Source organism: Bubalus kerabau, chromosome 8 (assembly GCF_029407905.1).
Source record: "Bubalus kerabau isolate K-KA32 ecotype Philippines breed swamp buffalo chromosome 8, PCC_UOA_SB_1v2, whole genome shotgun sequence".
NCBI classification, from domain to species: Eukaryota; Metazoa; Chordata; class Mammalia; order Artiodactyla; family Bovidae; genus Bubalus; species Bubalus kerabau.
Window position 1 is genome coordinate 86,836,965 of NC_073631.1, and position 144,179 is coordinate 86,981,143.

The following is a 144,179-nucleotide window of genomic DNA, read 5'->3' on the forward strand; positions in this document are numbered from 1 at the left end:
CAGCATCAGGGTATTTTCCAGTGAGTCAGTTCTTCGCATCAGGTGGCCAAAGTATTGGAGTTTCAGCTTCAACATCAGTCCTTCCAATGAACACCCAGGACTGATCTCCTTTAGAATGGAGTGGTTGGATCTTCTTGCAGTCCAAGTCTCAAGAGTCTTCTCCAACATCACAGTTCAAAAGCATCACTGGGTAGCAAATGAAAACTTTTAGATAAAGCTAACAGTTCCTTTGGCACTATATAAAGGTACTGAGGAAAAGCTGGCCAGATAATAGTGCTAGTCACTGCAAATGAATAATTAAAAATTTGCTGGCTTATGAAGTGATCTGTATTTCATTTAGTTCTTAAAGTTGCTAGTTTGGATTTGTGGCTGATCTTTACTTATAAACTTATGAAATTTCTTTTATTTTCTCCTCCCCTTTCCCTTCCTCCTTTCCTTCCTTTCTTTCTTGTGTGTGTATGTGTGCGTGTGTAAGAAAAGTAAGCAGTGTTAACTGATGTCTGTGGAGATTTGCTTATATCTAAAAATGCATGAAGAAAAAACCTATGTATTAGAAAAATTTAGTTTTAAAAGTTTTACTGAGATAAAAAGACTTCACATGAGATTTCCCTCATCACATTTTTTTAGTGTATGATATAATATTGTAACCTATAGGTAAAATGTTGTACAGCAAATATCTAAGATTAATCATCTTGTATAACTAAAAATTTATACTTATTGATAGGCAACTCCCACTGTTCCCTTATCCCCAACCCTTGCCAACTAAAATTACATTCTTTGCTACTATGAGTTTAACTTCTAGATAGCTGATATAAGTAGAATCATTTAGTATTTATCCTTCTGTAACTGGCTTATTTAACTTGGCCTGATGTCCTCAAGTTTCATCCCTGTTATTACATATTTCTGGATTTCCTTCTTTTTTAAGGTGAATAATATTCCATTATATGTATATATAACTTTGTTATTCATTTATTTGTTGATAGGCATTTAAATTGTTTCCATATCTTTGTTATGGAATACAAGTTCCTGTGCCTGATACATAATAAAGCCAAATAATACCAAAACTTTGGAGTTTGAGGAAGAGAAAGGTTCATTTCAGAGCCTTTCAAGAAGACAGGTGGCTGTGTCCAAAAAGCCTTGAACTCCTCAAATGGTTTCAGCTAGACATTTTTAAAGGAGGGCTGAGGGATGGGCATGGTTAGTTGCTGTAAACTTCTTGGTGTCAAATCCTTTGTTCATCAGCTGTCCATGTAGGTCAAGTAATCTTCCAACCAAACAAATGTTATTCTGTGTTCTGCAACATTTTTATCTCTGTATGAACAGACTCTTAAAGGTCAGAGCCTTAAGAATAGGCTATTCTGTTTATTTCACGCAAAAAGCATCATTCTTCTACAAAAGGTGCAGAGCCAGCAGGACTAAGCCCACGCAACAAAGCACTGAAGGTTAAAAGGAACAGATCTAATATGGAGTCAGATTTTGTCCTCCTTATTCCATCTTAGTGTTTATTTCAGACTATAAGTAACATTCTTTTACAGATGGTGCAGAGTCAGCATGACTAAGCAGGCAACGAACACAAAGGTTGAAGTGAAAAAAAAAAAGAAAGATATAATATGAAGTCAGATTCGTTCTCCCTATTAGATCTTGGTTATTGTGTGCCACAGTGAACAAAGGAGTCTATTTAATCTTTCTTCAAGATCCTGATTTCAATTTGTTTGGACAAATACTAAATAGTTGAATGGGTAGATTACATGGTAGTTATTTTTTTTTAATTTAGAAGCAATATGGAACTTCCATGGGTTCTTTGCAGCCATTGCACTAGCATTCCTGTCAACAGTGTAGGAGCATTTCAATTTTTCCACAGCCTTGTTAACACTTATCTTCTATTTTTTGTTAATAGCCACCCTAGGGGTGTTGCAATGTCTCATTGTGGTTTTGATTTCCTTTTTGGTGATGATTGGTGATACTGAACAATTTAATATATTATATGTCTTCTTTGAAGAAATGCTTCTTCAAGACTTAGGTCAACTTTTTAATAGGATTAGTAGTTTTTTTTGCTACTGAGCTATAAAATGTTCTTAATATATTTTGAAAAACAACCTCATATATTTTGGCATCAATGGTTTGAAAATCTTTTGTGCACAGAAGCTTTTTTGATGTAGTCTCTCCTATTTTTGCTTTCATTGACTGTGCTTTGTGTTATCTATCCTTGAAATCCTTGCCAAGGCCAATGTAAAGAAACCTTTCTTCTATGTTTTCCTCTAGGAGTTCTACAGTTTCAGGTCTTGAATTGAAATATTTCATCTATTTTGAGTTGATTTTTGTGTATTGTATAAAATAAGTACTTAATTTGATTATTTTGCATTTGGATTTTGAATTCTCCCAGTATCCATTTCTTGAAGAAAATTTAGACACCAAAATTTTATTTTTATTAAATTTTTCTGTGTTGACTTTTCATATTAGCAAGAACTGAGACAATGAAATTCCATGTTTTCTATCATACAAATCATGTTTTCTTTTCATAGGCAAATAGGAGAGTTTAAAAATAAAAGCATCTTAAAAGGAAAGATCATTTCATGCTGAAGTAGATTTTGTTCCCTCACATTAGACTTTAGAAATTAAAGCAAACACATCATCGATATTATGTTATTTTCTCCCAGACAAGAAAGCAATGAATAATTAACATTGTAAGTAGCTTAAAAGTTCTTTTTAAAACAAGAACAAACACATTTATAATATCGTGTAGAGCTTTGTTTTTGCAAAATCCAAAAAGATTATGATGATTAGGAAAATGACACTTCTCCATTAATAGTTCTAAAAATTTTGTGAATCTTGCTTTTCTGAAGCTATCTCAAATATAGAAAAACTTTAAATTGCACACATCTATAAATTTATGCATATTTAAATGAATTTTGTACATGCAATAAAGACAAATATATTTGTCATTGAAATATATATTTTCATATTATTAATGCATTGAATAATATATCATTTTTTGTTATCCCAAATTATATTAAACTACATTTAAAATATAAACTGTATTTCAAGTAGATGAATGACAACATATATATTCATGTACACATTCTATTTTTTTCAAATACATATACTCTCATACATGTATCCTGTCATGGATCACAGCCTTGTCATACATAGCAAAGAAGCTTGCAAAACTTAATGAAGCTATGAAGCATGCCATGCAAAGTCACCCAAGATGAATGATTCATAATGAAGAGTTCGGACAAAATGGGTCTACTGGAGGAGGAAATGGCAAACTACTACAGTATTCTTGCCTGGAGAACCCCATGAAGAACAAGAAAAGGCAAAAAGATATGACACTAAAGGATAAGGCCCTCAGGTCAGAAGGAGTCCAATATGCTACTGGGGAAAACAGATAGCAATTACAAATAGTTCTAGAAAGAATGAAGTGGCAAGGCCAAAGCAGAAATGACACTCAGTTTTGGATGTGTCAGGTGGTGAAAGTAAAGTCTGATAATATGAAGAACAATATTGCATAGGAAGCTGGAATGTTAGGTCCATTAATCAATTTAAATTGGACATGGTCAAGCAGGAAATGACAAGAGTGTACATCAACATCTTAGGAATCTGAACTACAGATCTCTTCAAGAAAATTGGAGATATAAAGGGAACATTTCATGTAATGATGGGCACAAAAAAGGACAGAAATGGTAAGGCCTTAATAGAAGCAGAAGAGATTAAGAAGAGGTGGAAAGAATATACAGAAGAACTATACAAAAAGATATTAATGACCCAAATAACCACAGTGGTGCGGTCAGTCATCCAGAGCTGAATATCCTGGAGTGCAAAGTCAAGTGAGCCATAAGAAGCATTACTACAAACAAAGCTAGTGGAGGTGACCAAATTCCAGCTGAGCTATTTAAAATCCTAAAAAATGATGGTGTTAAAATGTTGCACTCAACATGTCAGCAAATTTGGAAAACTCAGAAGTGGCCACAGAACTGGAAAAGGTTAGTTTTCATTCCAGTCCCAAAGAAGGGCAATGCCAAAGAATGTTCAGACTACCGCACAATTGCTCTTGTTTCACATGCTAGCTAGGTTATACTCAAAATCATTCAAGCTAAGTTTCTGGGAAATTTTTTTAAGAGATGGGAATACCAAACTACCTTATCTGCTATGCTGAGAAACCTGTATGCCGGACAAAAAGCAACAGTTATTAAGTTGGTGCAAAGGTAATGATGGTTTTGCACTGGTGAATTTTGCTATTTGATAGTGGGATATATTCTTAAATCAATGTGGTTATGTTTTACATCATTTTAATGAGCCTGTCTTGCTTTCTGGTTTTTACTGGTAATTATTACTTGCTGTTTATTTTATATGTATTTTAGACTGTGGAAATGATGTTAACAAAAAGGAAATTTGAGTGGTTTTCTTATTTGAGTTCAACATGTGTGGTAAACAAAATGTGTGGAGACAACTCGCAGCATCAACACATTTGGCCCAGTAATGCTAATGAATGTACAGTGCAGTGGTGATTCAAGAAGGTTTGCAAAGGAGATGAGACCCTTGAAGATTAGGCCAGCCATTGGAAGTTTACAACAAGCAACTGAGAGGATCACTGAAGCTGATCCTCTTACAACTACTTAAGAAGTTGCCCAAGAATTCAATGTTGACTATTCTATGGTCATTTGCCATTTGAAGCAAATTGGAAAGGTGAAAAGGATCGAAAAGTGGGCACCTCATGAGCTGACCACAAATAAAAAAATTGTCATTCTGAAATGTTGTCTTCTCTAATTCTATGCGACAACAATGAACCATTTCTTGATTGGATTGTGACACGGGACAAAATATGGATTTTATGTGACCACCAGCAATGACCAGCTCAGTGGTTTGACTGAGAAGCTCCAAAGCACTTCCCAAAGTTAAATGTGCCTGAATCCTGGTGAAATCATTGCATGTGAGAAGTATACTCAACAAATCAATGAGATGCACTGAAAACAACACCTGGAGCCAATATTGGTCAACAGAAAGAGCCCAAATCTTCTCTGCAATGATACCCAGAAGCATGTCACACAACAAAGGCTTCAAATGTTGAATGAATGGAATACAAAGTTTTGTTTCATCTGCCATATTCATTTGGCTTCTTGCCAACTGATGAATACTTCTTCAAGCATCTTGACAACTTTTTGCAGGGAAAATGCTTCCACAAACAGCAGGATTCATAAAATGCTTTCCAAGAATTTGTCAAATCCTGAAGCACAGAGTTTTGTCCTACAGGAATAAACCAACTTATTTATAGTTGGTAAAACTGTCTTAATTGTAATGGTTCCTATTTTAATTAATAAAGGTGTGTTTGAGCCGAGTTATAATGATTTAAAATTCTGGGTCTGAAACTGCAATAATTTTTACACCAATCTAATAGAACTGGACATGGAACAATGGACTGGTTCAATTTTGGGAAATAAGTATGTCAAGGTTATATAGTGTCATTCTGCTTATTAAACTTGCATGCAGAGTCCATCATGTAAAATACTGAATAAATCCCAAGCTGGCATCAAGATTGCCAAGGGAAATATCAACAACCTCAGATATGCAGAAGAAACAACCCTAATGGATGAAAAAGAAGAAGAACCAAAGAGCCTCTTGATGAAGGTGAAAGAGAGTGAAAAAGCTGGCTTAAAACTCAACATTCAAAAAACTAAGATCATGGCATCCAGTTCTATACTTCATGGCAAACAGGTGGGGAAAAATGGAAACATTGGCAGATTTATTTTCTTGGTCTCCAAAATCACTGTGGACAGTGACTGCAGCCATGAAATTAAAAGACACATGATCCTTGGAAGAAAAACTATGACAAAGCTAGACAGCGCACTAAAAGCGGAGACATTTCTTTGCTGACAAGGGTCCTTATAGTCAAAGCTATGGTTTTTCCAACTACCATGTATAGATGTAAGAGTTTTGAGAGTTGGATCATAAAGAACTTTAGCACTGAGGAATTGATGCTTTCAGACTGTGGCATTGGATAAGACTCTTCAGAGTCCCTTGTATATCAAGGAGATCCAACCAGTCAATCCTAAAGTAAATCAACCCTGAATATTCATTGGAAGGATTGATGCTGAAGCTGAAGCTCCAATACTTTGGTCACCCGATGCAAAGAGCTGACTCTTTGGAAAAGACCCTAAAGCTGGCAAAGATTGAGGGCAGGATGAAAAGAGGATGAGATAGTTGGATGGCATCACCAGTTCAATGGACAATGGACTGTAGCCCACCAGGCTCCTCCATCCATAGGATTCTCCAGGTAAGAATACTGGAATGGGTTGCCATTTCCTTCTCCAGGGGATCTTCCCAACCCAGGGATCAAACCCACATCTCCCGCATTGCAGGCAGACGCTTTAACCTCTGAGCCACCAGGGAAGCCAGGAGGAAAAGAGGATGACAGAGGATGAGATAGTTGGATGGCATCACCAATTCAATGGACATGAGTTTGAGCTAACTCTGGGAGGCAGTGAAGGACAGGGAAGCCTGGCATGCTGCAATCCATGGAACTGTAAGAATCTGAGATGATTTAGCAACTGACCAACCACAAAAATGCTTCAGCAGTATGTGAACAGAGAACTTCCAGATGTACAAGCTGTGTTTAGAAAAGGCAGAAGAACCAGATATTAAATTGACAACATCCAATGGATAATGGAGAAAGCAAGAGATTTCCAGAAAAACATTTTCTTCTGCTTCATTTACTACACTAAAGACTTTGTGTGGATCACAACAAACTCTGGAAGATTTTTTTAAAGATATGAGAATACCAGACCACCTTACCTGTCTCCTGAGAAAGCTGTATGGGGGTCAAGAAGCAACAGTTAGAACAGGACATGGCACAACTGATTGTTTCCTAATTAGGAAAGGAGTACAGCAAAGCTGTATATTGTCACCCTGCTTCTTTAACTTATATGCAGAGTACAGTTTACAAAATGCTGGGCTGGATGAATCACAGGCTGAAATCTTGATTGCTGTGAGAAATATCAACAACCTCATATATGCAGTTGATACCACTCTAAAGGCAGAAACTGAAGAGGAACTAAAGAGTTTCTTGATGAGGGTAAAAGAGGAGAGGGAAAAAGCTGGCTTAAAACTCAACATAAGGTCATTGCAACTGGTCCCATTACTTCATGGAAAATAGCTGGGGAAGCAATGGAAACAGTAAAAGATTTTTCTCTTCTTAGGCTCTAAATTCACTAGAGACAGTGACTACAGCCATGAAATTAAAAGACAGTTACTCCTTGGAAGGAAAGCTATGATAAAACTAGACATTGTTTATTATAATGATAACTATATTATAAATTAGGATATTAAAATGCAGACATCTCTTTGCTGATAAAGGTCCATCTAGTCAAAGCTATGGTTTTTCCAGTAGTCATGTACCATGTATGGATGTGAGAGTTGGTCCATAAAGAAGGCTAAGTGCCAAATATTTGATGCTTTTGAATTGTGGTACAGAAGACTCTTGAGAGTCCCTTGGACAGCAGGGAAATAAAACCAGTCAAACCTAAAAGAAATCAACCCTCAATATTCATTGGAAGGACTAATCCTGAAGTTCCAATACTTCGGCCACCTGGTGCAAAGAGTCCACTCATTGAAAAAGACGCTGCTGGAAAAAGATTGACAGCAAAGAGAGAAAGGGGCTTCAGATAATTAGATGGTTAGATAGCATCACCAACTCAATGGACTTGAATTTCAATAAACTTCATGAGATAGTGGAGGACAGATGAGTCTGACATGCTGCAGTCCATGGGGTTACAAAGAGTCAAACACGACATAGTGACTGAACAACCACAGCAATCTTAATGGATATGTATGTTTCTCTCTAACACTATATGTATATATGTTTGTCTTAATAAATTTGGGTATTTTTTGAAATTTTGTGTAATTTGTTTTCCATGGTAAATTTAGCTTAGGTCACAGCTCTGCTTCTGAGTGATTTCTGTTAAATATGGGTACTTGGTCAGGATAAATTTTAAACACTATTAAGGGGAATTAAATTTATAATTGGTTTGTTTACAACTAGATGAAAATGCTTTTGTCAAAAGCATTAATTCAAGAAAGAAAGGAAAAAGAAACTAACTGTACAATTTTTTTTCTTAAATGTTCTAAATGAATGTTTAAGATAATTGAAACCTTTTCATTATGAACAGTGATCTGAATATTTACGTTTATTAAACCTAGATTTCAATAATACTATTTTTCCTTTTGATTAGACTTGTTTTTCTTCCAGTTTTATTATTATATAGTTGACATGCAGTGTCATATAGATTTGAAGTATATGGCATAATTATTTGACTTACATATAGCAAGAAGTAATTGAAACAATAAGGTTCAGTTCAGTTCAGTTTAGTTCAGTCACTCAGTCTTGTCCGACTTTTTGAGACCCCATGAATTCCAGGCCTCCCTGTCCATCACCAACTCCTGGAGTTCACTCAGACTCATGTCCATCGAGTCAGTGATGCCATCCAGCCATCTCATCCTCTGTCATCCCCTTCGCCTCTTGCCCCCAATCCCTCCCAGCATCAGAGTCTTTTCCAATGAGTCAACACTTTGCATGAGGTGGCCAAAGTACTGGACTTTCAGCTTTAGCATCATTCCTGCCAAAGAACACCCAGGGCTGATCTCCTTTAGAATGGACTGGTTGGATCTCCTTGCAGTCCATGGCACTCTCAAGTGTCTTCTCCAACACCACAGTTCAAAAGCATCAATTCTTTGACACTCAGCTTTCTTCACAGTCCAACTCTCACATCCATACATGACCACTGGAAAAACCATAGCCTTGACTAGATGGACCTTTGCTGGCAAAGTAGTGTCTCTGCTTTTGAATATGCTATCTAGGTTGGTCATAACTTTCCTTCCAAGGAGTAAGCATCTTTTATTTATTATTTTTTAATTTTATTTTATTTTTAAACTTTACATACTTGTATTAGTTTTGCCAAATATCAAAATGAATCCACCACAGGTATACATGTGTTCCCCATCCTGAACCCTCCTCCCTCCTCCCTCCCCATTCCATCCCTCTGGGTTGTCCCAGTGCACCAGCCCCAAGCATCCAGTATCGTGCATCGAACCTGGACTGGCTACTTGTTTCATACATGATATTATACATGTTTCAATGCCATTCTCCCAAATCTCCCCACCCTCTCCCTCTCCCACAGAGTCCATAAGACTGATCTATACATCAGTGTCTCTTTTTCTGTCTCGTACACAGGGTTGTTGTTACCATCTTTCTAAATTCCATATATATGCATTAGTATACTGTATTGGTGTTTTTCTTTCTGGCTTACTTCACTCTGTATAATAGGCTCCAGTTTCATCCAAGGAGTAAGCATCTTTTAATTTCATAGCTGCAGTCACCATCTGCAGTGATTTTGGAACCCCCCCAAAATAAAGTCTGACACTGTTTCCACTGTTTCCTCATCTATTTCCCATGAAGTGACGGGACCATATGCCATGATCTTCGTTTTCTGAATGTTAAGCTTTAAGCCAACTTTTTCACTCTCCTCTTTCACTTTCATCAAGAGTCTTTTCAGTTCTTCTTCACTTTCTGGCATAAAGGTGGTGTCATCTGCATATCTGAAGTTATTGATATTTCTCCCAGCAATCTTGATTCCAGCTTGTGCTTCTTCCAGCCCAGTGTTTCTCATGATGTACTCTGCATAGAAGTTAAATAAGCAGGGTGACAATATACAGCCTTGGAATACTCCTTTTCGTATTTCAGAGAAGGCAATGGCACCCCACTCCAGTACTCTTGCCTGGAAAATCCCATGTATGGAGGAGCCTGGTGGACTACAGTCCAATGGGGTCGCGAAGAGTCGGACACGACTAAGTGACTGCACTTACCCTTTTCACTTTCATGTATTGGAGAAGGAAATGGCAACCCACTCCAGTGTTCTTGCCTGGAGAATCCCAGGGATGGGGGAGCCTGGTGGGCTGCCGTCTATGGGGTCACACAGAGTCGGACACAGCTGAGCGACTTCACTTTTCCTATTTGGAACCAGTCTGTTGTACCATGGCCAGTTCTAACTGTTGCTTCCTGACCTGCATACAGGTTTCTCAAGAGGAAGGTCTGGTGGTCTGGTATTCCCATCTCTTTCAGAATTTTCCACAGTTTATTGTGATCCACACAGTCAAAGGCTTTTGCATAGTCAATAAAGCAGAAATAGATGTTTTTCTGGAAGTCTCTTGCTTTTTCAATGATCCAGCAGATGTTGGCAATTTGATGTCTGGTTCCTCTGCCTTTTCTAAAACCAGCTTGAACATTTGGAAGTTCATGGTTAACGTATTACTGAAGCCTGGCTTGGAGAATTTTGAGCATTACTTCACTAGCATGTGAGATGTGTGCAATTGTGCAGTAGTTTGAGCATTCTTTGGCATTGCCTTTCTTTGGGATTGGAAATAAAACTGACCTTTTCAAGTCCTGTGGCCACTGCTGAGTTTTCCAAATTTGCTGGCATGTTGACTGCAGCACTTTCATAGCATCATCTTTCAGGATTTGAAATAGCTCAACTGAAATTCCATCACCTACACTAGCTTTGTTTGTAGTGTTGGTTTCTAAGGCCCACTTGCCTTCACATTCCAGGATGTCTGGCTGTAGGTGAGTAATCATAGTGAACATCTATTACCTCGTATAGATATAAAATAAAGAAAAAAAAATTGTTCTTTTTTTTAATTTTATTTTATTTTTAAACTTTACATAATTGTATTAGTTTTGCCAAATATCAAAATGAATCTGCCACAGGTATACATGTGTTCCCCATCTTGAACCCTCCTCCCTCCTCCCTCCCCATTCTATCCCTCTGGGTCGTCCCAGTGCACCAGCCCCAAGCATCGAACCTGGACTGGCAACTCGTTTCATACATGATATTTTACATGTTTCAATGCCATTCTCCCAAATCTTCCCACCCTCTCCCTCTCTCACAGAGTCCATAAGACTGTTCTATACATCAGTGTCTCTTTTGCTGTCTGGTACACAGGGTTATTGTTACCATCTTTCTAAATTACATATATATGCGTTAGTATACTGTATAATTGTTCTTGATGATAATATCTCTTAGGATTTACTCGCAACAATTTTCACATTTAGTGTACAGCAATTTTAAAGGAAACAATAGACAAAATTAAAAGACAACCCTCAAAATGGAAGAAAACAATTTCAAATGACACAACTGACAAAAGATTCATCTCCAAATATATAAGCAGCTCAATATCAGCAAAACAAACTGCCCAGTCAAAATGGGCAGAAGACCTAAACTGATTGCCAATAAATACATTAAAAGATTCTCAACATTACTAATTATTAGTGAAATGCAAATAAAAAGTACAATGAGGTATCACCTCACACCAGTTAGAATGGCCATCATCAAAAATCTACAAACAATAAATGCTGGAAAGGATGTGAAGAAAAGGGTACCCTTCTAAAATGTTGGTGGGAATGTAAACTAATGTAAGCCATTATGAAGAACAGATGGAGATACCTTAAAAAAACAGTGATAAATCTACCATATGATCCATCAATCCCACTACTGGGCATATACCCTGAGAAACCCACAATTCTAAATGGCATGTGCACCCAAATGTTCATTGCAGCACTGTTTACAGTAGCCAGGGCATGGAAGCAAAATACATGTCCATATACAGATGAATATGTAAAGAAGTTGTGGTACATATATACAGTGGAATGCTACTCAGCTGTTAAAAGAATAGATTTGAGTCATTTGTAGACACAGATGTAGTGAAAAGACTTGTGGGACATAGTGGGGGAAGGAGAGAGTCAGATGAATGGAGGAAACAGCATCAACATATATACACTCTTATGTGTAAATTAGATAGCTAGAGAGAAGTTGCTATGTAATTCCAGGAGCCAAGTCTGGAGCTCTGTGATGACCTAGAGGGGTAGGATAAGGGGAGGGAAGGGAGGCTCAATATGGAGGGGGTTATCTATATAGTTATGACTGATTTGAGTTTCAGTATGGCAGAAAAAACACAATATTGTAAAGCAACTTTCCTCCAATTAAAAAATAAAACAATAATGTACAACAGTTTTACTTACTATATATTAATCATAATGAACATTATATTCCTAGTACTTATAATTAGAAGTTTGTACTTTTTGACCATCTTTATCCAATTCTCCTCCTCCTCCCTCTGATTGTGGGAACCACAAATATGATTTCTTTTTCTATGAGTTTGCTTGTTTGTTCGTCTTTGAAGGATAATTGATCTACAACATCAGATCAGATCAGATCAGTCACTCAGTCATGTCCGACTCTTTGCGACCCAATGAATTGCAGCACGCAGGGCCTCCGTGTCCATCACCAACTCTCCGAGTTCACTCAAACTCATGTCCATCGAGTCAGCAATGCCATCCAGCCATCTCATCCTCTGTCGTCCCCTTCTCCTCTTGCCCCCAATCCCTCCCAGCATCAGAGTCTTCTCCAATGAGTCTACTCTTCGCATGAGGTGGCCAAAGTACTAGAGTTTCAGCTTTAGCACCATTCCTTCCAAAGAAATCCCAGGGCTGATCTCCTTCAGAATGTACTGGTTGGATCTCCTTGCAGTCCAAGGGACTCTCAAGAGTCTTCTCCAAAACCACAGTTCAAAAGCATCACTTCTTCGGCGCTCAGCCTTCTTCACAGTCCAACTCTCACATCCATACATGACCACAGAAAAAACCATAGCCTTGACTAGATGAAACTTTGTTTCCAAAATAATGTCTCTGCTTTTGAATATGCTATCTAGGTTGATCATAACTTTCCTTCCAAGGAGTAAGAATCTTTTAATTTCATGGCTGCAGTCACCATCTGCAGTGATTTTGGAGCCCAGAAAAATAAAGTCTGACACTGTTTCCACTGTTTCCCCATCTATTTCCCATGAAGTGGTGAGACCGGATGCCATGATCTTCGTTTTCTGAATGGTGAGCTTTAAGCCAACTTTTTCACTCTCCACTTTCACTTTCATCAAGAGGCTTTTGAGTTCCTCTTCCTTTCTGCCATAAGGGTGGTGTCATCTGCATATCTGAGATTATTGATATTTCTCCCAGCAATCTTGATTCCAGCTTGTGTTTCTTCCAGTCCAGCGTTTCTCATGATATACTCTGCATATAAGTTAAATAAACAGGGTGACAATATACAGCCTTGCCGAACTCCTTATCCTATTTGGAACCAGTCTGTTGTTCCATGTCCAGTTCTAACTGTTGTTTTGTGACCTGCATACAAATTTCTCAAGACGCAGATCAGGTGCATAGACTGACTTTAAGTATACTGAAATTTATCTTTCCAGCTTTACTGAGATACAAACTGGCATATAAATTTGTGTAAGTTTAAGGATCATAGAAAAAGCAAGAGAGTTCCAGAAAAACATATATTTCTGCTTTACTGACTATGCCAAAGCCTTTGACTGTGTGGATCACAAGAAACTGTGGAAAATTCTGAAAGAGATGGGAATACCAGACCACCTGATTTGCCTCTTGAGAAACCTGTATGCAGGTCAGGAAGCAACAGTTAGAACTGGACATGGAACAACAGACTGGTTCCAAATAGGAAAAGGAGTTCATCAAGGCTGTATATTGTCACCCTGTTTATTTAACTTATATGCAGAGTACATCATGAGAAATGCTGGGCTGGAAGAAACACAAGCTGGAATCAAGATTGCCGGGAGAAATATAAATAACCTCAGATATACAGATGACACCACCCTTATGGCAGAAAGTGAAGAGGAACTCAAAAGCCTCTTGATGAAAGTGAAAGTGGAGAGTGAAAAGTTGGCTTTAAGCTCACCATTCAGAAAACGAAGATCATGGCATCCGGTCTCACCACTTCATGGGAAATAGATGGGGAAACAGTGTCAGACTTTATTTTTCTGGGCTTCAAAAGCACTACAGATGGTGACTGCAGCCATGAAATTCAAAGACGCCTACTCCTTGGAAGGAAAGTTATGACCAACCTAGATAGCATATTCAAAAGCAGAGACATTACTTTGCCAACAAAGGTTCGTCTAGTCAAGGCTATGGTTTTTCCAGTGGTCATGTATGGATGTGAGAGTTGGACTGTGAAGAAGGCTGAGCGCTGAAGAATTGATGCTTTTGAACTGTGGTGTTGGAGAAGACTCTTGAGAGTCCCTTGGACTGCATGGAGATCCAACCAGTCCATTCTGAAGGAGATCAGCCCTGGGATTTCTTTGGAAGGAATGATGTTAAAGCTGAAACTCTAGTACTTTGGCCACCTCATGCGAAGAGTAGACTCATTGGAGGAGACTCTGATGCTGGGAGGGATTGGGGGCGAGAGGAGAAGGGGATGACAGAGGATGAGATGGCTGGATGGCATCATTGACTCGATGGACGTGAGTCTCAGTGAACTCCAGGAATTGGTGATGGACAGGGAGGCGTGGTGTGCTGCGATTCATGGGGTCACAAAGAGTCGGACACGACTGAGAGACTGATCTGATATGACGATGTACAAGGCAATGTAGGTGGTTATTGTTCTTCAGTCACTCAATCGCGTCTGACACTTTGTGACCCCTAAACTGCAGTACACCAGTCTTCCCTGTCCTTCACCATCTCCCAGAGCTTGCTCAAATCATGTCCATTGAGTCCGTGATGCCACCCAACCATCTCATCCTCTGTTATCCCCTTATCCTCCTGCCTTCTATCTTTCCCAGCATCAGAGTCGCATCATAAATTTATCCATTTTTATTACATTGCATTGCCTTTTTAAAATTAAAATTTTAAAATACAAATCCTAGCAGTAAAATCTAGTTTATTTCCAACTGCAAAAGTACTTCTGCTGTTCAAATAAGAGGTATGGCCCCTTAACACATATAATTCAAAAAATTGTAATTTAATTATAAGTTAAAAGTTCTCACACAAAAAAGAGAACTTTAAGGTTGGATAATTTACTATTCTCTCATGACCAGAAAGGTCTGCATTCTTGCTTGGAGTATAGATGAAGAAAGCTGGATACTAGATAGCAGGGGAAGGAAAGACCAACTTGCCTATTAATCACAGTAGGCACAGTGTGTATAGGGCCCACAAAAGTTTTAGGGTCCCAGACAAATGTTTTAACTTATTTTAATCATAAAAATACATTATTCAATCCAAAAATGTAATATTAATACATTATTTATACCATAGCAGTCATATTATTTTATGTATATTTTAGTGTTTCTTATTTTTATTTTTTTGTAGAAATTGCCCATTAATGTCTTAGTTACATCTTAGGCAAAGCCCATGCAGTAGAGTACAATCAGAAATGTGAATAAATAGGGATTAGATTATATGGGGGTTACTGCCTGAGAATTATGTTTCTCAGATATATGCACCCTAATGTTCACAGAAGCACTATCGTGTTCACAGAAGCACAATACTGTAGCCAGGATATGGACAAGATATATATATATATATAGACTCAGGTGCTGGAGAAGGCAATGGCACCCCACTCCAGTACTCTTGCCTGGAAAATCCCATGGATGGAGGAGCCTGGTAGGCTCCAGTCCATGGGGTCACTAAGAGTCGGAAATGACTGAGCGACTTCACTTTCACTCTTCACTTTCATGCTTTGGAGAAGGAAATGGCAGCCCACTCCAGTGTTCTTGCCTGGAGAATCCCAGGGACAGGGGAGCCTAGTGGGCTGCCGTCTATGGGGTCGCACAGAGTCAGACACGACTGAAGCGACTTAGCAGCAGCAGCAGCAGACTCAGGTGCCCATCAACAAATAGTTTGCTAAGAAATAATTTTATATACAATATCGTATATATTATGTATATTATATGTATACAGTAGAACATTACTCAGCACCAAGAGAGAAATATTGTCATTTACAGCAACGTGGATAGACCTAGAAAATATTGTGTTTAGAGAAGTAAGTTGGAAAAAGACAAATAATGTATGATGTCACTTATATGTGGAATTAAAAAAATAATACAAATGACTCTATATACAAAAGAGAAACAGACTCATAGATATAGAAAATAAACCTATGGTTACCAAAGGGAAGAGAGAGATGGGTTGGAACAAATTAGGAGTATAAAATTAACAAACTACTATGCATAAAATAGAGAAACAAAAAGAATTTACTGTATAGCACAGGGTATTATATTTAATAACTTATAAAAACCTATATTTGAATATATTCTAAAAAATTGAATCACTATGTGATACACTTGAAATTTTTGTAATATTTTAAATCATATATACTTCAATTTCAAAAAGCCCTGAAAAAAAAAAGACCTACCTCCAGGAGACACTAATATAGATAAAATACATGCAGGTTTATATGCCATGCAATTCTTATTTATAAATATTTATAAATAAATAATGGTAGGTGATTTAATATTCATACCGAAAATTGCCTTCTTCAGAGTTGGCTGAGAAAAATCATGAGAAACTCTGGGCTGGATGAAGCACAGGCTGGAATCAAGATTGCCAGGAGAAATATCAATAACCTCAGATATGCAGATCACACCACCCTTATGCCAGAAAATGAAGATGTACGAAGGAGCCTCTTGATGAAAGTGAAAGAGGAGAGTGAAAAAATTGGCTTAAAACTCAACATTCAGAAAAATAAGAGCATGCCTTCTTGTCCCATCACTTCATGGCACATAGATGAGGAAACAGTGGAAACAGTGACAGACTTTATTTGGGGGGCTCCAAAATCACTGCAAATGGTGATGCAACCATGAAATTAAAAGACGCTTGCTTCTTGGAAGAAAAGTTATGAGCAGCCTAGACAGCATATTAAAAATCAGAGACATCACTTTGCCAACAAAGGTCTATCTAGTCAAAGCTATGGTTTTTCCAGTAGTCATGTATGGATGTGAGAGTTGGACTATAAAGAAAGCTGAATGCTGAAGAATTGGTGCTTTGAACTGTGGTGTTGGAGAAGACTCTTGAGAGTCCCTTGGACTGCAAGGAGATCCAACCTGTCCATCCTAAAGGAAATCAGTCTTGAATATTCATTTGAAGGACTGATGCTGAAGCTGAAATTCCAGTACTTTGGCCACCTGATGTGAAGAACTGACTCATTGGAAAAGACCCTGATTTTGGGAAAGATTGAAGACGGGAGAAGGGGACAACAGAAGATGATATGGTTGGATGGCATCACTGACTCAATGGACATGAGTTTGAGTAAACTCTGGGAGTTGGTGATGGACAGGGAGGCCTGGCATGCAGCAGTCCATGGGATTGCAAAGAGTTGGACATGACTGAACAACTGGACTGAACTGAACTGAGAGTTGGCTAACTTACTTGTTGCTGTGAAGATGAATTGCCTTGAAGGGCTGCTAATCCATTTATGTTCAGATAAAATTACTAACTACAAAAAGAGACAATATAACCTGAGTGTTTGTTAACAAAAATTTATACAACTTTTCATGGAAAACACTTGATGGCTTGTTTTTGTGATTTCCTATTGAAAACTAACTTATATCTAAGTACCTGTCCATCATATCTTCTTAAAAAGCCATATTTTCAATGAAGAAGCAGAGTTGTTAAAAAAATAAATAAAATGAAGTAGTTATGAAGAAGTTCACCCTCTAAGTGAAATTATGACATAAAGTGAACAAAGCGTAAGGAAAGATCAGAAAATTTGAGTTGAAATGTCATTTGTATTGTCCTGTGTTGTGTGCTCAGTCACCTAGTCGTATCCAACTCTTTGTGACCCCATGAACTGTAGCCTACCAGGTTCATGTGTCCTTGGAATTTCCCAGGCAATAGAACTGGAGTGGGTTGTCATTTTCTCCTCCAGGGTATCTTCCCACCCCAGGGGTTGAACCCATGTCTCTTGTGTCCCCTACATTGGTAGGGAGATTCTCTACCTCAGTGCCACCTGGGAAGCCCATACTCTCCTGCCCATATCTTTTTCTCTAGACTCTTTGTCTTAAGTGATAAGTATAACAGAAATATCTACTTAGAATTTCTAACTTCACTGTCATAATTGAGCAAAAGTTCAGAAGAAAATTCCTTCTCTATAAAAAAATTAAGCGCTGGGTTAGAGAGATTTTGGAGATTTATTGTGATGGTTGCTTTTATGTGTCAGCCCAGTTAAGCTAGTTAGGTGACTAGCGGTTTGCCAGTTGTTTTATAAAATATATGTTGTTGTGAAAGTATATTTTTCAATTTTTAATATAAATTTATTTATTTTAATTGGATGCTAATTACTTTACAATATTGTATTGGTTTTGCCATACCTCAACATGAATCCGCCATGGGTATACCTGTGTTCCCCATCCTGAACCCGCCTCCCACCTCCCTCCTCGCCCCATCCCTACAGGATGCTTGGGGCTGGTACACTGGAAAGTGTATTTTTTTGAAAGATGTGATTAATATTTAGAATCAGTTGAGTTTAAGCAAAGCGCCTTGTCCTCTGTAATGTGAATTGGCCTCAATCAGCTGAAGGCCTTAAAAGCAAAGGCGGTTTTCCTAAAGAAGTTATTCTGCTTTAAGACTGAAAGCCAGATGCTCTTCTCTAAGCTTCCAGCATGCTGGCCTGCTCTTGCCAGTACCTGCTTTTGCGCTTGCCAGTACCACAAAATACTGTATGAGCCAATTCCTTGAATGAATGCCTTATCTCTCTGCCTCCCTCCCTGACTCTATCTCTGTCTCCTTGTGTCTCTCTCTGTCTCTCTCTTATGAATATCAGTGTGCTTGGTCATCAAAACATGCCATAGAAAGTGAAAGTGTTCGTTACTCAGTCGTATCCGACTCTTTGCAACCCCTTGAATCCCAGGCTCCTCTGTACACAGAATTCTCCAGGAAAGAATACTGGAGTGGGTTGCTATCCCCTTCTCCAGGGGATCTTCCCAACCCAGATATTAAACCCGGGTTTAACACATTGCAGGCATATTCTTTACCATCTGAGCTACCAGGGAAAATGTAGAACCTTTTAAAATATGACTCATTATCCTTTCTTTTTTCAGTTTTCTCAGAACCTCCTAAATAAGGCAACTATGATGATATATTGTACTGCCAGTAAAGTAATTCGATTTTAAATGCTTTGGGACCAGGGACAGTGCTTATTATATTCCTTCTTTTCAGTCTTACTAAGAAGCACAATGTCTGTAATTGCTGTTCAGTAACTATATTCTTAAACATTTTTAGCATATATTGACCTCTGATTCCATGTATATTATCTGCAATGCTAAAGGCTTATAGGAGCCCTAGTAAACAGTGACGCACTTGAAGTTGCTCTATTATATAAAACAATCCATTCAATAGGGTTACTTTTAAGTAGCTCACTGCAATTTTCAATTCAATTACAAACAGATAAAAGCATGTCTATAAAATGAATTTGTGTAGTTTCTTATAAGCATTGAAAGGCTTAAAAGCAGTATTCTACTTTTTTTTTTTTTTTTTAACATCACAATGCTTTTCCACTGACTGCACTCTATTTTATTGGGAAAAGGATCAGAAAATCAAGCGTTTTGACAAATAGCCTTGCAGAAGAATGAGGTAAGGTGATCTAAGTAGCCTTACCTATTGCCGTTAAATTTGGAAGACTTTATTTTTTTTTAAATGATGAGACACCCCTTTTGGTTTGTCTTTGAATTTAATCTTCAAGCTTTCTTATTTGTCCTTTAAATTGAATGTTTGGAGTCAATTTTGTGTGAAGCTCCGAAAACTGCAGGCCTGCAGAGCTGGAAAAAGAACATTGCCTGCCTCTATTTAAAACCACACTTACGGCTATCATTTGCAAATTAAAAAAAAAAAAAAAAAAACTTGGCTTGTTGCCTACATTTCCTCCATTCTGTGTTGCTCTTTCTATTCCTTTTCATTCTTTTACTTTTCTATTGAGTTTGCTCTGACTTCCTTCCTTTTCACCATGTCATTCTTTTTGTCTGCTAATTTTCTTACACTGTTTATCTATTCCTCATTTTATTCATTTTCCTTTCTCTGCTCCTCTTCTTTTCCTTACCATAAGGCTTCTTGAAGATCAGGATTGCTATTGTAAATCTGAAAATTACCTTTACTTTATTTTGGAAAACTTTAGCTCGCAAACTCCCTGTTGATCCCACAGCTGATGCACAAATGTTCTTCAGTTGCCAGATGGCAGTCAATACTTTTGGAGAGCAAAGGGGTCCACAAGGTCCCTGAATTTATAAACTTCCCACAAACCTCTTAGGTTTGATGGGTGAGTGGCACACAGGTTTGTGGGAAAGACATTGTTGTCCTTCACAGGTAGCCCTGGGGAAGAAATGCAAAGGCAGGTGTCTGTCTGAGTAGGATGTTGGAAGAAGAAATGAGAAAGGAAGGTATAATCATGAATCACCTATGCTTGACATTTTTGATTATATGAAGAAATTATTGCAAATGAATAAAAGTTTGTACTTAAACATTTAAATTTTTCCTCCAATTGATATGGTATGTTTTTATAGTTCATATCAGAAAAGGTACCTATTCACAAAATCGTTGACTCCAGAATTTCTCTTTATTTTGTTCTCCTCTGTTTTCATCCTTTTATACTTTCTTATATTCTTGCATTACTGTTGAATAATTGAATAATTTAAGCAAGGTTTTGTTTACTTGTTTTTCTATTTTTTAACCCGAGAAAGGGTGACATAATTTATTCTACTATTGTGAACACCAAATCTGGAAATGGGAAAGAAAATTTTGATACTTTCAGTTTTGTTCATGAAAAATCCTACCATTGCTTCATTTCACTATATGTTCAGATGTGCAAGGAAAGTGTGTTATATGTAATACTTGTTAAAAAAAAAAAAAGAATCCTTCCATGAGGTTTTTGTTATCTTGGAAAAAAATTGCTCATCTAGAATATTGCAAGAAACAGGTTGTGTTCACAATAAGTATTAATTGAACAAATGCCATTTAATTGAAGAATTGAACAAAAAGATGTACTAGGTATATTCACAACTATGTTCTAAACTGATGCCACCCATTTTTCCTTATATTTTCAAAATAGCATTTAAAAATGTCTAATTTTTATTCTCATCTCTTCATTCTTCTTTCCTTCTTCATTTCTTTATTTTCAATGCATAGTTTGTTTTTTTATTGTTTTTTATTTCAGTTACCATTTAATGAGAGTCTCTTTGGAAGGCATCATGCCAAATATGCAGGATACAGAATATCATAATATATTCCTTCTTCAATACCTCACAGTTTAATAGGGTAGATAGCTATAACCCATTCTGGGCTCTAAGTGCTTTCCAAGAGACACAGTGGATAAGTCAGGACAGTTATAAATCTCTAGCTGACCAACTGTCTTAAAGCTGCATGTGTGTATAAATAAAATATTCAAAATCTTTATTTTCCTTATTTTTTGTTTATAATTAATGTGCTATTAGAGTCTAGGTGAGGAGACATGCAATAAAATTAATACTTCACTAGATAAGTGAAAATAATATGAATTTTACACTAAAATTTTATAATAGTTTTTATTATAAAATGAGAAATATATTCTTGAAATATGGGGAAGACAGGTGGTTAACCCAAATTGTACCCAAGTACTCAAAGAACACTTAAAAAATTCCCATACATAAATTAAAATAGTAGTTCAAGCCAAAAGATATTAAGGTTCTTAACAATAATAAAATTATAGTTCTTACATGTTAGGGAATTTTTCTGCATTACAGCATTGGATAACTTTTTCTTTTTATTTGTTGGATTTTCTATCACTTGTGCTTAGCTGCTCAGTTGTGTCCAACTCTTTGCAACCACATGGACTGTAAGCCTGCCAGACTCTTCTGTCCAAGGGGATTCTCCAGGCAAGAATACTGGAGTGAGTTACCATGCTCTCCTCCAATGGATCTTCCCAACCCAAGGATCAAACTCAGATCTCCTACATTGCCAACAAATTATTTACTGTATGAGCCACTTCAGACCCAACAAACAGTCTTTTGGTTCATCTCTACTTATGTTCTATTAAGTTCTTCTCTACACATTAAGAAAAAAATTTTTTTTTTTTTTTTTTTTACTTCTCATTGACTTCAAAGACTTTCCCGTCTGTCAGCAATCAACTTCTAGCAGTGTCTATTATGTATTGATTTTATTTACTTTTTGTTGTTTATTGGTATGTTTTTGGTTCTGTTTGCTATTTTCTCTGGCCCTCAAAAGAGGTAGCTTTATGGTCATCCTATAATCAAAAAAATATGTCCAGGTGAGGAACTAACATTGCTAAATCCCAAAGATTCTAATTATAGAGTTGGTTTTCAGACTCTAATTTGCTTGACACTTATTTACCTTCTGTTTTTTTTTAATTTTATTTTATTTTTAAACTTTACATAATTGTATTAGTTTTGCCAAATATCAAAATGAATCCGCCACAGGTATACATGTGTTGCCCATCCTGAACCCTCCTCCCTTCTCCCTCCCCATACCATCCCTCTGGGTCGTCCCAGTGCACTAGCCCAAGCATCCAGTATCATGCATCGAACCTGGACTGGCAACTCGTTTCATACATGATATTTTATATGTTTCAATGCCATTATCCAGTTGTTTTTCCTAGGCAGGTGAGTGGTAATAATTGTTTCCTGACTCACTCATTATTTGTTATACCAGTGTTTTTTGTTTCTTACTATATTGTTATTGTTGTTTAGTCACTAAATCATGTCTGACATTTGTGACCCCATGGACTGAAGCCTGTGAGGTTACTCTGTCCATGGGATTCCCAAGCCAGAATACTGGATTGGGATGCTGTTTCCTCCTCCAGGGGATCTTCCTTACCCAGGGATTGAACCCATGACTCCTGCATTGATAGGCCTGTTATTTACCACTAAGGCATCTATTTTAAATATTAGTGCATAAGAAAATGGAATGTTTATTCAGTTTTTTATTTACTTAAGTATGCATCACTGAAAGAAAATGTTTTTAGGTGACTCAGTTCAGTGATACTTGATAGCGCATAGAGGTTTCAAGAATTGAAATGGGTCTTAAACTGCAAAAATCTGTTAGACAAGGCAACATATACTATTTAGTATTAGTTATGTGAAATCTTACTTAAAGAAAGGATTTTGCTAAGCAGTCCATTGAATTTCTATAAATAAGAATTTGGCCAATGAAGATTTGTGGTTCAGAGTCATAGACACGTAGATTCCTCCACCTATCTCTCAAAGGGAGAGAAAAAAAATACAGTTGAAAAAATTAAAGTAGAGATTATAACAAGTAAAACAAAAGTATTTTCAAGGCTATTGAAAGGTTATGCTCGTTGGAAGAGCATGGATTTCCAGAAGAAAGCTTGGATTGAGGTAGGAGGTAGATGGGCTCCTGAGATGAGCAGCTGGAATTTGTCAAGCTGAGTAAATTGGAGCCTGTCTCCTCCTGACATTTCAAGGAAAAAGTTAATAGCAGGAATAGAGAGGAGCTGAGCTCTGCTGGTGTAAAAGATAAGATGACCGCATCTATCATTTTTTTAAATCAAGGAGGCCTCTCCAACTGTGCATGTGTAGAAAGGCTCCATGGAGTCAAAAAGGGAGAGAGCACTATTTTTTTTTTTTTTTTTGAGGGAGAACTATTTTATAATATGTGCCTTCAGTCTCCCAGAGACTCTCATGCTGGAATCCATCTTAGCGAAAAGATGTATGTACATAAGAAGGGCCATGGGTCAGATCAGATATGATAAACAAAGCAGGATAATTGACCAGAGGAAAACAAAGACTAACCCAGCAAAAATTGCCCTCATGGAAGTGAGTTAAGCCACCCCACTGATGCACTCCTCATTAGCAAGGATGCCCACATCCTTCTCTAGGTGTGTTGCTCTGCTTTGCTTCTGTCTTAAATAAACTACTCTGTGCTCTCCCACATGGGCTGTGCCTGTTTTACAATCTCAATCTCTTTGTAATGTTTTTTTTTAAGTTTTTCATTGAAGAGCCAGGGCCTCACTTCTAGCCACTAGCTCCTGGTGGACCAGCAGTTAGGACTTCTGTATTTTCCAAGGAGCCTCTTGTTTGATTCCTATACAGCTTGATCCTGCTTCAAGCTATTTCTCATTGCTGACTCCCTGAGATCAGAGTTACACCTGAAAATTAGGGGCCAAAATCTTGAGACCAGTGGAAATGACTGAAAAATGATGGATTCTTGGAAGAGATAACATGACATTCATTTGCCAAATATATATTCCGTTTTAATTGGGGTATATTAAATGGTCTTAGGAAATTTGATTTGAACAAATCAAGATTGAGTCAAGTCTTGCCAATTCTCTTTATATTTTAATACAATGATCAGAAACAGAAATAGTTGACTTAATAAGATACTCATAAATTCTTAACCTATAGTTTTAGGAAATAAGCAGTATATATAACAACATACTCTTTTTGCCTAACACAATTGATAACTATAGTAAATGTCTGTAGAAAATGTAGTAGAACAAGGTCCTTAAGTGAAAACGTGGACTCCAAACCAATTATGCAGCATCAGTGTGTGTTCATGTGATATGTGTGTATGTGTATGTGCATACATGTGTGTGTATAAATAAGGAGTAAATGGATGTTTGAGACCTCCATAGTGGGCCAGATTTACATTGGGCAACACTCTGAAACACTTCACATTGTAGGACTCAAACACATAAATGAGTAGATCCATTATTGCCCTCTTCTCACTCTCCCAAAGCCTAATTTTATATAAAGATAAATAAAGCCCCAAGGATGATATTCTAAAAAAAAAACTGTGTTTTTATTTGCTTTCAGGTGTATTTTATAATTCAAATTTAATAGTGCCTTTTATTTTGAAAGAGCCAAGAAGATTTGAAATTGTGGTTATATCTTGATCATTCCTGAAGTCCCTAGGGGGTATTTGTTTAATATATTAAGGGGCTTTTAAAATGCTTTATATTTTGAGGGCTTCTCAGTTGACACGGTGGTGAAGAATCTGCTTGCCAATGCAGGAGATAAGATACAGTTTGGATCCCTAGGGCAGGAAGATCCCTTGAGTAGGAAATGACAACCTACTCCAGTTTTCTTGCCTGGAAAATTCCATGGAATTTTCAGTGAAGCCTGGTGGGATACAGTGTATGGGGTCAGAAAGAGTCAGATATGATTGAATACACATATACATACTTGTATGTAGTATCTTTTTATCCAAAACTTATCTCAGTCAGGTAGTTCAGTCACTCAGTCGTGTCTGAGTCTGCAACCCCATGAGCTGCAGCCCACCAGGCTTCCCTGTCCATCACCAACTCCCGGAGCTTGCTCAAACTTATGTCCATCAAGTCAGTGATGCCATCCAACCATCTCATCCTCTGTTGTACCCTTCTCCTCCTGCCTTCAGTCTTTCCCATTATCAGGATCTTTTCTGATGAGTCAGTTCTTCGCATCAGGTGGCCAAATTATTGGAGTTTCAGCTTCAGCATCAGTCCTTCCAGTGAATATTCAAGACTGATTTCTTTTAGGACTGACTGATTTATGTAGGACCCTCAAATTCTCAAAATAAAGAGAATAATATAGAAATAAGTGGAGATATTTTTGAGGCCTTTAGGAAGCCAAATTACAACTCTCAAAGCTCATAGCATCTAGAATATGGGTGAATGATATTTTCTTTCATTTTGGACTGCAAAATTCTAGTTAGCTTTTGTTGTTACATATTTTAGTTTAATACTTTAACATTTAATTGACCAAATGCTCTGCTGAATTAAATTTTTTGATTGGCAGATATCCTGCAGCTCTCCACAAGTCTACATCTTACACTCCAGTTGCTTCTATGTAATATTTACTACCCAGTAATTGTTTTAGCTCATTTACAACTGCTAAGAAATAGGCCAGATTCTGTCTGTGACCAGTAGGTGTCGTCTTCTTTTTCTTCAGTACAACAAAGAAATATTTAAGATGTAATACACACTATTTATCTCAGTTTCTTTTGGAAGGACCTAAACTGGTTTAATAGTTTTTCTTGGTGTTAAACAGGACTGCCAAATCTTTGAGTACAGTTCATTATTCCTAAAGAACCAATTTTATTTTTCAATCGTGAATGAATTAGTATTTACCCTTAAATCACAAGGATTCTTTTTTTGTGTGCCAAATTGAGGATCAGGGGATTCTTCTTTGGTTTGTTTTCTATCCTGATTTCTTTTTTTTCCTCTGTTTCTCAGTAAATAGAGAAATTTAAAAATGTAGAGATAGCAGTGACTTTTGAGAAGTATGTGGTATTACACTGACCTTTTTAGGTAAAACATATATTTTCATAGTAATTATTCATCTGGGGTAGAGTTATTTTACATTAAAATAAGCAGGTTGATGAAAGGAGCTATTGCCTTAATCTTTCAATTTTAATATTTACATTGAAGTTCTGTAATTGTGCTCTACTTGGCTTTTTGATAAAAGCATTTCTCAGAAAAATAGCAAAGGACAGACAACAAATAACTTCAATATTTTCATTATTTTTAGAATTAAAAATATATTTTATTGACTGGAGATAGATAAACAAAAGTATCTCTAAATTATTACTAAAAACCTAATTTTAACTTATATTTTCAGAATTTCTATATTCAGATAAAATAAAATGATTTTTATATACCCTCTTCTTTACAGCTAATGGGCAATGAAATATATTAAAAGTACACAAACAATGTTCTTTTCACTTCAGTTCAGGTGCTCAGTTGTGTCCAACTCTTTGTGACCCCATGAATCGCAGCACACCAGGCCTCCCTGTCCATCACCAACTCCTGGAGTTCACTTACGTCCATCAAGTCAGTGATGCCATCCAGCTATCTCATTCTCTGTCATTCCCTTCTCCTCCTGCCCCCAATCCCTCCCAGCATCAGAGGCTTTTCCAATTAGTCAATTCTTTGCATGAGGTGGCCAAAGTACTGGAGTTTCAGCTTTAGCATCATTCCTTCCAAAGAAATCCCAGGGCTGATCTCCTTCAGAATGGACTGGTTGGATCTCCTTGCAGTCCAGGGGACTCTCAAGAATCTTCTCCAACACCACAGTTCAAAAGCATCAATTTTTAGGTGCTCGGCTTTCTTCACAGTCCAACTCTCGCATCCATACATGACCACTGGAAAAACCATAGCCTTCACTAGATGGACCTTTGTTGGCAAAGTAATGTCTCTGCTTTTGAGTATGCTATCTAGGTTGGTCATAACTTTTCTTCCAAGGAGTAAGCATCTTTTTTTATAGGCTTTTTTTAAAAAAAATTTATTTATTTTTTAACCATTTATCATATATTTATTATTATTATTATTATTTTTAACTTTACAATATTCTATTGGTTTTGCCATACATCAACACGAATCCACTATGGGTGTACACGTGTTATAGCCTTTGAAATGTGGGTATAGGAGACAGGAAAAAAGAAGCATGTATTTGCACATACAAGTACATATATTATTTGGGAATATCCTTTGTGCTAATTTGAACTGGAAATATCTAAAAATGTTTCAGATATTAAGAATGAAGCTTAGATACTATGTTTCTCTTTGAAATCTGATAAACTATTGTAAAGAACTGGGATTTCGTGTCAGACAATTTTAAATTAATTCCCAACCTTATCACTTAATAACTGGGTGAACATGGATACCTTACCTTAATCCTCTAACAAGTCAAAAGTTTATCACGATGTTTATATTTCAGAGGAGTGTTAAGATAAAGTATTCAGTTTGTGTTGTCACATGTAGCAATTTTTCTACATATTATGTAAATGTTTATATGTTTAATAGGTATATCCATAGCTGAACTTTTCCTGCAGATCCTCTTTTGCCTTCCTAAACATTTTTTTTTAATTAAAGCACAAGGAATTGTTGTTTTGTAAACAATTAATATACTTGTTTTATTTTAAAAAGAGGTTTCAGATGTGCAGAAAAACTGAGTAGAAAGTACAAGCTCCCTCTTGATATAGTGGTACGGTTTGAGATAGGGGAAGCATTTTATAATCCAATGATTAGTTCCTGTATCTCAAGTCCAGGAGAGTTATGATATTTTTTGATAATTGAAATATTGATATTTCTCAAAATCTAGTGAAATACTATATACAAATTATTTTTTCAACTGCCCATTTAAGGGAATTGAAGGAAAAGTCATATGTTATAAATGAATGGAATTTTTATTTTTTAATGCTAGTTTATATATATTTCTAATTTTATATCTGTTTATGTTAGAAATGTACTGTGACATTTTAGAATATAGTGAATTATACAATTTAGGAAGCACTTGGCTCAGATCATGAACTCCTTATTGCCAAATTCAGACTGATATTGAAGAAAGTAGAGAAAACCACTAGACCATTCACTTCAGTTAAGTTCAGTTCAGTCGCTCACTCATGTCCAACTCTTTGCGACCACATTAATTGCAGCACACCAGGCCTCCCGGTCCATCACCAACTCCCAGAGTTCACTCACGTCCATCGAGTCAGTGATGCCATCCAGCCATCTCATCCTCTGTCGTCCCCTTCTCCTCCTGCCCCCAATCCCTTCCAGCATCAGGGTCTTTTCCAATGAGGCTACTCTTCGCATGAGGTGGCCAAAGTACTGGAGTTTCAGCTTTAGCATCATACCTTCCAAAGAAATGCCAGGGCTGATCTCCTTCAGAATGGACTGATTGGATCTCCTTGCATTCCAAGGGACTCTCAAGAGTCTTCTCCAACACCACAGTTCAAAAACATCAATACTTCGGCATTCAACCTTCTTTACAGTCCAACTCTCACATCCATACATGACCACTGGAAAAACCATAGCCTTGACTAGACCAACCTTTGTTGGCAAAATAATGTCTCTGCTTTTGAATATGCTATCTAGGTTGGTCATAACTTTCCTTCCAAGGAGTAAGCGTCTTTTAATTTCATGGCTGCAGTCACCATCTGCAGTGCTTTTGAAGCCCAGAAAAATAAAGTCTGACACTGTTTCCACTGTTTCCCCATCTATTTCCCATGAAGTGGTGGGACCAGATGCCATGATCTTCGTTTTCTGAATGCTGAGTTTTAAGCCAAATTTTCACTCTCTCTCTTTCACTTTCATCAACAGGCTTTTTAGTTCCTCTTCTCTTTCTGCCATAAGGGTGGTGTCATCTGCATATCTGAGGTTATTGATATTTCTCCCGGCAATCTTGATTCCAGCTTGTGCTTCTTCCAGCCCAGCCTTTCTCATGATGTTCTCTGCATAGAAGTTAAATAAGCAGGGTGACAATATACAGCCTTGACGTACTCCTTTTCCTATTTGGAACCAGTCTGTTGTTCCATGGCCAGTTCTAACTGTTGCTTCCTGACCTGCATATAGGTTTCTCAAGAAGCAGGTCACGTGGTCTGGTATTCTCATCTGTTTCAGAACTTTCCACAGTTTATTGTGATCCACACAGTCAAAGGCTTTGGCATAATCAATAAAGCAGAAATAGATGTTTTTCTGAAACTCTCTTGCTTTTCCCATGATCCAGCAGATGTTGGCAATTTGATCTCTGGTTCCTCTGCCTTTTCTAAAACCAGCTTGAACACCTGGAAGTTCACGGTTCACATATTGCGGAAGCCTGGCTTGGAGAATTTTGAGCATTACTTTACTAGCGTGTGAGATGAGTGCAACTGTGCGGTAGTTTGAGCTTTCTTTGTCATTGCCTTTCTTTGGGATGGCCTAAATCAAATCCCTTATGACTATACAGTAGAGTAAGAAATAAGAGTTAAGGGATTAGATCTGATAGAGTGCCTGATGAACTATGGATGGAGGTTTGTGACTTTGTACAAGTGACAGGAATCAAGACATCCCCAAGAAAAAGAAATGCAAAAAAGCAAAATCGCTGTCTGAGGAGGCCTTTCAAATAGCTGTAAAAAGAAGGGAAGTGAAAGGCAAAGGAGTAAAGGAAAGATATACCATTTGAATGCAGAGTTGCAAAGAATAGCAAGGAGGGATAAGAAAGCCTTCCTCAGAGATCAATACAAAGAAATAGAAGAAAACTATAGAATGGGAAAGACTAGAAATCTCTTCAAGAAAATTAGAGATACCAAGGGAATACATCATGCAAACATGGGCTCAGACAAGGACAGAAATAGTATGGACCTAACAGAAGCAGAAGACATTAAGAAGAGGTGGCAAGAATATATAGATAAACTGTAAAAAAGGTCTACAAGACCTAGATAGTCATGATGGTGTGATCACTCATCTAGAGCCAGACATCTTGGAATTTGAAGTCAAGTGGGTCTTAGAAAGTATCACTACGAACAAAGCTAGTGAAGGTGATGGAATTCCAGTGGAGCTATTTCAGATCTTGAAAGATGTTGCTGTTTTGCCAACAGATTTGTAAAACTCAGCAGTGGCCACAGAAATGGAAAAGGTCAGTTTTCATTCCAATCCCAAAGAAAGGCAATGCCAAAGAATGCTCAAACTACTGCACAATTGCACTCATCTCATACGCTAGTAAAGTAATGTTCAAAATTCTCCAAGGCAGACTTCAGCAATATGTGAACTGTGAACTTCCAGATGTTCAAGCTAGTTTTAGAAAAGGTAGAGGAACCAGAGATCAAATTGCCAACATTGGCTGGATCAGGGGAAAAGCAAGAGAGTTCCAGAAAAACATCTATCTCTGCTTTATTGACTATGCCAAAGCCTTTGACTGTGTGGATCACAATAAACTGTGGAAAATTCTGAAAGAGATGGGAATACCAGACCACCTGACCTGCCTCTTGAGAAACCTGTATGGAGGTCAGGAAGCAAGTTAGAACTGGCCATTAAACAACAGACTGCTTCCAAATAGGAAAAGGAGTACACCACTTTGAATTGTGGTTTGGAGAAGACACTTGAGAATCCCTTGGACTGCAAGGAGATCCAACCAGTCCATTCTGAAGGAGATCAGCCCTGGGAATTCTTTGGAAGGAATGATGCTAAAGCTGAAACTTCAGTTCTTTGGCCACCTCATGCGAAGAGTAGACTCATTGGAGAAGACTCTGATGCTGGGAGGGATTGGGGGCAAGAGGAGAAGGGGATGCCAGAGCATGAGATGGCTGGATGGCATCACTGACTCGATGGACGTAAATCTGAGTGAACTCTGGGAGTTGGTGATGGACAGGGAGGCCTGGCATGCTGCAATTCATGGGGTCGCAAAGAGTTGGATACGACTGAGCGACTGAACTGAACTGAAGGCTGTATATTGTCATTGTGATTATTTCATTTATATGCAGAGTACATCATGAGAAACGCTGGGCTGGAAGAAGTACAAGCTGGAATCAAGATTGCTGGGAGAAATATCAATAACCTCAGATATGCAGATGACACCACCCTTATGGCAGAAAGTGAAGAGGAACAAAAAAGCTTCTTGATGAAAGTGAAAGAGGAGACTGAAAAGTTGGCTTAAAGGTCAACATTCAGAAAACAAAGATCATGCCATCTGGTCCCATCACTTCATGGGAAATAGATGGGGAAACAGTGTCAGACTTTATTTTTTGGGGCTCCAAAATCACTGCAGATGATGATTGCAGCCATGAAATTAAAAGACGCTTACTTTGGAAGGAAAGTTATGACCAAACTAGATAGCATATTTAAAAAAGTAACATTACTTTGCCAACAAAGGTCCATCTATTCAAGGCTATGGTTTTTCCAGTAGTCATGTATGGATCTGAGAGTTGGACTATAAAGAAAGCTGATTGCTGAAGAATTCATCCTTTTGAACTGTGGTGGTGGAGAAAACTCTTGAGAGTTCCTTGGACTGCAAGGAGATCCAACCAGTCCATCCTAAAGATCAGTCCTGTGTGTTCATTGGAAGAACTGATGTTGAAGCTGAAACTCCAGTACTTTGGTCAGCTGATGTGAAGAGAGGACTTATTTGAAAAGCCCTGATGCTGGGAAAGATTGAAGTCAGGAGGAGAAGGGGACGATAGAGGATGGGATGGTTGGATGGCATCACCAACTCAATGAACATGGGTTTGGGTGGATTACGGATTTGGTCCTGATGGACAGGGAGGTTTGGCATGCTGTGGTTCATGGGGTTGCAAAGAGTTGGACAGGACACAACTGAGTGACTGAACTGAATGGAACTGTACTAAAATTTTCTAGATTACAAATGATTCATTGATATTCTAAATTTGATCATCTCTAGATTATGTGCTTGTGTGCTCAGTCTTATAGGAAGAACTTATATGAAGATTTTCTAAATTATATGTATTTATTGGTATTATAAATCTAATTATCCCTTGATTATTCCTGAAATATCTAGGGAGTGTTTATGTAATCCATTTGGGTGCTTTGAAATGCTTTAGCATCTTATTTATCCAAAAGATGGATACCCTCCACTTTCATAATAAATAGAATTTTGACACTGATTGAAAGATTTTGAGTAGCCTTTAAGAAGCTAAACAGAAAGCTAAAATTTTATGTAAAAAGTCCAGGTACTTTACAAATAAATGATCAAAGCCTATCATTAGATATACATTTTACAAATTCCCATGAAATTGGTTAGCTAACCTGTTCCCAACATATAACAGTTAATCAGAGTTAGTTGAAGACGTATTAATAGGAAGGTTTTAAAACAAACAAACAAACAAACAAAACACTTAGAAAAATAACAGCATATTGGCTTTGTTTAGCAAACTGGCAAACTGCTTCATTAGCCATAATTAGCATAATATTACAGAAAAGAAAAGTGATTATGAAGATTACCTGGGTTTTAGGGGAAATACATGCAAATACATGTATTCATGGATGTATTTTGTGTGCAAAACATTTTAAAAATGTCTTGTGTTTTAACTGTGTTAGAACTCTTGGCAAATTTAATTTGGAAACCTCTGGATTCCTGTATGATAGCAGATAGTAATGAATTGTTGTATATAACAGATGACTTAGCCTGCACAGATTTTGACTCTTAGCAAAACTAGACTTTCAGCAGAAGCATTATGAACAGAATGTCATAGAAAAAGAGAGGAAATTCTCTGAAATAATAGTGACATTTTCTTTCTAATGAGAAGCTTATCTAAGAGGGAATTATTATTATTATTTCGATTTTGTTTTTAACCATCAAAGTGAAAGTGAAAGTTGCTCAGTCATGTTTGACCCTTTGAAACCCCATGGACTATACAGTCCATGGCATTCTCCAGGCCAGAATAATTAAGTGGGTAGCCATTTCCTTCTCCAGGGGATCTTCCCAACCCAGTGACTGAATCCAGGTCTTCAGCTTGCAGGTGGGTACTTTACCGACTGAGCCACCAGGAAACCCCTTTAATCTTCAAACTTCTCTTAAAAGAAAGCAATTGTTCAGAGATGTTCATGACAATAAATTGGGCAACTTTGATGAAATAGCTAAATTCCTGAAATGAAATAATTTATCAAAGGTAACTCAAGAAAAAATAAATAACCCAAACAGTCCTTTTTCTCTTGAAGAAGTTGTACATGTAACTAAAAATCGTTACACAAAGAAAAATTCAGAAAATATGGCTTTACTGGTGAACACTACTAAACTTTGAAAGAACAAAAATCTAATTTCTACACAAGCTCTTCCTCAAAAGTGAAATCTGAGACATCATCCAATGTATTCTATGAGTTTAGCTTGATCCTGAAATCAAACAGATATTGCAAGGAAAAAACAATACAAAACAAAACTGTAGACCATATCTTTAATGAGCATAGATGCAGAAGTTCTAAATAAAATTTCAGTAAATATAATTCAAATTACATTATATAATAGTATGAGAAGCAAGATGAAAAGAAACTTAGCCATTATATCAAAGTTAGTATAACTTTTTAAATAAATGTAATTCATCATATTAACAAATGGCATGAGCAAAGTTTTGCATGATGGAAGTGTTCTGTATCATGACTGCATGACTGTATAACTTTGACAGAATTTATAGAATTGTAACCTTGAAAAAAATGACTTCTGCTATATGTGTATTATACCTCAATAAATTTAACTAAAAAGAGGTGAACTCAATATTTATAATGCATTAAAAAAAAGATTTTTCTAATACATATGCTTAGCTAGATAAGCATGTTTTGATATTTTACTGCAATGGTCTGTTGCTTCCTGATTCGCTGACCACAGAAAGTAATGACCGATGACAATTAATCAAACATTTTTCATGTTAAAGTACAAAACTGAACATAGTGTCCCCTGCCTTGATCTTCTTGCCCATATGGTAAAGGTACAATATTAGCACAGAAACCTAGTGTCCATCTGGACAGAGATACATTTATTGAATTATGTGAAACTTTCAAAATCATTTACCTCATTTATTGAATGAGATAAAACTTTCAAAATCAACCGTCTATTTGTACACTGTTTTTGTAAAAACCCAAAAGCCTGTAAATAAAACAACACATACATAAAAGGAGTAATCACAAAAAAAATGTGACATTCAGTTTCCATAGGTAAAAGCTTTTCAAAAACATATATTGTTAGTTGTCAAATGTAATATTTTGTTGTTTTAATACAGATATTCTTTATTATTTGTGCAATAATAGTTGATGTTTTTATTGATCATCAGGTCCAAAAGTTTCTTACCTATTTTTACATATGTCCCTTCAATTGATAATTCATGGTTGAGGTCAAACTAGGGTTTTACCGTTTTATTTTAAAGTGTTCATCACTTGTGATATTTGTGGATTACTGAATGCCAGTTAATAGAGAAGTAGATTAGTAAATGAAGTGTTTGTAGTTAGCTCTTAATTCCACATTACTTCCTCAAGCAGAAATACAAGATTTTGAAAAGCACAGACCTTGGAGCTTCATATAACAATGTTCAAAGCCTCTTTTTTTTTTATTTTTCCTTTTGTCAACTGTATGACTTTAGGCAGATCACTAAATTTGTGCTTCAACTTCCTCATTGGTGAAGAAGCAGTAGTAATACTGGCTTGTTGCTTGTTTTGAGGATTAAATGAGATCAGAGATAGTACAGCAGAATTATTACTTGTGTCATTAATAAAATTAGTATTATTATGGTATTTATCTTAAAAATACTTGTCTCACATGAATATCATTAGTGAGGGATGATGAACAGAATCCTCTGGGTAGTGTAGAAATAGGCCCTGAAAACAATATTTATTTTTCACTTTGTCTTGTGTGATGTAGCTTTAATATGCTGCCTATATAGCTATACCATATGTCTTGTCTCTGAACCATGTTGCAGGTTAGAGTGGGATCATGTGGACCAATTGAAAAAGAAAACCTTCAAGGGTTGTCATAGAACCCTTTTCTGTCTTTGCTGGCATTTTGTATGTTGGTTACTTTTAGAAAAGAAGAATTAAAAAGTTAGGTTTTCTAGTAAGAGCTTCTGTGATTTAGGAAGATAGAGTATTCTTTTTTTTTTTTTTTAACTTTACAATATTGTGTTGGTTTTGTCATACATGAACATCAATCTGCCACGGGTGTACACGTGTTCCCCATCCTGAACCCCCTCCCACCTCCCTCCCCATACCATCCCTCTGGGTCATCCCAGTGCACCAGCCCCAAGCATCCTGTATCATGCATCAAACCTGGACTGGCGATTCGTTTCATATATGATATTATAGAGTATTCTTTTTATGTTTGAATTTTATTTCCGATGAAATTAAAACTTTATTTGAATAAAGTCTGTATGTTCAATTATTAGAATCCAGAGTTCCAGATGATAGTCTCAGATGATTTATTTGAGTATAATTCCTACTTTGAGCTGTTTTTCCCTGAAATTAGATCAACAAACTAAAAAAAAAAAAATTACCTCATTTCTTTTAGCTCTAATATAGTATTAGAATATTTGAGTCTGAATGTTTTAAGAATTTAGTTTCATGCCATATTTATTCTATTTGATTTTTGATATTTTTAAATTTTATTTTAAAATAAAATTTATATATTTTGGTGTCAGTTCAGTTCAGTTCAGTCGCTCAGTCGTGTCCAACTCTGCGACCACATGGAGTGCAACACGCAAGGCCTCCCTGTCCCTCACCAATTCCCGAAGTTAACTCAAACTCATGTCCATTGAGTTGGTGATGCCATCCAAACATCTCATCCTCTATTGTCCCCCTCTCCTCCCGCCTTCAATCTTTCCCAGCATCAGGGTCTTTTCAAATGAGTCAGCTCTTCGCATCAGGTAGCCAAAATATTGGAATTTCAGCATCAGTTCTTCCAAATATTCAGGACTGATTTCCTTTAGCATGGACTGGTTGGATCGCCTTGAAGTCCAAGGTACTCTCAAGAGTCTTCTCCAACACCACAGTTCAAAAGCATCAGTTCTTCTGTGCTCAGCTTCCTTTATTGTCCAACTCTCACATCCATACATGACCACTGGAAAAACCATAGCCTTAACTAGACAGACCTTTGTTGGCAAAGTAGTGTCTCTGCTTTTTAATATACTGTCTAGGTTAATCTTAACTTTTCTTCCAAGGAGTAAGCATCTTTCAATTGCATGGCTGCAGTCACCATCTGTAGTGATTTTGGAGCCCCCAAAAATAAAGTTTATTTTGGTGTGGGGCATGATAATTTGATATAATATACATATTTAAATGATTACTACAGTAAAGTAATTAACATATTATCTAACATTTTATCAGTTTTTTGTGTGTAATGAGAATAAAATCTACTCTCAGTAAATTTCTAGCAGTCAGTACATATTCACTGTAGTCAATGTGCTATATATCTATAGAATTATTCATCCTACATAACTACAACTTTGTAACATTTGACTAATATCTCCCCATTTCTCCCATCTCTTTCCCCTGGTAACCACTGTTCTACTCTCTGCTTCTATGTATTTGACATTTTTAGCTTCTACATATAAGTGAGATCATGTAGTTTTTTTTCTTTCTCTATCTGGCTTATCTTATTTAGCATATATGCTACAGCTTCATCCTTGTATTGTGTATGGTAGGACCTCTTTTTTTAAGGCTGAATAATATAATATATGTGATATTTGTGATATATATATATGTATAAATTTCTTTTTGCATTTATGCATGAGTGGACACTTAGGTTGTTTCCATGTCTTGACGGTTGTGAGTAGTGCTGTGATGAACATGGGAGTGCAGTGTTCTCTTCAAGTTCTAGGTGACTTTAAGTTGTGAGCAGACCACTATCCTCTAAGCGCAGTTGGTGTTCTATAGGAATAGTATGTGATGACATTGAACAAATGCTTATGTATAACCTTTAGCTTTTTAAATGATATTAAACATCTGTGTTAATGTGATGTGTGTTTAACTGAGTATAAGAGTTATTGTGCACCACAGTAAGTAAACAAAGAGTAAGCATTTCACTCACGTTGATATAACCACTTCTGAGGTGAGACTGCCTCCTACCCCTCTACATGAAAGAATTTCATGTATATATATCTATGTCTCTATTTCTCTCTCTCTCTATCTGCCTCTGTCTCTCTCTCAAAAGACTGAAGGCTAAAGGAGAAGGCAGCAGAGGATGAGATGGTTAGGCAGCCCATGGGGTCGCAAAGACACAATTTAGTTGACTGGCAACATACAAAATTCCAGACACAACTTAGTTGACTGAATAATAACATAAACAACAACCCACTTAATTCTCCTATTTGAGATAGTTTAGATTTCCAATTGCTGGAGATTAAATTTTATTCTGTCTATATTAATGAATATATATTAGGAAAAAACCTAGAAAATTCTACCATTAAGGCTATTTTAGTATTTCAATTATTGGATTTAACAGTTATATTTTAATTTATAACAAAAGTTTTGAGGTTATGTAGTCTACCAAGTACACTAAGTCAAAATAAAAGTGAGAGTGTTAGTCTCTGTCGTGTCCCACTCTTTGTGACCACATGGACTGTAGCCCACCAGGCTTCTCTGTCCATGACATTCTCCAGGAAAGAGTACTGGAGTGGATAGACATTTGCTTCTCCAGGGGATCTTCCTGACACAGGGATCAAACCTGGGTCTCCTTCATTGCAAGAAGAGGAAGATTCTTTACTGTCTGAGCCAGGGAAGCACTAAGTCAGAAGTGAATATAAAACATCATAAGTTTGTAAGTAATAATTTAAAGAATCTATTAGCTCTGTATTAATTTCTTATGGCTACCCTAAAAATTAGCCCAAATTTGGGGTGATTAAGTCATCAGCTATTTATTCTTTCAACATTCTGGAGATTATCAATCCAAAATTAAGGTGCTATAAGGGTTATGGGAAATATTTTTCCTTGCCTCTTCCATTTCTGGTGACTTCAGTGATTCCTTGGCCTGTGGTAGCATAGCTCAAATCTCTGCTTCCATCTTCCTTTGGGCTTTTCCTCTATGCCTGTCTCTCCTCTTAGAAATATATTATCCCTCTTGGGCCCACCTTAATCCAGAATGACCTCATATTGAAATCAGCAATTTTATTATATCAGCAAAGTTTATTTTTCCAAATAAGATCATGTATATATTTTCCAGGGGATTTTTTTTTTTTTTTTGAAGAAGCGATGTGGTCATCATATAACCTACCACGCTTGTTTAAATGTTTGTTCTTCCTACCATATTCTACTTGAAAAGATAATCACTTTAGTTTTGCTCATCTTAATTATTTTTCCACTCAGTATACTTATAAACTAGTTTTATTCAAAATGTTCTAATCTTTCGTGTAAGCCTTGATATGAAACTTGGTGTCAATGTATCTGAAGTTCCTAATGTAGCAATTGTGCACCTACTGATTCTCACAGGAAGTAAAGACATGATTGAGTGCTGAGTGTTTTTGTAGAACATACAAGTACAAAAATGCAAAAGATTTAGTGGTTTGAACTTTATCTATAATTGACATAGTTGGAGAAATCAGCTCTACAAAGGTTTTGAACTCAGTTTTAAAATCATAACAATTTTAATGTAAAAAATATTTCCAAAACACCAAGGAGACAACTGAACATTAATCATAGAATAGTGGGATTTCAGTTCCTTGCTGAAACAAATCACATCTCTTCTCCTAGCTAGTCTATACATGAGTCACTGGGTTTTTCAATTTCTGAGTTAAAGAAACCTGCTTATGTTTTGTAGTCTGATTTTAAAAAATGTTAGACCCCTAAAAATCCTTCAAATATTTCCTCTGTCAAATTTCTGATATTTTTTAAATTATATATTGGTGGGCTTTGGAGATACTTGTTAAAATTTTGCCACCATAAAAGAAAAGAACTCCCACAAACGAAAAAATAAATATATGTTTCTGGAAAATGGTGAAGTGCTTTGTGATCCGTACATTGTGGGGACAAGATTTTCATGAAAATCAAGAGTGTTGGGAAAGAAAAAAATGCTTCCTAACTTTCAGTAGTTTTAAAGGTAAAATTCCAGATTCAGTAAGTTTAAGAAGTGTATTGTTGCTAAGATTAACATGGTGTTGGAAATTTTCAGTTTATCATAAGTATATTAAAATAATACCATTTTAATAATAGCAGTATTTTTATAGATTGTTAACTAGTATAATGAAAACACTATTCTTGGGGTTGACCTGAAGGAGATTTGAATCTTGTTTCTTTCATGATATCATGATTTTGGACAAGTTTCATATAAAATCCAAATTTCAGTTAACAATCTAAAAATAGAAGTATTACTCCTGTTTACCTAATGATTACCTAAGTTTCTTTGGAAAGATTAAGTTAAATAAGTTAATGTGGAATAAAACCAACTAACAGTGCTTGAAATATAGAACATTAATGATAAACCTCATTAAATTAGAATTTCAATATTTGCATATTGAGATTTCTACTTGGCTTGTTGGATTCAGATTTTATCAAAATTTAATAATTGCAAATATATAAATTAGTGATTAAATTGCACATTTTTTTATATCTTTTATTCAGTGGCAACATTTAAAACATAGTAAGATCGAGTTTAGAGTGATTAAACTCCTGAAATCAGACCATAGCAAGAGGAAAATTTTTTTATATGACAGAAGAGTCTGAATTAAGCTGCTCCTGTCACACACAGTGCTGTAGCTACTGCTTTGCTGTTCATAAAAAGGGAAACAGTATTTCTGCCACTGCTAGTTTAAGTAATAGAGCATTCCATAAAAGGGCACATATGTAGAAAGTTTTCTGTGTTTCGGATTGAGACCTTTTTGAGAAAATATTTAATTATAACGTGTTATTGTTCTCAAGCAAAGATTGTACATTTTTATTAATTCACAAAACCTGGAAATTATATTAATTTACCCTGAACGTTAATAACATAGGCAATTAGTGCAATGCTTTTAGTCATTGAAAGTTATTTACCTCTGTTTCCTTGGACCTACATCAATGATGTGACCTGTTTTGAAAGGAAGGCCATTATATTATGTCTTCTAACTTACTGTAACATAAAGCAGTTTTACCTAATATAATTATCTAAAATTTTATTAATTTTATATGTGGTCAGCACTTGCAGTTGTAAATGATTTAGAAGAAAACATGACATGACTCTGCCCTTAAGGAGCTTAAAATTTACTGGGGGTTTAGCAAGAAACTACTAGAACTTGTTATTTAAATTAGCTTAATCAAACATATTAGTTAATCACTATTTTTGGCCTTCAGGGAAAGTACAGATGAGTATGGATTGCAGTAGTTTTAAATGATTTGTCCTGACGGTTGGCAGAAGGTTGACTGGAGTTGGATGCTGAATGATGGTTAGGGTTTATATAGATAAGTAGGACAAAAAAGGTAAATTTAAGTCCCTGTGAGAGCCATCATGTTGATGATATTTTCTCAATGTAAGATGGAACACTCTTGCTAATGCAGATTTCTTGTTATGTGGGAATAATGACCTGTTTCATATGAAGAGACAAACTTAAATATAGATAAGAGTCATATAAGCATAAGGCAAGAGTACTGGAGTGGACTGCCATTGCCTTCTCCGAACTCTACAGGTACTGGGAGTCTATTGTAGGATTTAGAAATATTAAAAAATAAGTTAATAGATAAATACTTAGTTGTTGTAACACCATAGTTTGCATCCACTAAAGGATATAGGATTTAAGAATATGGAAGGCTACTGCAGTTTTCCAACCCTGGGATGATGAAAGTCCAAACTAGGAAAATGCAGCCAGAAATATAACATTGTATTTAAAAAAAAATAACATTTTTGAAGTAGGTAATACAGATAAAGATTAAATAGATCAAAAAACAAAGCAAGAACAAAAATTCAAAGTACCACAAGGCTGAATTAAGTGTTACCACAAATGAGAAGTTAGATGTCCTGGATTGCAGTACTGGATAGTTTCCAGTAAAGAATTAATGAATATTTTTTTAAATCGAATCTCCAGTAATGACTTAATTTTTGTAGAAGAAACAAATTATAATTTATATTTATCATCATTAATATCACCTCTCTGTCTTTACCCAACCTGTTGATTACTTTTTCTCTTGATATAGAAGAAATCTACATCAAGTGTAATACAGAGCACTGGCTAACACTAAAGATAATTGGAAGTTCTCAGTATCACAATTAATATGTATTCTTCATAGGGTGGGTTTAAGAATGAATAATTATAAAGTGACTACCACACAATATGGCATACAGTATAGTGGAGGATGGTGATTTAAATATTTATATTTATAAAAATATATTTTTGTCAATATGGAGTTTATTCAAATATTTATTATAGTTTTTGCTCTGTTCTGGAGAATGTCCATGGAGAATTCCATGGACTATATAGCTTGCCTTCCATTGGCCTGGAATTTCCTTCTTGATCAACCCCTGAGGTTCTTTCAAAATATAGCTAAATCTTCTTAATCCTTAAGACTGGATAAGACTTTGTTTCTTTCTGTTAAAACATTTTCCTCACCTACTTAAATTGGGCTCATATTCCAACAGTATCTTACACATCATTTTCTTTTCTTTTTTCCATTTTGTTGAAGTTATCATAGTTACAGGCTAAAAGGTCCAAACTCCACAAGGTCAAGAATTGTGTATGTCCTTTCCATGATTCTCTTCTCAGTACCTAATGCAGAAGTACCTATACCCAGTAACTATGGGGTAAGGATTTGTTGAATTGGCTGTTTGACTAAAGGAACTGACAGCTTATGGTGAATGATGTAAGAAGAAGATTTAGCCTCAGGATCAGGGGCCAGGCTTGATCACTCAGAGATTTTGTGTGGTAGAAGTCTTATTACAGTGAAAAAGTACAGAGGAAAGCTTCTGACATAGACATCAAAATGGGGATGGAGAGTGCCCCCTTGCTAGTCTTATCAGGCCTTGTATATTTTACCAGACCCACTCCCACAACATACACCTTAAATTAACAAGATTAAAACTAACAAAACTAACAGCAGAAAGGTCTTACCAGACCTACTCCCACAACATAACTTAAAATAAGAGATTAGTCAAAAGATTTTTTTAAGAAGGAGAAACATGTCCATGAGCAAGATACATTGTTATTATATAATCATCACTACAGAACTTAAGTAAAAACATACCCTTGAGCAAGATGACAACACAAGAGAAGACTCTACACATGGACATCACCAGATGGTCAATACCAAAATCAGATTGATTATATTCTTTGCAGCCAAAGATGGAGAAGCTCTATACAGTCAGCAAAAACAAGACCAGGAGCTGACTGTGGCTCAGACCATGAACTCCTATTGCCAAATTCAAACTTAAATTGAAGAAAGTAGGGAAAACCACTAGACCATTCAGGAATGACCTAAATCAAATCCCTTATGATTATACAGTAGAAGCGAGAAATAGATTCAAGGAATTAGATCTGATAGAGTGCCTGAAGAACTATGGACAGAGGTTCCTGACATTGTAAAGGAGACAGGGATCAAGACCATCCCCAAGAAAAAGAAATGCAGTCTGGCAAAACCAATACAATATTGTAAAGTAATTAACCTCCAATTAAAATAAATTTATATTTAAAAAAAAGAAAAAGAAATGCAAAAAAGCAAAATGGCTGTCTGAGGAGGCCTTACAAATAGCTGTGAAAAAAAGAGAAGTGAAAGGCAAAGGAGAAAAGGAAAGATATACTTATGTGAATGCAGAGTTCCAAAGAATAGCAGGGAGAGATAAAAAAGCCTTCCTCAGTTATCAATGCAAACAAATAGAAGAAAACAATAGAATGGGAAAGACTAGAGATCTCTTCAAGAAAATTAGAGACACCAAGACAATATTTCATGCAAAGATGGTCACAATAAAGGACAAAAACGGTATGGACCTAATAGAAACAGAAGATATTAAGAAGAGGTGACAAGAATACACAGAAGAACTATACAAAAAAACCTTTTCACGATGTGTGTGATCACTCACCTAGAGCCAGACATCCTGGAAAGTGAAGTCAAGTGGGCCTTAGGAAGCGTCACTACAAACAAAGCTAGTGGAGGTGATGAAATTGCAGTTGAGCTATTTCAAATCCTAAAAGATGCTGCTGTGAAAGTGCTGTACTCAATATGCCAGCATATTTGAAAATGCAGCAGTGACCACAAAACTGGCAAATGTCAGTGTTCATTCCAATCCCCAAAAAGACAATGCTAAAGAGTGTTCAAACTACTACACAATTGCACTCATCTCACACGCTAGCAAAGTAATACTCAAATTCGCCAACCCAGGCTTCAACAATACATGAACTGTGAACTTCCAGATATTCAAGCTGAATTTATATATGGCAAAGGAGTCAGAGATCAAATTGCCAACATCTGTTGGATCATCGGAAAAGCAAGAGAATTCCAGAAAAACATCTATTTCTGCTTTATTGACTATGCCAAAGCCTTTGAATGTGTGGATCCCAACAAACTGTCGAAAATTCTCAAGAGATGGGAACACCAGACCACCTGACCTGCCTCTTGAGAAATCTGTATGGAGGTCAAGAAGCAACAGTTAGAACTGGACTTGGAACAAGAGACTGATTCCAAATAGGGAAAGGAGTACGTCAAGGCTGTATATTGTCATCCTGCTTATTTAACTTCTATGCAGGGTACATTATGAGCATGCTGAGCTGGATGAAGCACAAGTTGGAATCAAGATTCCGGAGAGAAATATCAATAACCTCAGATATGCAGATGACACCACACTTATGGCAGAAAGCAAAGAAGAACTAAAGAGCCCCTTGAGGAAAGTGAAAGAGGAGAGTGAAAAGTTGTCTTAAAAGTCAACATTCAGAAAACCAAGATGATGGCATCTGGTCCCATCTCTTCATGGCAAAGAAATGGGAAACAATGGAAACAGTGACAGACTTTATGTTTTGGGGGCTCCAAAATCACTGCAGATGGTGACTGAAGCCATGAAATTAAAAGACACTTACTACTTGGAAGAAAAGTTATGACCAACCTAGACAGCATATTAAAAAGCAGAGACATTACTTTGCCAACAAAATCCATCTAGTCAAAGCTATGGTTTTTCCAGTTGTCATGTATGGATGTGAGAGCTGGACTATAAAGAAAGGTGAGCACCAAAGAAGTGTTGCTTTTGAACTGTGGTGTTGAAGAAGACTCTTGAGAGTTCCTTGGACTGCATGGAGATCCAACCAGTCCATCCTAAAGGAAATCAGTCCTCAGTATTCTTTGGAAGGACTGATGTTGAAGCTGAAACTCCAAAGCTTTGGCCACCTGATGCAAAGAACTGACTCATTGGAAAAGACCCTGATGCTGGCAAAGATTTATGGCAGGAGGAGAAGAGGAAGACAGAGGATGAAATGGTTGGACAGCATCACTAACATGTTGGAAATGAGTCTGAGCAAGCTTTGGGAGTTGGTGATGACAGGGAAGCCTGGCATGCTGCAGTCCATGGGGTTGCAAATAGTTGGACATGACTGAGTGACTGAACTGAACTAATAATTTAAGTGCAACATTTCAATATTAATTGGTATTTATGTATTTTTTTAGTTATTCTTTACTGATTGCTCTAGTGATTACAATGTGTATCTTGATTTATCACAATCCACTTCAAATTAATACTGAGTTAGTTCTGGTGAAATGAAACAGATTTATTTCAATTATTATAACAACAATGGAGTTCAAAGTAGATTACATATCTATATAACATAAATTATTTTGATAATGGTAATTATTGCCTATTAATGGTTATTAAAAAAAGAAACACTAAGTATTGTTACATATAAATATTGCTTAATACAATCTTATATGGTATTTATTATAGTCACAATATTGTATGATAAAGTTATCACCCAGTAAACTATATTGCCCCACTATGTAGTCACTTTTCATTCCCCTTATTCCTATCCCTGGTAACCTTATATGCTTTCTATCACTAGAAATTTGTATTCTGGATATATCATATTAGATAAATCAATACAATATGTGACCTTTCCTATGTGGTTTCTTTCAGTTAGCATAATGTTTTCAAGGCTATTCAAGTGGTAGTGTTTATTAGTATTTTAATTTTTTGTGACTCAATAATATCCCATTAATTAATTGCAGTTTTTTTTAATCCATTCATCCATTGATTATGTTTCTGTGTGAATCTGTTTAATTTTATTTGAGTGGAATTTGCTGAGATACTTGGATGGGTAGCTTTGTGTGTTTTATCCAGTTTTGTACACTTCTGGATTATATTTCCTTAGATAGATTTACCTGCTCAATAAGTTTTTTGATAATAGGACTAATTCATGGAACTTCCTCCTTCAGCATTTCCCATGGACCACTCTGTCTTCTGTTGATGTTAAGATTTTTTTCTCAACTTTGTCTTTCATCAGTTTGAGAATTTGTGTCTAGATATTGATCTCTTTGTAAAATTCTACCTGGAGTTCACTTAGTTTCTTGAAATGATGGCTTAATGTTTTGGAGCTAATTTCAAGTTTTGGGCATTGTTTCTTAAAATATTTTTTCCTTTTTTTTTTTTTAATATTCTCCTTCAGGGACTTCTCTTAAAATTTTGTTGATAGAGTAGACAAACTGTGTCACTCTATATTTTCTTCTCGTTAATTAGTGACTGTTTAATTTCAATTTCAGTTCTTTTCAACTCTGGACTTTCAATTTGATTTTTTTTGTTTTCACAGTTTCAGCTTTTCTATTGAGATTCTCTGTTTGTTGAGACATTGTCATCATATTTCCTTTTATTTGTTTAAAGTCAATTTCCTTTAATAAATGAATGTACTGTAAAGATAACACACACACATACTCCAATATCTTATCCCAACCACAATTTCTATTAACTGATTTGTTCCTGAATAGAGGTCACACTTTTCTATCTCTTTGCATATCACAATTATTTTCTGTTATTGCAAATGGAAATTATACATACAATATTATAGCAAAATTGAATTTTTAATTTTCGTGAGTCTTTCATTACTCCCTCTTTCTCTTTTTTATTTTTAGACTTAAACGGTTGGATCCTCCCCTCCCCTATTTCTATTTCACAGTTTCCAGCCCCTTATAGCTCTGCTTAAACACATTGAACCTGTAAGACTTCTACTCTCTGCCGATTAATCAGCATGGGTGTGCAAATACATTGAAGGTTTAGCCAATTGTGGAGTTTTCCTTGCCTTTTACTTTCAGTGGAGATATCTCTCTCCCTTCATATGTACATATTTCCCAGTCATCAGGGAAATTATGGAATGTGTGCCACGGGTTTTCTGATGTTTTCTTTCAAGAATCTTCATGTGCAGTTTTTTTTCAGGGGGTCATTGAACACCCCATCTTGGACTGAAAACTGGACCTAGCAGATGTTAAGATTTTCCCAATTATTTCCTCCTCATTTTGCTTCCTTTACTGACACTCTCTCCACTGGTTTACATCCCTTGCCTAAAACAAAGTCCATCCACTCCGGCAACAATGTTACTAGCTTTCCTATTCTTCTGGTAAAATCATTCTCAAGAAATGAATTGGGAGGATGGCAACTTGAAAAAAGGCCACACATTTTCTCTGTCACCATGCAAAGCTATGTCAGTTTTTATGAGTAAATGCTCCTTGATCTCCTGTTTTCATTTGATCGACTTCTAAAGCCCACAAAATAGTTTTAATCACAATATCGAGCAGTTTTATCCTATTTAGGGAGAGGATTAGTCACTTTTTCATACTACTCTCACCAGACGTCTATAGCAGCCTCTATGTTCCAGATCTTTTACTGAGGGAAGATTTACTTATTTATTTACTTTTATGGAGAAGGAAATGGCAACCCACTCCAGTACTCTTGCCTGGAAAATCCCATGGGTGGAGGAGCCTGGTGGGCTACAGTCCATGGGGTGGCTGAGGGTCGGACGTGACTGAGCGACTTCACTTTCACTTTTCACTTTCAAGCATTGGAGAAGGAAATGGCAACCCACTCCAGTACTCTTGCCTGGAAAATCCCATGGGCGGAGGAGCCTGGTGGGCTGCAGTCCATGGGGTCGCTGAGGGTTGGACATGACTGAGCGACTTCTCTTTTCACAGAATAGAAATAACAGTAAAGAGTTTATTGATAAAGGAAGAAGTGCTGAGATCAGAACAGAAATTAAGCTGGAGGTAATCTTGATTTTTCCAGGGAGAAATCAAAGTACATTCATAAAAATTATATCTCCATTAACATCTTTATCACATGGAATTAACCCATGGGAAGGAAAGAGTGGGGGTTAGCAGACTGGATTTCTTTTAGCTATAATGTATTTGGGGAATCCAAATGGCTTAATTAATCTCTGGGCCTCAAGATTCTCATCACTAATACAATGAGTTTGTAATAATACATGGTTTGGCAGTTGTCTCCAATGCCTGCCTATACAGATGCTGCACTAGAGCCAATTTTAATACAGAATTTGTTAGGTCTCCTCTCTGAATTCCTGATTAAGTGGTAGAAGATGGGAAATAGAGTATTTTTAATAAGCTTTAATATAAATTTGAAATTTAAATAAATGCAAAAATACAGTTAAGTAAATGCAAAAATGCACTGTTCTGTCTCTACTCCCACTAGTTTTTTTTGTTTTTTACTCTTCCTCTGGCATATATATCAGGATCATAAGTGGATATTCTTCTCTTTTTTTTTTCACAATTATGCACCATATGTGTGGTGCTTCCTTGATGAACTGTACTTCCTTGAACTTAATAAAGCATGTCTCCTTTTTTCCTCCATTGATTATGGTACCTCATTCAGACACTGGCTATGGTTTATATAGGTATTAGCAGCTCAACCTAAAGTTTGTTTGCCTAGTGAAAATGCTGGCACAGCCCTCTCTGTAAGGATCAATAATACATGTGAAGCCAGAGAGGTCAGGGACAATCCTTGCATCAGTCATAACGTTGTCTTTTGACAACATCCTTAAGAAAGGATATTTGGGCTTTTGGTCTACCACAGACTTCTTCTTCTTTTTTTTATTTTTTAGAGTCCTAAACTGTAAGAAAAAAAAAATGGCATTACATAGGATTTAGGGGATATATAAAAATTTGCAATGCATTAGAACTGCCAGTAAAAGAAGCATAATGTGGCAAGCATGGGCGCTAAAATTAAATCTGTGAATGATGACAAATAAATATAGATCAAATTAGAAGAACTTATAGTCTTTATCACTTTTGCTTTCTGGTGTTTTCATATCATTGGAAGTCTAGGTGTCACATATCCATAGTTGCCAAAAATCACTGATCATGTCCCCTTGGCTTAGTTGCATATAGAAAGCTAGTGTGAAGTCAAGCAGTGAAGGATATAATTGATAAAAAATGCCTAGATAACATGAAATATCATGGACCAAATAGGTTTTTCATAATTATTCAAGTTTAATGTACATACTACTTTTACATCTTTTAGTGTTTTTTTTTTTTTCAGTAAAATGCCGTTTTGTGCTTCATGCATTTGTGAGTTTTGCAAAACAAAAAATCCTAACTTTCTATAAAGCATAGAAAAAGTGCCTTGCACAAAATCATAGGAAGGAAAATGAATGATATGCAGGGAAGACTCAGTTTGAGGCAATAACTGTGATCTCATTCGTAAAAGTAGAAACTCTTCAAATATTTTCTAGGTGATAGTCTCAGAAAACAATCAAGCAAACAAGTAGTTCAGGAGAGCTGGTAGGTACAATTTATCATAAAATGCCAAATGATCTGAAAAGCAGCTCAGTATCCTAAATCAATAACAAATGTGCATTTTTTCCCATCTATCACCTGATAATATTAGAGATGACAGCTTATTTGATGAGGGAATAGCATTCTGTGCATTTCATTATGAGATTTGCTGCTGGGTTTTATAAGAGTTCTTTTGAAAGAAAACTTTATCACCATTTCGTTAAAACTATTTCATCAGTCTGCTCACTTAAAAATGTATTTGTGCAATTCTTGGAAATGCTGAGTTTCACTCTTTTTTGTCTCAATAAGGCATAATATATCTCCCCTGATGTTGCTTTCTGACAAATCCTTACACACACTTAGCCTTTAGAGTAAAATCCAGCTCATTCATTTCTCATCTTGCCAGAACAAACAAGAGCACAGGAGTGTTGTGCATTTTGGGGTTACAGATTATGATTTAAAATGTGCTGATAGACCCAAATTCTTAAATTTAAATTAACCATCACATTTGAGAGCAATTTCCTGGCATTCTGTGTTCTTCAACTCAAGGGTTTTGTCCTGAGTTCATACTTCTACTCTGGCAAATGAGCAGTAATAGATACACTTTGGGTGAAATAAAGCAATAATAAACCAGGATTTACTTTTAAGCCAAAAATGTAGGCAAAATCACAATGTATAAATGAAGCAGTTGACTGATATAGTGAAAGTATGTGTATATGTAGATATATATGTACAGGCTTCCCAGGTGGCACTAGTAGTAAAGAAACCACCTGCCAATGCAGGAAACAGAGGAGACTTGGATTAGATTCCTGGGTTGGGAAGACCCCCAGGAGAAGGAAATGGCATCCCACTTCAGTATTCTTGCCTGGAGAATCCCATGGACAGAGGAGCCTGGAGGGCTACAGTCCATAGGGTTGCACAGAGTCAGAAACGACTTTAATGACTTAGCATGCATGTAGGAAAAGGAGTTCGTCAAGGCTGTATATTGTCACCCTGTTTATTTAAGTTATATGCAGAGTACATCATGAGAAATGCTGGACTGGAAGAAACACAAGCTGGAATCAAGATTGCCAGGGGAAATATCAATAACCTCAGATTAAAAAGCCTCTTGAGGAAAGTGAAAGTGGAGAGTGAAAAAGTTGGCTTAAAGCTCAACATTCAGAAAATGAAGATCATGGCATCTGGTCCCATCACTTCATGGGAAATAGATGGGAAACAGTGGAAACAGTGTCAGACTTTATTTTTCTGGGCTCCAAAATCACTGCAGATGGTGACTGCAGCCATGAAATTAAAAGATGCTTACTCCTTGGAAGGAAAGTTATGACCAACCTAGATCGCATATTTAAAAGCAGAGACATTACTTTGCCAACAAAGGTTCGTCTAGTCAAGGCTATGGTTTTTCCTGTGGTCATGTATGGATGTGAGAGTTGGACTGTGAAGAAGGCTGAGCACCGAAGAATTGATGCTTTTGAACTGTGGTGTTGGAGAAGACTCTTGAGAGTCCCTTGGACTGCAAGGAGTTCCAACCAGTTCATTCTAAAGGACATCAGCCCTGGGATTTCTTTGGAAGGAATGATGCTAAAGCTGAAACTCCAGTACTTTGACCACCTCATGCAAAGAGTTGACTCATTGGAAAAGACTCTGATGCTGGGAGGGATTGGGGGCAAGAGGAGAAGCGGACGACAGAGGATGAGATGGCTGGATGGCATCATTGACTCGATGGACGTGAGTCTGGGTGAACTCCGGGAGTTGGTGATGGACAGGGAGGCCTGGAGTGCTACGATTCATGGGGTCACAAGGAGTTGGACACAACTGAGCGACTGATCTGATCTGATCTGATATGTATATATGTATATGTATAATTATGTATATATGTATATATACAATACACACACACACACACACACACACATATATATAAAATGATATAAATCTATCTCTAGAATTAGGATTTTTTACTTAAAATTATGCAGTTTTGACTAATCTCAGGAAGGGCCTCAATGTAGGCTTCTCTCAGATCTGATGGGTCTAATGTACTTGCCTAGAGTGAAACTTTCTCCAGGTTGGGTGGGCATCTTGCTACCAATCAACTTCAGCTGCTACCAATCAACTTTCACTGGCAAGACACAGGCAAGGTGCACTAGAATTGGCCACTATATTCATCAAAAGTCATTTAAAAGAAACCTGAGCCTCAGTCAAATAACTGCTTCAGTTTTAATATTACTGTGTTCCTGGGCTTTTTTTTTTTTTTTTTTTTTTTTGGCCATCCTCTGACTAGATCCATTTCTCCTGTGTCCCTTTTAGCTGCTGACTGCTGCTTTGCCCTTTTGAACCCTCATATTATATACTTCAGTACATGTATCTCATTCTCCCTGACTGTGGACCACATGCCCTGCTCTGTACTCTAGTGACTGCCCCCTTAGTTTTGTTTGTCCATCTGCCTAATTTCTCCGCCAGTGAGAGCCCTCTGATAAATAAATAACCACCAACCTGCTGTTGCATTTTCTAATTGCCTTATCATCATTATTTATAAGGAAGCAAGTTTGTCTACACCAGATGTGCCATCCACTCTAGAGTGACTCTGTTGCCCACTGGTCGAAAGGTTGAAAGCAGTTAAAGTATCTGGCCTCTGATTAGTTCATCTCTTTCACTTTTGAGTGGGAAGTGGAGTTGGAGAGTGGGTAGAGAGTTACAAAGGTCACCTGGACTAAACTTCTTGTTAAATTGACCTTAAACAAACAAATGAAATGTAAACAAACTAATGAAATGTGCAAAAGAGAAAGAGACTGATCTCTGAAATGCTCTTAGTAGGATGTCCCTGGAGCAATATTTACATGAATCAGTATGGCTCCCTGGAGAAAGTCACTTACAACTGTCTTCAGTATAAAATGGAGATATTTTACATTCTAGTTTTTTGTGAAGTGATCCTGTGATCACTTGGAAACCTCATGTATTCTGCGACAGTTTTTTCTTCGCCAACACGAGAAGAAATTTTGAGCAACTCTTGACAGCTCCTCTCTATGTAGTTCTTTAATTTCTTGTGTCCTTGACATTATTTAGTAAACATTGACACTAGTTAAGAGCTCTGATCTATGTAAGTCTAATTTGACAATGTGATGTGTATTAGCTTGGGATTTGGGGCTCTAGTGTGGGAGTGCCTGGATATGAATGCTTGTTTCCCCAGTCTTTATCTATGGGCTTTGTATAAGCTATCTAACCTATCAATGATTAATTTTTCTATCCAATAAAATGGAGATTAGGAATAGTTTGTGTTTTGAATCAATGCATGCAAAATGGAGAACAGTTTCTTGTGCACAGTAAACTTGAATGTAATGTTAGACATTTTATTATGGTTTCGTTCAAAAACGACCACAATAATAACCAACATTCATCATATACTTAGGGTGCACCAGGAGCTTATTCAAGCAATTTAAAATAATTATTCTTTTCTAATTTTTACAATTAACCTGAATAATATAAATATTGAAAAGAATTTTCAGAAATGGAGATAAGGAGAATAAGACTAGAGTTTTCACTTTGTCCTTCTAAAGCATGTATAAGGCATAACCCCATGTTACTCCCTACCCCCAAATTGAATGTCACCAGGCCCTTGATACTCAAAATGTTATCTGAAGCATTGGCACCACCTGGGATCTTGTTAGAAATGCAGACTCTCCTACTCAATCAAAGACCTACTGATTCAGAATCTGCATTCTAACAAGATCCCTAGAGTGATGTATGCTGCTGCTAATTGCTTCGTCGTGTCTGACTTTGTGCGATCCCATAGATGGCAGCCCATTAGGCTCCCCCGTCCCTGGGATTCTCCAGGCAAGAACACTGGCATGGGTTTCCATTTCCTTCTCCAATGCATGAAAGTGAAAAGTGAAAGTGAAGTCCCTCAGTCGTGTCCGACTCTTTGCGACCCCATGGACTGCAGAGCACCAGGCTCCTCTGTCCATGGGGTTTTCCAGGCAAGAGTACTGGAGTGGGGTGCCATTGCCTTCTCCAGAGTGATGTATACAACTGTTCAAATTTGAGAACCCCATTTTAGCCAGTTTTAAATGTCTCTTTACCATGCTTTTTTTTCCCCAAGTATATTTGTAATGGTTTTTAAATAAATATATTTTAAATTGCTATAGATTTTCATGGAAACTTGTGATTAAATTTTCATCTATAATATGAGTCATTTCACTCATTTTCAGTGCCAGTGCCAAGGAAGAAGAATGTAAAACAGAAAATTAAGGTGAAGCTTTAAGCAGAAGAAAAAGTCCCTTAATTGAAATGACTTTTTCTCCTGATAGTTCTACCGTTCAAACCACATTAAAAAGAAGACAGCATTACATAGGATTTATGTTCATGAATAGTTTTCAATAGAAATAAGTCTGACATTTCCACAGTTTACAGTTTCTTTCACTTGTGTCCCTGTAAAATGACATCAGATATGAAACATAAGTACTTGAAAATTATCCAAAGTCACTGATTTTAGGGAGAGTAATTTAGCTCAAATTTTGATCCAATGTCTTTCTTGTTCTGTCCTTTGATTTATGAAAGATTTTGTAGAAGTTTTAGTATATACTTTTTATGGTTCAGATTTAATTGGAAAAAATTGTTCCACAGTATCCCTATTGATTTGAATACCTGGATTACCAAAAACATTTTTATTTCATAACAACACTAAACTTTCATGAACATGAAATCCATAACTGAAACAATTGCAGATATATTTGTAGCAATACATTTTTACTTTAAAACAGTACAATTCTGCAAAGCATTAAAACAGTAAATTAAGGGGGGAAATCTCTTTGATAACCCTTACCTTGTAAAATCAGTATGATAGCTAGTAATCAATCTTAATTCTCAATCTATTCTGGAACATTGAAAACATAGAACAGCTTTAGGGCTGTAGAAATAAATAAAAACAACCCAAAAGAGAAAAGAGGCTATTTATTCAGAACTTGCTATGGCATGGGTGTCTGCAACTGTCACTTGCATTTGTCAGAGACTCCAAGGCAGCCAGAAGGGTGGGAAAGCTCTACAAAGGAAACAAAACAAAACAAAAAAGTCTTCAGGTATGCTCTGATTGGATGTTATTGACATTGGGTAGCTGGAGGAGGGCAATGAGAATCACAACCTAGTATATAATGAATTTAGAAAGCAGATTGATTTCTAGTTGGTCTTGAGTTGGAAGCAGAGGCAGAAATTAGGGAAACTGGCAGTCACTGACTAAATCCTAATTGTCCTGGGCCAGTTACTGAAGAGGTTATGGTTTGGTTTCTTGAACTGGCTGATGCAGAGGTTGTAGGTCAGAGGTTTATTTTCCTATATTATCTGGCCATTGTCTCTGTATTCAGTTTTTCAGAACAGAATCCAAGTTGTTAACATAAAAGGACAATAATATCATACCTGCTGCTATTATATTAATATTTTAAAAAATAAATTTAATGTTCTAACTTGGTTTTAGGCTAGTTCTCTCAAATATTAGAAGTCATAAAATAATACAATGCACATTTGAATATTTTCATTTGTGTTTAGTGAAATATGAGAATTGTGAAACAAATAATAAGACAGTCCCTGTTGTTGAGGTCATTAGACAATTATTTCTGTATCTTTCGGAGTGCAGAATAAAGCAGCAGTGGGGACTTTAGGGAGGAAATTATTTTTTATGGTTCTAGTGACTGAATTTATAGTTATCACTAGTAAAGTAAAAAAGCATCAATGCAACCTTGAAAGCAGTTAAAGGACAATTGAGTTAGAAAGATGGGTCAGCATGTGTAGCAAGTTCTAGTCTAACCTATTAGACTAACTGGAGAAATGAAACAGAGAATTAATTTTAATTAATTATTGAAATTAATATTTAATTAATAATTAATGTTAAACATTTGAACATTTATGTACTCCAAGTAAAATCTTATTGGTCATTGAATATTAAAAATAATAAAATCTAGGTAAGTCATCATCAAAATTATGATAGATAATTTTGTGATAGATAAACATTCAGTACTTTTATCTGGATGCAAAAAAATCTATGATTTAAATATGATAGTGTCTTTTTAGAAATGGATTGTGGCAGCTAAAAATATGTTTTAACCAATTGATGGCTCAATGTGCTACTTTTAAAGGATAATAAATTTATGCTTCTTATGCATAATATATGTTTCACTTAACTGCTGTTTATATGTCTTACTTAACTGCTGTTAGGAATACCATCAGAAAATGTATATATTATCAACATGGCTTTCTAGCTTCCACCATTATTTAATTTCATGTGTTAATGTATTAATTAAAAATTATTAAACTGCCCTATGCATAGTCTGTTACCAAAGGAAAAACTCATAGTTATTTCATCTTCATTAGTATTAAGGTTTTGGCTACTAAATGTTAACAGCACCATAAACTAGACTATTTAGTTTATATACTTCTTAGTTATCAGTGAAACTCAATAAAGAATAGTATCATTTTCACTGAAACTTTTATTAGAGTTCTTCTCTAAAGAAGAATTATGAATCTATGACCAACTAGACAGCATATTAAAAAGCAGAGACATTACCAACAAAGGTGCATCTAGTCAAAGCTATGGTTTTTCCAGTAGTCATGTATGGATGTGAGAGTTGGACCATAAAGAAAGCTGAGCACCAAAGAATGGATGCTTTTGAACTGTGGTGTTGGAGAAGACTCTTGAGAGTCCCTTGGACTGCAAGGAGATCCAACCAGTCCATCCTAAAGGAGATCAGTCCTTGTATATTCATTGGAAGGACTGATGCTGAAGCTGAAACTCCAATATTTTGGCCACCTGATGCTAAGAACTGACTCATTGGAAAAGACCCTAATGTTGGGAAAGATTGAAGGCAGGAGGAGAAGGGGATGACAGAGGATAAAATGGTTGGATGCCATCACCGATGTGATGGACATGAGTTTGATTAGGCTCTGGGAGTCAGTGATGGACGGGAGGCCTGGCATGCTGCAGTCCATGGGGTCCCAAAGGTCGGACATGACTGAGGGACTGAACTAAGGTTCCACAAAATTTCCCCAGTTCCTACTTTGTTATTCTGAATTAACAGTTCCAGTAGGATTTTCCAAGTTCTTCCTTGGATGAAAATTTGTATTTGTTATAATGTTTGCTCATATAGGTAGTTAGTGAACTAGGCCAAGATTAATCAAAATTATTTGCAAAGTGGACAAGCTTAAAGTGTGCCTGAAAGAGATTTATATGTTAAGGAAGAGTAAACAATGCATTTGAACTGGGAAAAAAAATACAAGACAGATGCTTTCAAAAGGTTCAAAGAGTCATGCGTTAATGTGCTAGGCTGTTTTAATTTTATGCTCTCCAATTTATACATAATTTGCTTTTACTTTTAATTTGCTTTTGTTGTTGTTTGATTTTAATGATCTATTTTAAAATTTAACACTCAAAGAAATCTAGCAGTTGAGGATGAGCTCTTCCCTGATCCTAAACAAGGATCAGGGAAGATCCTTTCAGTTTGTCTCTTATACTCCTCTGCACACATCTCGAAACCCCCCAGCAAAGTGTCTCTTTTCCTAAAACCCTATTACTGCCTTGCTGATCATATCTCTGACAGCTCTTCTCTTTATTTCCCTGACTTTTCCCTTGACTATTTATTCACTGTGACCCCACCCACCTTCAAATCTAGCAAAGGCTCTACAGCTAATGCATCTGTAAAACAAAAAGCATTCTAGAAACTATCTGCTGCTCTGTTCTTAAAACCTAGCTTTTGGAGTTTAACTGCAATCATCCCCAAGAGTAATGTCCCTACCCAAATGCCTACTTTTGCCCTTAAGACACATGTAATACTTTCCTCTAAGTGAATTTTCTCGCTGGTTTCTAAAGGTATTCAGTTTTATTTGAATCCATACACATGCTACAAATCTCCCTTCCCTCAGCTTCAACTGTTAGATGTCTATTTTGAAATTATATTTTAAGGATCCCTTCAAAGTATATGTGTTTGACCATAATCTTAGGAATGCCAGTATAGGTGATGACATTTCTCAACATTAAAAAAGAACATTATAGAAATTGTTTTCATGTGAATTTCAAAGACAAAATAAAACCAATACAATATTGTAAAGTAATCAACCTCCAATTAAAATAAATTTATATTTAAAAAAAGAAAATGAAAAAAAAAAAAAGCAAAAGCAGCTTTGTTCTTTTTTTTTCCCACACATCTTCCTACTGTGCCCTTGCACATGACCATGGGATGGCTTTACCTACCTTCTTCACCTAATTCCTAGTCAAACTTTAAGACTTTCTTTGACGTCAATATTGGAAGAAGTCTTTAAGGACCAGCCTGAGTGAAATACCTTACTCCCCTTATAGCTGGCAAATTAAGAATGCTTAGTAGCATGAATAATAATTCTCCTCCAGGCTGTGATCTCCTCGAAGACAGGAAATGTGGCTTAGCTATATACACTGTATCAGTGCTGAGCCCATGTTACATTCAGCATTTATTGGAGAAATCAGTGCATGAGTAGGTACATGGCTGGATGTTGAATGAATGAAAGCACACAGGTAACATGCTTTGATTGCTAAGATTTCATACGGTCATGACCTTTGCATATAAGAGGTATCAAGAGTCAAATGAAATGGCAGGAAGAACTGTCTCATCTCATTTGGTCCTAATTTGAAAATTCATTCCAACTTAATGATTATTACAGAAGTGCTTTTTGTTTGTTTGTTTCCTGATAAACTCTATAAATGAATTTGCTTATATCTAAGAAAAGAAAGAATAATATTTTGTTAATGTGAGATTCAGCAGCTTTTGTTTCTTTTGTTTTTTGTTGTTATGCTATAGCACTAAGATCAAACTGAGCTCATTTTCAGCTATCAGATGTATGAGGATAAAATATTTAGATTTAATATTATTATCTAGAATTGCTTTCGAAAAAACACTATTTTCGTAAGAAGACTTTTGGTTGGAGATGTGTAAGCTTGTATTTGTGTATGTTTATGCCCAGTCTAAGTCAGAGTAATTGTTTTTGTCTTTTAACATCATTAGTTTTCTCAGAGTGTCATTGTTTCCTTAATAGTTGAAGAAACATTCCAAGAAACACTAAAACTGTCTCTGTAATCATTGCATTGAGTGATACTCAGAGCTACACATTTGTTTGAAAATAACTAATGCTGTTGGCTTTCTTCCAGGTATCATACACATTTGGAATATTTATGTTTATTCAGTCAAACAGTGTAAGCACATGTCTCCTTCCTTAAAGAAAAGCTGTCTTAGTTCACCTCATGCAAGGGCTTAATAAACTCTCCACAATAAAGTAGTGTTGATTATTGCTCTGCATAGTTGTAGCAGCCTCATTAGCTTCACTACATAGCTTGAAATAGTTTCATGCCAAATTAAAAATGTAGGTCATTCAAAGGACTGATGGTGCTAGTTCAGCATGAAGTGATTTCAAGCTCACCCATATCCATCTTCTATCTTATTTCATTGCAGACTTCTCCTCACAATACTTATATTTATATATGTCATCTTATGAAATCCTATATAATTACATTGTGAGAAACACATGTCATGCGTGTTCACCAGTTTGTGGAATTTTTAAGTTAGTAAGTTAGTGCCTGATAAAATACTCAGATTTTTATTTTTGTCTTAAGTTTCATGGGAAAATATTCATAATTTAATGTTTTCCAACAGTGTATTCCATAGAACACTTATTCTATTATTCCATAATATGAGGTGATTGAAGAAGAAACAAATGATCAAATAAATTTGGGAAACTATCAATCTTTTTTGCTCCGAGTCAGATATAGACACTGACAAATCTACTAATGCATTAATGCAAGTAAAAATATTTCAAGTTTTCATTTCCCAGTTTGCTTAACTTTTCAGTAGTATTTAGTGTTGTTCAATGTGCATGCTATTTTTTTCAAAATTCAAGTTAATTATTGAAGATTAGTAAAAATGCATGCTTCAAATATTAAGAAGTATAGAAATGTACAAAGTAAAAATAATTTATGCTTCTCCATGCTCTGTCCCTTCCCTTATGCAAGTTTATTCTAATTAAATAGTATCTCTTTATATAAGGACAAACATGCCCATGCATATATGCGTTCATGTAGAAGATATGTATATACATTTTTAACATAAAGATTAGCATTAATAGTATTTAATACATTTATTGTTTTTCAGAATACATTCAAATTCTTTCATGTTAGTACATAGATGTTTTTCAATGGATATATATTATTCTGTTCTTTAATGTAATCATTTCTTATCTATTCTCTATTCATAGACATTTGTTACTACTATAAATATGCAGTGATTTTTTTAATATATTATTTCACATATGTGTAGTGAGTGTTAGGTTGATTTTCCTAAGGTAGAATTTCTGAGTGCAAAGGCATTGCATTTGTAATTTTGATATATATTACCAAATTACCATCCATAGCGATTATGCCAAACATTCATAAAGGAGTGCCTGTTCTCCACAGACAGGCCAAGATGATTTATTAAATTCTAAAAATATGTTTTCCAGTATTTTTTTCTGATTTAGGCCATCTTCCTCATTGCGTATTCCTCTTTTTTTCTTCTAGGTTTATTGATATATAATTGATGTATAACACTAGATAAATTTAAGGTACACAGCATAATGATTTGATGTATATGCATCATAAAGTGATTATCATAGTAAATCTAGTAAACATCCATCATCTCATACAAAATTAAAGAAATGGAAAAATAATTTTTGTGTGTGTGTGTAATAATTTTTGTGTGTGTGATGAAAACTCTTTGGATTTACTCTCTTAACTTTCATACATAACATAGAGAAGTGCTATTATATTTATCATGTTGTACATTACATTTTTAGTGTTTATTTATCTTAAAACTAAAAAGTTTGTATCTTTTGAATGCCTTCATTCATCCTCCCAAAACCTGAACCCCGCATCTGGTAACCATAGAGGCAGCATAATAGAAGAGTAACAGATTTATTCTGTATCCCCCTTTTAATGTCCTTATGAATGCTGATATTAATATGTAATTTAGAATTTTTGCACAGAAAGCTTTAAAAAAATTTCCTCATAGTTTGTTCTATAGTTTTGCCCACCTATTGGTATCAATGTTATGTTTCCTTCTTAGGATAATTAAGTTATAAAATAAGTTAGGAAATAATTTAAATAGCATTAAAATTCAGTTCACTTCAGTTCAGTCACTCAGTCGTGTCCTACTCTTTGCGACCCCATGAATCGCAGCACTCCAGGCCTCCCTGTCCATCACTAACTCCCAGAGTTCACTCAAACTCATGTCCATAGAGTCAGTGATGCCATTCAGCCATCTCATCCTCTGTCGTCCTCTTCTCCTCCTGCGCCCAATCCCTCCCAGCATCAGGGTTTTTCCAATGAGTCAGCTCTTTGCATGAGGTAGCCAAAGTACTGGAGTTTCAGCTTTAGCATCAGTACTTCCAAAGAACACCCAGGACTGATCTCCTTTAGGATGGACTGATTGGATCTCCTTGCAGCATTAAAATTACCTGCCTTAAATTCTGATTGAGTTCTCCTATTCAACTCTTGGGTCTGGTGTTTGGGGATGCAGCTTTTGGTATAATTTCTATATAATGTAGGTGAGAATCAAGTAATTAGGGTGGCTATCTTTCTGGGAGCCAATTTTGGTATATTTTTCTATTAACTTTTTCATTAAGGTTTAAAATATCAGGTCAAATTGGTCACTCAGTTGTGTCTGACTCTTTGAGACCCCCATGGACTGCAGCATGCCAGGCTTTCCTGTCCATCATGAACTCTTGCTCAAACTCATGTCCATCACGTCAGTGATGCCATCCGACCATCTCATCCTTTGTCCTCCCCTTCTCCTCCTGCCTTAAATATTTCCCAACATCAGGATCTTTTCCAATGAGTCAGTTCTTTGCATCAGGTGGCCAAAGTATTGGAGTTTCAGCTTCAGCATCAGTCCTTCCAATGAATATTCAGGGCTGATTTCCTTTAGGATGGACTAGTTGGATCTCCATACAGTCCAAGGGACTCTCAAGAGTCTTCTCCAACACCACAGTTCAAAAGCATCAATTCTTCAGCACTCAGCTTTCCTAATAGTCCAATTCTCACATCCAAACATGACTACTGGAAAAACCATAGCTTTGACTAGACAGATCTTTGTTGTCAAAGTAATGTCTCCACTTTTAATATGCTGTCTAAGTTGGTCATAAATTTCCTTTCAAGGAACAAGCATCTTTCAATTTCATGGCTGCAGTCACCATCTGCAGTGAATTTGAGCCCCCTAAAATAAAGTTCCTCACTGTTTCCATTGTTTCCCCATCTATTTGCAATGAAGTGATGGGACCAGATGCCATGATCTTAGTGTTTTCAATGTTGAGCTTTAAGGCAACTTTCAACTCTCCTCTTTCACTTTCATCAAGAGATTCTTTAGTTCCTCTTCACTTTCTTCCATAATGGTAGTGTCATCTGCATATCTGAGGTTATTGATATTTCTCCCAGCAATCTTGATTCCAGCTTGTGCTTCATCCAGTCCAGCATTTTGCATGATGTACTCTGCATATAAGTGAAATAAGCAGGGTGACAATATACAGCCTTGATGTATACCTTTTCCTATTTCGAACCAGTCTCTTGTTCCATATCCAGTTCTAACTCATGCTTCTTGACCTGCATGATTTCTCAGGATGCAGGTCAGATGGTCTGGTATTCCCTTCTCTGGAAGAATTTTCCACAGTTTGTTGTGATCCTCACAGTCAAAGGCTTTGGCACAGTCAGTAAAACAGAAGTATATGTTTTTCAGGAACTCTCTTGCTTTTCAATGATCCTATGGGTGTTGGCAATTTGATCTCTCATTGTTCTGCCTTTTCTAAATCCAGCTTGAACATCTGGAAGTTGATGGTTCATGTACTGTTGAAACCTGACTTGGAGAATTTTGAGCATTACTTTGTTAGTATGTGAGATGAGGGCAATGTTGTGGTAGTGTGAACATTTTTCGGCATTGCCTTTCTTTTGGATTGGAATGAAAACTGACTTTTTGCAGTCCTGTGGCCACTACTGCGTTTTGAAAATTTGCTGGCATATAGAGTGCAGCACTTTCACAGCACCATCTTTTAGAATTTGATTTAGCTCAAATGGAAATTCTATCGCCTCCACTAGCTTTGTAGTTTTGCTTCTTCAGGCCCACTTGACTTCGCATTCCAGGATATCTGGCTCTAGGTGAGTCATCACACCATCGTGGTTATCTGGGTCATTAAGATCTTTTTTGTTTAGTTCTTCTGTGTATTCTTGACCCCTTTTCTTACTATCTTCTGCTTCTGTTAGGTCCATACTGTTTCTGTCCTTTATTGTGCCCATCTTGCATGAAATGTTCCCTTGTTTTCTCTAATTTTCTTGAAGCGATCTCTAGTCTTTCCTATTCTATTGTTTCCCTCTATTTCTTTGCATTGATCTCTGAGGAGGGCCTTCTTATCTCTCCTTGCCATTCTTTGGAAATCTGCATTCAGATGGGTATTTCTTTCCTTGTCTCCTTTGCCTTTAGCTTCTTTTTCTTTCTCAGCTATTTGTAAGGCCTCCTCAGACAACCATTTTGACTTTTTTTGTTTCTTTTTTGTGGGGATGGTCTTGATCCCTGTCTCCTGCAAAATGTCATGAACCTCTGTCCATAGTTCTTCAGTCACTGTGTCTATCTACCTAATCCCTTGAATCTGTCACTTCTACTGTATAATCATAAGAGATTTGATTATGGTCATACCTGAATGGTCTAGTGGTTTTCCCTACTTTCTACAATTTTAGTCAGAATTTTGCAATAAGGAGTTCATGAGCTGAGCCTCAGTCAGCTCCCAGTCTTGTTTTTGTTGACTGTATAGGGTTTCTTACCAGCTGAGCCACAAGGGAAGCCCAAGAATACTGGAGGGGTAACCTATCACTTTTCCAGGGGATCTTCCTGACCCAGGAATTGAACTGGAGTATCCTGCATTTCAGGCAGATTCTTACCAACTGACCTATCAGGGATCCCAGCTTAAAATTTATTAGTAAATAATTGAGCAACCTATTTTTTATTTCCGGAGAAGGCAATGGCACCCCACTCCAGTACTCTTGCCTGGAAAATCTCACAGATGGAGGAGCCTGGTAGGCTGCAGTCCATGGGGTCGCTAGGAGTAGGACATGACTGAGCGACTTCCCTTTCACTTTTCACTTCATGCACTGGAGAAGGAAATGGCAACCCACTCCAGTGTTCTTGCCTGGAGAATCCCAGGGATGGTGGAGCCTGGTGGGCTGCAGTCTATGGGGTCGCACAGAGTCAGACACGACTGACGCGACTAAGCAGCAGCAGCATTTTTTATTTCATCTTTTTAATAGTATTCCTCTTCTGTTAATGTTTCTGGCACTTATGCATTCCTTTTTCATTAGTTATGGTAACTCCAAATTTATCTATTGTCAAAGTATTTTTCAATTTTATAATATTACAAATATTTTTAAATTTATTTTTTAATCTTACTTGCTAGTTTGTACTTTATATATATGTATACATATATATATTTGTTCTGTCTCCTTTTGTCAGGATACTTTCTCTTAAGGTAACTGAATGAGATAAATATTTTAACCTTTTATTATTTTTTCTTAATATTTATTTCATGTGAGTATGGTTGATTTACAATGTTTTGATAGTTTAGATGTAGAGCAAAATGATTTTGTTACACATTTACAGACATATGCTCTTTTTCAGATTCTTTTCCCATGTAAATTATTACAAAGTATTAAATAGAGTTCCCTGTGCTATACAGTAGGTCCTTGTTGATTATCTATTTTATATATAGTAGAATATACTTCTTAATTCTAACCTCCTAAGTGGTGTTGGAGAAGACTCTTGAGAGTCCCTTGGACTGCAAGGAGATCCAACCAGTCCGTTCTAAAGGAGATCAGTCCTGGGTGTTCTTTGGAAGGACTGATGCTAAAGCTGAAACTCCAATACTTTGGCCACTTCATGCGAAGAGCTGACTCATTGGAAAGGACTCTGATGCTGGGAGGGATTGGGCGCAGGAGGAGAAGGGGACGACAGAGGATGAGATGGCTGGATGGCATCACTGACTCGATGGACATGAGTTTGGGCGAACTTCGGGAGTTGGTGATAGACAGGGAGGGCTGGCGTGCTGCATTCATCAGGTGACAAAGAGTTGGACACGACTGAGTAACTGAACTGAACTGAATTTATCCCTCACCCACCTTTCCCCTTTGGTATCCATAGTGGCTGTATCAATTTAAATTCCCACCAACACTGTAGGAGGGTTTGCTTTTCTCCACATCTTCTCCAGCATTTATTTAAACCATTTATTGTTATTATATATTTTTAATTAGCAAAAGTATAGTTAGCTAAGAATTTTCTTATTGACATTGATTTATTTGCCTTATATAAGTTCCAAAATAAAATTGCTCCTCTTTTAAAACTGTTTTCAGATAATTTAAAAGTTTTGTTTTCACTTTGTTTGTTCCAAGAGTTTTTTTTTTTTTAACTTTTCATTTTATATTGGAATATAGGTGATGAACAACATTGTGTTAGCCTCAGATGTACAACAAAAGTGTTTTAGTTTTTGAAAATTAGTTTTGAATTTGCAGGTGGGAGGATATTTCTTTTTTCCTTTTCTGGTATTATTACTAATTTCTAATATTTGTTAATATCATAAGATGCAAATTTTACCTATTGTTCTTTTTTTTAATATTATTGAGGTTTCTTTGAATATATATTCTGTGTTTTGGAAGTTTCAAACGCCTTAAATCCATATATCCAAAACTAACCTCATGATCTTTCCCCCTGCTTACAAGTAACCTTTCTTAGATTTATTGGAATACACTTTACCATTTCCATCCAAATCTGGAAGCCAAAGTGTTTAGACACTGTCACTTTCGTCCACCCTGTCCCTATTTTATCCATTATCTGAGTATTTAAGAGGTCTCCTGTATTCCATTTCTACCACTATAACTCTGGGACAATCTAATGATATTCGTTACTATGATCTCTGCATTTATATTCAAACTGGTTTATCCATATAAGTCCTGGGTCTCTTCTAATATTTCCTTAGCATTCAGTGTACTTCTGCAATAGACTTTATTTTTTAGATCAGTTTTAGGTTCATTAAAAAATTAAGATGATGGTAGAGAGATTTTCCATATATGTTTTCCCCTAACACATGTATAATATCTGCTATTAACAACATCTCTCACCAGACTGGTATATTTATTACAGTTGAGTGTACTTTGATTCATAATTATTACTCAAAGTCTGTAGTTTACATTACAGCTCACGCTTGGTATTCTCAATGTATTTTTGAAACACAAATATTTTATTTCATAGCTTACTGGAAGACTATTTCTTAGCTAAGAATATGTTTTCTTGACTGGCCTGTAACACTTTACATAGCCTGATCTTGCATAATTCTCCTATCTGGGGGGTCTCCTTTGCCCCAGGAACATGAGTAATTTTCAGTTTCTCGTACATTATTATCCTCTCTGCTGCTGTAGGATATCTACTTGTGTTTTTCCTTGTCTTTCACTTAATTTCTGAAAACTCTTTATATTTGCTTTCTTAACAACTATATAATATATAGCAGCATTTTTTATATTTATCATGTTGTACATTGCATCCCTACTACTCATTTATCTTATAATTGGAAGTTTGTACTTTTCACTGCCTTCATCTAATTTTCCTGCTCCTTACTCCCACCTCTGATAACAAGAATTTGAAGTTCTTTTTCTAATGAGTTTGTGAAATATAATTGAGTACAACATCATGTTTTTCCTGTTACATAACACAGTGATTTGGTATTTTTCTACATTTCAAACTGATAACCACCGCCATAAGACTTGTTATCACCATACAAATATATTACATAGTTATTGACTATATTTCTCACACTGTACATTTTATACCTATAACTTACTTTGCAGCTGGAAGTTTGTGCCTCTGAATCTCCCTCACATATTAATTTCTTCTCCACACACCCACCTCTGGTAAATTAATTGTCCAATGCTGTATTTCTACTTTCTTCTCCAACATGTTTACCATTGTAACATCATATGTTCTTGCTTTCTGCATCCTTTAATTACTTATTTCAGAGATAGATAACTTTATTGCTTTTGTCTTTTAACCTTCCTACTAGCTTTATACATAATTGACTACATTTACTGTATATTTGTCTTACAAATGAGATTTTCCCTTTTGTGATTTTCATGTTTCTAGTTGTGTTTTTTTCTTTTTCACTTAGTTCCCTTTACATTTATAAAGCAGTTTTAGTGGTGCTGAATTCTTTTAGCTTTTGAATGAAACCTTGCTGGGTAGAGTATTCTTGGTTGTAGGTTTTTCTCTTTTATTATTTTAAATGTATCATTCCATTCTTTCTGGCCTGCTGAGCTTCTGCTGAAAGGGCCATTTTTATTTCCCTCAGAAAATATATATAATTTTCTTTATTTATGTAATTGCATTAAATCAGATTTCAAAGAATCCTCTGTTAGGAAAGGTGGCTTGAGTATCAATTCTTTAGCCTTAATTTGCACTGAATTTAAACATGTATTTGTTGAGCAATTTACATTACACTTATTTGATCATGTTCTGTTTAAAGAAGTACTACTTATACATGAATTGCAATAAGATTATTCTCAGTAATAGAAAAAGAGTTGTCCAAAAAGGAACACAATGCAGGTGTTTTCTTTTTTGTTTGCTTTTTGCTCAACTGATGTGTTTAATAGATTAAAGATGGATCAAATCTTCATTTTTACTGTAGAGTTGATCAGCACATTATACTTTTGGTACCTTGGCAAGTACTTTTTTTTAAACTTCTATTTATGCGATGCAGAGTTCCCCCTCTATTGGTTTGTGGTAATCTAATTTGCTAATATTAACCTCACTCTTCTAATTTATACAGTATGTCTCCATTAAAAATGTGCCTTATTTTTAAGGCACAGGAAATTAACCAAAATAATGAGATGGTTACATGCGTGATAGCTGGTAATATGGAGCATGTTTGTCAGTTCTTTCCCTAAATTTTATTAAATTTAGAGCCCAAAACTTTGAGATGTATATGCCATCTCTCTTTTTCATGACTGATGTTCAGCTTCTGTAACTTTTATTTCGGTTTCCACAAATGAGAGTAGAATAAATGCCTCATATATTACTACTTGTATTTGTCAATGGGAACATTCAAACTGACTCCCTCCTTGAACAGATTTTAACAGACCTTTGCTTTTCAAATAGAATGTCAATGATTTTAGAGTTTATGGCCTCCATCTTAGACATCTGCACAGATGAATGTCTCTAAAATGTTCTTTTTATAGCGTTGGGAATTACCAAATGGGGCCCTTTGGAGAGGACATCTTTTTCATTTCAAATTTTTGCATAAGTGTTATTTACATGCAACAGCTGAGACTCCAGAACAAAAATTAGTCAGTCAGATGTTCATTTCACTGAACACATTAGAGAAAGTGCACCTGCCTTGCCATAGGCACCACTTCTTTGGGGATAATAGCATTTTTGCACATCTAACATAAATGATGCATAGCACTCAGAGAAAAGTTCATTTGTAGTAGATATTATGGTAACTCTAGAAATCAGAGGAGCTTAGATTTAGTCATATCTATGCCATGTATTAAATATTTTCTGTAATTTTGGCTTCCATGAATGTCATTTCCTTCGCTCAGTTGTGTTCGACTCTTTACCACCACATAGACTGTAGCCCACCAGGCTCCTCTGTTCATGGAATTCTCCAGGCAAGAATACTGCAGCGGGTTTGTCATTCCCTTCTCCAGGGGACCTTCCTGACCCAGGGACTGAACCTGACTCTCTTGCATTGTAGGTAGATTCTTTACCATCTGAGCCACCTGGGAAGCCCAATATTCAAAACAGAGATATTGCTATCTCAGATGCCTGCCTCCTAGGCACTTACCCTATTACTTGAAAGTAGAGCAGAGTGAGTAATACTCATGAATGGCTATGAGAGGTAAAATATTTGATCTGGACTTTGTGAATGGCTTACTTTAAAATAGAGAAATCCTAAATAAATCACATTTTGCATTGTATAAATCTAGTACACAAAGCGTAAGGTCATATGAATAAATATATATATTGTATATAGATACCTTAGGAGGACAGCAACCTGTAGAAGGTTATGTAGGGAGTCTAGAGCCTAACTGATTGAACTAGAATCCTGCTGTATCACTAATATCTTTGTGATTTCATGGAATTAATTAGCCACTTTATGTCTCAGTTTTCTTATTTGTAAAACAAGGAAAATAATGTCACTTAGGATTTTATAGGTTTATTAAAGGTGACTGAATGAGTATTAAACTGACTGATACATGATAGGGTCTTCTTCTTTTCCTTTTTCTTCTTCCCATGGACTGTAACCTACCAGGCTCATCTTGTCCATGGGATTTCCCAGGCAAGTATACTGGAGTGGGTTGCCATTTCTTCCTCCAGAGGATCTTCCTGACCCAGGGATTGAACCCATACAAGAATCACAGATTCTTAAAGGAACTTAAACCCATACAAGACTCACAAATCTAACTCACTTCTTTATTCCTTCCTTCATTCAAATCTTTTTAAGAGAAGGAAGTACAGTAAATGATATTCAGAGGATCTAGGTTTGTTAATTGAACTCCATGGCCTACATTATCTTGGTCAAATTTATAACATTTCTGAATCTCAATCTCCACATTTGTAAATTGAGTCTGCTGTGGGATTTAATTAGACAGCTGTTTTTTCTTGAAAGGTCCTTAGGACATAGCCTTAGTAAACAACAAACAAAATGAAGAGAAGAAGGAAAAAGAGGTGGAATAGGGAAAGGAGAATAAGAATAAATTATTAATAAGGAATAATTTATTATTATTATTTAACATGGAAATTGTCTGGTCAAAAGTTTATTTTCTTAAGAATGTTAAACATAGCATCAGAAGTGTCCCTGGCACATAGTGGTTGCTCAGTAGTAGCTGACTGATTGAAGAATTGGATGAATGCGAGTGATCTTTGTAATGCTGCAGAATGAAAGAAAAAAATAAGAATGTGATGTCAATTTCATGTGGCTGAGGCTTTTCCAAATCTACTCTGGTTCTCTGATTGCAATTTGGCCATACATTATAACATTATTTAAGGAGAATATTGTAAAATGAACTATTTATAATCAACAATATTTGAGAGTTTAAATATTTTGATTTGACAAATGAAATATTTTGACCCATTGAAAAGCACTATTTTTCTCCGAAATGCAAAGTTTGACATTCTGAAAATTGTCCATACTCAAGTATGGGTGCTCAATGATAGTGCTATGCTAAACGCTCTAGTTAATTATTCATCAATTATAATAGTAGTATTATTTTGAAAATGATGAATAAAAATTTTGAACCTATAATTTTATGGTGTTTTAATTCTCTAATTAAATACCACTGAGTCAGTGGTAAAGAATTCACCTTCAATGCAGGAGACACGGGTTCCATCCCTGGGTCAGGAAGATCCCCTGGAGAAGGAAATGGCAACCCACTCCAATATTCTTGCCTAGATAATCCCATGGACAGAGGAGCCTGCTGGCTACAGTCCATAGGGTCACAAGCAAGTTAGTCCGACAGGAGTTAGCAAATAAACAATTATCATCTACCTACATTGTCCAACTCATTTGATTTTATTGCAATTATTTTGTTAAATTTCTATGCAAACTTGATGCTAAGTTCTTCCAATGTGAAGATTATGTTTCTTTTAGACTTTTTTCCATTTGGGAATATATAAAAATATACAAAGCATAGTACATGTGTTTGACTGTGACCCAAGGGACCAAACCTGGGTCTCCCACATTGCAGGCAGATTCTTTATTGTCTGAGTCACCATGGAAGTTGACTTTAGAGTAGACAACCATGTAACTCTAACCCAACACAAGCAAAAGAATTATATCAACACTCTAATATCTCCCTTAATTTAAATGAGTTCATTGTAAGTTTTCATATGGTATCAACTCACCTCACTTTTTTATTTCTTCAGGAGAGTATTGTAAAGAGATGATTTAAGGGATAGATAAAGAGGCAAAAGGGCAAATGGTGGACTTTAAAAGTCCCGGGTCATTTGAAAAGCCATATGAAAAACAATGTCATAAATATTAACAAACAAAAAAGCCTTTAATTTTATCTCACACTGAACACAAAATTAATTTGAGTAGAATCATTTACTGAAATGTGAAAGATGAAACAAAAAATCTTCTAGAAGATAGTTACATGCTTAATCATAGCAAAAGATACCTTATACATGATACAGAAAGTCCTAACCATATAAGGTAAGATTGTTAAGTTAAACTTCATTAAAATTAAGAACTTCTGTTAATCAAGAAATCACTACTAAGAGAGAAAATGAAAACAATAATAAGGACTACAATGTTTGTGCCACATGTATCTAACAAAATACTCATATCCTGGAAATAAAAATGAAAGTTCAATTTAAGTGTAAAATAAGGCACAGTCTGGTTTTTAAAATGGCAGAAACAATCGATTTATTTGAAAATTTCAATAATTTTCAGGTAGAGTAATCAGATCAGATCAGATCAGATTAGTCGCTCAGTCGTGTCCGACTCTTTGCGACCCCATGAATTGCAGCATGCCAGGCCTCCCTGTCCATCACCAACTCCCGGAGTTCACTCAGACTCATGTCCATCAAGTCAGTGATGCCATCCAGCCATCTCATCCTCTGTCGTCCCCTTCTCCTCTTGCCCCGAATCCCTCCCAGCATCAGAGTCTTTTCCAATGAGTCAACTCTTCGCATGAGGTGGCCAAAGGACTGGAGTTTCAGCTTTAGCATCATTCCTTCCAAAGAAATCCCAGGGCTGCTCTCCTTCAGAATGGACTGGTTGGATCTCCTTGCTGTCCAAGGGACTCTCAAGAGTCTTCTCCAACACCACAGTTCAAAAGCATCAACTCTTCGGTGCTCAGCCTTCTTCACAGTCCAACTCTTACATCCATACATGACCAATGGAAAAACCATAGCCTTGACTAGATGAATCTTTGTTGGCAAAGTAATGTCTCTGCTTTTGAATATGCTATCTAGGTTGGTCATAACTTTCCTTCCAAGGAGTAAGCGTCTTTTAATTTCATGGCTGCAGTCACCATCTGCAGTGATTTTGGAGCCCAAAAGAATAAAGTCTGACACTGTTTCCACTGTTTCCCCATCTATTTCCCATGAAGTGATGGGACCAGATGCCATGATCTTCGTTTTCTGAATGTTGAGCTTTAAGCCAACTTTTTCACTCTCCACTTTCACTTTCATCAAGAGGCTTTTGAGTTCCTCTTCACTTTCTGCCATAAGGGTGGTGTCATCTGCATATCTGAGGTTATTGATATTTCTCCCGGCAATCTTGATTCCAGCTTGTGTTTCTTCCAGTCCAGCATTTCTCATGATGTACTCTGCATATAAGTTAAATAAACAGGGTGACAATATACAGCCTTGACGTATTCCTTTTCCTATTTGGAACCAGTCTGTTGTTCCATGTCCAGTTCTAACTGTTGCTTTCTGACCTGCATATGAATTTCTCAAGAGGCAGATCAGATGGTCTGGTATTCCCATCTCTTTCAGAATTTTCCACAGTTTATTGTGATCCACACAGTCAAAGGCTTTGGCATAGTCAATAAAGCAGAAATAGATGTTTTTCTGGAACTCTCTTGCTTTTTCAATGATCCAGTGTATATTGGCAATTTGATCTCTGGTTCCTCTGCCTTTTCTAAAACCAGCTTGAATATCAGGAAGTTCACGGTTCACATATTGCTGAAGCCTGGCTTGGAGAATTTTAAGCATTACCTTACTAGCGTGTGAGATGAGTACAATTGTGTGGTAGTTTGAGCATTCTTTGGCATTGCCTTTCTTTGGGATTGGAATGAAAACTGACCTTTCCAGTCCTGTGGCCACTGCTGAGTTTTCCAAATTTGCTGGCATATTGAATGCAGCACTTTCACAACATCATCTTTCAGGACCTGGAACAGCTCAACTGGAATTCCATCACCTCCACTAGCTTTGTTTGTAGTGATGCTTTCTAACCCAATGGGCCTTAGAAAGCATCACTATGAACAAAGCTAGTGGAGGTAGAGTAATAGCACCTTTATTTGAATATAGTTCATAGAAGATTGTATTTCACTACAGTGAAAGGATTATCTGATGTATTATTTAAAGAATATTAACTGCTCAGCTGATTTTTGTCTAAGTAAGTTCATGTAATCAAATCAGAGTTTAGGATTATACCCAGTGAGGAAGAAGGGAATTGCTTAGATATGTCTGCATCACTGTGTGGGGAATGGTGGCAACTGCTTCTGTTTGGAATGAAAGATTTTACAGTAATAAAACAAATTTAATGGACTAGTTCACTCATTTTCAATCTTGCTGTTAAAGTTTACTATCGAAATACTTGCTCTAGGGAATTACCATTCATTCAGTTTATTTGCAGCCTCTGTCCTGTGTAACAGCAGGACTGTTTCTTTTCCCCCCAGAAAGATGAAATTGCAACAGCACAGTGAACCTCAAATAACAAAAGCGATCGTATTTTTAAAATAGTGCTTTAAGACTTTCCATCACAAATGACAGATTTAAGACAGTTTTTAATTTTATTTATTTACCCCATACTAAAGGATCCTGAAGGTAAATAGTAAAGCTGTGTAAGAAACAAAATGCATAGAGATGTCTTGCATCACAGAAATATCCCCATTTGCTATCTTTTATGACTCATCTATTCATTGAAAATAAAAGTCAATTATTCTCTCTTTTTCTATTTATTGATGTTCTGTAACTAAAAGGACTTTTAAGTAATAACTTTCAACCTTGAAATCATTATTCTTTTTCCAAACTCACAAACAAGAAAGTTATTGACTGTTATTGACATGTTTTTCTATAAACCCAACAAAAAGAGTTGATTCACATAAGGATCATTTCCTTTATGTTCTAACTTCTTTTAAGTTTTTCACCTTTTCCTATATGCCCTTTTCTTTGAATTCTTATTCTCTCATCCTTATAACTAAAACTTATACCTATAACTAAAACCATAGTTGAGGTTGACATGAACCCAGTAGAAAAATAAACAAAATACTGCAGCTGGCACTTCAAAGATTAGGATACAAATGGTTAATAACACTATGAAAAGATACCCAAATTGTGTATTTAATGTTTCTATTTATTAATTTTATCCAAACTAGGCACATGAAGTTTTTTCTTAATAAAAGACAGATTAATTATTGTTATTTACATAATAATGTGTCAGTTCCCTTTCCCCCAGTGCTTAACTATTTGGCTAGGGAAGCAAAAACTGGATTTAAAAATCATCTATATGAAGGGAGAGATCTTTTATGAATAAGAGTTGAATAAAAATTGATTTCTCTGCTAATATACAGAAGAAAATGGTAGCTACTTCCTCCTCTTCCTGAAAATAAAAGACAAAACCTTTATACCGCTTGGAAATGTATTGGAAAGGATTCTAGGTTCATATTCTAACTGTTTGAAATGTAAATGTACCTCCTTAAGAGTCCTATGAGCTCTAGTGTCTCGGAATTTGGAAATCTAATGTTATCGCCGAAACCTTGGACCTCATTTTCCCTTAATTGTAAATCCATTCCAATACAGGACTCTGGATTTCTCTTACTATTATTCAGCTGTAAATTATTTTCCCAAGGCATCCTTAGTCCAGTGTCTTGTGTTGTCTACACAGTTTATTCAGAAATCTTGAACTCTGCTGAAACACAAAAATATGTTCCCTGTGTTCCACTGGTTAGTGAGTTATCATTGAATTAAAATTAATTAATATTACACTGTGATCAGTATGATACCACTATACATCTAACAGAGAGAGAGAACAAGGAGAGAAGGAGAGGAAGAAATCATAAGGGCTTATCTTACTAAATACTCATAAGGTGAATTCACTAGAATTAAGAACCACTCAGATCAAATGATAGAATATGACCATCCTGGAAGGCTCCTCTCATGTTGCTTCACATGAAAGATAGCCACTACCTAGTTTATTAAACTATTCTTATTCTGCCATATTTTAAGGAATTAGAATAATTGGCTCACGGAGTTCTTTAAGCTTGCAAGTCCAAAATGTGTAGGGCAGACTAAGTTTGCTAACAGCTCAGGTGGAGTTTGATGCTGCAGTCTTGAGACTGAACTCTTCTTTTCTGGGAAAAATTTGTTTTTAAGATCTTCATCTGATCTGATGAGGTGATAGTGATCTATTCTCATTATTAAGAGTAATCTCTTTACTTAAAGTTGATTGACTATAGATATTAATCACACTTGCGAAATACCGGAGGTCAGAAGTTCAAAATCAGTATCACCAATAGAAGTGTCAGTAAGACTGCATTTCCTCCACAGGCTCTAAGTGAGAATTCATTCCTTACCTCTTCCAGGTTTTGATGGATGCCAGCATTCCTGGGCTTGTGGCTGCATTATTCTGATTTTAAATGCCAACACAGTCAAATATCTCTCTTCAAAATGCCTCTTCTTTGTATGCATGTCTTCTTTCTTTCATCACCTCTTTCTTTTAATGATGTAGATTCTTGTGATGTAGAACATTTACGATCCACCTAGATAATCCAAAAGAATCTCCTCATCTCAAATTCTTAATCACATCTGAAAAAACATCATCACATGATGTAACATTCATGGGTTTTAGGGATTGGGTCTAAAACAGTGTTAATGTGGATGACTCAACATTCTATACCATAAAGCATCCTTGTTAACAAGTAATACACTAAATTAAAAATCCAAAACTTCCTCAGAATGAAAGCCAAAGCACCAGTGAAGTCCATGAATTCTATGAAAGGCTAAAGAAGAATTAACATCACTCTTTCAAAACTATTTAAAAAATTACAAGTCAATTTTCTAGCTCATTCAGTGAGACAAGGAGTATCCTGAAACTACAATCAGACACATAAAAAGGAAATTATGGACAAATATATACTGTTCATATTGACAAAATAATTAATAACAAAATAATAGACAAATGAATCCATCAACATATAGAGTTCTATACCATGACTAAGTGGGATCAATGTAATATATCATATAAAAGAATAAATAATAAAAGCAACATGACCATTTCAATATATGCTGCAAAAGCATTTAATAAAATGCAGTACACCTTCATGATAACATTCACACATACACACAAGTCATACAACAACCTAGGAATAATAGGAACATTCACAATCTGATATAGTATGAAAAATCCATACTTTTTCTAAATATATTTAATGATGAAAGACTGAAGTTTCTCCCTAAGAAAAGGAACAAGAGCCAGTATGTCTGTTCTTATTACTTCTATTCAACAATATCCTGTGCTAGCCAGAAAAAATTAGGCAAGACAGAAATAAATAATAATCCTCATTCACATTTGAGGATAAGAAAAGCTATCTCTATTCACAATGAGTCATTTCCAGAAAAAAAAAAAAACTATGAATAAACACATTTAGCAAGTTTGTGGAGTACAAAATAATATAAAATGTATTATATTTATATACAACTGCAATGAATGATCTGAAAATTTAGAAAACAAGTCCATTTATAGCATGATAGAAAATAAAATACATTGGGATAAATTTAACAAAATAAGTTCAAGAAACGTGCACTGACAACTACAAAACATTGTTGAAAGACTTTAAAGAAGCCCTAAATTAATTAGAAGATATTCAGTGTTTATGGATTGGAAGACCTCATTTTTAAGATGGCAGTGATCCCTAAATTTATCTACTTATTCAGTGAAATCCCATAGAAATTTCAGCTGCCTTTTTGTATAAATCAAGGGGCTGATCCCTGACCAAATGGAAATGCAAAGGGTCCAGATTAGCCAAGATATTCTTGAAAAGAACTAAGTTGAAGGGCTCATTCTTCCAGATTCCTACATTTACTACAAATACATATGCATCAATATATAGATAAGTAGGATAATACTGAGAATATAAAAATGAACCCATAATTATAATCAACTGATTTTATACAAGGTTGTCAAGCTACCTCAACAAGGAAAGTTACTGAGACAACTGGATACCCACATGTAAAAGAATGATAGCTGACCTCTATCTTACACCCATATACAAAATTTAGCTCAGAATGATCAGACATAAATGCCACAGCTAATATTGTAAAACTCTTGTAAGAAAACATAGGAGTAAATCTATATGTAATGGCTTCTTAGATATGGCATCAAAAAATAAGCAAAAAAGGGAAAAATAAATGATTTAACAATAAAATTAAAATTTATGCCTCAAAGTATGTCTTCAAGAGGGAAATCCAACATGTCATTAAATCAATATATCAAAATCAAGTATTTGATGACATTTGTATTCAGAACATGTAAAAAATACATATAACTGAACAATAAAGAAATAATAAAACCCAATTTAAAATGCATACATAATTTTAATAGACAATTCTCTAAGAAAATATACAGTAAGTGGTCAATAAACACCTGAAAGCATGCTCAATAATATTAGTTGTTAAGGAAATTCAAATCAAAACCACAATAAGTAATCCACAGCACACCTACTAGAATGGTTAAAATTAAAAAGAAAGAAAGGCACACAAATACAAATGCTGACAAGAATTTGGAAAAATCAGAACCCTCCTACTTTGTTGGTGGGGTGTAAAGTGGACAGACAGATTGGAAAACAGTTTAGTAGTTTCACAAAATGTCACATATGGGCATATACTCAAGACAATTAAAAATCTCTATCTACTCAAAAACTTGTACAAGAGTTTTCCTAGCAGTATTATTTCATATTAAGGAAAATTAGAAATAATCCAGGTGGCACAGTGATTAAGAATCTGCCTGACAATGCAAGAGACACAAGAGACATGGGTTCAATCCCTGGGTCAGGAGGATTCCCTGGAGAATGAAACTTGCTCCAGTATTCTTGCCTGGAAAATTTCATGGACAGAGGAGCCTGGTGAGCTACAGTCCATGGCGTTGAAAAGAGTCAGATGCGACTAAGCACACACACACATACACAGAGAGAGAGAGAGAGAGAGAGAGAGAGAGAAATAACCCAAATGCCCACCAACTATTAATGGATAGAGAAAATCTGGTATGGTCAATTCAAAGGAATATATAATTTAATAATAAAGAAGAATTAGCACACAACAGCATGAATGAACATCAAAAACATACTAAGTGAAAGATGCCAGACATGTTTAAAAGGCCACATGTTGAGTAATTCTATTTGTATAAAATATCCAGAATAGCCTACTACATAGAGACAGAAGTAGATTTGTGCTTCCCCTGGATTGGTTTCTGACTTAGTGGTGATGGTTGCACAACTATGTAAATGTACTAAAAATTACTGAATGGTACAGATTCAAAGGAGGAGAAAATTTAATGGATTGTATATTATATAAAAATAAAGTTATAATTTATAAATAAATTTATAAATAAATGTAGAAAATGTTTCTCAGTTCTGGTATTTATATAATATACATGTTTCAAACTTGTGATTATTATAATAGATTATTTTAAATTTCACATTTGTTACAAAACCTTGAAATTAGGAAAATATCAACAGATTATAGTTGAGATAAAATGAGATCAGAAAAAAGGGAAAGGGAATGCTGAATGGAAAAAAAGAGACAATAATAAGAATGAAAATCAAAGCTACAATAAAATGGCAATGTTCCTTGCCAAAAAAATTTAGTCATTGTATTTTGCATCCTTTAAACAAATATTAAATGTCTCAGTCATATTTCTAATTGAAGATTAGTAAACTAAAGCATACAATATCAGGTACTTGTCATACTTAAGCAAATTTTCTTTCTTCTGGCATCATTAACAGTAGCTTTATTTGTTGCTGTATAGGTGCTCAATCATGTCTGACTTTGCAACCCATAACCATAGCCTCCCAGGTTCCCCTGTCCATGGTATTTTCCAGGCACAAATACTGGAGTGGGCTGCCATTTCCTACTCCAAGGGTCTTGACCCAGGGATCAAACACAAGGGATGGCTTGTGTCTCCTGCATTGGCAGGAGGATTCTTTGCCACTGTGACACCTGGTGCTGCTTTAAATAACAGCTTGTACTTTTAATTCAGTTATTAATACATAATTAAGCATTGTTGTAAGACTTTCCTGGTGGCTCAGTGGTAAAGAATCCACCTGCAATGCAGGAGATGCAAGCAGGAGACTGATCCCTGAATTAGGACAATCCTCTGGAGAAAGAAAATGGCACACCACTCCAGTGTTCTTGCCTGTAAAATCCCAATCCATGGGGTCACAAAAGAGTCACATTAATATACTGAAATTAAGTTTCTACAATGTATGTGTGAAAGTGAAAGTGACTCAGTCGTGTCCGACTCTTTGCGACCCCATGAATCGCAGCACACCAGGCCTCCCTGTCCATCACCAACTCCCGAAGTTCACTCAAACTCACGTCCATCGAGTCAGTGATGCCATCCAGCCATCTCATCCTCTGTCGTCCCCTTCTCCTCCTGCCCCCAATCCCTCCCAGCATCAGAGTCTTTTCCAATGTGTCAACTCATCGCATGAGGTGGCCAAAGTACTGGAGTACTTTGGAGTACTGGAGCTTTAGCATCATTCCTTCCAAAGAACACCCAGGACTGATCTTTAGAATGGACTGGTTGGATTTCCTTGCAGTCCAAGAGACTCTCAAGAGTCTTCTCCAACACCACAATTGAAAAGCATCAATTCTTCGGCACTCAGCTTTCTTCACAGTCCAACTCTCACATCCATACATGACTACTGGAAAAACCATAGCCTTGACTAGACGGACTTTTGTTGGCAAAGTAATGTCTCTGCTTTTGAATATGCTATCTAGGTTGGTCATAACTTTCCTTCCAAGGAGTAAGCGTTTTTTGGAATTCTCCAAGCCAGACTACTGAAGTGGGTAGCTGTTACTTTCTCCAGGGGATCTTTCCAACCCAGGGATCAAACCCAGGTCTCCCGCACTGAGGGTGGATTCTTTACCAGCTGAGCCACAACGGAAGCCCATGAGTACTGGAGTGGGTAGCCTGTCCCTTCTCCAGCGTATCTTCCTGACCCAGGAAGTGGACCCGGGTCTCCTGCATCGCAGGTGGATTCTTTACCATCAAGATATTAGGGAAGCTCCCACAATGTATGTGTAATACTTTATAATAAAAATATTACTTTACATTTTATAGACATATTTTATAAAAAGAGAAAATATGAAATTTTCTATTCAGTAAAAGAACTTGAAGGACATATGTGAATATATTTTAAGGTTAATATTTTACTTATACATGTATAAAATATAAAATTATAAACATACAAGTCAATTTTTGTAACATGAGATCACCTATATAACTACTATTCATTTGGAGTTCAATTTTTTTATATGATGTGGCCGGATTGTCAACATCAGTTTTTTAATTTTGGGGTATTCACTAGATCTAGCCAGCACTGAGGGATGGTTAACTTGTAATTTGGGGTGCTTTTTATTCCACCAGACTATTCTTTGGGTCCAAGGGCAGTTTGCTGAGAGTAGTTCAGGGGCTAAAATTAGGGATTTTCAGACTTGAAATACAGATGTTTTATGGGTAATGTGTAATCAGGACTGGCAGCAGTCTACCAAGTGTTTGGGGAGGAGGGTTGCAAAACTTTTATCTAAGTGTATTGGAGAAGTCTTTTATATTCTAGTTACAGAAATTACCAAGTTATGGTGCGGTCAGCTCTGTAATGCAAATCTGAGAAGTAATCCAAATGGATTAGTTTGAGGTATTCCCTTGACTTCTGGGTTAATTGAGGTATCCTGAAGTAGCTTCTATATCTAGCTGTCCTCTTCCAAGAGTGGCTAGGCTTTAATCAGCCCTAGTGTTGGGTTTCAGGCCTGTCTACCAGTCCCTGTATTCAAAGTACAGTACTTTTCTTTCTGTTGAACTGTATAGTAAGGCCTTATTTGTAACTCAAAGAACCATTATACTGATATAAGTGGATGTCTTTCTGGAATCTATTCTGTTCCATTGGCCCATTTGTCTGTTATGTCCAATTATGCTGTTTCAGTTATGATTCTCAGTCATGATACCTGGTTGTGTTTGTCCTATATATATTTTTTTTTTCTTTGAGCTGGACTTAATATTAACTTGGTTATACTATGTTGTTTGGATTTTTTGTGTTTTAGAATCAGATTATCTATTTTCACAAAATATCTGGGTGTTTTTTATTTTATTTATTCAGTAGATCAATTTGTGTTGAGAATTATTTTCTGTTAACACTTTAGTTATTATTTAAATGTCCTTTTGGCTTACATAATTTCATATTGAGGAACTCTCTCCATGTGGGATTCACTTTTCTTTATATTTATTCAATCTGTAATTTGCAGTGAAAGAATTAGTTGCTCAGTCCTGTCCAACTCTTTGTGATCCCATGGACTGTAGCCCATCAGGCTTTTCTGTCCATGGGTTCTCTAGGCAAAAATACTGGAGTGTTGTGATTTCCTTCTCCAGGGTATATTCCTGACCCAGACATTGAATCTAGGTCTCCTGGGCAGACTTTTTACCATGTAGAATTTTTAGGGTGATCTTTTTCATCACTTTTACAAATTTATAGTCTTTATCTCTTTCAGCATTGCTTCTGTGAGCTCATTCTGTGAATCATCTTTTAGAACTTCAGTTTATCCACATGTTGGACCAATGCACTATAATTATTATTCTTTTTTAAATGTGTCAGTTTATTGATCTGATAATCTGACTTTCTGCTGACATTTCACTGCTTTGTTTTCACTTGTTAAATTTATTTATTAAGTGCTTAATTGCAGCTTTTTAACTTATAATTCTACATTATCTATTTAATTATTTTAAAAGATTTTATTCTCTGATGAACTTTTCTGGTTTATTTTTGTTTGTTTTTTCAGCAACTTGGTCCTCAATTTTGTTGACCATATTAAGATTAGTAATTTAAAGGAGCTTATATCTCTTGTTTATTTGTTCTTTTATGTTTCTTTTATATACATATGCCTCTGGACATGCCTAGAAATTTTTACTTGAATCTTGGACATTTTACATAATATTTTAAAATCTTCCCTTCTTGATATTTTACTATATTCTTTGCTAGGCAAACACATTAGTGATCAACCATAGTAATATAACTGGGAAATTAGGTAAGACTAGGTTGAACTCTTGGTAGAGATCTGTAAACATTTTGTTCTCTCTAGATTCTGGGTTGTAATCCTATGGTATTTCTGGTGAATCTTGAAATATGATTATTTTTTCTTTATAAGAATTGACTTGATAAATATCCTGATCTGCATATTAGAATATTTATACAACTTTTGTTTAACTTCCTAAACTGCATGACTTGCCTTAAAGAGAAAATGGCAGTGTTTCAGGCTTAGTTCCTCACTTTTTGCTTCCAAGTAATTAGTATCTTACCTTTTAAGTCTCCAAATTTTTCTCTCAAATCCTGTGAGAACACCAGAAACTCTCCTTAAGTAGCATTCCTGTGAACTAAGAAAACCTGGATTTAAAGCCTCTTGCCCTTTGCTCAGAATATTGTGATTGTTGACTTGTAAACTAACATTTCAACATTGCTCTTTCTCAGGGCTATTGAATCTTCTAGTGCATTAGCTTCAGCATCTCTCTGACTTTAACCAAATAAAAAAATAAATAAATAAAAATTGTAATATTCCATATATTTTGTCTTTCAGGTTGCTTTCTCCAGAAATATTGTCTGAACACTATTGTCATAGTGCTCAAAATACTCTATCATATTCATGAACAAGAGTAACAGCAAGATGTTTTTAATTGTTTCATATTAGAGTAAATTAACCTCATTACTTTTCAAATTATTCAGTATTCAATATTTAATTTTATATTTAAAATCAATTGAAAGTAGTTTGGGGAGAAGGAGTTAGTTATGTGAAGAGATTTTTGTTCTTGAAGATCTTCTAACCTCTGCATGTGGAGAAGAATTGCATGAGAGTTAAAATGTATGAGTCAGTATTCACTCATTCAATAAATATTAATGGACCTTTACATAGTCTAGGCAAATAGTAATGCATCCTGAAACTTAAGGACAACATCATGTTGTAATTGCAGCATATAACATTACATTAACTATATCATATTATACAAATATATGGTATAGATAAACATCTAAGGAATCATTAACTGGGATAGGTAGGACTGATTTAATGTACCTTTATATGAATGTGTGTTGTGTTTATATAATAATTACATATTTGTCCTTCAACTGATGATTTTGGTTGCTATTATTATGTCCCATATGTACAACTGTGATAAAATACACGGTGACCAGCTGCCCCTTCTGTTCTGACACTCTGGTGAGTCATTTGACAAATTATTATTTTAACTTCTGCTAATAGAGCCCATCTTTGTCTCCAGAAATGCTCTTTCTTACCCTTGCAGGCACTCTGTGTTTTGCTTCAAAATCATGCTCCCACTGAATGCTCTAGTCCATCCCAATATGCTGTTGCCTCTCTCTGTCATTGACATTTATGCCACATTGCTTCCTATTATGCTTTGTGTACCCCTGAAGAATTAATCCTGCCTGCCTTTTATACAATTCTCGTTTTTTATGGCATTCTATTTCCTCAGATTTAACATTCAAGTAGAATTCCTTAGAGGGTGAAAAGCCCTGTATGAGTGAGTTATGATGAACAGTTTTGCCCTCTCCAATGATCTACTGGAGACTTTATTTTTCTGTCCTTTAGTGTAACTTGCTTGAGTAGAAAATGAAACCCTTCCTCAGAATACCTGAAAGAGAACATTGAGTCACAAATTGATACAAATAAAATAAATATTTCCAAGTAAATGAATTAGATATGTTTTTGTAATCTATAAAATATTCAAAACTCTGATCGTAACCTTGACGTCTCCAAAGGAATGTCAAATTAATTATCTTTGATTTTTGTGCAGGTCCTCCTGTGTTCAGTGAACATCCACAGAATATTTTTCCATCTAACAGCTATCTACCTCATGCCATCTAATTACTCAAATTCTCATTGTGATTATTTAAACTAGTATGCACCATAAATCATATTCATTCACACGCTATTCTGAAAAAAAAGTGGTGCTCACCTGAATTTGTCCAGATTTACCTAGCTTTGGTGCCTATTTCAAATAAATATAGAGAGGAAAGGAATAAGGCATATTTGGAGCACTGAAAGAAGGACAAGAAATACAGTCTTTAAATATATGGTCTCTGTCTGTCAATTTTTGTGTATAGTGTTCTAGCTCCCTTATACCCATTATGTTCTGCCAATGCTGGCCCCCTGCTTAAATGTATATCTCAGACACTAATCACTCCATATTTTTCTTAATGCCTTTCGACCCTGTTTTTGTTTTAGACTTTTTTCCTCCTGTATTCCCTTTACCATATTCAGTGTTCTTCAATAAGATAGGAACATATGATAGTTCCATATTTAATTATTTGAGGATATTACTGAATACTAGTGTTTTTCATAGCTGCTGCATTATTTTATATTCCTACCTTATGTACACCCAGGAGAAGGGAAGGGCTACCCACTCTAGTACTCTGGCCTGAAGAATTCCATGGACTGTATAGTCCATGGGGTTGCAAAGAGTTATACAGGACTGGGTGACTTTCACTTTCACCCAAAATACAATGTTTCCAATTTGTTCACATTCCCATTTATGTATATATAGCCAAAACAATTGAAATCAGGATCTAAAAGAGATTAACAGTTTTTTATCAAGAGATGACTGGATACTTGGGTCTAATACTTGGGTCACCTGCATCATAGGTGGATTCTTTACCCTCTGAGCCACCAGGAAGCCTAATGGAATACTATTAAGCCTTTAAAACAAAGGAAATTTTGCCATTTTTCAGTAACATGGATGAATCTTGAGGACATTTTCCTAAATGAAATAAACTAGTAAAAGAAGGACAAATACTATATGATTCCAATTATATGAGATATTTAAAATAGTAAATATCATAAAGTAGACAATACAGTAGTTTCTGGCAGGGGGCGGGAGTGGGGGTACCTGGGGTTTGATTATTCAATAAGTGTAAAATTTCAGTTATGCTAGATGGATAAAGTTCTAGAAATCTGGTGTACAACATGGTTCCTATAGTTCAGTTCAGTTCAGTTCAGTTGCTCAGTCATGTCTGACTCTGTGCAACCCCATGGACTGCAGCATGCCAGGCTTCCCTGTCCATCACCAACTCCTGCATTTCACCCAAACCCATGTCCATTGAGTCAGTGATGCCATCCAACCATCTCATCCTCTGTCGTCCCCTTCTCCTCCTGCCCTCAATCTTTCCCAACATCAGGATCTTTTCTAATGAGTCAGCTCTTCACATCAGGTGGCCAAAGTACCAGAGTTTCAGCTTCAACAACAGTCCTTCCAATGAACACCCAGGACTGATCTCCTTTAGGATGGACAGGTTGGATCTCCTTGCAGTCCAAGGGACTCTCAAGAGTCTTCTCCAATGCCATAGTAAAAAAGCATTAATTCTTTTGCACTCAGCTTTCTTTAGAGGCCAACTCTCACATCCATACCTGACCACTGGAAAAACCATAGCCAACTGGACATGGAGAAATAGACTGGTTCCAAATAGGAAAAGGAGTACATCAAGACTGTATATTGTCACCCTGCTTATTTAACTTCTATGCAGAGTACATCATGAGAAACGCTGGGCTGGAAGAAACACAAGCTGGAATCAAGATTGCCAGGAGAAATATCAATAACCTCAGATATGCAGATGACACCACCCTTATGGCAGAAAGTGAAGAGGAACTAAAAAGCTTCTTGATGAAAGTGAAAGAGGAGAGTGAAAAAGTAGGCTTAAAGCTCAACATTCAGAAAACTAAGATCATGGCATCTGGTCCCATCACTGCATGGGAAATAGATGGGGAAACATTGGAAACAGTGTCAGACTTTATTTTTCTGGGCTCCAAAATCACTGCAGATGGTGATTGCAGCCATGAAATTAAAAGACGCTTACTCCTCGGTTGGAAAGTTATGACCAACCTAGATAGTATATTGAAAAGCAGAGATATTACTCTGCCAACAAAGCTTCATCTAGTCAAGGCTATGGTTTTTCCAGTGGTCATGTATGGATGTGAGAGTTGGACTCTGAAGAAAGCTGAGTGCTGAAGAACTGATGCTTTTGAACTGTGGTGTTGGAGAAAACTCTGGAGAGTGCCTTGGACTGCAAGGGGATCCAACCAGTCCATCCTAAAGGATATCAGTCCTGGGTGTTCATTGGAAGTACTGATGTTGAAGCTGAAACTCCAGTACTTTGGCCACCTCATGCGAAGAGTTGACTCATTGGAAAAGACCCTGATACTGGGAGGGATTGGGGGCAGGAGGAGAAGAGGATGACAGAGGATGAGATGGCTGGATGGCATCATCGACTGGATGGACAAGAGTTTGAGTAAACTCTGGGAGTTGATGATGGACAGGGAGGCCTGGCGTGCTGTGATTCATGGGATCGCAAAGATTCAGACGTGACTGAACGACTGAACTGAACTGAACTGACTATATGGACCTTTGTTGACAAAGCAATCTCTCTTCTTTTTAATATGCTGTCTAGGTTGGTCATAACTTTCCTTCCAAGTAGTAAGCGTCTTTTAATTTCAATGCTGCAACCTCCATCTTTAGTGATTTTGGAGCCCAGAAAAATAAAGTCAGCCACTGTTCCCACTGTTTCCCCATCTTTTTGCATGAAGTGATGGGACCAGATGCCAAGATCTTAGTTTTCTGAATGTTGAGCTTTTAGTCAACTTTTTCACTCTCCTCTTTCACTTTCATCAAGAGTCCCTTTAGTTCCTCTTCACTTTCTGCCATAAGGGTGGTGTCATCTGCATATTTGAGATTATTGATATTTCTCCCAGCAATCTTGATTCCAGCTTGTGCTTCCTTCAGCCCAGCATTTCTTATGATGTACTCTGCATATAAGTTAAGTAAGCAGGGTGACAACATATAGCCTTAACGTACTCCTTTTTCTATTTGGAACCAGTTCCATGTTGGTTCTGACACTTCCTCACCTGCCTACAGGTTTCTCAACAGTCAAGTAAGGTGGTCTGGTATTCCTATCTCTTTCAGAATTTTCCACAGTTTATTGTGATCCACACAGTCAAAGGCTTTGGCATAGTCAATAAAGCAGAAACAGATGTTTTTCTGGAATTCTCTTGCTTTTTCCATTATCCAGGGGATGTTGGCAATTTGATATCTGGTTCCTCTGCCTTTTGTAAATTCAGCTTGAACATCTGGAAGTTCATGGTTCACGTATTGCTGAAACCTGGCTTGGAGAATTTTAAGCATTACTTTACTAGCGTGTGCTGCTGCTGCTGCTAAGTCGCTTCAGTCGTGTCCGACTCTGTGCAACCCCATAGACAGAAGCCCACCAGGCTCCCCTATTCCTGGGATTCTTCAGGCAAGAACACTGGAGTGTGAGATGAGTGCAATTCTGTGGTAGTTTGAGCATTCTTTGGCATTGCCTTTCTTGGGATTGGAATGAAAACTGACCTTTTCCAGTCCTGTGGCCACTGCTGAGTTTTCCAAATTTGCTGGCATATTGAGAGCAGCACTTTCACAGCATCATCTTTCAGGATTTGAAATAGCTCAACTGGAATTCCATCCTTCCACTAGCTTTGTTCGTAGTGATGCTTCATAAGGCCCACTTGACTTCCCATTCTAGGATGTCTGGTTCTAGGTGAGTGATCACACCATCATGATTATCTGAGTCATGAAGATCTTTTTTGCACTGTTCTGTGTATTCTTGCCACCTCTTTTAATATCTTCTGCTTCTTTTAGGTCACTACCATTTCTGTCCTTTATCAGCCCATCTTTGCATGAAATGTTCCCTTGGTATCTCTAATTTTCTTGAAGAGCTCTCTAGTCTCTCCCATTCTATTGTTTTCCTCTATTTCTTTGCATTGATGGCTGAGGAAGGCTTTCTTATCTCTCCTTGCTATTCTTTGGTACACTCAAATGGGAATATCTTTCCTTTTCTCCTTTGCTTTTGTCTTCCCTTCTTTCCACAGCTATTTTTAAGGCCTCTTCAGATAGCCATTTTGTTTTCTAGCATTTCTTTTTCTTGGGAATGGTCTTGATTCCTGTCTCCTGTACAATTTCACAAACCTCTGTCCATAGTTCTTCAGACACTCTGTCTATCAGATCTAGTCCCTTAAATCTATTTCTCACTTCCACTGTATAGTCATAAGGAATTTTATTTAGGTCATACCTGAATGGTCCAGTGGTTTTCTGCACTTTCTTCAATTTAAATCTGAATTTGGCAATAAGGATTTCATGATCTGAGCCACAGTCAGCTCCCGGTCTTGTTTTTGCTGACTGTATAGACCTTCTCCATCTTTGCCTGCAAAAAATATAATCAGTCTGATTTTGGTGTTGACCATCTGGTGATGTCCATTGTAGAGTCTTCTCTTGTGTTGTTGGAAGAGGGTGTTTGCTATGACCAGTGTATTCTCCTGGCAGAACTCTATTAGCCTTTACCCTGCTTCATTCTGTACTCCAAGGCCAAATTTGCCATTACTCCAGGTGTTTCCTGAATTCCTACTTTTGCATTCCAGTCCCCTATAATGAAAAGGACATCTTTTTGGGGAGTGTTAGTTCTAGAAGGTCTTGTAGGTCTTCATAGAACCTTTCAACTTCAGCTTCTTCAGCGTTACTGGTTGGGGCATAGTCTCGGATTACCGTCTTATTGAATGGTTTGCCTTGGAAAACAACAGAGATCATTGTCATTTTTGAGATTGCATTTCAGACTGCATTTCAGACTCTTTTGTTGACTATGATGGCTACTCTGTTTCTTCTAAGGGATTCCTGCCCACAGTAGTAGATATAATGGTCATCTGAGTTAAATTCACCCATTCCAGTCCATCTTAGTTTGCTGATTCCTAGAATGCTAATGTTCACTCTTGCCATGTCCTGTTTGACCACTTCCAATTTGCCTTGATTCATGGACCTAACATTCCAGGTTCCTAAGCAATATTGCTCTTTACAGCATCGGACCTTACTTCTATCACCAGTCCCATCCACAACTGGGTGTTGTTTTTACTTTGGCTGCATCCCTTCATTCTTAATGGAGTTATTTCTCCACTGATCACCAGTAGCATATTGGGCACCTACCGACCTGGGAAGTTCATCTTTCAGTATCCTATCATTTTGCCTTTTCATACTGTTCATGGGGTTCTCAAGGCAAGAATACTGAAGTGGTTTGCCATTCCCTTCTTCAATGGACCACATTCTGTCAGACCTCTCCACTATGACCCGTCTATCTTGGGTGGCCCCCCACAGCATGGCTTAGTTTCATTGAGTTAGACAAGGCTGTGGTCCATGTGATCAGATTGGCTAGTTGTCTGTGATTGTGGTTTCCGTCTGTCTGCCCTCTGATGCTCTCTCTCAGTACCTACTGTCTTACTTGGGTTTCTCTTACTTTGGACATAGGGTATATCTTCATGGCTGTTCCAGCAAAGTACAGCCACTGCTCCTTACCTTGGACATGGGGTAGGTCCTCTCAGCCACGCTTCTGCTCTGTCCATCGCAGCCACTGTGCTTCTGCACTGTCCTTTGCAGCCGCCCTGCTTCTGCGACCCATGGGGTTGCAAAGAGTCATAAATTACTGATCGACTTCATTTTCACTTTCTTTAGGAAATATAGATTAGCCACTTAAAAGCTGTGCTTCCAAAATGACTTTCTTAGATGCTCCTCTAAAATGTATTTGGAAACATAAGCATTTTAGGAATTCAGCATAAACTATCTCGTTTTGAAAGCAAATAATATGCTTTAATTTATTCTGTGTTTACTGGTGAAGAATTTTTTACTTAATTTTCTTTTTTTTTCTTTTCTGGAATTCATTTTATTTGACCACAATAAAATTAGTTTTGTTACATGACTCTTCTTTTTTTAATATAAATTTATTTATTTTAATTGGAGGCTAATTACTTTACAATATCGTATTGATTTTGCCATACATCGACATGAATCCACCATGGGTGTACACATGTTCCCATCCTGGACCCCCCTCCCAACTCCCTCCCCATCCCATCCCTCTGTGTCATCCCAGTGCACCAGCCCCGAGCATCCTGTATCATGCATCAAACCTGGATTGGCAATTCTTTTCACATATATTATTATACATGTTTCCATGCCATTCTCCCAAATCATCCCACCCTCGTCCTCTCCCTCAGAATCCAAAAGACTGTTCTATACATCTGTGTCTCTTTTGCTGTAGAAGACTCTTCTTAACATCATTGAATTCTTTCTCAGATTTTGTTTTCTTCTAACATAAAACTTATTAACAGATCAAGCAGCTAGGGTTCCCTCAAACACCTTAAAGTACTTACTGCATAAAAATAGATTAAAACAGCATCCATTACCTTGCCTCTCTAGTTTATCTTTTATACTACTTTCAGAACTAGCTTTCTAAAACATATGATAGTTTTCTGAAGTAAATTCAAAATACACCCTTTTATTTGTACATTCAAGTTTAAATTATACTCATATTTGATAAATATTCACGTATGCTATGATAATGAGTGGTATGGTCTATATTCAATATATTTTATCATGTATACATCTCCCTGTATTTCAGTCATACTCAGCCATTCCCCCAAAGCAGTTTAATAGCGATATCTTGACCCCTTAAACTATGTTATTTTAACCTCTCTGTATTCCATCAGTCAAAACTATATGCCTCTGTCCTAGTTGCACCATATTAAAGATGCCTTTTACTTAAATATACCTTCCCCTCCAAGCCTTGTAATGACTTGAAATTTATTCAGATATTTTGTCCATATCCCCAGAGCTCATGAGTTATATCTCAATTATAGAATGTATTTAAATCCAAAATATTATATAATTTGTTTATAGCATTTGTATGTCCCTCGTTTAGTGTATTGTTTTGATCATATGATGTATGCACTGTTTGACAAATAATGAGAGCCCATATTTTTATTGATATTTTCCCTTCTGATATTCCCAGTGCTCACTGTATGAAACATGTTTTGGGTACTTTGTTTCTTCTTCGTGTGTGATTAATACACTTAAAGACAAAGTATTCAAGTCAGAAATACTTAAAAATATTGTATAGTGCCTGAAACATCTAGGCAAACAGGAGACATAATAAACACTTCTTACATGGACAGCATTTCTAGTTCCTATTTTTGGATGCCACTGTATTTGTCTAAACATTTCCGCAGAAATATTTAGAACATTTTTAGAGAGGCAATAGTAATAGACAGGACTACACAGGGAGTCTAGTTTCTTTCAACAGAATTTGCATAATTAAACTTGATAGATAGAGCAGCAAGGGAGGCAAATACATTTTACTTGAAGTGAAGACTAGTGCTCTTGTAGATGTCTGATATGTAAAGCTCCTACTTGTTGACCTACAGAAAATAGAAATTTTTTTTCTTACTTTTTTTTTTAATTTTCTGACTTACTCTTTTCCATGATGACCTGATGATTCGTTTTTCCTTCTAGTTCAAAGTATGGAAGTATTTATCTTTTATGTCAGTGTGAATGTAGATAACATACTTTCCTCTGTCTCTTTTATACTTCAGTCTCTCTGTGTTATTTTCTATCAGAAAGTCACAGACATCTACTTGGAAAAATTACTAGTAACTATGGAAATAGGAGAGGGGACAGAAAAGTGTGCATTGATTCTTGGGGGCTTTATTCCAGAGATTTTACATGTCATTTACATTCATAATCAGCTATCAGAGTGCAATGCAATTTTACTTTGTGACTAGAAGGAGAAATAGAAATGCTGTAGATCAGCATCAAGGACTAATATAAGAAATTAGTTGAATCTATTGATAGCCTACTTTTTAATGAGAACACTAAGTAAAATTCTAAGAAAAATATTGATCTGCAGAAATAAAATGTTGCCAAAAATGCACAGCTGCAGGGACTTCCCTGGTAGCACAGTGGATAGGAACTCACCTGCCAATGCAGGGGACACAGGTTCAGTCCCTGGCCCAGGAAGATCCTACATGCCACGAGCAACTAAAACTCTGCACCACAACTACTGAGCCTGTGCTCTAGAGCCTGAGAGCCACAACTGCTGAGCTTGTGTGCCTCAGCTACTGAAGCTCATCCTAGAGCCTCGCATCACAATTACTGAGCTCAGGTGCTACAGCTAATGAATCTTAAGTCCCTAAAGCCCGTGTCCACAACAAGAGAGACCACCGCAATGAGAAGCCTGCATACCGCAATGAAGAGTAGCTCCATTCACCGCAACTAGAGAAAGCCCAGATATAGCAATGAAGACCCAGTGTAACCAAAAATAATTAAAAAAAAAATAGAGAGCTATAATTCAACTTACCACAAAACGTAACTCATTATATCCTATGTGGTATCTGCTGATGCTCACAGTAATGTGGTTTCAGGTGCCAGAAAGTTATGTGCATAAACCACATTATGTAAGAGCTGAGAAAGCATTTCAGGATGGATTATCTGTCTTTTATGTTGAGGCTGGTATTGGGCAGGAATAGTACATGTTGATATGATTATTCTGTATTCTTCATGAAGTACTCCCACTGACAGATATGGTCACTGGAAATGTAACTGATTTTTGCTGTTTGTTGGCAAAATTGGAGTTGAATTTATCATTTTTAAGGAATAATCTAGTTACAATTAATCTACACTGAGTATTGTAGGCAGAATTTGAGAAGTGAGTTGAAGTATATTTATGTGTTCCTTGTGCTCACATAATTCAGGTGTTAGCCAAAAAACAGAAAGAGTTTATAAAGAATATACTGCTTCTCTGGCTTCTTTTTTCTGAGACTTAATTCTCCAGTTTCCAGCAATTGTAGATGTGATTTCCTGGACCTTGTCTTCTGTTCATTAAAACAGAAAAAGTTTATTCAAATTTTAGTCATCTGTGTGTTGTAATATGGTTATTTGACCATAGGGTCAAAGCTCTAAAAGTAAGATATTCATCTAATGTTCTCTTAAAGTGTTGACTTTTTTCTACTATCTGCCTTCTTTTCTAAACTGTCTAGTAATTTATATATATATATATGTATGTATGTATTTGCTTATTTGTTATCTCCTTTACGTTAGGCCCATAGTAGTTCTTAAATATAAACTTTTAGAATTGCTCTCAAAAAATATTTTGCAAGAGTAATGGCAGTGCATGCGTTTGAGTCTTCTGATGCATTTAGAGACAATTAGAGAAATCAAGGGAGAATTTCATGCAAAGATGGGCACAATAAAATACAGAAACAGTGTGAACCTAACAGAAGCAGGAGATATTAAGAAGAGGTGACAATAATACACAGAAGAACTATCAAAAAAATATCTTAATGACCCAGATAACCACAAAGGTGTGATCACTCACCTAGGCCAGACATCTGGAATATGAAGTCAAGTGGGCCTTAGGAAGCATCTCTACAAACAAACCAAGTGGAAGTGATGGAATTCCAGCTGAGCTATTTTAAATCCTGAGAGATGATGCTGTTAAAGTACTACACTCAATATGCCAGGAAATTTGAAAACTCACCAGTGGCCAGAGGACTGGAAAAGGTCAGTTTTCATTCCAATCCCAAAGAAAGGCAATGCCAAAGAATGTTTAAACTACCACACAATTGCACTCATCTCACATGCTAGCAAAGTAATGCTCAAAATTCTCCAAGCCAGGCTTCAGCAATACGTGAACCGTGAACTTCCAGATGTTCAGACTGGATTTAGAAAAGGCAGAGGAACCAGAGATCAAATTGCCAACATCTGTTGAATCATAGAAAAAGCAAGAGGTTTCCAGAAAAATATCTACCTTTGCTTTATTGACTACACTATAGCCTGTGACTATGTGGATCTCAACAAAATGTGGAAAATTCTGAAAGAGATGGGAATACCAGACCACCTGACCTGCCTCCTGAGAAATCTGTATGCAGGTCAAGAAGCAACAGTTAGAACCAGACATGGGACAACAGACTGGTTCCAAATAGGAAAAGGAGTACATCAAGGCTTTATATTATAACCCTGCTTATTTAACTTACATGCAGGGTATATCATGCAAAATATTGGGCTGGATGAAGCACAAGGTGTAATGAAGATTGCTGGTAGAAATATCAATAACCTCAGATATGCAGATGAAAATACACTTATGGCAGAAAGCTAAGAGGAACTAAAGAGCCTCTTGATGAAAGTGGAAGAGTGAAAAAGTTGGCTTAAAACTCAGCATTCAAAAAACAAAGATCATGGCATCCAATCCTGTCACTTCATGGCAAATAGATGGAGAAACAATGGAATCAGTGACAGATTTTATTTTCTTAGGCTCAAAAATGACTCCTGATGGTGAGTGCAGCCATGAAATTAAAAGATTCTCACTCCTTGGAAGAAAAGCTATGACCAACCTAGATAGCATATTAAAAAGCAGAGACATTACTTTGCCAAAAAATATCCATCTAGTCAAAGCAATGCTTTTTTTCAGTAGTCATGTATGGATGTGAAATTTGGACCATAGAGAAACCTGAGCACTGAAGAATTGATGCTTTTGAACTGTGGTGTTGGAGAAGAAATCTTGAGTGTCCCTTGGTCTGCAAGATGATCAAACGAGTCAATCCTAAGGTACTCAGACCTGAATATTCATTGGAAGGACTGATGCTGAAGCTCCAACTTTGGCCACCTGATGTGAAGAACTGACTCATTGGAAAAAACCTGGATTCTTTGAAAGATTGAAGGCAGGAGGAGAAGAGCATGGCAGAGGATGAGATGGTTGGATAGCATTGCCGACTCAATGGACATGAGTCTGAGCAAGCTCTGGGTATTGTTGATGGACAGGGAAGCCTGGTGTGCTACTGTCCATTTGGCCTCTAAGATTTGGATATGACTGAGCAACTGAACTTAACTGAACTGAACTGACACATTCTGCAAAAATACACAGTTCAATACCAGAAGCCAAAAATTAGAGAATGTCCTGTTGTGGAGTGTAGGGGTCACAGAGTGAAAGGAGTGTTCCCTGAGAAGAGTGGCACAGTTTATCGTGTCAGAGACTGAACAGCCAGGGTGGTATTATATCCATACATTGGGGTAGTCGCGACTCAATAGGGATATCAAAGCCCAATTAAGAAGTGAAGCATGTCCTTATTGCAGGATTGCTTGGCATGGCATATTTTAACTCAGACAGGGTGAGAGAGCTTTTGATTGCAAGAAGTGGAAGTGATACACAGTGTCAAACAGAGAGAGGAAGATGTCCTACTGGAGGAGGATGTAGTAGCAGAGATGGGAGATCCGCTTCATGAGGATGGGATGAGATGATGAAATAATATACGTGTTAAGGATATTTGGAGCCAGATTTCTCTCTTTCTCCAAAAGTGGATATTGAGACAATAGGCTGTCAAATACTTTCAAGTAATTCAGGAATAAGTTATTTGAATTTATTGTATCTTCACATTTATAAATATTAAAAACATTTAAAGTATACATTTAATAGTAATAAAAAAGATCTTATTGGATTATTTCAGTTTCAGATCTAAAATGTAAAGGACTCGAAAGGTATCACTCTGATTGTAAAAATAAGGGGGAAAAAACTTAAACTGAAAGTCAATGACATTTTACGAAACTATCAGAGAATTGAATCTGCAGAGCAAGCCACCACACAAATCTTGAGATACAGAAAAATCCAGAATGTCACTGCATATGTGTACTATTTAGAATAGAATCCACCAGAACAATAAACTGTTATTAACATGTACACATAAATTTGATAAATTGGTGGAGGATAAATGTAGAATAGCGTAAAGCTGAGAAACTCCTGGGTTTTCATTATTATGGGGGACACCATAATTTTGTAGCATTTACCTCCAGAAATTTTGAAAAAGTTCTCATGCTGAAAATCCCAGAAAGATTTGGGAGAGGGAGAGGGTGGGAAGATTTGGGAGAATGGCATTGAAACATGTAAAATATCATGTATGAAATGAGTTGCCAGTCCAGGTTCGATGCACGATACTGGATGCTTGGGGCTGGTGCACTGGGACGACCCAGAGGGATGGAATGGGGAGGGAGGAGGGAGGAGGGTTCAGGATGGGGAACACATGTAAACCTGTGGTGGATTCATTTTGATATTTGGCAAATCTAATACAGTTATGTAAAGTTTAAAAATAAAATAAAATTAAAAAAAATAAAATAAAAAAAAAAAAGATCCCCTCCTAGCAAAAGACAGGAAAGGATAACCATTTTGAAATACACCGAAAGTGTTTTCATGAGTCCTACTTTCTGTTCAGTTCAGTTCAGTCACTCAGTCCGACTCAGTCCGACTCTTTGCGACCCTGGGGACTGCAGCACGCCAGGCCTCCCTGTCCATCACCAACTCCAGGAGTTTACCCAGACACATGTCCATTGAGTCTATGATGCCATCCCACAATCTCAGCCTCCATCGTCCCCTTCTTCTCCTGCCCTCAATCTTTCCCAGCATCAGGGTCTTTTCAAATGAGTCAGCTCTTCGCATCAGGTGGCCAAAGTATTGGAGTTTCAGCTTCAACATCAGTCCTTCCAGTGAACACTCAGGACTGATCTTTTTAGGATGAACTTGTTGAATCTCCTTGCAGACGAAGGGACTCTCAAGAGTCTTCTCCAACACAACAGTTCAAAAGCATCAATTCTTTGATGCTCAGCTTTCTTTGTAGTCCAACTCTCACATCCATGCATGACCACTGGAAAACCATAGCCTTGACTAGATGGACCTTTTTTGGCAAAGTAATGTCTCTGCTTTTAAATAAAAGGCAAATGTCTTTGGAAAAATACCGATTCTAAAACTGGGTATAAATATGCAAGATAAACCTAGAATATCCTGTTCTGCCAGAGAGTTAGGCAGTGCTCACAAAACAGAAAAAAAAAAAATCCCTGTTATAAGTGTATGTCAAAGAAGTACAGAAGCAACTAAAAGGACTCCCATTGGCCAAAGGTGGAACAGTTTAGCAGGGAAATTCAGTAGTAGTATATTATACCTAAATGTATAAAATAAATGCCTCTGTGTCCATATTGATATAAGCAGATGATTAATAAATAGTGGAAAGACTATCTCTTATACAGAATAACTCCAGATAATTTATATGTTTTGTCCTCAAGGAGATAAAGTATAATTTCCTACTCCTTAAATGCGGCTGTACCTAGTATTTTCATTCAAAGGCTACAATATGGAGAGGGTGTTATGGATGAATGATTACCATTACAGTTGAGAAACCTGAAAAACACTGCCTCTGGCAGAAAGTGAAGAGGAACTAAAAAGCCTCTTGATGAAAGTGAAAGAGGAGAGTGAAAAAGTTGGCTTAAAGCTCTACATTCAGAAAATGAAGATCATGGCATCTGGTCCCATCACTTCATGGGAAATAGATGGGGAAACAGTGGAAACAGTGTCAGACTTTATTTTTCTGGGCTCCAAAATCACTGCAGATGGTGACTGCAGCCATGAAATTGAAAGACGCTTACTCCTTGGAAGGAAAGTTATGACCAACTTAGATAGCATATTCAAAAGCAGAGACATCACTTGGCCAACAAAGGTCCGTCTAGTCAAGGCTATGGCTTTTCCAGTGGTCATGTATGAATATGAGAGTTGGACTGTGAAGAAGGCTAAGCACTGAAGAATTGATGCTTTTGAACTATGGTTTTGGAGAAGACTCTTGAGAGTCCCTTGGACTGCAAGGAGATCCAACCAGTCCATCCTAAAGGAGATCAGCCCTGGGTGTTCTTTGGAGGAAATGATGCTAAAGCTGAAACTCCAGTACTTTGGCCCTCTCATGCGAAGTGTTGACTCATTGGAAAAGACTCATGCTGGGAGGGATTCGCGGCAGGAGGAGAAGGGGATGACAGAGGATGAGATGGCTGGATGGCATCACTGACTCAATGGACGTGAGTCTGAGTGAACTCCGGGAGTTGGTGATGGATAAGGATGCCTGGCGTGCTGCGATTCATGGTGTTGCAGAGTCGGACACGACTGAGCGACTGAACTGAACTGAGTCAGATGATAAGGGTCAACATCAACAGTGTTAAATACTCTTGGTAGATATGATAAAAATGTTATATATCCATTTTTTCTTCCTGCAAATCAATAACCTTAGTCTAATTATGACTAAGCTATCAGACAAATTCCAATAGAACTGTATCCTACAAAACATCTTATCGGTATACCTCAAAATTTTCGAGGTAATCAAGAACAATGAAAGTCTGAGAAACTTAGTGTCTAAGAGATGCTTGCAGAGATAGACTATTAAATGCAATTTGGTTCTCTGGATGAGAGTTGAGAATAGGAAGTTTTTAAAAACTAGTTAAATTTATTTTAAATTTGATTTTAAATTGTATTAGTGTATTAACATTTGCTCCTTTTTTAAAATTATAGTCATGAAAGATGATTAAGTTCTAGTGGTCTGCTTTACAATATTGTGGTTATAGTTAATAATACTGTAATGCACATGTATAATTTTTTAAATTTAAATTTATTTATTTTAATTGGAGGCTAATTACTTACAATATTGTATTGGTTCTGCCACACATCAACATGAATCTGCCACGGGCATGCATGTGTTCCCATCCTGAACCCTTCTCCTACCTCCCTCCCCATACCATCCCTCTGGGTGATCCCAGTGCACCAGCCCCAAGGATCCTGTATCAAACCTGGACTGGTGATTCATTTCTTATATGATATTATACATGTTTCTATGCCATTCCCCCAAATCATCCCACCCTCTTCCACAGAGTCCAAAAGACTGTCCATATATCTGTGTCTCTTTTGCTGTCTCACATACAGGGTTATCATTACCATCTTTCTAAATTCCATATATATGGATTAGTATACTGTGTTGGTGTTTTTCTTTCTGGCTTACTTCACTCTGTATAACAGGCTCCAGTTTCATCCACCTCATTAGAACTGATTCAAATGTATTCTTTTTAATGGCTGAATAATACTCCATTGTGTATATGCACCACAGCTTTCTTATCCATTCATCTGCTGATGGACATCTAGGTTGCTTCCATGTCCTGGCTATTATAAACAGTGCTGCAATGAATATTGGTGTACACGTGTCTCTTTCAATTCTGGTTTCCTCAGTGTGTATGCCCAGCAGTGGGATCACTGGATCATAAGGCAGTTCTATTTCCAGTTTTCTAAGGAATGTCCACACTGTTCTCCATAGTGGCTGTACTAGTTTGCATTCCCACCAACAGTGTAAGAGGGTTCCCTTTTCTCCACACCCTCTCCAGCATTTATTGCTTGTAGACTTTTGGATCGCAGCCATTCTGACTGGTGTGAAATGGTACCTCATAGTGGTTTTGATTTGCATTTCTCTGATAATGAGTGATATTGAGCATCTCTTCATGTGTTTGTTAGCCATCTGTATGTATTCTTTGGAGAAAACTCAAAATGCATTAAAGATCTAAATGTAAGACCAGAAACTATAAAACTCTCAGAGGAGAACATAGGCAAAACAGTCTCTGGCACAAATCACAGCAGGATCCTCTATGACCCACCTCCCAGAATATTGGAAATAAAAGCAAAAATAAACAAATGGGACCTAATTAAAATTAAAAGCTTCTGCACAACAAAGGAAACTATAAACAAGGTGAAAAGACAGCCTTCAGAATGGGAGAAAATAATAGCAAATGAAGCAACTGACAAAGAACTAATCTCAAAAATATACAAGCAACTCCTGCAGCTCAATTCCAGAAAAATAAATGACGCAATCAAAAAAATGGGCCAAAGAACTAAACATTTGCTCCTTGATTGGAACAGAAACACCTTTGTTGACAGTAGGAAAAAGGTGAAAGATGTTCCTAGTAGGGACAACTGTGTGTTGAATATTATAGGGATTCTGTACATTATCTTCAGAATTTTTCTATTAACCTAATTCTATCCAAAAATACAAAGTTTATTTAAAAATATATAGCTGAAATTACTTTTTGATGATTAAAAGCTCCTACTTATACAAAAATCATTTCACCAAGAAATTAAAAATTCTGTTAAGTATTCTGTCAAACTGAAAATCAAACCCAAATTGCTGAATTTCTAAAGAACACTAATAATGAAAATACTGAATATTTAATGTCCGTGAGATTCAATTAAAATTGTGATTAAAGGGTTAAGAAAACTTTAAATATTTATTTTCAAAAATATAATAGACTAAAGATAAAACTAAATTCTAATATGAAAATATATAAAATGTATAAGAAAATAAACTGAATAAAAGCAGAAGGTAAAAATACCAAAGATAAATCAAGAATTAATTTTAATAATATATGGAAATAATTAATTTTAAATGATTTTCCTGAAAAATACATTTACTAAGATATACTTGATCTTAGCCAAAAGGCCAAGAAGTGATACATTTACTCAAATAAACAGAATAGTTGCTAACTTAATTTTTTAAAAAGGAAAATAACTTTAAAAGTACCAAAGTAGATATGAAAAGGTAGAATTAGATAGTGAAAGATGAAATATTTTAAAGCTTTATGAGATGAATTTGCATAACTATACATCTATATTTTTAAATAAGCAAGGTTGATTGGATAATTCTTTAGAAAAATGTAATTCAAAAATGTTGACCTCAATACAGTAAGAAAATTTGATCAGACTCATCATTATTAATTAATGAGTCAATCTAAAATCGTGTACTTTTAAAAGTTCAGTTCAGTTCAGTCACTCAGTCATGTCTGACTCTCTGTGACCCCATGAATTGCAGCACACCAGGCTTCCCTGTCCATCACCAACTCCCGGAGTTCACTCAAACTCATGTCCATCGAGTCGGTGATGTCATCCAGCCATCTCATCCTCTGTCGTCCCCTTCTCTTCCTGCCCCCAATCCCTCCCAGCATCAGAGTCTTTTCCAATGAGTTAACTCTTCACATGAGGTGGCCAAAGTACTGGAGTTTCAGCTTTAGCTTCATTCCTTCCAAAGAACACCCAGGACTAATCTCCTTTTATTTATTTTATTTTTTTTCTCTTTTATTTTCTTTTTCTTTTTATTTTTTTTGTATTTTTTTTAATTCTTTTTGGCTTTTAATTTTATTTTATTTTTAAACTTTACATAATTGTATTAGTTTTGCCAAATATCAAAATGAATCCACCACAGGTATACATGTGTTCCCCAACCTGAACCCTCCTCCTTCCTCCCTCCCCATACCATCCCTCTGGGTCGTCCCAGTGCACCAGCCCCAAGCATCCAGTATCATGCATCGAACCTGGACTGGCAACTCGTTTCATGCATGATATTTTACATGTTTCAATGCCATTCTCCCAAATCTTCCCACCCTCTCCCTCTCCCACAGAGTCCATAAGACTGTTCTATACATCAGTGTCTCTTTTGCTGTCTCGTACACAGGGCTATTGTTACCATCTTTCTAAATTCCATATACATGCGTTAGTATACTGTATTGGTGTTTTTCTTTCTGGCTTACTTCACTCTGTATAATAGGCTCCAGTTTCATCCACCTCATTAGAACTGATTCAAATGTATTCTTTTTAATGGCTGAGTAATACTCCATTGTGTATATGTACCACAGCTTTCTTATCCATTCATCTGCTGATGGACATCTAGGTTGCTTCCATGTCCTGGCTATTATAAAACAGTGCTGTGATGAACATTGGGGTACACGTGTCTCTTTCCCTTCTGGTTTCCTCAGTGTGTATGCCCAGCAGTGGGATTGCTGGATCATAAGGCAGGTCTATTTCCAGTTTTTTAAGGAATCTCCACACTGTTCTCCATAGTGGCTGTACTAGTTTGCATTCCCACCAACAGTGTAAGAGGGTTCCCTTTTCTCCACACCCTCTCCAGCATTTATTACTTGTAGACTTTTGGATCACAGCCATTCTGACTGACGTGAAATGGTACCTCATAGTGGTTTTGATTTGCATTTCTCTGATAATGAGTGATGTTGAGCATCTTTTCATGTGTTTGTTAGCCATCTGTATGTCTTCTTTGGAGAAATGTCTATTTAGTTCTTTGGCCCATTTTTTGATTGGGTCATTTATTTTTCTGGAGTTGAGCTGTAGGAGTTGCTTGTATATTCTCGAGATTAGTTGTTTGTCAGTTGCTTCATTTGCTATTATCTTCTCCCATTCTGAAGGCTGTCTTTTCACCTTGCTAATAGTTTCCTTTGATGTGCAGAAGCTTTTAAGGTTAATTAGGTCCCATTTGTTTATTTTTGCTTTTATTTCCAATATTCTGGGAGGTGGGTCATAGAGGATCCTGCTGTGATGTATGTCAGAGAGTGTTTTGCCTATGTTCTCCTCTAGGAGTTTTATAGTTTCTGGTCTTACACTTAGATCTTTAATCCATTTTGAGTTTATTTTTGTGTATGGTGTTAGAAAGTGTTCTAGTTTCATTCTTTTACAAGTGGTTGACCAGAGTTCCCAGCACCACTTGTTAAAGAGATTGTCTTTAATCCATTGTATATTCTTGCCTCCTTTGTCGAAGATAAGGTGTCCATATGTGCGTGGATTTATCTCTGGGCTTTCTATTTTGTTCCATTGATCTGTATTTCTGTCTTTGTGCCAGTACCATACTGTCTTGATAACTGTGGCTTTGTAGTAGAGCCTGAAGTCAGGTAGGTTGATTCCTCCAGTTCCATTCTTCTTTCTCAAGATCACTTTGGCTATTCGAGGTTTTTTGTCTTTCCATACAAATTGTGAAATTATTTTTTCTAGCCCTGTGAAGAATACTGTTGGTAGCTTGGTAGGGATTGCATTGAATCTATAGATTGCTTTGGGTAGTATACTCATTTTCACTATATTGATTCTTCCAATCCATGAACATGGTATATTTCTCGATCTATTAGTGTCCTCTTTGATTTCTTTCACCAGTGTTTTATAGTTTTCTATATATAGGTCTTTAGTTTCTTTAGGTAGATATATTCCTAAGTATTTTATTCTTTCCGTTGCAATGGTGAATGGAATTGTTTCCTTAATTTTCTTTCTGTTTTCTCATTATTAGTGTATAGGAATGCAAGGGATTTCTATGTGTTGATTTTATATCCTGCAACTTTACTGTAATCACTGATTAGTTCTAATAATTTTCTGGTGGAGTCTTTAGGGTTTTCTATGTAGAGGATCATATCATCTGCAAATAGTGAGAGCTTTACTTCTTTTCCAATTTGGATTCCTTTTATTTCTTTTTCTGCTCTGATTGCTGTGGCCAAAACTTCCAAAACTATGTTGAATAGTAATGGTGAAAGTGGGCACCCTTGTCTTGTTCCTGACTTTAGAGGAAAGTAATGCCATGCATTACTTTTAAAGTCCAAAACATCACCTATGAAGTATTCTTGTCATGAATAAACCTGAACTTTTATCATGCCTCTAATCTTAACCCTCAGTTTACAATGAATATAGCCAAAAGTTAATGGAAAACATTAAAAGATATACTGAAGTGACACAATTTTTATTAAATATTAGCTGCTTTAAGAAATCCACAATCATTATTGACCTAAAATTGTTAATATCAAATTTGAGTTATATATTTTGGAAAGACTAACTTGATTAAGTTCTTCATGGACTCTCCTTTCCTCATAGGACACCACTTTGATGTGGAGGGTCTCTGAATTTTACTTATAACAAACTTGGATTTCACTTTATAAAACTACCAAAAATTCTTGAATGTGCATGATATTTTCCCTTACCAAGCATATTAATAACAAAACTAAAAAGGAAAGCAATATTCTTTTCTTCTTTCACTTTGTATGCTATTTCCCAATTGAAAAAAAAAAAAAAAAAAGAAAGAAATGAAGGGAAGTCAGCTACCACAGCACAACAGAAAAGTCTTTGTTAGTCAAGAGTGGTTAAGAAGGATTCCTTTCTCCAGGTGGGCAAACTACAGCCTATGAAATAATGTTGGCAAGCATTTTTTTTTTTTTAGTATGGCTTGAAATATAAGAATGTTATTACCTGTTTAATGGCTATACAAAAACCCCAAATAGAATATTTTGTGACACATAAAAATTTATTAGATTTGGTTTCATTACTGAGTACTTGTGACAAAGACCACAACTTTGAAAATATTTGCTGTCTAGCTTGTTAAAGAAATTTTGTTGACCCCAGCTCTATCAAATAATCAGGTACCACTTGCTATTTATCACAGCCCTCTGCAGAGCATTCTTCTACTCAGGGATCATTAGCCCAGTCCATGGCTAGTAGTTATAATTTACTTTGCCTTAAAAGAGTATGGTGCAGAGAAAAGTTTCTCTACTTTCAATATACATAACATAAAAATGATACTACTACCAGGAAATATAATAGTATAAACATCATAACATAGTAGAAGTCAGTGATGCCATTTAATCATATACTTGAAAAGTGAAAGTGAAGTCGTGTCCGACTCTTTATGACCCCATGGACTGTAGCCCGCCAGGCTCCTCGGTCCATGGGATTTTCCAGGCATGAATACCTGAGTGGGTTGCCATTTACTTCTCCATGGTATCTTCCCTACCCAGGGATCGAAGCAGGGTCTCTCGCATTGTAGGCAGACACTTTACCGTGTGAGCTACCAGGGAAGCCCAACCATATATATAAGATTCGCCAAATGAAATAATCACTTTGGAAGACTAATGTCAATATTTCTTAACGTACACAAACTCCGTGCATACATAAGAGATTGAACCCAGGTCTCTTTTGTCTCCTGCATTGGCAGGCATGGTCTTTACCACTAGTGCCACCTGGGAAGCCCTTGTACAAACTTGGTTCAGTTCAGTAGCTCAGTCTGAATCTTTGCGACCCCATGGACTGCAGTACGTTAGGCTTCTCTGTCCATCACCAGCTCCCGGAACCTGCTCAAACTCATGTCCACTGAGTCAGTAATGCCATCCAACCATCTCATCCTCTATCGTCCAGTTCTCCTCCTGCCTCCAATCTTTCCCATCATCAGGGTCTTTTCCAATGAGTCAGTTCTTCACATCAGGTGGCCAAGTATTGGAGTTTCAGCTTCACCATTGGTCCTTCTAATGAATATTCAGTACTGATTTCCTTTAGGATGTGCTGGTTGGATCTCCTGGCAGTCCAAGGGACTCTCAAGAGTCTTCTTCAACACCACAGTCAAAAGCATTGATTCTTCAGTGCTCAGTGTTCTTTATGGTCCAACACTCACAGCCATACTTAACTACTGGAAAAAACATAGCTTGACCAGACGAACCTTTGTCAGTAATGTCTCTGCTTTTTAATATGCTGTCTAGGTTGGTCATAACTTTTCTTCCAAGGAGCAAGCATCTTTTAATTTCATGGCTGCAGTCACCGTTTGCAGTGATTTTGGAGCACAGGAAAATAAAGTCTGTCACTATTTCCATTGTTCCCCATCTATTTGCCATGAAATGATGGGACCAGATGCTTTGATCTTAGTTTTCTGAATGTTGAATTTTAAGCCAGCTTTTCCACTCTCCTCTTTCACTTTCATCATGAGACTCTTTAGTTCTTCTTTGTTTCCTGCCATAAGGGTTGTGTCATCTGCATATCTGAGGTTATTGATATTTCTCCTTGCAATCCTGATTCCTGCTTGTAATTCATCCAGTCTGGCATTTCACATGATGCAATCTGCATTTATATGCAATATAATAAGTTAAATAAGCAAGGTTACAATATACATATAATCTAATAATAATTCCACTCCTAGATATGTGCCCAAGATTAATAAATTCATACTTCTACTGAAAGACATACACAGGAAAGTTCATAGAAGTTTTATGCATAAGGGCCAAATACTGTAATAACTGAAATGTCTACATCAATAGACTGTATGAGTAAATTATTTTATATTAATGCAATTAATACAATATATAAATAATATGGAATTAAAGAACTTGCTGGCACGTGTAATACCATAATTTATGAAAATATCCAGACAAAATATATATGTATATGATGACATTCGGGCTTCCCAGGTGGCACTAGTGGTAAAGAGCCCTCCTGCCAATGCAGGAGACATAAGAGACTTAGGTTTGATCCTAGGTCAGAAAGATCCCATGGAGGAGGGCATGACAACCCACTCCAGGATTCATGCCAGGAGAATCCCATGGACAGAGAAACCTGACAGGCTAGAGAAAATACGGTCGCACAGAGTTGGACATGACTGAAGAAACTTAGCACACATTAATGATGGTCTGTTTGATGTTTAGAACAAGCCAAACTATTCTATGGTTCTGGGAGTCCAAATAGTAGTTAGCTATAGGGCAGTGTGACTAGGATCAGAAATGTTTGGAAAGGATGGAAATGTTCTATAGGTTCATATGATCAGTGCTTTCAATGACACATATCAGTGGTTTCAATGACCATATCTCTACCTCTATTTCTATCTCTTCATAGAATTTCATATTCATAACCATACATATGTGTGCAAATAGTCATTGGAATATATACCTATTTTCATGTATTTTACTGACGATATGTTGTCCCATGATTTAAAAGTAAAATCAAGTGGCACAGTACAACTGAGAAGTCTTTGGTAGCCAAGTTGTTTGAAAAGCTTCTTAGGATAAAAAAACTAAGGAAAACTTAAACAAAAGATCATTCTTAGATATTTGGTTTCAAACTTCTAGAAGAGCATATTTTAGCCTTGATTCATTTTGCTTTATACATTTTTACAGATGCAATACTATGCAGAGAGTAGTGTTAGTCATCAGGTAAATCTGAGCACCTGTACTTCAAAAAGTGAATAAAAAGTGAAATGAGTATAGTGTTCCCATGGGGAGAGAGAGTAAAAGATGAGTTGCTGAATATATGAATGGATGAATGGATGATATGAAATATATGGCTTTATTATCTTCTGAAACTATACAATAATTTTGAGAGTGAGATCACAATTTAAAACCAAACATATTTTGGAAAATGGATTCAAGTCATTTGAAGAGCTGTTTTGAGTTCTTTTTGTGAATTCTATTTATTTAAAAATTTTGTAGCCTCAAACATGAAACTTACCAGCATTATTGTTAATAAATGTAATTTTTAGAAATTGGGGGGGGTGGTGGCAAAATACAGTGTATAATTTTTGCCATTGTGCTAAAAACACATTTCTGAAAGATGTTTATTTTCATTCAAAATGCTATCCTTTTGTCTTATGGAGTCACTTTGCAACACTTTCCTGTGTTCAAGCAAATTCAGACATTTCTTTGGATGTCGTTTTACTGACATATACTGACATTTGAAATGTAATGTTTCCCATTAAGAGAGGGTAACATAAAATCTGTGCTTGGTTTTCTGGAATTCCCTATGATCTAATCTAGTTTAATGGGTAGACTCAGAGTAGTCAAAATACATGTTTCACATAGTTTAGGAAAGCTTCTTACACAAATCCACTGTGAAATTTTGAGCAGAGTCCCCTTAAAGCCAATGAAATGGTCTGGAGCTCAAGTTTATTAGTGAAATCATCAAAGTGAACTCTAAGAAATCTGTAGAGTACATAATCATTCCTTTTGAATTGCCTTTGTGAATTAAAAATAAAAGAATAAAAATAAAACTGTCAAATAATTGTCAACTTGATAGGCTTAAAGAACTATCCTGTTGTCAAAGCAAATATTTTGCATAAAATATCAAGAATGAAACATCTTAGGGGATATTATTGTGAAATTATTTTAGTATTTTATATTTATGGACTTTATTTTATTAAGAAATTCAATCTTTTTCCTTATAGGAGTTCACAGTGAGCAAAGTCCCATAGCAATCTCCTTTCATTTTTTTTTTTCCTTTATTTAAAATCTAGTTTTCCAGCTAAAAGCAGAGCTGTTTCTGGAGGTATGTATTAAATCACGCCACTTTCTCTGCCCCATTATTTTATACACTTGAGGATGGAACTGGAAATGCCATCAAATAGAAATTTATATGGGAGCATTAAAAAACTTCAAACTCAATGTGTTTCTTCAAGGATGAACTAAGTGTTCATATACACCTTGTACTCAGCAGTCAAGCAGAAGCACACTGCAGATCTTTAAAACATAGGAAAGGACTGAGACTTTCTAGTTTTCAGTATTTCAAAGTTTTAGTGATGACAAAACATTTCTAATAACTATGGCCATGGCTTTCTTTTTTCCTGGAAGTTTCATTGATCAAAATTAGCTTGGTAGCTTAAAACTGAGCAAAAGATTATCAATAACAGCCTGTAGAGTTAAATGAAAAAATAAGACAAAGAGGCCCTCTGTGAGTACAAAATGCAGTATTATGCAATATTAAATTGACAACAGATAGCTACTAACATATGTACAAAATTAAAATTAATAGACTGATGCTCCAAACCGAGAAATGTTCATTTAATTCTGCTAATGATTCCCTCGTGTACAATTTCAGTGCATGATGAGATGTATTTTCATATTCTCTATTTTGCTACTAACTGGCTTTCTTGCCTGGTTTAGTTTTTAAAAGGGATAAAAATGCTTGGAAGAGAAAATTTTAGAGGAAAATGAATCTTTGTGCAGAATCACTCTGAAAGATACCGTTACAAACTCGCACCCTCTTTCAGGATGATCTGCATATTCGCTCAGTTGTTGTATGTGAAATGGAATCACCTACTGAAACATATTCAAATATAGATAACTGAAAGATTATGACATGATGCTCACACTTGAAAGAAAGAAAATGGACTTTCCTTAAATAATTTGTATTACTAGCAGAATTACTAAGATAATATTTTATATAAAGAGCTATTAATAATTGTTTGGAATCACATCTTAAGTTTTTAAGCAATTCAAGAAATAATATTCAGTACTCTTCACTTGATTATAAAATATAGCAAAAAAAGATGAGTGAAATGTAGAACACCTCTTACTAGTCATACAGGGAAAGCATCTATACTATCCATTTATTACAGGAATGTCTTAATAAGACAAAAGTAGTCTTTAATGCATTTATCAAATATCCTGTTAGAGTTGAATTACATTCAAAGAACTCTATCTACCAATTTTATTATTATATCTAATATTTTTTTTAAATAGAGAATTTTGGAAAACACAGTAGGAAAATATGCCTTCTTGTACTTCTTGCTATTTTTTTTCTGTAATGTTTGCCCTTTCATTAGACTACTACTTTGCTGGACATATGTGGTCATGTACATTGACAGTTCTTAACCTTAGAGGAAAAGTAAGATTAAATGAGAAATTCTCTAAAAAATCTACATTTTTGTGGTCCTATCCAAGATCATTTAATTAAATTGGGAAGAAATGAGCCTAGATAGTGATAACAAAAATTTTTAAAAATAGAAGATCAAACAAAAACAAAACTCCAAATTTGACCCTAATGTATAGCCAGATATAAGAATCTCAAATATATAGGACTAATATTGACTGTAATTATTAGTCTATTTATCATTTTAAATAAAATCACATTAAATGTGACTTTGTTACATAGCAAATATTAGTATCCCATTGTCATTAAATAAAAAAGAGGGAAAAAGGTGAAAAAACTATTTACAATAGTGAAAACATGGAAGCAATCCAAGTATCCATCAACAAATGAAAGATGGAAAAAAAAATAGGGGGAATATTATTCAGCTATTAAAAAAAGAACATTTTATCATTTGTGAAAACATGGATGAACCTTGAGGGGAATATGCTAAGCAAATAAAGTCAGACATAGAAAGATGAATATATGCACATATTATACTTGAAGCCTAAAAATTCTGGTCTCATAGGAACAGAGAGTAGATTGTTCATCATGGCAGGATGAGGGGGAGGTAGGTGAAGCTAGTCAAAGGGAACTAACGTCTAGTTTTGAGTTCTGGGGACCTAATGTACAGCATGATGACACTAACAGTTATCTGGGGGGGAAGATTTGTTAACTAACATTATCATGGTAAACATTTCACCATCTAGCTATAATCATTTGTACACCTTGAATTTATAAAATGCTATATCTCTGTTATAATCAATGCAGCTGTAAATAACTTTTTTAATAAAAATAAATATTTTTTTTAAAAGAGTTAAGCCTTAATAGAATATAAACAACTGGTTTGCCTGCTTTTTTTCCAACCTGGATACCAGAATCTTTATTTTGTTGTGGTAATTTTATTTTTAACTTGGTGGTTTTACTATCAACTTGGAGTTTACTAAATCTGAAAAACAATGTCTTTTAATATATAATCCACATTGAGAAGTGATGAATATATTAGACAAGTATACATGTAAGAACACTCAATTCTATGTAATTTGTCACTGAATAAATTATCAGTGATATTAATTTCCTTATCACTGCTGCTGCTTCTGCTGCTGCTAAGTCGCTTCAGTCATGTCCGACTCTGTGCGACCCCATAGACAGCAGCCCACCAAGGTTCCACTGTCCCTGGGATTCTCCAGGCAAGAACACTGGAGTGGGTTGCCATTTCCTTCTCCAATGCATGAAAGTAAAAAGTGAAAGTGAAGTCGCTTAGTCATGTCCGACCCTCAGTGACTCCATGGACTGCAGCCTTCCAGGCTCATCCGTCCATGGGATTTTCCAGGTAAGAGTACTGGAGTAGGGTGCCATTGCTTTCTCTGCCTTATCACTGAATATCTGGCAAACAAAGGCAGTTTAGTTGTATTTTTAACTCTTACAACAAGGGGAATTCCCAGATGTATAGTGCCCACTAGTCCCCAAAATTGCTTTAGTTCAGTAAAAAAATTACTCTTTTAATATACAGGATAGTCTTATGCTATTATTATTTCCATTTCTTAGAGAAGGAAGATTCCACAGTTGTTAAGTAGTCAAGCTTGGATTAGAAGCCCACTAGTCTGGATTCAGGGTCATTATTTATATGCTCCATGTTGTTATGCCTTGGGTTTAATATTTATTTTAAATGTGTACAGTCTCTTTAATAACCCTGTGTTATGGAAAAGAAGGTAAGGTTCAGGGAGATTAAATAATTTTCCTAAATTGAGCAGCCATTAGATATCAGAGTTGAGACAATGTATAGATGACTCCAAATTCCCTTAAAAAAAAACCTCCAAAATTCCTTTTTCTACCTCAGCAGAGATTAATACATGTTAGTCAGTCAGTCAGTTCAGTCTCTCAGTCATATCTGACTTTTTGCAACCCCATAAATCACAGAATGCCAGGCCTCCATCACCAACTCCCGGAGTTTACACAAACTCATGTCCATCGAGTCAGTGATGCCATCCAGCCATCTCATCCTCTGTCATCCCCTTCTCCTCCTGCCCCCAATCCCTCCCAGCATCAGAGTCTTTTCCAATGAGTCAACTCTTCACATGAGGTGGCCAAAGTACTGGAGTTTCAGCTTTAGCATGAGTCCTTCCAATGAAAACCCAGGACTGATCTCCTTCAGAATGGACTGGTTGGATCTCCTTGCAGTCGAAGGGACTCTCAGGAGTCTTCTCCAACACCACAGTTCAAAAACATCAATTCTTTGGCACTCAGCTTTCTTCACAGTCCAACTCTCACATCCATATATGACCACGAGAAAAACCATAGCCTTGACTAGACGGACCTTTGTTGGCAAAGTAATGTCTCTGCTTTTGAATTTGCTATCTAGGTTGGTCATAACTTTCCTTCCCAGGAGTAAGTGTCTTTTAATTTCATGGCTGCAGTCACCATCTGCAGTGATTTTGGAGCCCCAAAAAATAAAGTCTGACACTGTTTCCACTGTTTCCCCATCTATTTCCCATGAAGTGATGGGACTGGATGCCATGATCTTCGTTTTCTGAATGTTGAGCTTTAAGCCAACTTTTTCACTCTCCTCTTTCACTTTCATCAAGAGACTTTTAGTTCCTCTTCACTTTCTGCCATAAGGGTGGTGTCATCTGCATATCTGAGGTTATTGATATTTCTCCCGGCAATCTCAATTCCAGCTTGTGTTTCTTCCAGCCCAGCATTTCTTATGATGTACTCTGCATAGAAGTTAAATAAGCAGGGTGACAATATACAGCCTTGATGAACTCCTTTTCCTATTTGGAACCAGTCTGTCGTTCCATGTTCAGTTCTAACTGTTACTTCCTGACCTGAATATAGTTTTCTCAAGAGGCAGGTCAGGTGGTCTGATATTCCCATCTCTTTCAGAATTTTCCACAGTTTCTTGTGATCCACACAGTCAAAGGCTTTGGCATAGTCAATAAAGCAGAAATAGATGTTTTTCTGGAACTCCTCTGCCTTTTTTAAAACCAGCTTGAACATCTGGAAATTCATGGTTCACGTATTGCTGAAGCCTGGCTTGGAGAATTTTGAGCATTGCTTTACTAACGTGTGAGATGAGTGCAATTGTGCGGTAGTTTGAGCATTCTTTGTCATTACCTTTCTTTGGGATTGGAATCTCTTTGTAACTACACATTAAAGATTCAATCATGTTAAATATATCTTCTAAATATAACAACTTCTTTATGATAAAATTTCTTCTATGATATAGTTCTTTGATTAAAGGTATACAGTTTCTTTTCCTTTGGTCTTATGTTTATTTGGGAAATGCATTGTAAACTACTTTTGGTGACTTAAAAATTGGCAAAAGTCAGAGATATTAATTTATGGATTTTTAAAAGCAAAACTGAAGTCAAATGTTCTGGAGTCCAGTGTTCCTGAAGTTACTCCTTCATTATGTATTCTTAATTTTGGCAAAGCAAAACTATGTTTGGCAAAACTAATACAATTATGTAAAGTTTAAAAATAAAATAAAATTAATTAAAAAAAGAAATTAAAAAAAAGAGTATCTAATAACCCCTAATATTTTGTCTAGATTTAATTTATCATGGTTGAATTTTCTAAATTGCCAATGTGATAATACATGTAAAATTATAAGCATTATGTTTGCTTTGATTTGTGTCACTTTGTTTTCAAAGATAAAACTCTTTTACTTTGGAATTAATTGCTCTCAGTATAACAACTTATATATGTTAAATAATAAATGTGTCCCCTGAGAATTTTCCTTTTAAAAAAGGAATGCAGATGAATCTGAATTCCATATTGCTTTAAGATATTATTTTTCCCAAAAGTATGATGGCTGGCCTTGATACAAATAGTTCTCATCTCCAAATTTATAAATGTGAAGTTAAATTATATCTATGTCTTTCAATATGTAGATATTCATATATTGACCTGTTTTATATATATGAAACTATATTATATTGACTAATTAATTATATTAATTATATGTGAATTATCATATATAATTATCATTATTTAATTATCATATATAATTATCATTATATAAACTCATATTATATATACCTTAAGTTGTATAGAAAGCATTGCTTTTACTTATTGTTTCCATATTTTTGAAATAATTTGACAAAATATCAAAGAAAAAGGGAGTTGAGTTTCTTTTCAATAAAAGCCACATGTTCTATTACATCATCCAGAATTAATTCTGATCATGTAATCACAATAGAATTCAGGACACATCAAATTTTCATTTCAACAATGTGTCCTTGTTCTGTTTGAGATGTTTTATTTGGCGAATGTGGGGACTGCAAACTATAGTTCATTATGGCAACCCACTCCGGTACCCTTGCCTGGAAAATCCCATGGACAGAGGAGCCTGGTGGGCTACAGTCCATGGGGTCTCGAAGAGTTGGATAGACTGACTGCCTTCACTTTCACTTTTCACTTTCATGCACTGGAGAAGGAAATGGCAACCCACTCCAGTATTCTTGCTGGAGAATCCCAGGTACAGAGGAGCCTGGTGGGCTGCCCTCTATGGGGTCGCCCAGAGTCAGACACACCTGAAGTGACTTAGCAGCAGCAGCATCAACTATAAATAAAAAAATTGCAGGTAGGATGCTAAACTACTTGGGCATCTTATCTAGAGCCCATTTTGACCACATTAGGTACAGTTTATGAGGCAGACAAAAAACCCATCCACCTCTCTTTTTCTCACTTTTGCTCACTTGCTCTTTTTCTCACTTTATCCCCCCCCACTTACCTCCTCTCCCTCCGCCCCCTTCTCACCCTCCTTCCTTTTTGCTTTAATTATACTCCTAAAAGACAGCCTTTATCTTCCATTCTTAAGCTCTGATTTCTGGACATTTTTGTTTTAAAGGTTCAGTGGGTAATTTCAACTTATGTCAAGATGGAACATTTGAGAAACTTCATAAAATTAGTTCAATAAATGAATAAAGTAACAGTGACCAGATGGTAGTCATGGCATCTCTGTTCCTGGAAACCTTTGAAGCCATCTTTCCATGATTAGCCAAAGTGAATTTTTGTCAAATTTAGGGATTTTTTGTTTGTTTGTTTTGCTTAGTTATAACCATTGGTTCATCTTCATTGTCTTCAAGATAAAATCATAACTCTTCAAAGTATCAGTGTTGTCTATTATCAGTGCTTCTCAGCTTGAGTTGGCGTCACTCCTCTGGCATATGTTTGCTAAAGTGGGGTCATTTTTTGATGGCACAGCATCTAAGGGAGGATAATGGCATTTGTATTTAGAAGTCAAGGTTGTTAACATTCCCATGAACAGTACACAAGACACTGAATTCTCCATATCCTCACTAACATTTGTGATTTTATTTTTAATTTTTTTATAATGGTTATTCTAACAGGTTGAGGTGATAACTTATAGTGTTTTTGATTTACATTCCCCGGATTATTAGTGATGTTGAACATCTTTTTATATACCTGTTGGCCATTTGTATGTCTTCATGGAAACATTTCTGTTCAAGCCCTTTGCCCATTTTTTAGTCAGTTTATTTAATTCTTACTGTTTTATTCCAGTAAGTTATAGGAATTCTTTACCTATTTTGGATATATTAGCCTCTAATAATATATATATGCTTTATCGATATTTTCTCCCATTCTGTAGGTTGCCTTTTCACCATTTATTATTTCCTTTGCTGCATAGAATATTTTTGTTTGACATACTTGTTTATATGTCTATTTTTGTCCTTGTGGTCTATGCTTTTTGGTGCAGCTGCTATGGAAAATAGTATAAAACTCTCAAAAAATAAAAAATGCAATTACCATATGTTCCAACAGTTCCATATCTAGGCATTTATCCAAAACTGAAGATCTGGAAGAAATATTTGCATTCCCATATTCATTACAGCATTATTCACAATAGCCAAAAGTAGAAACAACTTCAAATGTCCATCAATGGATGAATTGATAAGGAAAATGTCATATATATATATATGTATATATATTTGCATATATATTTTTCACTATATATATATATATTATTCAACTTTAAAAAAAAAAGAGGAAATCCTGTCATATGGTAACATGGATGAACCTGGAGAGCATTATGCCAAGTAAAATTACCCAGTCAGAGAAGGACAGATACTGCATGCCCCTTCTTTATGTGAGGTATCTAAAGTAATACTAATAAAACTCACAGAAGCAGAGAGTAGAATGGTGCTTGCCAGGGGCTGGGTGGGAAGAGGGAAATGCGAAGTTGCTATTCAATGGATAAAAATGTTCATTCATGCAAGAACAGTAAGTTCTAGGTATCTGTTCTACAATATTAAGTTTATAATTGCCAGTACTGTACACTTAAAAATACATTACAATGGTGAATCTCATGTTTTCTTTTTTACCACAATAAAAAGGCAAGTATGTTAAATATGTGGTAAAATCTCATACACTGGAAATTTATTCTCAGTAAATGCCGATTATATCAATGTTGGGAAACACAGTGCAGTGAAGTATAGAGAAGTATATATATATATGGTGATAGATATAGATTATTTAGGATAAATTAATGTAATAAATGAGATAAATCAAATATTAGTTTATTTTTGTATATTGTATTCCCAATGCTTTAATTATTATTATTCCATCTGAGTGATTTTTAGCCATTTAAAGGTGAAAAAGTATTTACATGAAACATAGAGAAAAGACTTGAGAATCACTTGAAAAATATTCTGTCTAAATATAAATGCAGCTCTGTTATTTGAGTGTACGAGGTGACTGTGGAAAAGTTTGGAAATGGAAAGAAGGGAACTTATTTTAGCTTTTAAAAAAGTGATGAACTACACAGACATAGAGATCAGACATATAGATACAAAGGGGGAAAAAAGGTGGTGAAACGAATTGGGAGATTGGGATTGACTGATAGTATGCATAAAGTATATAATTAATGAGAACCTACTGTATAGCTCAGGTGACTCTATTCAATTCTCTGTGGTGACATAAATGGGAAGGAAATTTTAAAATGAGGGGGCTGTGTGCATGCATATAGCTGATTCATTTTTCATACAGAGACTAACACAATATTGTCAAGCAATTATTCTCCAATGAAAACTAATTTAAAAGAAGAACTGATGTACTGAATAGAGAAATAGAGAAGAACTGGACATGAAAGAAAAGAGAGGTAGGGAAATGGTAGGAGAACACTCTAAAATTTTGGTAACGTGAAAGAGCCCATGTGCTTCAATTTAAAGGATAGGTCCTCTCAAGGGCTTGAAAGAGGTTATAGACATACGCAAGATTCAAAGAAGTCCACTTGGTTTATTGATTATAAAATGCTTTGCGCAGTGTAAATATTCAAAACATTTGTCAAACTGACTTTCACTAGCAAAGCTAGAGGGCCATTTTATGACAAAGAAGCTCAACTATGAAGTGAAAGATTAAAGCAAATACTCATTCAAGAAATTTGGTGATGAGAACATTTTGAAACAATGGGTGGTAACTTAAGAAAGTGAGATGATATGAGGTAATGCATTATCGTTTACTAAGGTTTGGATTTAAAGTTGTAAGTCTTCAGTTAACAAATATATGCGGAGGCCCTGTCTGTTGCAGGCTCTGTGCACGGCTGTGTATAACAGGCACATTTGTCAGGAGACACACATACATACACAGAAACACATATGCTCAGGGCTCCATGGAATTGCCTTCTCATTTATCTTTCAAATCCAGAAAGCATCGCATTGAAAACTATCTGCTATAGTTCTATGAATACTACAGCACTTTCGGCAAGGCAATGTGCCCTCCAGAAATTGCACCTGCCTTCTAACAACAGTGTTTCCAGGATTGATAGAAAGTCAAAAATACACTGCCTTTTGTATCCCCTGTTTTCTCATTAATGGCTCCCCTAGTCCTAAAATAAATGTCAGATGATATTAGATGAATAACTTATGCCTTAGAGGATAAGATGGAGGTCTAAAACTGTAAAAAAATATTTTTTGTTCACATATTCTTAATTATTTGCCATACGTATGTTGCATTACTTCTGGAGACCTATAAAACAAACCCAATAAACACTCATAAATGATTCAACATTATTACAATAAAAAATTCAATATATATTTATTGTCTCATGCCCCATGCCAAGTGCAGTATATATGAAGATGGGAGAAACAAAGGAGGTTCATTCTGTCACACAGCTTTTTGTTGTATTGCAAAAAAACACACTCAACAGCAAAATTCAGTTTATGAAGCCTTAGTAAATTCCTGTGAACAAAATAGTCTTTCTTATTATGTGCAGGTATTCATGTGTACCTCTATTAAAATATTTAATAATCCGACTTGCTATTGGTGTACCTATATGTCACTTTTCCCTCATAGACTGTGTGCTGTTGGATGGCTGAACATGTACATACAAAAACTTGATAAGTGTTATTTGGAATTCAATAAAATTCACATATTTTATTGTATGGAAAGCTACATTTTATTTATAATTAATAAATCACTAAAAGACTGGTGAGTTTGGACTTCAGAAATATTCTAAACTCTAATAAAAAGCTTCCTTGTAAGTATTCAAGGCATTAGATTTGTACTTCAATGTTTTGGGGTTTTGTTTTTTTGAGTTTTTTGCTACATTACAATTTTATATTTTTGCATAAACACAAATAAATAAAAACCTAAATAAAACTTTTTCTTGTACTGGGTTAATCAAAAATAAGTAGGAAAAAATAAATAAATTAAAAAAAAGACATATGTATATTGATGGCTTCTTTATGTTGATGTATGGCAGAGACCAACACAATATCGTAAAGCAATATCCTCTAATTAAAAATAAGTTTTAAACAAGTGAGTAGGAGACTGTTGAATTCTCATAGCATTATTTGTTGGGAAAATTGTCCCAAGAAAGTTAAAGAAATATATGAGTGAGTCATATTTAAAGATCAGGCTTATATAGTGGTGAATATCACCCTTAGTCAGTGCCCATCAAACAATATGTTTACTCTTGAGGGATCTAATGATAGAATTTTGTCACTAAAAAATCACAGCCCTTCTCATAAAGAAAATATACATAGTTTCTAATAATTCAGCTCTGCCTGAAAATAAGTATATGCATTGGGTTATACACAGAAGAACTGTACAAAAAAGATCTTCATGACCCAGATAATCACGATGGTGTGATCACTGACCTAGAGCCAGACATCCTGGAATGTGAAGTCAAGTGGGCCTTAGAAAGCATCACTATGAACAAAGCTAGTGGCGGTGATGGAATTCCAGTTGAGCTATTCCAAATCCTGAAAGATGATGCTGTGAGAGTGCTGCACTCAATATGCCAGCAAATTTGGAAAATTCAGCAGTGGCCACAGAACTGGAAAAGGTCAGTTTTCAATCCAATCCCAAAGAAAGGCAATGCCAAAGAATGCTCAAACTACCACACAACTGCACTCATCTCACACGCTAGTAAAGTAATACTCAAAATTCTCCAAGCCAGGCTTCAGCAATATGTGAACCTTGAACTTCCAGATGTTCAAGCTGGTTTTAAAAAAGGCAGAGGAACCAGAGATCAAATTGCCAACATCTGCTGGATCATGGAAAAAGCAAGAGAGTTCCAGAAAAACATCTATTTCTGCTTTATTGGCTATGCCAAAGCCTTTGACTGTGTGGATCACAAAAAACTGTGGAAAATTCTGAAAGAGATGGGAATACCAGACCACCTGATATGCCTCTTGAGAAATTTGTATGCAAGTCAGGAAGCAACAGTTAGAACTGGACATGGAACAACAGACTGGTTCCAAATAGGAAAAGGAGTACGTCAAGGCTGTATACTGTCACCCTGTTTATTTAACTTCTATGCAGAGTACATCATGAGAAACGCTGGACTGGAAGAAACACAAGCTGGAATCAAGATTACCAGGAGAAATATCCATAACCTCAGATATGCAGATGACACCACCCTTATGGCAGAAAGTGAAGAGGAACTCAAAAGCCTCTTGATGAAAGTGAAAGTGGAGAGTGAAAAAGTTGGCTTAAAGCTCAACATTCAGAATACGAAGATCATGGCATCCGGTCCCATCATTTCATGGGAAATAGATGGGGAAACAGTGGAAACAGTGTCAGACTTTATTCTTTTGGGCTCCAAAATCACTACAGATGGTGACTGCAGCCATGAAATTAAAAGACGCTTACTCCTTGGAAGAAAAGTTATGACCAACCTAGATAGCATATTCAAAAGCAGAGACATTACTTTGCCAACAAAGGTTCGTCAAGTCAAGGCTATGGTTTTTCCTGTGGTCATGTATGGATGTGAGAGTTGGACTGTGAAGAAGGCTGAGCGCTGAAGAAGTGATGCTTTTAAACTGTGGTGTTGGAGAAGACTCTTGAGAGTCCCTTCGACTGCAAGGAGATCCAACCAGTCCATTCTGAAGGAGATCAGCCCTGGGATTTCTTTGGAAGGAATGATGCTAAAGCTGAAACTCTAGTACTTAGGCCACTTCATGCGAAGAGTTGACTCATTGGAAAGTACTCTGATGCTTGGAGGGATTGGGAGCAGGAGGAGAAGGGGACGACAAAGGATGAGATGGCTGGACGGCATCATGGACTCAATGGACGTGAGTCTCAGTGAACTCTGGGAGTTGGTGATGGACAGGGAGGCCTGGCGTGCTGCGATTCATGGGGTCGCAAAAAGTCGGACACGACTAAGCGACTGATCTGATCTGATCTGATAGGATTATATGTGTAGTACAAGTAGTTATGTATGGATATGAGAGTTGGACCCTAAATGAAGGCTGAGTTCTGAAGAATGATGATTTTGAACTGTGGTGCTGGCAAAGACTCTTGAGAGTCCCTTGGACTGCAAAGAAATCAAACCAGTCATTTCTAAAGGACATCAACCCTGAATATTCACTGGAAGGACTGATGCTGAAGCTGAAGCTCCAATAATTTGGCCACCCAATGCGAAGAGCTGACTCTTTGGAAAAGACCCAGATGCTGGGAAAGATTGAAGGCAAATTGAGAAGAGGGCAGCATTGGATGAGATGGTTAGATAGCATCACAAACTTAATGGACCTGAATTTGGGCAAACTCTAGGAGATATTGAAGGACAGGGGAGCACGGTGTGCTGCAATTTGTGGGGTCACAGAGTCGGACATGACTTAACGACTGAACAACAAGAACAAAGTGATTTGACTATTTCATTTATTGTTCTGATGCAGAATTTTCAGTCCCAGTAGCACTGTCATATGAATGTTGGGTCATTTTGATTAGGTAGATTTAACAGTTTGTTAAATGGATTTCTATTTTTCTCAGTGTTGACAAAGGCTCCAGTAATGGGGAATAAAACAATAGATTGCAAGGAATTCCACACTATAAAGTGAGACAGGAGTCTATCTCATCCATTAAGGACCTATAAAAGAGGCAAAAAATATTGGTTCTATTGGATTAATCACTACTTCCAGCTTATATAAAAACCTGGAGAGTGTTCTTTGGAGATAATTTTTAATATGCTAGATTCTTCTCCTCCAAAGAGCAATGAAATAATAGTCCCTCCTTTCTCAATTCAAAGAAGTACTTCCAGGGACATACTCATAAAGCCATATCTTCAAGGCTGAGGCACAGCACCTGAGGAAGGAAGAATTTTGCAAAATCCCCTTCCCCAGCTACCAACCAGGCCTCATCACAGAAGGTTCCACCCTGTCCCTGGATGGTAAAGTTTACAGAGTGCAACGGGAAAAAATGGACAAGCAGGAGTTCCTGTGGGGCATCTGCCAACTCAACTTGCATGATACTCATAAGGAAGATGCTTCTGGAATCTGCTGAAGTGAGTGCCACTGACTGCCTCATTTGCAGCTGGAACTTTGTAGAAGAAAGCAAGCACTCCAGGATTAAGTCCCTTTCTCCTCTAGTGTCCCTCTGGTGCCATCTACTGACAAAGCTTAAAATTGTGCCAGCTTACAAAGGAGAACTATTTCCAGAATTCATAAAGACAAAGAAAAATGCATTTGGAGCTTAGAGGTAAAAAGTGATAACTAGCATGCCACCTTTATAATGGCAAATGTATAAAATCTGGAAGAATTATAGATGGATATATAGGTAGATATGTAGAGATTCTATTTTGACATATGGGAAATAGTAAAAATATTATATAATGTTAAAAATGATCTATTATTTAGTACAGACAATAGGTCATTATGAATTATTTTGACCATCTTAAAATAAGTGAGAACTTGCGAAATATAACATCAGTGAGATTTTCTATGGAATAAAATAAAAGATGTACATCATTAGGAAAAAAATAGAATATAGCAGGTTATACATATGACTGGGAAAATAAAAATCTTTTAGACTGTATCAGGAATCTCCAACTCTAACTCACTAAGTTAATGAAAATGAATATAACAACTCATATGTTCTCTACAAAAAGTGTTTTTTTCTTAGACTATATCTGAAAACATAGGTTCAGTATAATTCTCTGTAAAAAGTCTCTTTTAAATAGATACTGTTAAATTCTAATTTCTTAGAATGTGAGGGTCCTTGCCCTGCTTCTGTGTTCATCCATATCCTATTAATGCAGTAGTTCTAAAAATGTAATCCTGGGCCAGCAACATCAATATCACCTGGGAACTTTCTAGAAAATATGCCCTCAAGCTCCACGTCAGACCTCCTAAATGGGAAATCCTGACCTTTGGGCCCAGTAATCTGTGTTTCTAGTCTGTCTTTAGGTAATTCTGATGCATATTAATATTTGAAGAACACTGGTGGATTTTGCTAACAATTTTTCGTAACAATCACTCCATATTTAAGACACTCAAAGAACATCTCTTTTCATAGTTTTATCTGAGTATGTTTTATTCTGAGGGCTAATTCTGGAAAAACTTCCTATTCATTTCTATCCTCTCTGTTGACTAAACAGATTACAAATATTGTTGTTATCTAAAGATGGTGTATGTTAAAAGTAACAATAATTTAACCTTCTTTCAGAATAAATTTTTCAGTTTAGATATTTGATGCCCCAGATATTTTAACTTTTGCCAATTGGAATATTGAAATGAATATCAGGATTAAACAGCTAATCTTACACTGTGGGATGTTAAAATCAAGCATTCATGTGAATTCAGATTTTTGCATTTCTGCACACACACACACAAATTCTCATCCATTTAAGAGATTTCTCTATATCAGAGAAGTATAATCTTACAGAATAGCATTGATTTGGTAATCAAATAGACGTAAAATCCTGTAATGACATCAAGTTACTTAAAGTAGGTATTCCTAAACTGAATTCTGTATTCTAGATTGCTTTTCTTTTTCTGTAACATTAGTTTTTAACTTGAAGCATTTTATACTCTTTGCTACAAAACTACAAGCATCCAGATAATGTTGCTATTTATTTATGTATACCTCTCAGGCAAATCTAATGTCATACTAAAGTGTTCAAGAATCTTTGTACCCATATAGTATATGGCTACAGCAAAATACTACTGAATGTAGGCTTATTTCACTCTCCATATTTAGGATTTGAGCAGGAGAAGAGACCAAATTGACCCCCAAATCTGAGGTGATATATATTATTTTTGGTATTATGTATGTTCATTTATATTCATGAAACAAGCTAGACTAAATTTTGATTACATGGCTTAAATAGTTTGTCTGCTCAGAGGAATCTTCAAACTTGGTCTCCATTTTACTTTGTTTTAATGAGAGATTCTTCTGATTTCTTTCAAAGCAAGGCTAAAGTAAACCTTGATACCTTAAGATTTCCTAAACTCGGTGATCATGTAGATATTCAATTATAGTACCTGCACTTTCTTATTAGAATGTCAACTTCAAAAGGCATAAACGGTTAAGTGTGAGACATAGGGCAGGATCCAAAAAGAACAGCGTTCTCAATCTCATCACATTATCACCCGTTTAAGAAAACCAATTAAATAATTCAACAAATACCTCAAGTAACGATTTATTTCATCCTATGAAACAAATGTTTCTCTTTACGTATATAACATCTGTGCCATGTGCCAGGAAATACGTTTAATGATTTAGAAATGTTATCTTCTTTAGTAACAACCCAATTGTTAAATATTTTATCAACAAGAAAACTGAAGAACAGAGACGTTAAGTAATTTGCCTAAGGTCACAGTACTGGTACAAATGAAATATGAACCTCAATCATAAGATTTTAGAGTTCATACTGTTTTTTAACAGATTTTGAGGTATAACTGACATTTTAAAAAACCATCACATGTTTAATATATGTAATTTGATGAGCATGGACATATGTATAAACCCTTGATACTATCATCACAATCAATGTAATAAAAATATCTATTACTTTCAAATGTTTATTTGTGTCCCAACTCCTTTTTGTGGCAAGCATGCCTAACATGAAATATACTCGCTTAATAAATATTTAAATGCAAAGTACTTCATTAACTATAGGTAGTGTGTTGTTCAGCAGATTCTAGAACTTACTCGTCTTGTAGTAACTGGAGCTCAACACCAATTGAACAATGCCATCTATTTCCTCCTTCCCCCATTCCCTGGAAACCACCATTTTGTTCTCTGCTTCGGTGAGTTTAACTGTTTCAAACGCCTCACAAAGTGAAATCATACAGTTTGTCCTAAGACTGACTGACTTCATGTAGTATAATGTCCTCCATGTTCATCCACGTTGTTGCTAACGGTTAGATTTCATTAATTTTTTTTAAAGTTGAATAATAGTTCATTGTCCATACTGCCTCTTTGAGAATTAAAAGCTGAAGAGATAAATGTTTCTAGAAATAAGATTATGATCAATGAGACCTAGAATCAACTCACAGCTATTGTCATGTAAATTACTCCTATGAAATTCTTTCACAGAAGGGCCAAATTAGTATGGGATTTCAGCATGCCTGGTGTTAACATTTATGATTTCTTTTTAAAAAATTTTTTTGCTAAAACATATGGACTTCAGCATATGTTTTAATTTTGACTTACTCCTATGTGGCCAGGTTTGTGGGAAGTTCTCATGTTGGTGAAATGTTCTGTTGATTTTCCTCAATTTCATACCTACTTCTATCCCCACCTCAATACATTTTTTGAGCTAAGTATTTTATCTGAAATTTGTAATATTTAAAATGAAGATCTTAAGTGTAGATATAAGCAGCTATTTATAGACTATTTGAATTGTATCTATTTGAATTTGGACAGGGATGTCATTTTGAGATGCAACTGGGTCTTCATGGAGATGAACAGACGGATACAAACACCTGTACTTGTTAGTGGCATAGTTATCTGTAACTTGTCCTTTAAAAGATGCTTCTATCATTGAAAAGAGAGGAATTGATTAACATCCTTACATTGATATATTAGAAATCTGTATAAAACATGAAGTTCTTTATAGATTAATAAGAAAGATTTTCAATAAATATTTTTACATGAAACAAAAAAGGTGCACAAGTTTACCTATAGGATGATACTATGTATGTATTGGATGTCCCCTATATGGGATATAAAAGTGTTTATGATTGTCAGCATGTTGTTGGGATAATACAATATTGATGAGCAACACAGCTTGGAGAAAAAAGTTTACCATACACTTTTTATATTTTTTTGTTATTTAACTCATATTAAATGCTTTAGAAATTAAAAAAAAATTAAAAGTTATATATATATATATATGTATATATATATATATATATATACACACACACACACATATGGATTTCCCTGGTGTCCAGTGTTAAGAATCCACCTTTTAATGCAGGGAATGCCAGTTTGATTCCTGATTGGGGAACTAAGATCCTACATGCCATGTTCAACTAAGCTTGCATGCCACAAGTACAGAAGCCTCTATGCTGCAACAAACAGCCTGTGGGGCTGCAAAAAATACCTAATGCAATCACATAAAATAAATTAATTAAAAAATATATATGTGGAAGAACATTTCTGAAGAAGGTAAGTAAATTCAGTAAAACCTGTACAAAGGGAAGGATTAGTTTATTCAGATATGGGTTATTACAAAATCATAGCAAACAATGAACATAATTCTGGAGAAGAAAAAAAAGCAAGCATAATTTAATAGACATTGAATCTAGAAACTGATCAAGGGCAGCTGGACAATTTTTTTTTTGCAAATTTAACACACACCTGTTATTTTCGCACTCATCAACATTGTCACCTTCCCCCAAAAGTTTCCCTTCCTCCTATTTATTACTCATTAGAAAGCAACCACTATCCTCACTTCTATCACCAAAGATTAGTTTTGTCTTTTGTTTTTTGAATTATCCATAAATAGAATCAGATAGTTTGCCCATCTTGTATGGGGGCCTCATGTGCAATACTGGCGAATGTCCTGGGTATCTGAGCGCCCTGCTCATGCAGCGTGAATGTATTCTTCTGTTCTATTCATGTGCTATCCAGGATGTGCACTCCCTTTTTATGGTAAAATGTTCTTGCGCCTGCCCAATTTTATGACTCTGTGAGTTTGAGAAAACCCAGTTCATGATGAGGAATGCTTCCTACATTATCCCTTGAATTTCCATGTCAAGAACTCTGTCTCTGTCAGTATCCAGTAATATGCCAGGAACTATTTTTCCAAAAGTACAGAATTCCGCATTTTGGATAACATGACTTTGACAAGAAATCTAGTTTTCTGGATTATATTTCTTTTTACTCTTTACCCCAGCCAGCCCACTATTTTCCAAGAGTTTAACACCCCAGTTTACACTGCTAAATGTTGAAAAACTATTTCACTGTCATGCCAGGAGCTATCTGCAGTCCATCTACCTCAGGTGATAGAAGCATCATTGCCAGCTGAATGGTAAGATGACCCAGGCTCAAAATCCAATATTACTATTTGCTATCTTGGACCACTCCACTTCTGGTAACAATTGTCAAAATTTGATTGTCTCAAGAGTAGATAGTGATTAATGTTAAATATTTTATTAGGGAGTTTCCAGTATTGACAACCATGGAAGGGAGCCAGAGGGAGCAGGTTTGGGCAGAAGTGTTACTAAGTAGTCCCAATAAAAGGTACAAATGATCTAGCAAGCTCTTTCAGAGTTATGCTAGGTTGACTTACTTTGGTCAGTCAATGAATATAGGCTTCTAAAATAGTCATGACTTGAGAAAATCAATTGTTTTTCAACTCAGGCAATTTCCAAAGGGACTAAGGGCTGAGAGTTATCTTCTGGCTGGGGGAAATCTAAGTCCTTCATTCATAAAAGGTGACATGGAAAGCTCAACATAGTGTGTTTATTACAAATGTGTTGGATTTCTTTTTTATCTGTAATTGCACTTGCATACTCACATACTACAAAATATAGCAACAACTTTCCTATAGTTTTTGTCAGATGATTCATTTTGCTAAATATTTTATCTTTTTCTTGGTAGTATGGTTCTACAGACACTCTGCTAGCTCTTTTATTTTCTATGTCTCTTAGAATGAGTTTCTTTTCCTGGTCCATTTATTTACTCGGTCTCACTTGCTGTTAGAAATTGGTAATTTTAATGTTTTTGGAGAGCTTATTTTCACAATACAAAAGTCTTCTCTAAGTAACTACAAACACAGTTTCCTGCAAACATGTCTTGTTTATGTCCTTTTGGTGCAATTTTACTGAGTCTATTTTTCTGAAATTAGCTGGATTAGAATGGCTTCTGCCAACATCCAATTTCATTTTATCTTTAGCCTATATTTGCTCCTCAAAAGTGTATTCTGTGATATACTGCAGCTGAATTCAACACATGGAATCCATGTTAAATTTCTTTTCATTTTCATATATGAATACTTTGCACAAGCATTGCTTCTTTTGGAAGTCCTTATTAGTATTATGATTTTATTTTGAAGTGAGTTTGAGTTTTTATTCTTCTTATCCTTATATCTTTTGTGTGATTTCTAAGAGGAGAGAGGAAATATGTTCAATTTTCTGATTCATATAAATTTTGGAAACTGACCAATATATATATTAGAATAGGCTCCTTAAAAGTCTCTCTGCAAGTGTAATTGAGCTTACAGTATATTTTTTAAATAGCTTGGGAAAAATTGGCAGCCTTGCACTATTGGGTAGTTCACTGTATTAACCTGACATTTATCCTAGTGTTCCTTTATATCCTTTAAGACAATCATACCTAATGCCTAAAATGTATATAACCATTTTAGATATTATTTTGCTTTCTGTTATATTTCCTAGAAGATTATTGTTTATATATGGTAATAATATTGATTTTTGTTACCTGAGCTTATATGTGACACCCTTACTGAACACTCTTATTTATTATAGCTTGCTGGTAGTACTCTATATTTTTCTATGCAGTTTTAGTTTCCTCCAAATCATGCCTCACTTCTTTCTCTCTTTTTCCTCTGAGATATGTTCATCAATTATGGTTAATCTTATTGAGTTTAGAAAACAATAGGCATTCTGTATTTCCCTAATTTTTAAAGGGATTACATGTACATTTGTCTATGTTGTTTCCTATATATTGTTGGTATATGAACTCTATTAGGTAAGATAATTCCTGCTTATTACTCATTCTGAGCATTATTAAGCATTTTGAGATGCTGAAACTTACCAAATACTTTTTCTACATTAGTTTACAATTTACTCTTAATTCATTAATGGAAGATGCTTGGAAAATTTTCTCTTCTTAAAGTTCCTTTTGAATTTCTGTGATAAAAACTGTACACATTTAAAAAATACAAAGACATACTTAATTAGATAGTATAATCATTACAGAAACTGACGTTTTGACCACAAGGAAAATTAGTTTTCTTTTATCATATCATCTTTATTAATTTTGAAATTAAGGTTATTTAACAAATAAGTAAGGTAGTTATTATTTTTTCGCTAGTAAAACTTTTATAACATAGAGAGTTCCTTGATAATTTGGTAGAATAACCATGAAGATTGTATGTGGGGTGGAAGTGGAGAAGCAGTTAAAGCTCTATAATTAGCATTTCAATTAGTCATGTTGTTTATATCTACTTTGCCAATTCCCTTGTGGCTCAGCTGGTAAAATTTCTGTCTGCAATGCAGGAGACCTGGGTTCGATCCCTGGGTTGGGAAGATCCCCTGGAGAAGGGAAAGGCTACCCACTCCAGTATTCTCACCTGGAGAATCCATTGAGGTCGTAAAGAGTTGGGCACTACTGAGTGACTTTCAGTTTCAATTATGATATTTTATATTTCCCCATAAGAGAATTTCATTTTGCCTAGGTTGGCAAATATACTGACTTATAATTGTTTGTGTGTGCATAGAAATGTGTACACAAATGTATGTTCATTTATATATATATAACATATATCACGATGATGTGATCATTCACCTAGAGCCAGACATTCTGGAATGTGAAGTCAAGGGGGCATCAGAAAGCATTACTATGAACAAAGCTAGTGGAGGTGATGGAATTCCAGTTGAGCTATTCCAAATCCTGAAAGATGATGCTGTGAAAGTGCTGCACTCAATATGCCAGCAAATTTGGAAAACTCAGCAGTGGCCACAGGACTGGAAAAGGTCAGTTTTCATTCCAATCCCAAAGAAAGGCAATGCCAAAGAATGCTCAAACTACCGCACAATTGCACTCATCTCACACGCTAATAAAGTAATGCTCAAAATTCTCCAAGCCAGGCTTCAGCAATACGTGAACTGTGAACTTCCAGATGTTCAAGCTGGTTTTAGAAAAGGCAGAGGTACCAGAGATCAAATTGCCAACATCCGCTGGATCATGGAAAAAGCAAAAGAGTTCCAGAAAAACATCTATTTCTGCTATTGACTATGCCAAAGCCTTTGACTGTGTGGATAACAATAAACTGTGGAAAATTCTGAAAGAGATGAGAATACCAGACCACCTGACCTGCCTCTTGAGAAACTTGTATGCAGGTCAGGAAGCAACAGTTAGAACTGGCCACGGAACAACAGACTGGTTCCAAATAGGAAAAGAAGTTCGTCAAGGCTGTATATTGTCACCTTGCTTATTTAACTTCTATGCAGAATACATCATGAGAAATGCTGGGCTGGGTGAAGCACAAGTCAGAATCAAGATTACCGGGAGAAATATCAATAACCTCAGATATGCAGATGACACCACCCTTATGGCAGAAAGTGAAGAGGAACTCAAAAGCCTCTTAATGAAAGTGAAAGAGGAGAGTGAAAAAGTTGGCTTAAAGCTCAACATTCAGAAAACGAAGATCATGGCATCCGGTCCCATCATTTCATGGGAAATAGATGGGGAAACAGTGGAAACAGTGTCAGACTTTATTTTTCTGGGCTCCAAAATCACTGCAGATGGTGACTACAGCCATGAAATTAAAAGACGCTTACTCCTTGGAAGGAAAGTTATGACCAACCTAGATAGCGTATTGAAAAGCAGAGGCATTACTTTGCCAACAAAGGTCCGTCTAGTCAAGGCTATGGTTTTTCCAGTGGTCATGTATGGATGTGAGAGTTGGACTATGAAGAAGGCTGAGCGCCGAGGAATTGATGCTTTTGAACTGTGGTGTTGGAGAAGACTCTTGAGAGTCCCTTGGACTGCAAGGCGATCCAACAGTCCATCCTAAAGGAGATCAGTCCTGGGTGTTAATTGGAAGGACTGATACTGAAGCTGAAATTCCAATACTTTGGCCACCTCATGTGAAGAGTTTACTCATTGGAAAAGACTGATGCTGGGAGGGACTGGGGGCAGAAGGAGAAGAGGGGACGACAGAGGATGAGATGGCTGGATGGCATCACTGACTCGATGGATGTGAGTCTGAGTGAACTCCGGGAGTTGGTGCTGGACAGGGAGGCCTGGCGTGCTGCGATTCATGGGGTCGCAAAGAGTCGAACACGACTGAACGACTGAACTAAACTGAATTGATGGTATATTTTACCTAAATTTATTTCATTTTAAAATTTGCACTTTGTTTACTCTTGCCTTCTTTCTTTTATAAAGATCAAGTTCTGCTGGAGATGTTTTTGCTTTATCAGTCTTATACCCCCAAAAATCTTTTAACTATTTCAATTTAATATTACTAATCAATTTTCCTGCAATACAAAAGGTTTCTGTGAGTTTTCCTGTTAGTCGAGGGATCCTTCAACCTCTCTTTGGCTTCTTTTACTTCTAGGGTACTGGGTGAATGAGTCAGAGCTAGAATAGAAATGCTATGTCTTACAGAAGTTGGCATCTTTTTAGGAACTAATGCCAGGAAAAATTTCAAAAGGTGCTGATGAAGAAAGGGAGGGTAGCTATAAAGTCAGAAGGGAAGATGTTTGAGGTTATGGTGCTTTTAGCTATTTGTGAAAGTTTCTAAACAAATAATGTCTTCATAATTAAGGCTTAGTCTTCACAGTGCATAAAATTCTGGCAGACAGGTTTTACTGGCATAGGTTTAATGGTTAAATGTTGTAAGAACTCTGGACCATCATCTTGGATTACTTTAATTTGTGTTGTTGTAAGGCAATGGCACCCCACTCCAGTACTCTTGCCTGGAAAATTCCATGGACGGAGGAGCCTGGTAGGCTGCAGTCCATGGGGTCTCGAAGAGTCGGACACGACTGAGTGACTTCACTTTCACTTTTCACTTTCATGCATTGGAGAAGGAAATGGCAACCCACTCCAGTGTTCTTGCCCGGAGAATCCCAGGGATGGATGAGCCTGGTGGGCTGCCGTCTATGGGGTCGCACAGAGTCGGACACACTGACGCGACTTAGCAGCAGCAGCAGCAGCATTTACATTTAATCCCTATTTAGCACTTACTGGATGCCAGGTGTGTTTGTTGCTTGTTTATTTCTAGTCTTCTACATTTTTTTTTATTTAACCTTAGCTTTTATTTATTTATTTAAATTTTATTTTATTTAACTTTACAATATTGTATTGGTTTTGCCATATATCAAAATGAATCTGCCACAGGTATACATGTGTTCCCCATCCTGAACCCTCCTTCCTCCTCCCTCCCCTTACCATCCCTCTGGGTCATCCCAGTGCACCAGCCCCAAGCATCCAGTATCATACATTTAATCTTCATCAAATGAAGTAGATCTTATTATTTATCCCATAGAAAACTCTAAAGGAAATAAAATCATTACCAAATTTTTCAAGCAAATTTCACTTTATATCTCATTGGCCAAGGCAAAATATTGCAATATATTTCTTCTCTAGGAATTGGATTTTTCTTCCATTAAATCAAAACATCTTTACCAATATCAGAAAACATTTCAGGGTTTTATTGTGAGGTGAAAATGAGGGGTTAGGACTAATAGTCTCTAACACAGAATCTTTGTGGAAGAATTAAAACTGTGGAAGGTTTCCACTGAAAGTTTATGATAGAACATAGTGAAAGATAAATTATGTAACTTTATTGGAGCCTGGGACCACCTAATTGATATCATTAGTATCATTAGGATTTATATAATCAACAAACAAATAAAATGGTTTCAATAATTTTGTTTTTCTTGTTTTAAGTAGACTGGATGCTTTTATGATAAATAAGAACAATAAAGAGTAATAAAACTTGAATCACATTCTGAAATACACAACTTTGTTATATGAATTCTGTAATCTTTGAAAATATTCAAGAGGATATAAATTAAAAAAAAAAAGCTGTGCTAGAAAAATACAGTGTAATCCAGACAAGAATCAGGTGTATTTCTCAATTATAAGAAAGGTTATTTTTGAAAGGGGGTGTGTAGAATTCATCAAAAGAACTTTTTCACTGCTATTTTAGAATTGTTGGAGAAAAGTTATAAGAAAATAAATTTAAACTGGATGCTACTGAGTAACAGAGTTAATAGTACTGAAAATGCAATGTAAAATTGGACAAAAGAAAGATAATTTGGAAAAACATTCATGTTTTTAGAGCTTTGTAAAATGCATGCAATTATAGTTGTAATAAAATTAAACTTTTATCAAAAATAAATACAAAATCATGATTATTTAAGCTGTTATGGCATGAGATGTAATACTGGATAATGATTACATGAAAGTTGAATTGCATAACAGATGTAATTTCTTAGTTGTGTGAAGCCGACCATACAATCATGGAATCCATAGCATTCTAGATTGTTCTAACTCTGTTACCTTGCTCTTTCTTTTTCTATATAAGTTTCCTGCACCTCTTTTATGTTTTTAAAGTTACATCTTAAATATAAAATCCTCTTCTTTGAGGTTTCTTCCCAAACTATCACACTTTGAAAATGATTTGTTTTTTTTTTTTTTTTAATTACCTCTTAGTGATTTATTTGTATCTTTTAATGAAGAGATACAAACACGCACACATACATTCTCTCCTACTAGAGACTTTTGTGCTTCCCCAAAGTAGTAAAGAATCTGCCTGTTAATGCAGGAGATGCAATAGACCTGGGTTTCATCCCAAGGTCGGGGGGATCTTCTGGGGTAGGAAATGGCAACTCACGCCAGTATTCTTTCCTGGGAAGAGGAGCCTGGCAGGCTACAGTCCAAGATGTTGCAAAGGGTTTAGACATGACTGAGCCCTCCCACACACACACACAAATACTAGTTACTTTAATTTCCTTGAGGACAGAATTATAGTCTGAATTTCTTCTGTTTCCTAAAACAGCTCCCCTGATACTGACTGATTGTATAGGAACTAGACTGCGTAGAAAGTAGAATACAGTGTCTTTTTGTTGATAAAAGGGAGAATACAGATCAATGGCAGCAGTTATTTATTTAAAATAAATGATTACATATGTCCCCAAATTTTGATAAATGGATAAATAGATACTTAAAGAACAGATTCTTTTACCAAGCTGAAGACACCTTGTGGCTTGAAGTAAAATATCCAGAATTGGCATTTCAAATGTATTTAGAAAATTTTTGAGAAAAGAACTTTCAGGTGAAAGATGAATTCAATGTTTCCTATATTATTTCTAATTTTTAAAACAGTATGATTAGCTTATTTTAAAATCTTAAATGTTTATCTATCATTAATAAAATCTATGCAAATTTGAATTGATATATCAGATTTTTAATCTCCATAAAGACTCTAAAATCAATTAAAGTGCATTTAGATACAAAATCTGAATCACAAATCATAGACATGTTAAAATATGCAAGGTTATTCCTGAATTTTATGTGAATTGCTGTGCTTCATAATCAGCTGGTAATCTTGTTTTTGGAGAAGACTCTTGAGAGTCCCTTGGACCGCAAGGAGATCCAACCAGTCCATCCTAAAGGAGATCAGTCCTGGGTGATCATTGGAAGGACTGATGTTGAAGCTGAAACTCCAATAATTTGGCCACCTGATGCGAAGAGCTGACTCATTTGAAAAGACCCTGATGCTGGGAAAGATTGAGGGCAGGAGGAGAAGAGGACAACAGAGGATGAGATGGCTGGATGGCATCACCGACACAATGGACATGAGTTTGGGTAAACTCCTAGAGTTGGTGATGGACAGGGAGGCCTGGCATGCTGCAGTTTATGGGGTCACAAGAGTCGGACACGACTGAGTGACTGAACCAAACTGAACTGAATCTTGGTGAAAATTCAAATGGTCAGAATTTACCATTTGACTTCTTAAATCTTTGGAATGTTGAAGAAGAGAAGAGTCAATATTTTTATCAAATCCCCAAGCTGATGTTGATATAAAACTGGATAGTTTGTAATCACTGATATAAGTTTATAAGTTTTAACTATAATTTTTAGCTAAGTCACATTGCCATAGGTGCATTAGGACAGGATGAGAAGAACTAAATATTATTATTTGTCTATCATTTATCCCAGAGACACAAAATCGAGTTTTAATACAGTAGAGCCTTAGTACTGTGAAGTTAGCAAACACTTTTTTTTTTTTTAAATTTTATTTTATTTTTAAACAGATGGGGAAAAAGATTTAAGACTTGTAGTAAGGAATAGATCTTTAATCAAGAGAGCCCCAGTAGTTAAATGTACTTTGGGTTGCAGGCAGGATAATGAGGCCATGTTTTAACAAGACTTCAATGTTATCATACATTAAGAAAAAAACATTTATTTCCTTGAATTCATCAGGAAAAAAAACTTATTGAAAAATATCCTACACAACATGAATGTGAAGTCAGTGTCCATTAAAATAAAAGAGACATTTGGATGAGAACATTTAGATGGCTCCGTGGAGTGTTTCAGAGGTAGGCTGTTGAAATTATACTTAGATGTCAGCTATAATTTTAGAGAATTAAAATTATCTAAGGCTGGATTCTTAGATGAAAATTACTGTGTTTTTAGTATCTTAGAGCTTCTGTCATTCTCCATAGGTGGTAGACTAAGATTATTCAGTTCTTCTCTTTTTTGGATGGAATGAGTTGATAGTTATGCAAACTTCAATTTGGTTGAGGACCAATATTTAGGAAAAAGAAAGATGTCTCATGTCAGTGCTGGGATACCAGATGCTCATTCATTTTTGTCTTGGATCTTCTAATGTCCTAACTACATAAACTCACTCATAAACGACATAAATTCAGACAATGAGGATGTACACTTTCATCACCCAGTCATTGCAGAAGTAGAATGCTGTCTGGTGAAGAGAATCACTTGAGAAGCTGCAATTATGCTCCGTAGTCAATGAAGTTGGCAAGGAGTAATTTGCTGAGAAGTGGTTGTGTTACTCCATTGTACTAGTCCACTTGAGGTAGAATCTTCTATTAGTGAATTTTGCTTTCTTATCAGGTTGTCAGGTTTATAGGCATCACCTTCATCAACTCTTAGTTTGTGACAACAGGCTTAGTACTTTATTAATAAGCCAGTTATTTGAGTAATACAATTTTCTTAGGCTTGTCCCAATCTATAGGATTTTGTTCCAAGGGAGGTCTTTGATGACTAGAAATGAAATTTCTAATAATTTTATCTTACCTTTGATAAGGTTCTTCCTTTAGAAGCTATAAATAGGTTGAAAGTTGTTGCCAAAATGTTATATATTTCAGTAGCATTTGGAAGTCTTAAAGCCAAAAAGTGCAATAAGAGTTGATACAACAAAATTGTCATTACAAAACCCACTAATTAACTATGATGTTGGTCACTCACTGACAGTTTTACATCTATAACATGAAAGAAATGTGTGGGCCAAATAAAGAACTTATTTTATCATTTACTGGATAAATTTGAAGGCTTCTTGTTGCAGAATATTCTACTAAAATTTGCTTGGATGTATGATGGAAAATTAACAAAAACAGATGTTGGTTTTATTTTCTCCATTATCCAAAGCTGACAAGTGAATGTTGGGCTTCCTTCATTCTAAAAAATGAATGAGCTTATGGCAGTGGTATTTCTCTAACAGGCAATGGGATATTCTTTCAGTTCAGTTCAGTCACTCAGTTGTGTCCAACTCTTTATGACACCATGGACTGCAGCATGCCAAGCTTCCCTGTCCATCATCAACTCCCAGAGCTTACTCAAACTCATGTCATTGAGTCAGTGATGCCATCCAACCATCTCATCCTCTGCTGTCCCGTTCTCTTTCCACCTTCAATCTTTCCCAGCATCAGTGTCTTTTCAAATGAGATAGGTCTTTTCATCAGATGGCCAAAATATTGGAATTTCAGCTTCAACATCAGTCCTTCCAATGAACACTCAGGAATGATTTCCTTTAGGATGGACTGGTTGGATCTCCTCGCTGTCCAAAGGACTCTACAGAGTCTTCTCTAACACCACAGTTCAAAAGCATCAATTCTTTGGCGCTCAGCTTTCTTCACAGTCCAACTCTCACATCCAAATGTGACTACTGGAAAAACCATAGCCTTGACTAGATGGACTTTTGCTGGCAAAGTAATATCTCTGTTTTTTAATATGCTGTCTAGGTTAGTCATAACTTTTCTTCCAAGAAGCAATCATCTTTTATTTTCATGGCTGTAATCACCATCTGCAGTGATTTTGAAGCCTAAAAAAATAAGTCTGTCACTATTTCCATTATTTCCCCATCTATTTGCCATGAAGTGATGGGACCGGATGCCATGATCCTAGTTCTCTGAATGTTGAGTTTTAAGCCAACTTTTTCACTCTCCTTTTTCACTTTCATCAAGAGACAGTTTAGTTCTTCTTTACTTTCTGCCATAAGGGTGTTGTCATCTGCATATCTGAGGTTATCGATATTTCTCCCAGCAATCTTGATTCCAGCTTGTGCTTCATCCAGTCCAGCATTTCTTATAAGGTACTCTGCATATAAGTTGAATAAGCAGAGTGACAATATACAGCCTTGATGTACTCCTTTTCCTATTTGGAACCAGTCTGTTGTTCCATGTCCGGTTCTAACTGTTGCTTCTTGACCTGCATACAGATTTCTCAGGAGGCAGGTTACATAGTCTGGTATTCCCATCTGTTTAAGAATTTTCCAGTTTGTTGTAATCCACACAGTCAAAGGCTTTGGCATAGCCAATAAAGTGGAATTTTCTTTAGAATAAGATAATCATCTGTGGCCTGAGAGTTTATCCTATTTCATGGACTACCTGCTATTGGATAACACTTCATATAAGACAAGCTGTTTCTTTGATCCAAGCCACTATCAGAATATCATTAATATAAAGACATATTTGGGCTATTATACTAGGATTTGCCTCACTGATAAAATCTTGTTGTGGAACAGAAATATTTCCATATCAGGATGGTTCAGATATATTGCATTGTCTACTAGGTGAAAATATCCTGGTATTTAGCATTCTTTTGGAGGAATGTGGAAAAGGAGGATATAACACTGTCAAAAGATGCACACCAAATACTAATAGCAGTTGTTTTTCAGTCACTCAGTTGTGTCCTATTCTTTGAGACCCTGTGGACTGCAACACTCTGGCCATCCCTGTCCTTCACCATCTCCCAGATCTTGCTCTAACTAATGTCCATTAAGTCAGTGATGCCATCCAACCATCTTGTCCGCTGTCATCCCCTTTTCCTCCTGCTTTAATCTTTCCCAGCATCAGGGTCTTTTCAATAATTTAGAGTCAGCTTTTCCCATCAGGTGGTCAAAGTATTGGAGCTTCAGGTTCAGCATCAGTCTTTCCAATGAATATTCAGGGTTGATTTCCTTTAGGATTGACTGGTTTGATCTCCTTGCAATCCAAGGGACTCTCAAGAGTCTTTTCCAACACTAATAGTTGAAAGTGAAAGTGAATTCGCTCAGTCCTATCCGACTCTTTGCGACCCCATGGACTGTAGCCTACCAGGTTTCTCCATCCATGGGATTTTCCAGGCAAGAACACTGGAGTGGGTTGCCATTTCCTTCTCCAGGAGATATTCCTGATCCAGTGATTGAACCCAGGTCTCCTGCATTGTAGGCAGACCCTTTACTGTCTGAGCCACCAGGGAAGTCCACTAATATTAGTCTACTAATAGTAGTTCAGTTCAGTTCAGTCGCTCAGTTGTGTCTGACTCTTTGTGACCCCATGAATCGCAGCACGCCAGGCCTCCCTGTCCATCACCAACTCCCGGAGTTCACTCAGACTCACGTCTATCGAGTCAGTGATGCCATCCAGCCATCTCATCCTCTGTCGTCCCCTTTTCCTCCTGCCCCAAATCCTTCCCAGCATCAGAGTCTTTTCCAATGAGTCAACTCTTCACATGAGGTGGCCAAAGTACTGGAGTTTCAGTTTTCAGTTTCAGTAGAGTCACTATTAAAATGTAAGGCATTATGTAGGCAATAAAGTTTCATTTTTATTTAGTCTACTATAAAGTATAGTGAATCAGTTAGCTTTTTTCAGCTGTGCATGACTGTTACCATAAAATAACATAATGCTTTTCCCATATTATCTGGTATGACAAAAATGATTTTGTTGCGTGTCATATGTATTTTTAGTTGCACAGTCCTAGAAAGTTTTGGGAGTACAGTGACTTTAAAAGGGCACAGGCTCCATCATTATAGTGGACACCAGTAGGGTTTATAATAAACAAATTCATCCAGTATATTAACCCATTAACATTGGACTTGAACAATGCTATTATAATTATGCAATCTGAAAAATAACGATCAAACTCATTTCAAAGATCACTTAGTCTTCAATGGATGATACTGGGTCTGAATCTCAGTGGGATAATTTGTTTATTATAGTTCCTCTCAGGTTCAGGTATAACAAGTGTATCCAACTATATCCATATTGGGTACTTAGGAGTTTTCCAGGACATGGAGCTTAAGTGATAAGCCAGGGAAGTCCAAGAAAGCTCAAGCTATCACACTGAGCATATTAGGCACTTGGGTCCTAGTGTAAGTCCAAGAATAATAGTTCCTTGCCCACTCACTTTCTAGCACATTTGGACTTAGAAGTGGGGATGTACTCTGCTTTTGATTTTTGGTTTGCTTTTGATTTCAAGGCAATCAATCCTGAATTAAGAGAATGTCAAGAGCCAGCTTGATGTAATTCTTTTGGAATTACAAACACTGGGGATTTTATGAACAAACTCTTTCATAATTTCTAAAATGTGACGATTGAGCACTTGAGTCTCATGATCTGGGAGACATGGAGCCTGTGGGGGATATAGTGAGAATGGAAATGAGCATGTTTTATATGTCAAGGAGCACCCTTTCCCCACATTTCTCTCTGTCTCTCTCTCTCTCTCACACAAGCACACACACACACACACACACACACACTCACACAAATGTATACACACATAAGACTACTTGATTTTATATTCTTATAGATTTCCTTCAAGCTGATGTTCTGGTAGATTTCCTCCTTATGCCAGCTTTTATATTATTTACACTTCCACAATTATTAATCTCAGTTAGCCTGTAGTTAAAAATAAATAGTACTGGCTAAATAAGAATCTGTTACAAAATGAAACACAGAATGATGGTCCTGTGAGAAGACATTAGTCAGAAAGCAAGTTCCTTTCTGATTATATCATCTTAATGGTTGTTGGAAGAAGAAGGAACAATTTATAAAATATAGATAAGAGATTGAGTATTATAATGAATTTTATATCCTTAGCTTGATTGAGCAGAGTAAGTTAAAATTCATTATCTTTACTTGGGGCTTCCCACATGACACAATGGCAAAGAATCCGCTCGCCAATGCAGGAGACACAAAAGACATAGGTTTGATCCCTGGGTCAGGAGGGTCCCCTGGAGGAGGAAATGGCAAACTCCAGTATTCTTGCCTGGAAAATCCCATGTATGGACGTACCTGGTGGGCTATAGTCCATTGGGGTCACAAAGAGTCAGACATGACAGCATACACACAAGCAAGCAAGCAAACATCTAATAATTAATAATTACTTAATATTTCACTAAATACTAATAATAGCTAAGTATTTCTACTTAATACTTACACTTTGTAAAGTACTGTAGTATCCTATGACCCTGGTGACTAACAGTGGCGTAGTTAATAATAGACATGAAGGTGAATTAAGTGAAAGGTATTATTGCTAAATTGTTACCAAATCAGGTAGAATAAGATTCTCAAAACCAAAAAAACAGGAAATACATAACATTCACATAGTATGGTGGTGGTTTAGTTGCTACGTTGTGTCCGACTCTTTTGTGACCCCATGAACTATAGTCCACCAGGCTCCTCTGTCCATGGGATTTCCCAAGCAAGAATACTAGACTGGGTTGCCATTTCCTTCTCCAGAGGATATTCCTGATCCAGAGATCAAATCAGGTCTCCTGCATTGCAAATGGATTCTTTACTGACTGAGCCACCAGGAAAGCTTTCACATAGTATAGATATGGGGCAAATGTTACATGATTTCTTTAACCTAAGTCATCTATTGTTAGTGTTTTGTTTGCAGTCAATATTTTATTTATATGCAGTCATATTTAACAGACTATTTTGTAATTTTCTTTCTATAAATATTATTTTGAACATCTGCATATGTCATTAATTATTCTCATACTTCTTAGCAAAGGATAGCATTAACAAGGTGAAAAGAGAGCCTTCAGAGTGGGAGAAAATAATAGCAAATGGAACAACTGACAAAGGATTACGTTCTAAAATGTACAAGCAGCTCATTCAGTTCAATACCAGAAAAACAAACAATCCAGTCAAAAAATGGGCAGAAGACCTAAACAGACATTTCTCCCAAGAAGATATACAGATGGCTAATAAGCACATGAAAAGATGATCCACATCACTCATTATTAAAGAAATGCAAATTAAGACTACAATGAGGTACCAGCTCATACCATTGTCAAAATATCTACAAACAATAAATACTGGAGAGGATGTGACCGTCCTTCACTGTTGGTGGGAATGTAATTGATACAGCCACTATGGAGAGCAGTACGGAGAGTCCTTAAAAAAACTAGGAATAAAACTGCCATATATATACCTGTGGCAGATTCATTTCAATATATGGCAAAACCAATACAATATTGTAAAGTTAAAAAATAAAATAAAATTAAAAAAAATAAAACAAACAAACAAACAAAAAAAAACTGTCATATGGTCCAACAATCCCACTACTGGGCATTTACCCTGAGGAAACCATAATTGAAAAAGACACATGTTCCTCAGTGTTCATCACAGCGCTACTTATAATAGCTAGGACATGGAAGCAACCTGGATGTCCACTGACAGATGAATGGATAAAGTTGTGGTACATACATATACACAATGGAATATTACTCAGTCATAAAAAGAAACACATTTGATTCAGTTCCAATGAGGTGGATGAACTTAGAGCCTATTATACAGAGAGAAATAAGCCAGAGAGAGAAAAAGCAAGAATCGTATATTAACGAACATATATGGAATCTCTAAAGATAGTACTTATGAACTTATCTGTAGTACATCAGTGGAGATCTAGACATAGAGAACAGATTTGTGCATATGGTGAGGATGGGGAAGGAGAGGTGGGACAAACTGAAAGAGTAAGCACTGGAACATAATACATTACCATATGTAAAATTAGATAGCCAGTGGAAATTTGCTGTATGACACAGGGAGCTCAAATCTAGTGCTATGTGACAACCTATTAGGGTGGGATGGGATGGGGGTGATGGGAGAGAGGTTCAACATGGAGGGGACATATGTATACCTATGGCTGGTTCATGTTGATATATGGCAGAAACCAACACAATATTGTAAAGCAATTATCCTCCAATTAAAAATAAATAAATTTTAAAAATAAATATTTAGGCTTGAATTTCATATGTATATAATAATTTTTAAAGTATTTCCATTCCTCAGTTCATGGATTGTTATCAATTTTGTTACTATGATCAAGAATCTCTGCAATTAAGACATCTAAATTTTATACTAATTTTTCTCATATTTCTAGACCTAAAGTAGGGAGTCAAGTTATACAGAAATGCTTATGCTTTTTAAATTGTCCATCAAATACCGACTGACTCTCCTAAAAACACTGTATATGTATGCTCAGTTGTGTCTGGCTCTACAATTCAGTGTGCTGTAGCCAGCCAGGCTTCTCTGTTTGTGGGATTTTCCAGGTAAGAATACTTGAGTGAGTTTCCCATTTCCTCCCCCAGGGGATCTTCCTGACCCAGGGATCAAACCCATGACTCCTGCATTGGCAGACATTCAGAAGGGTCAAAATATAAAGGATTGTTAATTATTAATAATTTATGAAAGCTTTACTTTTTGAAAAAGAAGAGAAGTGAAAAGCAAAGGAGGAAAGGAAAGATATAAGCACCTACATGCAGAATTCCAAAGAACAGCAAGGCGAGATAAGAAAGCCTTCTTCAGCGATCAGTGCAAACAAATAGAGGAAAACAACAGAATGGGAAAGACTAGAGATCTCTTCAAGAAAATTAGAGATACCAAGGAAACATTTCATACAAAGATGGGTTTGATAAAGGACGGAAATGGTATGGACCTAACAGAAGCAGAAGATATTAAGAAGAGGTGGCAAGAATACACAGAAGAACTGTATAAAAAAGATCTTCACAATCCAGATAATCACGATGGTGTGATCACTCACCTAGAGCCAGACATCCTGGAATGTGAGGTCAAGTGGGCCTTAGAAAGCATCACTACAAACAAAGCTAGTGGAGGTGATAGAATTCCAGTTGAGCTATTTCAAATCCTGGAAGATGATCCTGTGAAAGTGCTGCACTCAATATGCCAGCAAATTTGGAAAACTCCGCAGTGGCCACAGGACTGGAAAAGGTCAGTTTTCATTCCAATCCCAAAGAAAGGCAATGCCAAAGAATGCTCAAACTACCACACAATTGCACTCATCTCACATGCTAGTAAAGTAATGCTCAAAATTCTCCAAGCCAGGCTTCAGCAATATGTGAACTGTGAACTTCCAGATGTTCAAGCTGGTTTTAGAAAAGGCAGAGGAATCATGGATCAAATTGCCAACATCCACTGGATCATGGAAAAGGCAAGATAGTTCCAGAAAAACATCTATTTCTGCTTTATTGACTACGCCAAAGCCTTTGACTGTGTGGATCACAAGAAACTGTGGGAAATTCTGAACGAAATGAGAATACCAGACCACCTGACCTGCCTTTTGAGAAACCTGTATGCAGGTCAGGAAGCAACAGTTAGAACTGGACATGGAACAACAGACTGGTTCCAAATAGGAAAAGAAGTTCGTCAAGGCTGTATATTGTCACCCTGCTTATTTAACTTCTATGCAGAGTACATCATGAGAAACGCTGGGCTGGAAGAAGCACAAGCTGGAATCAAGACTGCTGGGAGAAATATCAATAACCTCAGATATGCAGATGACACCACCCATATGGCAGAAAGTGAAAAGGAACTCAAAAGCCTCTTAATGAAAGTGAAAGAGGAGAGTGAAAAAGTTGGCTTAAAGCTCAACATTCAGAAAACTAAGATCATGGCACCTGGTCCCATCACTTCATGGCAAATAGATGGGGAAACAGTGGAAACAGTGCCAGACTTTATTTTGGGGGGCTCCAAAATGACCTCATTTGGCGATTTCAGCCATGAAATTAAAAGACGCTTACTCCTTGGAAGGAAAGTTATGACCAACCTAGATAGCATATTCAAAAGCAGAGACATTACTTTGCCAAAAAAGGTCCATCTAGTCAAGGCTATGGTTTTTCCAGTGGTCATGTATGGACGTGAAAGTTGGACTGTGAAGAAAGCTGAGCACTGAAGAATTGATGCATTTGAACTGTGGTGTTGGAGAAGACTCTTGAGAGTCCCTTGGACTGCAAGGAGATCTAACCAGTCCATTCTAAAGGATATCAGTCCTGGGTGTTCTTTGGAAGGCCTGATGCTAAAGCTGAAACTGCAATACTTTGGACACCTCATGTGAAGAGTTGACTCATTCATTGGAAAAGACTCTGATGCTGGGAGGGATTGGGGGCAGGAGGAGAAGGGGACGACAGAGGATGAGATGGCTGGATGGCATCATGGACTCGATGAATGTGAGTCTGAGTGAACTCCGGGAGTTGGTGATGGACAGGGAGGCCTGGAGTGCTGCAATTCATAGGGTAGCAAAGAGTTGGACACGACTGAGCGACTGAACTTAACTGAACTTACTTTTTCTTCTTTCCTTAGATTGGAAAGTTAAGAATATTGTACATTAATATAATTTGTAAATCAGACTATATTAATAGAACCATAAAGAATGGCCATATTTTCTTTTTGACTACTTTAACTGTGTTTAATTTCAATTTTATAAAAATTCAGAGCTTAGTGAATAAATGAACCAGGAAATAATGTTCTTAAAAAGATAAACAGTTTACATAATGATTCATCACTTACAACTTACGTGTTATAGAAAAAGATAATACTACCATAAAATGCATAAATGATAGGTTGATATATCATGTTCTTTGTGTTTTGATGCACAGACTTTTTAACGGCAATTAATTCATTAAATTTGACAAGGTGTACCTTCTATGTGTATGACACTATGGTATATATAAAGAAATAGAATATAGAGTCTTCTTTCAAGGAGTTTAAAAGGTAGTGTGATAGAGTCATGAAAATAAATAACTTTGTACAGGATAAAATATTAAATGCCTCCAGGAAAGTGTGACGACAGATTCAAGGAAACTGCTGATTGACATAATTGTAATTGTTTCTATCTAAGGGAACTAGGTAGGTTAACTTTGTTGGGGATTTTAAATGTTTAGTAGAGTTTTACTCTGTTTCAAAAAGGTCACTTTTTTTACTTCTAAAGATAAAGGAATAAACATAGAAGGAGAAGGCAGTGGCACCTCACTCCAGTACTTTTTCCTAGAAAATCCCATGGACAGAGGAGCCTGGTAGGCTGCAGTCCATGGGGTTGCTACAGTTGGACAGGACTGAGCGACTTCACTTTCACTTTTCACTTTCATGCATTGGAGAAGGAAATGGCAACCCACTCCAGTGTTCTTGCCTGGAGAATCCCAGGGACTGGAAGTCTGGTGGGCTGCCATCTATGGGGTTGCACAGAGTCGGACACGACTGAAGCAACACAGCATAAACATAGTAACATTAACCAAAATTTTATTAGATTTCCTAAAATGTCAATGCTGTAAAAATTTCAAAAAATATCTAATTCTATATGTTATCAATACATGAATAAAATATTTGCAACACTGAAGCAAATTTACAACCAAACCAGCTATCTGTAACTGTGTAGAATTATATGAGAACTCTAACCTTGAGGTCTACCTTTATCTGATTCCTAGATTATTTATTCTGGCTATGTAAGGCTTTCTGGGGAGCAGAAACCTTTAGGGAATGTACTTAGATCTGTTGATTTAGGTCAATTTGGAGGAAATTGTGGCTGGATAAAAAGAATCAATATTCTCATCTGATGGATCTACCAGATAATTCCATCCCTCATGAGCATAGCAATTTCTCTCAACAATCAGTATTTAAATCAATATGCATTTTTAAGAGAGTAGATATTAAAAGTCCTCATCATAAGAAAAACATATTGTAACTGTGTATGATGATAGATGTTAACTGGACTTTTGATCGATTCACAATATATACAAATATCAAATCATTATGTTGTACACCTGAAACTAATAATAATGTGTGTTTACTATGCCTCAATTAATAATACATTTCTTAAGATTTATTTTTATTGCAGGATATTTTAAATTGAGAATCAGGATATTGGGATTTATCCTTTATTCTGTAAGCAATGTAAGCAATTAATTGTGTGAATTTAGTAAAAATTTTGACCTTTCTTGATATAGCTTTCCTCATTCATTAAAACAAGAGAAATCACTCTGTAAACTCCAAGTCCTTTTTAATGTGTCTAAAATTTTCCTTGCTTTAAAAAAATCAAATCCTAAATAAAAATATAAATTTCATAATTGATTTTACTATAGGGACAAGTCATGAAGTTGAGTGATGGAAGCTCTCATGCTTAGTTGTCATAGTATCAGCCATTAAATACCTCCATGAGAGTGCATTGTTTTGTAAGAACCTTTCTTCCTGCTCTTAGCTGCATTCTACAATTTGTTTTGTCTTCCATTTCTATTTGATGCATTGTTAAAATTCAATCCTCAATTCAACTATTACTGTAAGTTCTTTTTTAAAGTTATAATTACATGCTTTGTCTTTTAAATACAGCTACATAATTACTATGAAGACTTATTCTATATTGAATGCAGGTGGGATGTAATAAAAGTGTACTTTTTTTGAACAAAGGGGAAAAATAGCTGTGCAAATCTCAGCTGTCATTACTAGGTGCAGGTGTATAGGAAAAAAAATACACATGAATTTCTAGTCACTGTACTCATTAATCTTATT